The sequence below is a fragment of the Phaethon aethereus genome (assembly GCF_964289735.1).
Source record: "Phaethon aethereus genome assembly, chromosome: 34".
NCBI classification, from domain to species: Eukaryota; Metazoa; Chordata; class Aves; order Phaethontiformes; family Phaethontidae; genus Phaethon; species Phaethon aethereus.
The window spans coordinates 282,595-396,629 of NC_138610.1; the positions used below are offsets into that span (position 1 = coordinate 282,595).

A 114,035-nucleotide genomic window follows, 5' to 3' on the forward strand; every position below is an offset into this window, starting at 1 on the left:
GCGGTCGGTGCCCGGTGCCCGGTGCCCGTCGGTGCCGGGTGCCGAGCGGGTCGGCGCTGCCCGCAGGGCACCTACGCCACGGTGTACAAGGGGCGCAGCAAACTGACGGAGAAGCTGGTGGCCCTGAAGGAAATCCGGCTGGAGCACGAGGAGGGCGCGCCCTGCACCGCCATCCGCGAGGGTGCGCGGGGCGCGGGGGGCTGGGGGCGCTGGGGGGTGGCACGGGTGCAGGGCCGGCGGGGACGGGCAGGGACGGGCAGGCACGGGCAGGGGCGGGCCGGGACGGGCAGGGACGGGCAGGGGCGGGCCGGGCAGGGCCGGGCAGGCACGGGCAGGGACGGGCAGGGCCGGGCAGGGGCGGGACGGGCAGGGCCGGGCAGGCACGGGCAGGGACGGGCAGGGCCGGGCAGGGGCGGGACGGGCAGGGCCGGGCAGGGGCGGGCGGGGCCGGGACGGGCAGGGACGGGCAGGGACAGGCAGGGACAGGCAGGGACAGGCGAGGCCGAGCAGGCACGAGCAGGGGCGGGCAGGGCCGGGCCGGGCAGGGACAGGCGGGACCGGGCAGGCACGGGCAGGGATGGGCAGGGACGGGACGGGCAGGGCCGGGCAGGGGCAGGGTCGGGCAGGCACGGGCAGGGCCAGGCAGGGATGGGCAGGGGCGGGCAGGGCCGGGCAGGGGCGGGACGGGCAGGGACGGGCAGGGGCGGGACGGGCAGGGACGGGCAGGGACGGGCAGGGGCGGGCAGGGACGGGCAGGGGCGGGCGGGGCTGAGGGCGCTGCCCCCCCAGTGTCTCTGCTGCGGGACCTGAAACACGCCAACGTGGTGACGCTGCACGACATCGTCCACACGCCGCAGTGCCTCACCCTCGTCTTCGAGTACCTGGTCAGCCCCCCACCCTGCCCCCCACCCCCCCAAAACCTCCCCCTGCCCCCCAAATCCTGCCCTGCCCCCCAGATCCTGCCCTGCCCCCTGACACCTGCCCCCTGCCCCCCAACACCTCCCCCTGCACCCCAAAATCCACCCAGGGACCCCCCCAACCCCCCTTGAACACCCAAACCCACCCCTGCGCCCAAGCCCCCACCTGCACCCCCAAATCCCATCTCGGAACCTCCGACCCCCACTGTACCCCAACCCCCCACCACAAACCCCCCCCCCCCGACCCCCATTGCCCACCCCCCGATTCCCCCCAGGGCCCCCCATTGTCCCAGGGACCCCCCAATTTCCCCAGGGCCCCCCCAAATACCTCCCTCGTCCTCCCAGCCCCACCTATCGCCCCCCAAGTCCCCCCACATCCCCCGTAGCCCCCCCACATCCCCCATAGCCCCTCCAAATCCCCCCAGCCCCCCTCAAATTCCCCCCTAGCCCCCCTCAACCCCCCCTGACTCCCCCAAATCCCCCCAGGTCCCCCCTAAATTCCCCCCCACCCCCCCCCCCGATTTCCCCAGGGTCCCCCCCAAATCCCTCCCCCCCCCGGCCCCCCCCCCCACCGACCCCCTTTCGGGGTCCCCCCGTTTCAGGACCGGGACCTCAAGCAGTACCTGGACGACTGCGGCAGCGTCATCAGCATGCACAACGTCACGGTGCGCGGCGGGCGCGCGAGGGGCGTGCGAGGGGCGTGCGAGGGGTCGGTGTGTGCGAGGGGCGTGCGAGGGGTCGGGGCGTGCGAGGGATCGGGGCGCGCGAGGCGCGTGCGAGGGTTCAGGGTGTGCGAGGGGCGCGCGAGGGGCGTGCAAGGGTTCAGGGTGTGTGAGGGGCGTGCGAGGGATCGGTGTGCAAGGGGTCGGTGCGTGCGAGGGGGCAGCGCGTGCGAGGGGCGTGCGAGGGGCGTGCGAGGGATCAGGGTGTGCGAGGGGCGTGCGAGGGGGCAGCGCGTGCGAGGGGTGTGCGAGGGGCGTGCGAGGGGCGTGCGAGGGGCGTGCGAAGGGCGTGCGAGGGGGCGGCGCGTGCGAGGGGCGTGCGAGGGATCAGGGTGTGCGAGGGGGCGGCACGTGCGAGGGGCGTGCGAAGGGCGTGCGAGGGGACGGCGCGTGCGAGGGGCGTGCGAGGGGCGTGCGAGGGGCGTGCGAGGGATCAGGGTGTGCGAGGGGGCGGCGCGTGCGAGGGGCGTGCGAAGGGCGTGCGAGGGGGCGGCGCGTGCGAGGGGCGTGCGAGGGGCGTGCGAGGGGCGTGCGAGGGATCAGGGTGTGCGAGGGGGCGGCGCGTGCGAGGGGCGTGCGAAGGGCGTGCGAGGGGGCGGCGCGTGCGAGGGGCGTGCGAGGGGCGTGCGAGGGGCGTGCGAGGGATCAGGGTGTGCGAGGGGGCGGCGCGTGCGAGGGGCGTGCGAAGGGCGTGCGAGGGGGCGGCGCGTGCGAGGGGCGTGCGAGGGGCGTGCGAGGGGCGTGCGAGGGGGCGGCGCGTGCGAGGGGCGTGCGAGGGGCGTGCGAGGGATCAGGGTGTGCGAGGGGGCGGCGCGTGCGAGGGGCGTGCGAGGGGCGTGCGAGGCGCGTGCGAGGGGCGTGCGGGGCGCGTGCGAGGGCCGGGGGGGGGCAGCTGTTCCTCTTCCAGCTGCTGCGCGGCCTCGCGTTCTGCCACCGGCACAAGGTGCTGCACCGCGACCTCAAGCCCCAGAACCTGCTGCTCAGCCGCCGCGGGGACCTCAAACTCGCCGACTTCGGTCAGGGGGACCCCCCCGGACCCCCCCCCCCCCGCCGGGACCCCGGTTATTCCCCCCAGGACCCCAAATTTCCCCCCCAAGGACCTCAGTTCCCCCCCTGGGTCCCCCATTGCTCCCCAGGGACCCCAATTGCACCCCCAGGACCCCAAATTTCCTCCCCCAGGACCCCAGTTCCCCTCCAGGGACCTCAGTTGTACCCCCAAGACCCCAAATTTCTCCCCCAGGGACCCCAATTCCCCCCCAGGGACCCCAATTGCACCCCCAAGACCCCAAATTTCTCCCCCAGGACCCCAGTTCCCCTCCAGGGACCTCAGTTGTACCCCCAAGACCCCAAATTTCTCCCCCAGGACCCCAATTCCCCCCAGGGACCCCAATTGCACCCCCAAGACCCCAAATTTCTCCCCCAGGGACCCCAATTCCCCTTCAGGGACCCCAGTTGCACCCCCAAGACCCCAAATTTCTCCCCCAGGACCCCAATTCCCCTTCAGGGACCCCAGTTGCACCCCCAAGACCCCAAATTTCTCCCCCAGGGACCCCAATTGCACCTGGGACCCCAAATTTTCCCCCGAGGAACCCCAGTTCCCCCCCAGGGACCCCAATTCCCCCCCAGGGACCCCAATTGCACCCCCAGGACCCCAAATTTCCCCTCTAGTGCCCCCCCGGAACCCCCATTGCCCCCCGGGGCCCCCCATAACCCCCCTTCCCGCCCCCCCCAGGCCTGGCCCGGGCTAAATCCATCCCGACGAAGACGTACTCGAACGAGGTGGTGACGCTCTGGTACCGGCCCCCCGACATCCTGCTGGGCTCCACCGAGTACTCCACCCAGATCGACATGTGGTGGGCGCGGGGGGGCTTGCGCCGGGGTGGGGAGGGGGCCCGGGGGTCTCGCACGGGGACTGCGGGCCCATGGGGGGCTCCAGAGGGGGCATGAAGGGGGTCTCTCGCACGAGGGGCTCGCACGGGGGCTGGGGGGGCTTCGCACGGGGGCTGGGGGCTCGCACGGGGGCGGGGAGGGGGCGCGGGGGTCTCGCACGGGGACTGCGGGCCCATGGGGGGCTCCAGAGGGGGCGTGAAGGGGGTCTCTCGCACGAGGGGCTCGCACGAGGGGCTCGCACGGGGGCTGGGGGGGGCTTCGCACGGGGGCTGGGGGCTCGCACGGGGGCGGGGAGGGGGCGCGGGGGTCTCGCACGGGGACTGCGGGCCCATGGGGGGCTCCAGAGGGGGCGTGAAGGGGGTCTCTCGCACGAGGGGCTCGCACGAGGGGCTCGCACGGGCGCCGCAGGGGCGTGGGCTGCATCTTCTCGGAGATGGTGACGGGGCGGCCGCTGTTCCCCGGCTCCACCGTGGAGGAGCAGCTGCACTTCATCTTCCGCCTCCTCGGTACGGGGCGATTCGGGGCGGATTTGGGGGCTTGGGGGGAAATTGGGGGGAAATTCGGGGGGTTTGGGGGAAATTCGGGGGGTTTGAGGGAAATTTGGGAGAAATTGAAGGGATTTGGGGCAAATTGTGGGGGGAATTTGGGGAGTTGGGAGGAATGCTGGGGGGTTGGGAAAAATTTGGGGGAAATATGGGGGAAATTTGGGGAGGGTTGGGGGAAATTCCGGGGATTTGGGGGAAATTTGGGGGAAATTGAAGGGATTTGGGGCAAATTGGGGGGGGAATTTGGGGAGTTGGGAGGAATGTTGGGGGTTTGGGGAAAATTTGGGGTCTTTGAGGGAAATTCTTGGGATTTTTGGGAAGTTTAGGGGATTTGGGGCAGATTTGGGGGGGAATTTGGTGGGTTGGGAGAAATTCTGGGGGTTCGGGGCAAATTTGGGAGAAATTTGATGGGTTTGGGAGAAATTTGAGGGGTTTGGGGGAAATTCCATGGGTTTGGGGCAAATTTGGGGGGATTTGGGCGGAAATTTAGGGGGTTTTGGGGAAATTTAGGGGAATTTTGGACAAATCTGGTGGGAATTTGGGGGGTTGGAGGAAATGCTGGGGGTTTGGGGCAAATTTGGGGAAAACTTGAGGGGTTTGGGGGAAATTCTGGGGGATTTGGGGCAAATTCGGGGGAAATTTGGGGGGCTTGGGGGGATTTGGGGGAAATGCAGGGGATTTTGGGTAAATGTGGGGGGAATTTGGGGGGTTGGGGGAAATTCGGGGGGTTTGGGGCAAATCCGTGGCAAATTTGGGGTGTTTGGGGGAAATGCTGAGGGGGTTGGGCAAATTTGGGGGGTTCGGAGGAATAAAAGGGATTTGGGGTGAATTAAAGTTTTTTTGGGGAAAATTAAGGGGATCTGGGGCAAATTAAGAGGTTTTGGGGTCATGAGGGGGGGTCCAGAGGTGGGGGGGGCTGGGGGCACTTGGGGTTAGCGGGAACTTGGGGGGCGGGAGCGCTTGGGGGGCAGCGGTGGGACTTGGGGGTCCCGGGGGGCGTTTCGGGGCCCTCCCGTGACCCCCTGCCCCCAGGGACCCCGACGGAGGAGACGTGGCCGGGGATCGGGGCCAACGCCGAATTCCGGGCCCACAAGTACCCCCCGTACCCCCCCGAGGGGCTGCTGCACCACGCCCCACGGTCTGCCCCACAGATGGGGGGCACTGCCCCATAGCGTGGCGGGGGGGGCCATAGCGCGCGGGGCGGGGGGGCAGCCCCGGGAGGGGGCTGTTTCCCCATAGGGGTGGGGGATTTGCCCCACAGCAGGTGGCTGTGCCCCATGGGGGGCGGTTGGGGGGCAGGTCTGTGCCCCATAAGGGGGTTGGGGGGCAGGTCTGTACCCATAGGGGGGGCTGTGCCCCATAAGGGGGTTGGGGGGCAGGTCTGTACCCATAGGGGGGGCTGTGCCCCATAAGGGGGTTGGGGGGCAGGTCTGTACCCATGGGGGGACTGTGCCCCATAGGGGGGGCTGTGCCCCATAAGGGGGTTGGGGGGCAGGTCTGTACCCATAGGGGGGGCTTTTCCCCATAGGGGGGTTGGGGGGCAGGGCTGTGCCCCATAGGGGGGGCTGTGCCCCATAAGGGGGTTGGGGGGCAGGTCTGTGCCCCATAGGGGGGGCTGTGCCCCATGGGGGGCTGGGGGGCAGGGCTGTGCCCCATGGCGGGGCTCTGCCCCATGGGGGGCTGGGGGGCACCTGACCCTCGCCCCCCCCAGGCTGGACCAGGACGGCGCTGACCTGCTGGGGCAGCTGCTGCAGGTGAGGGGGGCGTGGCCTGGAGCTAGCCCCGCCCCTGCCGCGTACGCCCCGCCCCCTCCCCATCCCACCCCCAAGCCCCACCCCGCTCACTCAGCCCCACCCAGCCCACCCCGGGGCAGGTCTGTGTGCGGCCACGCCCCCTTTTCCCGAGCGGGCGTGACTTCCCCAGCCCCTCCCACCTGGGGGCGGAGCCTCCCTGCCTGCCCGGGGAGGGGCGGGGATGTGTGGGGCGGGGATTGGGCGGGGGCCACGCCCACGAGGGCGTTCCTGGCGGGCGTGGCCTGACGGGGCGGGGCAGTTCGAGGGGCGGCGGCGGCTGCCGGCGGGGGAGGCCATGGCCCACCCCTTCTTCGCCTGCCTGGGGCCCCGCGTCAGCAGCCTGCCCGACAGTGAGTGGGCGGGGCCGGGGCGGGGCCGCGGCCGGTGGGCGGGGCGCGGGGGGGCGGGGCTCGCGGCGGGGTTTTCCGGGGTTTGGTTTGGAGGGGGCTTTTAGGCGGCGGCTCCCGGTGGGTGGAGCTTCGAGGGGGTGTGGTGGGGGCGTGGCATCGTTTTACGTGGGCGGGGCTGGAAGCGGGTGGGGCTTTGGAGCAGGAGTACTGGGGCGGTGGGCGGAGCTAAGCAGGGGCGTGGCTGCGGGGGCGTGGTTATACTTGGGTTGGGTCTGAGGGAGAGGCTTCACATGGGTGGGGCGCGAAGGCGCGGCTGAAAGTGGGCGGGGCTTTGGAGGTTGTGGGTGGAGCTAGGAGGGGGGTGGCTTGTGGGAGGGGCATGGTCATACTCCTCCCCGAAGGCGGGGCCTAAAGTGGGCGAGGCTTAAGGCTGGGGTTTCCTCGGGGTTGTGGGGGCGGGGCTTCGAGTGGGCGGGGCCGAAACCTGTGCTGTGGAGTGGGCGGGGCTACAGTGGTGGGCGTGGTTTGTGGGGCGGGACTTTTCCAGGGGTGTATAAGTGCACGTGGAGGGAGGGGCAGGAGGGGCGGGGTTACTCCTGTCCCTTCAGGTGTGGCCACGCCCCCGTGACGCGAGGCCACGCCCCCCCGCAGCCACCTCCATCTTTGCGCTGAAGGAGATCCGGCTGCAGCAGGAGCCGGGGCAGCGCCCCGCCCCCCCGCCCCCCCCCGGTCAGCACCCCCCCCCCGAAGTCTGTGGGGACCCCTTGGGGCCCCACCCCCATTTTTTGGGGTCCCCCCCTGACCCCCCCTCCCCCACCATTTTCTCCCCAGGTTCCTCCGCTTTTCGGGTGCTCGACACCGAATTCTGACGCCGGGCAGGTAGGGGCCCACCCCCCCAAAAATCGGGGTTACCCCCTGACCCCCCAAAAGGGCGGACCCCCCCCAATATGGGGAACACCCCAAAAAATGACGGGGACCCCCCATGAAAACGGGGGACCCTCAAAATTTGGGCCCCCCCCCCGGGAAATGGATCCCCCCCCCATGGGTGGGGTTGCTTTAAAATGGGGGGGCTCACCCCCTTAAATAAGGGGCACCCCTATAATGGGGGCTGCCCCCCAAATGGGGGACCCCCCCTTAAATAGGGTGCCCCCCGAAATGGCGGACCTCTGGAAAATGGGGGGAACCCCCAGAATGGGACCCACAAAAAAAGGGGGGGGCAAGTTGGGGGGGGGGGGGCATCCATTTTGGGGGGGGGGGGCTCCTCCGTTTTGGGGTCCCCCCTTACGCCTTTCCTCTCCCCCCCAGCCAACGGACGTGCTGCTGCGCCCCCCCCGCCCCCCCGAAATGGGGAGGGGCTGCGTGCCCCCAAACCGGGGGAACCTCGAAAACTGGGGGGAGCCCCCCGAAACGGGAGGGAGGGGGCACCCTAGAGCTGGGGGGGGGGGCCACCCCCAAACTAATGACGGGCCCCCCCTCCCCCCAAAGAGCCGCTGCTGGATTGGGGGTGTCACGTGGGACCCCCCTGTTTTTTGGGGGGAGTTCCCTCGGTTTTGGGGTCCCCCCCCAAGTTACTTTGAGCTTTATTTTTTCAAGGCAATATTATAAATAAGAGTCTATATCGGCCCCTCCCCCCCCCGCGGGGGCGGGGCTGAGCGGGGGGGCGGGTGGGGGGAGTGGCGGTGCCCTTCTGAGCTTACTCCGAGGTTACTCACATGTTACTCCGGGGTTACTCCGGGGTTATTCGGGCTTTACGGGGGCCGCCTTCACCTCCTGGGGGGTCCCCAGGGTTGGGGGGAGCTTACTCCGAGGTTACACCCATTTTACTCCAGGGTTACTCAGGCCCAACTCCCACTTCACTCCGAGGCAGCTGAGGCCCAGCTCTGCGGCTGCTCCTGCCCTACTCCAGCCTTACTTCACAGCTACTCAGCCCCTACTTGCTCAGTACTTTGGCGTTACTCAGCTCCTTCTCCTTGGTTACTCACACACTACTCACCTGGAGGCTGCACCTCCCCCCCGGGTTACTCATGGGGGTCCTTACTCTGAGCTTACTCAGCCCTTACATTGGTGTTTTTCAGTACTTTGCTCCTACTCAGAACTTACTCCAGGGTCATCCTTAGTTTGGGCTTCCTCAGCTCTTACTTTGGGGTTGTTTGGTACTTTGTTGCTACTCACATCTTACTCCAGGGATACTCCATGGGGTTCCTTCTCCACCCCTTTCCTTTGCCTTGCCCCCACTCTTTACGGCAGCTCTACTCAGCCCTTCCCTGGAAGTTATGCGCTTGTTCCTCCGTCGCTGCCTTTGGGCAGCAATGACTTGGCCCTTACTCAGAGGTTACTCAGCCCTTACTCGCCACCTTCCGCTACTCAGCTCTCCCTGTTTAATCACTTTAATCCCAGGTTCTCCCTTCCTCAAAGCTCTACTTCAGCGTGACACGAATCTTGGTCTGCCCCATCTTACTCAGAGGTTACTCAGCCCTTACTAACAGGTTACTCGCATCTGAATGCTGACTTGCTCCACACTTGTCACGGGGCTTGTGTGGTTGGGACTCGGAAGGGACTTAGGCCTTACTCAACAGTTACTCAGAGGTTACTCAGGCCTTAGTGGGCTGGCCCTGTTCAACCCCCATGTGGTGGCTTTCGGCTTTGAGTGGGGGTTACACAGCACCGCTGCCTTTGCTACTCAGCCTTTACTCAGATGATGCACGGCCCCTCTCCTGCATACTCAGACCCACGATCCTCCTCGGCCCCCTTCCTCCTCCCCCTCACACTCCTTACTCAGTTGACCTGTGCAGCGTCTTTACTCAGAGGTTACTCAGCCTCAGGTCCGGTGTTTCCTGCTCTTCCCCTCTTCCTCCGAGGATACTCATGGGATACACCCCCATGGCATTACTTACCCTTTACTATGAGGTTACTTCATTCCCAGGGCTTGCTCAACCCATCTTCTGGGGTTCGCAGCTGTTACTCCAAGATTACTCAGTCCTTGCTGTAGTCCGACAACTTGAAGTTACTTGAGGTTTGTTACGTGGAAGTTACTCAGCCGCTACTATGGGTCACACGGAGGTTGCTCAGTTCCTCTGCAGGAGTTACCCGCTTGGGGGGGTAGAGTAGCCCTTCCTCCAGAGTTGCTCAGCCCTTGCTCCGGGGTTACTACTTACCCCCCGGGCTCACGTTCAGTACTCTGAAGTCAACACCAGGGTTACCGATAGTTTAGCCTGAGGCTGCACGCTACTCTGAGCTTACAAACACTTTACACCGAGGTCACGCTTCGCTCCGGGGTTACTGCCACGTCACTCTGGGTTTACGCACACTTTACTCTGGGTTTGCTCACACTTTGCTCTGGGGCCACGGACTTCTCTGGGCTTCCAGACACTTTACGCCGAGGTCACGCTTTGTTCCGGGATTACTCATACGTTACGGCGGGGTTACTCGTGCTTTACACCCAGGTGACGCTTTACTCCGGGGTTACTCGTGCCTCACCCCGAGGTCCCTCCCTCTACTCTGGGCTTCCAGGCACTTCCCACCGAGGTCACGCGTCACACTGGGGCTACGTGCGTGTTACTCCGGGGTTACTCACACTTTACTCCGAGGTTACTCACACCTCGCTCCGCCCACCCCCACCCTCCCGGCGTGTCCAGCATCGCTCAGGATCGGCCCCCTTCGCCCCCTCCCCCCCCGCGGGTCCCTATACGTACCATGCGTGTATATATGTATATAAGGGCGCAGATCTTTTTTTATATGCAGCATGAGATGCTCGTGGGCTCGGCCCCGCCCCCTATGGCCCCTATAGCGCCCGTGGGGGGGATGGGGTGTAGAGCCTCTATAGTGCCTGGGGGGCGGGGGGAGGGCTGAGCCGCTATAGGCCCCCGTGAGGGGCCGTATGGACTGTATAGGGGGAGACCCTCAGGAGGAGGGGCATCCGGGGCAGGGCGGGGGGAACGTATAGTCCCTATGCTGTCCGGAGGGGTTCTCCTCTGCCGGGGGGGTCGAAGGGGTGTCAGCGCTATAATGCCCCCCTCGGGCTCCTCCTATAGCGCGTATGATGGCCTCGGTCGGGGTTCCTATGGCCTCTGGGAGGGCCGGGTGGGGGATCTATAGGGTCTCTATAGGGTGAAGGGAGCCCTATAGCCCCTACAGGGGCCGGGGGGGTGGAGCGGGGAGGGGAGGGGGGGGCGGAGGCTCCATGCAGGAGCCTGTATGGCCCCTATAGTGCCCGGGGCGGGGATGCGCGCGCGTGTGCGCGGTCATATGGATCCTATATGTCCTCCCCCCGCCCCGGGAGACACGTCAGCGGGGGCGGGGCGGGGGGCGTGGCCGCGGCGTTTCGGCTGTACGGGACCGACCATTAAAGGCTGCGGGTGACCCCCGGGTGACCCCGCCCCCCCTCCCACAATGCTCTCTCCCGCGCGCGGGGGGGGGGGGGAGGGGGCGGGTCCCGGCGGCGGGCCAATGGCGCGGCGGGGCCGGGGTGACGCGGCGCGGGCGGGGGCGTGGCCGGTAGATAAGGCGGGGCGGGGCCGCGCGCGGCCGCAGTCTCGCCCGATCGGCGCCGCGCGGGTGAGTCGCCGCCGCGGTCGCGGCTCATCACCCCCCCCCCCTCCCCCCCGCCCCCCGCTCCGGGCCCGTCCCCGACCCCCTGTCGCGATAGTCGCGGGTCCGGCCGCAGCGCGCATGCGCCAACCCCGGGAGCTCGTCTCTCCCCCTCCCCACCCGGGCGCGGCGGCTCCGCGGGGGGCGGCGCCTGCGCGTGGGCGGGAGCGGGCGGGGGCGGCGCCGGGCGCGCGCGGGGGGCGCGTGCGCAGAGCGCCCGGAAGGGGGAGGGGGCGCTTCCGGGTGCCGCACGTGGCCGGGGAAACGCACGTGGAGCGGGGGGGGGGGGGGCTGACGTCGTGGGGGAGGCGGAGGAGGGGCCTGTGACGCCTCTGGGGGGCGACGGCACGTGGTGACCCCACCGTGGTGGTGACGTTGGGGGTCGCCACGTGGAGGCTCCCTGCCGGGGCAGTGACGTCACGGGGAACCCTCGTAGTTGGGCGTTCGCCGCGCGGATATGATGTCACTGGGCGGACGCGGCACATGGGGAGAGGGAGTGCTATCGCGGGTGTGACGTCGGGGGACCCACGTGGGGTGGGGGATCCCCACGGGGGTGCTGACGTCACGGGTTTCCCTTTCAGAGGGGGTTGTCTGTGCAGTTATGACATCGCTGGGGGAGGCACGTGGGACGGGGTGCTCCCCAGCTCAGTTGTGACGTCATGGGGCACCCCAGTGGAGTGGAGAGTCCCCAGCAGGGCAGTGATGTCACAGGACACCTCCTAGGGTGGGGCTTCCGTGGGCAGTTGTGATGTCACTGGGGGGACGTGCCATGCTAGTGGCACCGTAGGGAGTTGTCCAGGGCAGAGGTGTTTCACTGTGAGATTGTGATGTCACTGGGGGGCGGGTCCCCGCCAGGGCAGTGACATCAAAAAGAATTCCCCAAGGCAGGTGTTTCCTGTGGGGCTGTGACATCACTGAGGACTCACAGGGGGTGGGAGGAGTCCCCACCAGGGCAATGACATCACACAACACCCCCGCAGAGTGGTGTGAGCCGTACTGCGTTGTGATGTCATCACGGAGCCCCGTGGGGTGGGGTTTTCCATGAGAGCTATGACATGGTGGAGGACCGCGCGGCGTGGTCTGCCAGGCTTGTGACATCATAGAGGGCTCTTGGGGCCGCCCACCAGCGTTGTGATGTCATAGCGGACCCACGAGGCGTAGAGGCGGGGGTATGACATCACAGGGGAGCCCTCGGGGAGGAGGAGTTGCCAGAGCCGCGACGGGGGATTCCCCGGCCTCCGGGTTAGGATGTCACCGGGTGGGGGGCGGGGCCCGCGCCGTGACGTCACCGCCGGCCCCGCCCCCAGGCATGGCGGCGGAGGAGGGGAAGCTCTTCGTGGGGGGGCTCAACTTCGACACGGACGAGCAGGGGCTGGAGCAGCACTTCAGCTCCTTCGGGCCCATCGCCGAGGGTGAGGCCCCCCCGGGACCCCCCCGGGACCCCTCGACACCCGCGGGACCCCCCCCAAACTCCCTGGGGCCCTCCCACCCACCTGGTGACCCCCCCCAAAACCCCTGGGACCCTTCCGCCCACCCGGGACCCCCCCCAAACTCCCTGGGGCCCCTAAGCCAGTGGGGGACCCCCTGAAAACGCTGGGACCACCCCCAAACCCCTTGGGACCCCCCCACCCCACCGGGACACCCCCAAACTCCCTGGGACCCCCAAGCCAGTGGGGGGACCCCCTGAAAACCCTGGGACCCCCCCCAAACTCCCTGGCACCCCCCAAACCAGTGGGGGACCTTCAAAACCCCTGGGACCCCCGATTTCACTAGGACACCCCCTCCGCCCCCTGGGACCCCCAAATTGCCCTGGCACACCCCCCCAAACCCCCTGGGACCCCCAAATTCCCCCTGGGACCCCCCCCAAACCCGATATTGGGACCCCCCACGGGGCTGCTGGCGGCGACGGCGACATCGGGGGGGGGGACGACGCACCTTGGCTTTGGGGGCGCACCCATGGGTGGGGGTCCCCGTGTCCCTCGCCCACCCCGTTTGGAGGGGCACACCTGCGGGTCGGGGGGTCCCCGTCTCAGCGCCCCGTTATGGGGGGGGGTAGCGCCTTGGGAGGTGGGGTCCCCATCTCCCCCTGGCATCCCCCGCTTTTAAGGGGGGGTGCCACCCATGGGTGGGGGGTCCCGGCCCCACCCTGACCCCCCGCCCCCCCCCCCCAGTGGTGGTGGTGAAGGACCGGGAGACCCAGCGCTCGCGCGGCTTCGGCTTCGTCACCTTCGCCAACCCCGAACACGCCAGCGACGCCATGAGGGCGATGAACGGCGAGGTGGGGGCGCGGGGGGGGGGCGCGGGGGGTCAGGGGGCTCGGGGGGGGGCGGGCGGCGGCGTTTCGGGGTCCTTTCCGGGGATCCGGAGGCTTTCGGTAGGAAACCGGGGGGGCGTTTGGGGGGGGATCCCCTAAAGGGGGGGGTGTGTCTCCTAATGGAATTTTGGGGGGGGGGTCTGGAAAACATTTGGGGGGTGTCCGGGGGGGGGTGGGGTGGGGGGTGTCTGTAAGAGCATCTTGGGGGGTTCCTTAAGGGGGTCTGGGGGGCGTTCAGGGGTCGTGGGGGATTTTAAGGGGGCTGGAGGGACCCTTGAGGGGGGCTGGGGGGGTCTCAGAGATGCCTGTGAGGGGGTCTGGGAGACATTTTGGGGGGGGGCAAAGCGGGTCTGGGGGATCTCTAGGGGCTTCTGGGGGGGGCGAAGGGGGTCTGGAAGTTATTTGGGGGTCTCTAAGGGGGTCTGGGGGGTCTCCAGGAGAGTCTGGGGGACACTTGGGGGTCTCTAAGGGGATTTGGGGGGCCCTGAGGGGGTCGGGGGGGGCACTTGGGGGTCCCCAGGAGGGCAAGTGGAACTTGGGGGGGTCCCTAAGCGGGATCTGGGCTGCTCGGGGGGGGGCGGAACTCTGAACCTGGATTTTGGCGGGGGGGGGGGGGGTCGCAAGAGGGGCCGAGGTTTTGGGGTGACCCCAACGTTGCGCGTCCCCCCCCCCCAGTCCCTGGACGGGCGGCAGATCCGGGTGGATCACGCCGGGAAATCCCCCCGTGGCGCCCGGGGGGGCTACGGGGGGGGCCGGGCCCGGGGCCGGGGCTACGCTCGAGGTATTTGGGGGGGGGGGGGGGGGGGGGCCGAGGTGGGGGGCGTATGGGGGAGCCCGGAGGAGATTTGGGAGGGGGGGAGACTTGGGGGAGTCTGGAGAGGGGTTATTGGGGGGTTGGGGGGTTGGAGGGGCTTTTGAGGGGTCCTGGGGGATCTGGGGGGGTAACGGGGTGCTTGGGGGGGGCTTTTGGGGGGGCACTCAGGGGGTTGGGGGGGCCTTTGGGGGCACTTGGGGGGTGTAGGGGGCAGCTGGGGGGGGTTTGGGGGGCTGAGGGGGTGTAGGGGGGTGCTTGAGGGGGAACTTAGGGGGCTTGCAGGGCTTTTGGGGGGGCCTGGGGAGTATGGGGGGGTCTGTGGGGTGTCAATGGGGGTCCTGGGGGCTTGGGGGGGCACCTTGGAGCGGGGTCAGAGCAGATTTGGGGGGCACTGGGGTCCCAGATGGATCCGGGGGGGGCTTGGGGAGGACCCTCTGGATTTGGGGAGGGGGTCTGGGGTGTCTTGGGGGGGGTCCCCCTTTTCCCCTCCCCTTAAATTTCCGTCCCCCCCAGGAGGAGGCGACCGGGGCTACGGCGGCCGCTACGAGGGGCGCAGCGGGGGGGGCTACGGGGGCTCCCGTGACTACGGCGGCCGGTGAGGGGGCACCCATGGGTGCTGGGGTGGCTGGGTGCTGGGGGGGGGGGGGAGGTGTGCCTTGGGGGTGGGGCCGTGGGTGCTGGGGGAGGGAAACCCACGATTTTGGCGGGGGGGGATCAATGGCTTTTGGGGGGTTCTGAGGAACTTGGGGGGCCCTGTGGGTATGGGGGGGGGGGGGCACCCATGGGTGCTGACGCCCCCCCGTGCCCCCCCCAGGAGCCAGGGGGGCTACGGCGAGCGCTTCCCCTCCGCCTCCTACCGGGACAACTACGACAACTGAGGTAGGGGCACGGCGGGGGGGGCGGGACCCCCCAAAAATGGGGGGGACACGACGACGACACCCCCCTCCCGCCCCCCCCTCCCCCGCCAGCCTCCCAACCCCCAAAACCCCCCATGCCCAAAGGTGGGGGGGGGGGCGGCCCCTCCAAACACCCTTTTGGGGGGGCTACAGGGTCCCGTGACACCCCACCGCCCCCCCCCCCATTATTTGGGGGGGGGTCACTGAGCTGCTCTGAGCTCCTGTTTTGGAAGGGCTGCGGGGGGTCATTGCTCCCCCCTAAATTATTTTGGGGTTCCCCCACTACGTTTCCCATTTTGGGGGGGGGGTGTCAGGATATCTCAGCCCCCCCCACCCCAACGCCCCATTTGGGGTCCCTGACTCCCACCCAGATGATTTTGGGGTTGGTTTTGGGGTACTGCCCCCAAGGTCTGGATTTTGGGGGGGGTGAGAGGTGCTGAGCCCCCCCAAACCCCCATTTTGGGGGGGCTACAGTTTTTTCTCCCCCCTAATTGCTTCGGGGGGACCCTGAACCCCCAAACCCCCTTTTTTGGGGGACTGTGGTGTCCCCTGAGCCCTCGCAAATATATGGGGGGTAGTTTTGGGTGTCCCCCATTTTGGAGGAAGTGGGGTTCTGTGAGCCCCCCCAAAATACCTTTTTGGGGGGTTTTGGGGGGCTCACCGCTTCCCAGTTATTTTGGGGTTCCCCCCTCATGTCCCCCATTTTGGGGGGGGGTCCGTGAGTGCCCCCCTCCCCCCCCCGCTGATCTCCTTCTCGTCCCCAGCTTGGACCCTCGGTGCTGGATTTCGGGGGGGCCCCCGGACCCCCCCGGGGTGGGGGGGACACACTGTCCCCTCCCCCCCCGGGCCATGGATGGACGCCGAGGGGGGAGGGGGACCTGGGGGGCGGGAGGGGGGGGGACACCCCCGCTTTGTACCTCCCCCTCCCCCAATTAAAGTTCGGACCCCCAGGTCGTGTCTCCGCCGGCTCGTCTCGGGGGGCGGCTGCTCCGTGGGGCAGCGGTCCCGTGGGGCGCTGCTGCCCCCCGGTGCCCCATGGCTGACGGCTCCCTGTGGGGCGCTCCTGCCCCCGGGGCCCCATGGCTGGGCTGCAGTCCCCATGGGGTGCTGCTGCCCCCCAGTGCCCCCACGGCCGGTCACTCTCCGTGGGGTGCTCCTGCCCCCCGGTGCCCCATGGCTGACGGCTCCCCGTGGGGTGCTCCTGCCCCCCGGTGCCCCATGGCTGACGGCTCCCCGTGGGGTGCTGCTGCCCCCCGGCACCCCACGGCCGGCGGCTCCCCGTGGGGTGCTCCTGCCCCCCGGTGCCCCATGGCTGACGGCTCCCCGTGGGGTGCTGCTGCCCCCCGGCACCCCACGGCCAGCGGCTCTCCGTGGGGTGCTGCTGCCCCCCGGCACCCCACGGCCAGCGGCTCTCCGTGGGGTGCTGCTGCCCCCCGGCGCCCCCCGCCGGTTGCCTGAGGGCCAGTTGCCATGGGTCCGCCCGGGGTTGCCGCTGCCCCGAGGGGACCCCCGCGCCCCGGGGGGGGCCGAAACCGCGGCTCCCGAATCCCCTCGTCCCGACTCTGCGCCGCCGAGCCCCGGGTGATGCCGCCCCGCGGCCGCCGCTTCGGCGGGGTCCCCCGCGGGTGCCCGGCTCCCTCCCGACCCCCCCCCGCGGCGCCGCGGGCGCGTAGCGGCTGAGGTCACGGAACCGCCGGGCTTGGAAAAGCCCTTCGAGCCCATCGCGTCCAACCGACGCCGTCGCGCCCCTCCCCAAACCGCGCCGCGGCCGCGCGCGTTTCGGCCGCCTCCAGCGAGTTGGGTGGGTTCGGCGTTGGGCCCCTCGGTGCAAGGAGGACTTTGAGGTGCTGGAGCGTGTCCAGAGAAGGACGACGGAGCTGGGGAGGGGTCTGGAGCACAAGTCTGATGGGGAGCGGCTGAGGGAACTGGGGGTGTTCAGGCTGGAGAAGAGGAGGCTGAGGGGAGCCCTCATCACTCTCTGCAACTGCCTGAAAGGGGGTTGTGGTGAGGTGGGGGTTGGTCTCTTCTCCCAAGTAACCAGCGATAGGACGAGAGGAAACGGCCTCAAGTTGTGCCAGGGGAGGTTTAGACTCGATATTAAGAACAATTTCTTTAAGGAGAGAGTGGTCAAGCATTGGCACAGGCTGCCCAAGGAGGTGGTGGAGTCACCATCACTGGAAGTGTTCAAAAAACGTGGAGACGTGGCACTTGGGACATGGTTTAGTGGGCATGGGGGTGTTGGGTTGATGGTTGGACTTGATGATCTCGAAGGTCTTTTCCGACCTTAATGGTTCTGTGGCTCTGTGAAACTCAAAGGAGTAATGTGAGAAGACCCAGCAGGTCACGCCGCGCAGAGAGGGGTGTTCCTTCTGCCGGAGATGCCGAAGGCAGGACGCATTGGACTGTGCCTCGGGATACCAAATTCATCCGTGAGCTGAGGCGAACGCTCCGAACGGAGACAAAGGACAGCGAGGAAGGACATGAAGAAGGTTGTAGATCTCCAGTGTAGGAACCGTCTTCCTCGTGCCATGGCCGGTGGAGTAAAAGCCACAGTTTAACGCATCGAAGGTCCGCGGGCGCGTTGCCGACGGACTTTGTGGGACCTGTGCAAGCGAGAACTTCACCTGATGCATCTTGGTAGGGATAGACCCTTCTGGGAAATGGGCAGAAGCTCCCTCTTGCAAAGCCAACGTAGGTGCCGCGGTGGAAACCTTCTGTTCCCCAGCGTTACGTTCTTGATGGCGGCTGCTCCACCCCACAGTCTGATCTCGGCGCGGCCTCCGCGGCGGTAATTCCGCGTGAGCGCCGCAAAGCCTGAAGGGAGAAGGTCCCGCATTGTCCCAGGTCCCACTGTCCCAGGTCCCACTGTCCCAGGTCCCACTGTCCCAGGTCCCACTGGACCTCGCGATTTTGGAGACGCGCTGGTCGCCACCAAAGCGCTCTTCGCCGCAGACGCTGGATCGAGCGGAGGGAAAGGCGGGATGAGGGGAGATGTCGGGAGCGGTGGTGACCATGAGGTCACTTCCACTGTGGCAGCCGGATCGGCCCTCGGCACACAACGTCGTCTGCCGCGTCCCAGAGCCCAGCCACCAGGAATTGCATCCCTGGCAACGTGACGGGATGAGGCGGGTGGAAGAGGCCCGCCCGTGCCGCGGTCCCGGGGGCACCTCTCTTACAGCGAGCCGACCAGCCGGGCTTGTGGCCACCTGGCTCAGGACCGGCCCCGGGACGGGGGAGAAACCCTTCCCTCACCTCCCGGTCGCGCCTCCCCCGTTTCATTCAACGCCCGTCTCTGGCCTCCCGACCGCGCGCCGTGGTGGAGAGCCTAGCTCTTATGACGTCATCCTATGACCTCTCCGCGGGCGCCGACGCGTTGCGGCGCGGTCCCCTCCTCGGCCTCCCCTTACCCGCCCCGTACCAACCCGACTCCCTCATCCTGCTGGCGCCGGCAACGCGTTGCGGCCCCAGCCTCGCAGCCGGCCTCGTTCCCGCGTTGGGGGTCCGAAACGCGAACGCGGTGGCCTGCGTGTGGTGGTTTCGGTCGCTCCGGTCGCTCCCCCCCAGCCCGGTGGAATGAGGGCGAGAATCGGGAAAAGGAGAAGCCATCACAGAGTCCCTGGGGTTGGAAAGGACCTTCAAGACCACCAAGTCCAACCGTTAACCCAACACCACCGTGCCCCCTAAACCACATCCCCAAGCGCCGCATCCAGATGTTTTTTGAATATTTCCGGTGATGGTGACGCCACCACCTCCCCAGGCAGCCTGTGCCAACGCTTGACCACCCTCTCGGGGAAGAAATTTTTCTTAATATCGAGTCTAAACCTCCCCTGGCGCAACTTGAGGCCATTTCCTTTCATCCTGTCGCTGGTTACTTGGGAGAAGAGACCAACACCCACCTCACCACAACCCCCTTTCAGGTGGTTGTAGAGAGCGATGAGGGCTCCCCTCAGCCTCCTCTTCTCCAGACTGAACACCCCCAGTTCCCTCAGCCGCTCCTCATCAGACTCGAGCTCCAGCCCCCTCCCCAGCTCCGTCGCCCGTCTCTGGACACGCTCTTCGTGGGTTGAGATAAAAGAATAAAAGAATATACAAAGCCAGTGATACAGGATGCCCAACCACTTCTCGAGCGGTGACCCTCCCCGGCCGGCTACCCTGGTTTATATACTCGGCGTGACGTCATATCTGCCTTTTGGGCAGTTCGGGCCGGCTGTCCGGGCTGTGTCCCCTCCCTGCTTCGCCGCACACCCCTTCTCCCTGGCGGGCCAGCGGGAGAAGCTGAACCGTCCTTGACTACGTAGCAACAACTGAAAATATCCGTTATCGACGTGATTTTCACCCCCAACCCAACGCCCGGCGCTAGACCCGATACCAGGAGGAAAATTCACTCCATCCCAGCCGAAACGAGAGACGTGAATAAATAGAGCTGTAGCGTTCCCAGAAACTGCTCCGCCTGTATTGACACACTCCGTGTTTCTTCTCCTGCCTCTCCGTCCTTCCTTCGTTCCCTTCCGTCTCGTTGACTTGTTGAGTAACTTCAGGGTGTCCGGGCCGTCTGGGCGTCACCGAGGCCAACCGCTTCTCCATGGAGGTTCTCAGGGGCTCCCTCCCCACCTGGCGTCGTCCAGAAACAAGCCCGGTGTTTGCTCTGTCTCCTTGTTCAGTCCGTCGGGAAAGATATCAGACGGCGTTGCCCTAAGTTGGGGTCACCGATGGAGGCCACCGGTGGCTGCCGGCACGGCGGCTGCATGGTCCAGTCAAGTTCCCACCTACCTGCGATCCTTCTACCCGCTCCAGGTGTCACTGGTTTGGCTCTGTGGAGACTGGGGGGACTGTGTGAAAGGCGGTGGTAAAGTGAGGGCCCACAAATGCCCTTTCTGCACGCAACTCTTCCTCTTCCCGTAGAATGCCACCACGCGCTGGTCAAGCGTGATTTTTATTTACCTTGGGTGTCTCTTCCCAGTCTTGTCCGTCACGGCATTGGAACTAGCTTCCGGGAGGATTCACTCGGTCACGTCCCCAAGGGATGAGGTGAGGCTGACTTGGCCGCGCTTCGCCAACGCCTCCTTCTCGCCCTTCTTGAGGCTGGGTGCAATGTCTGCCTCTCTGCAGTCGTCAACAACGTTCCTGGATGGCCCTGAAATTTCCGAGAGGGCAAAGCACAGTCCTGTCAGCACACTGTCCAGCCTCCCCAGCACCCTTGAGCGTACCCTATCTTTCCCCTGGACTTTGTGTGTGATCAGTTTGGGGCGAGGGAGAACGGGGATGGGGTTTTACTGGAAAAAGGTGAGGTGAAGCAATCTTGAACTCCACAGACTTGTCCACGTCGTTCTCGCTACACGTTCTGCTCCACTGGGCCCCCACATTTTCCTCAACCATCTGCTTGTGCCACTGTTGGGCTTACAACAGCGCTTGTTGTTGCCCTTCTTATCCCTCGCTAGGTCCAGCTCCCGCTGAGGCTGGATTTTCTGGCTCCATCTTTGCACACCCAAGTCATGTGTCTATCGACCTCAGTGCCAGTCGGCTTCCCGTTCTACCTTCTCTGTACTGCTCTTCGACCTCTTAAGGCAGATAGTTCCTGTTCGTCTTCATAGAGGTCTCCATGGCTCTTGGGTCCTCCAGGATCCTGCCAAGAAGACCTTGAACAAGCTGAAGTCTGCCTTCGTTCAGTCCGAGGCTGATGTTCTGCTCTTCGCCTGTCTTCCCTCGCTTGATCGGTGCAGCAATGCCTGCCCTCAGCACTGACATCCTCCTCCAGGTCGGCCTCGTCAGTCACCAGCTGTCCAAAAACGGGAGTGGTTGAGGCAAGGGAACGGGACACGTCTCGGCGCTGACGGTGAGGGCACCTCTATTGCTGCCACTTTCCAGGCGTGGCCGGCCGGAGGGCGGGCAAGGCTCTGGCATGCCTTGACCACCACTAGCCCCTCCGAAGCAGACCTGAGACCGAGCAGCCGGTGGCTCCCTGCCCAGGGGAGCAGGGAGCTCAACTCAACTCAACTCCTTTGAGTCCCAGGTGCCGCGCTTGTCGCCTGGAGCCACCACGGGGATCATCTGTGGGCATGCTTCGGCGGTGAAGAATCCGTGTGACACGGGAACGCACCAGGAAGAGAAACTCCTTGCCGTCCATGAACACACAAGGACTGTGTTGAATGGTCACAGGTGGGATTAAATGCCCCTGGTGCCCCAAACCTATGCGTGAGACCTTCAGAGTCCAGACCGTCGGCCTTGAGGTTATGAAAGCATGACGCAATTAATGTCAAAAGGAGGAATGTTACGCTGGTTAACTCACTTTTTGTGTTGAAGCCGTGGAAACTGAGGCGGAAAGCTCGTGCTAAGCCTAGAGGATAGAATTTAAACTGTGTTGTATAGTTGCTTGGTTGTTTGGTTTCCTGATTTATAATATCGATTGGTCAATGTTGGATAAACACCAAGTGAAAGCTTTGTCTTTACCTCACCTTGCCTAATTTTAGTACTAAGATTTAACGCCTACTTTTGCGTAACGGCTGGGGTAATGTAACGGAGCCTCGGTGTAACGAGTGAAGGAACAGATGGAGCATGCGTAAAACAACCTTTGTTACGGATTTTTTCATAGCCTATGATGATTTGTGTGTGTGTGTGTGTGTTTCCTTTTAACGGAATCGTAGAAAACCTCAGCTTGCCTCCCCCGAGGGTGTGCTGGCCTCTTCGGATGCCTGGCACCCTTTTCTACGCAGAATGGAAAGAAAGACAAATATCTCGACTCTGCCTGTCGATTGGTAAAATGACTCTGACTTGAGGGACAACACAATGAGCTTGGGGTGTAATGTAGACAGGTCTGAGGCCATGACTCCAAGGCCAAGCGGAGGAGGTGTTCGCCTGACTTGTTTTAGATGGTCACATAAGACAGACGAGGATCCGAGCCCCATAAACCTATGGTCTCCCATCTTCTCTCTCGTCAACCGATCAAATGGGACCGGAGATCATAGGATATGACAATTTTGGCAGAGTAGACCCTGAGAAGCCTGTAGGCCAACCTCCTGTTCAAAGCAGGGTCGTGTGTACCTCCAGACCTGGTTCTTCAGAGGCTCATCCAGTCGGTGTTGAGAACCTGCGAGGACGGTGGACTGTACATCCTCCCAAGGTGACCAGTGCTTGTTCCAGTGCGTGGCTGGCCTTACGGTGAGAAAGCCGAGGCCTCCCTTGGTGCGAGATGGCCCTCAGCCATCCCTTCTCCAGGCTGCACAAGCCCAGCTTCATCAGTCTTTACGCACAGGGAAAAATGATCTATCCCCGGAGCATCTTCCATGCCCCCCAAGACCTTCCTCACAGAGCTGCTCGCCCGCCAGCCCGGCAGCCCCCAGCCGGTGCCGTCGCAGGGTTTCGCTCCTTCTGCGGGGGCAGAAACTTGCCTATGTCCTTGTGGTACGTGCTGAGGTTGCCGACCACGCGCGCTCGCCTCCTCGCGCCCTTTCACCGAGCGGGGGTCCGGAAGACCCTTTTCATAAAGACTAAAGCAAAGACATCGCCGACTCCCTCAGCCTCGCCTGTATCTCCGGTTACGAAAACCCTCTCCAAATTCAGCAGGTGAGGTTTGGCTTTCCGAAACACAGAACCGAACGCTCAGGTCGCGTCTCTAAATGTCTCCTTCACGGTCTGCCTTTGCTTCCACCCTCTGATCGTTGTCTTGTAGCTCCCATCTGCGAGCCACGCCTGCGCCACCCCCTTCCTTCGGTAGCCCCGCGGTACCCAGCACTAGCCAAGCCTCATCCATGTCTCACGCAAGGGTTCACGGACGTCCCTGCTCTTGCGTCCGCCAAGGTCTGGCAAGACGAGAGGCTGGGGCAGGGCTGGCTCTTCCACCTGGAAATACCCGATGGCAGAGCCTGGGGGTTGAGGGACACCCCGAGACACCTGCTCGGACCCTCAACGCCAGCGGGCACCTCCCCTCCCACGCATTTGCACGTCTCAGCTCCCTCACAGGAGACCGGACTCTGCCCAACACAACCGCTGGAATCACAGAATCACTAAGGTTGGAAAGGACCTTCAAGATCATCAAGTCCAACCATTAATCCAGCGCCACCATGTTCCCTAAACCATGTCTTGAAGTGCCACATCCACACGTTTTTTGAAATGGCGACTCCGCCACCTCCCTGGGCAGCCTGTGCCAATGCCTGACCACCCTCTTGGTGAAGAAATTTTTCCTAATATCCAATCTAAACCTCCCCTGGCGCAACCTGCACGGTCAAGCATCGCAGCCAACGTTGGCGTCATGCTCTCCCAGACACGATCTAACCCAGCCGCGTCCCGGCTCTTCGCACCTCCCCTGCCTGCCCTGGCCGCAGAGCAGCCCGTTCGGGGCTGATCCCATGGCGGCGGCTGGTGCAGGACGCTGCGGACTTCCCGGTACCCAACCCACAGCCCCAGGCTCTCCAAAGAGCACCCCAAGCGCTGGTGGCAGGGAGCGGTGTCCGCCTCGCTGTCAGCCCCGGGGACGGGGCTACACCGTGGCGTGAGGAGATCGGTGGCATTGAAACTGCGTTGTCCCTGCTCCCAGGTCCAGGAGATGCCCACCACAAACTGACTGTGCCTCCTCAGCGCCAGCCCCCCTCCCCTGGCCCTGATGGGACCCCCGCAGCAAGAGGGTCCCGGTGTCATCGGTACTTCCCTGCAGGCTCCGTCGTTCTTCTCCAGGATCACCCCGGCTCCCGCGAGAGCCTTGGCCCGGCCGAGCATGTCTGCGCTGACCCGGCCGTTCTTGGCTCCCCCGCCGGGCACCGGGCAGGGCCCGGAGCTGGCGGTGCTGCGCTGCGGAGCGAGGAACGACGGTGCCCTGGGGCCGCGGGGTGACCCTCCACTGGCCACGCCGCTGGGGGAGGGAACCAGAGCAGGCGAGATGGGGTTCACCGCTGCCGAGAACATTTCCATCTTCCCTTGGTGGCTCAAGAGCCAAGGATGGGGTTAGGCAGGACCGTGGGTTGTCTCCAATGGAAGAAAGGCGAGGGAAGGCTGCACTGGATCCGATGGGGTGTCCGGAACCACTCTCCAGCCTCGTGTCCCTTTGCCCCGTGGCTCCTCACAGCCCCTCCTGGCATTGCAGAGCCCTCGGTAGCCCACGGTGTCCTCAGGTTCACCTTCTCCTGCAGGAGACTCCACCTGGGACAATCACACTTTTTGTGAGGTGCCTTTCAGTGCCAAGTCAGACTGACACACTGTCCCTGAAGAGCCCCTGAGCTCTCCTGCAAGCTCCCGACGCCTCTCCAGGAGGTCATCTCCCATCAGCCTCCTTGCAAGTGGGACAGAAATCAAAGACCGGTTGCCCTCTTCTTAGACACATGCAACCAGGAAGGGAGCTCTTTGTCCCTAACGCATCACCCTGGGGCTCTGGGCTTGTCCCCCTGAACCCATCAAGAAACCCAGAAGAGCAAAAGTCCTTTTGAGGGAGCAGCTCCTTAGGTACGTTCCCCTGAGGAGGAACCTAAGGGTAAGAGCCTGAGGGTAACACAAGCGCAAGGCTACGGTGAGGCAACGTGCAAGCGAGGGAAGACCAGCGCTGGAAAGACGATGTCCCGTTGCTGCCCTTGGCCATGGCTCCAGGGAAGCGGCAGCCCCGACTCGCCGGCGGCAGAGAGGGAGTGCCCGCTGAGGCGGTGAGGGGCAGCCCCGAAGGAGACAAGGGCTGGTCCTCCGTGGGGCAGCTGGGCATCTGCCTCCTGAACCCCTCCTGCACGCTGGGGCCGCTCCCCCGGCTCCAGAGGAGATGCAAAGAGATGGGAGCTGAGAAAGATGATTTTCTGCTGGTTCCTTTATTGAGTTTTTCTAAAGAGGGACACCGGCTCCACATGTACATGAGGTCTTTGGGTCAAAAAAAAAAAAAAAAAAGTAGGAGGCCAAGAATAACAATATCACAGGTATAAAACAGAACCCAAAATACACAAAGGAAGAAAAGTTAGTCCTGGCTTTCCCTGAAGTGCAGCGGGAGTCCTGGTGGTGTAACGGGCACCTTATTAATAGGAAGTAGATCGTACAAATAGTTTCCCCAGGGAATCCTTGATTTCCTGGTCCCTCATGCTGTAGATGAGGGGGTTCACTTCTGGAGGCACCACCGACTACAGAACCGCCACTAAGAGCTGCAGGGGTGGCGAGGAAACGGAAGGGGCTTCATCAAGGCATGCCAGTGCTCAAAAACTGGGTGGCCACGGCCGGGCGAGGGAGGCACACGGAAAAGCCTTTGTGCGATCCCGTGCTCAGAGGGGAGCCCCAGAACGGCCCTGAAGATCTGCACGTAGGACACCACGATGAAAACAAAACGTCCAAAAGCAAAACACACCCTAACCACAACAAGCCCAGCTTCCCCGAGGTCGGCGTCTGAGCCGGAGAGCTTGAGGACCGGGGAGTCTCACAGAAAACTTGTTAAGGGCATAGTGGTACTGCAAGTGCACACCGAGAAACCCGCCGCCCCAGGGAGCTGCTGCCCAGGAGGGTCCCGTAGTGCAGGGGGTTGCAGATGGCAACGTGGCGGTCACCGAGGCGGCAGCCAGGAGATGGAAGCCCGCTGCCGTCAGGAGCACAAACGGCAAGACTTGTGCGGCACACGCCAAGCAGGGCACGTCCCTGCGTGCCGGGGGGAACGGACAGTGGACCGCGGAGAGCGGTTGAGATGGAGCCCCTGTTGAGGGAGGAGAGGTTGAAGAGGAAGACCTGCATGGAGGTGCGGAGGCAGTGGGCGCAGGCTACGGAGGTGGCGGCGTCCGGGAGGGAAGCCAGGTAGATGTCCAGGAAGAGCCAGAACTGGAAGAGCTGCCCCTCGTGTCTCCGCGAATGCCAGCAGGAGGAACTGTGTGATGGAGCTGCTCTTGGACATCTGCTGCCTCTGGGCATGGGGGCCTGTCCAAGGAGGAGAAGGAAGTGGAGGGTTAGGAATGAGTTCTCCGGCCAAAACTTACTCCATTTCGCACAGAACTACCAACCCCCCGGACTCGGTCCTTCCGGAGAGACCTTCATGCAGCTGGAGCTCTGGTCGTGCTGGCTGAGGGTGCAACGGGGAGCGAGGGCTTCCGCTGTGGCGGCTGGAGGACTCAGTCTCGCCGTGCCCCAACACGCAGGGAGGAACCAGGCGTGCTCCCTCTTTAAATCCCCTCATGAACTCGGGGAGGTTTCGGGGCAGAGCTGCGGGGTTTTGGTTTCCTCGCTTTGCTTTCGCTGCTGCGGCCCCGTCCCACCTGCGGAGGGCTTTCTGAAGGCCGGCGGCCTTGACGCTTTGCCACGCTGCCAGAGCTACGTTGAGAGCCCTGGGGCTGACCCCGGGCGCTTGCCAGAAGTGGCCCGCGGAGCACTCGCCTGCCCCGGCGCGGCTCCACGCCAGCGAGCCGGCCCCCTTACCCGTTGACGGTTTGAGACTGGGTTGGGGATCGTTTCGGCCCCCGGAGCTCTAATCGTTCGCTTTAGCCGGTAAAGCTGCCCGTTGCCCGTCGCCCCTGGCCGTCATGACGGGGCCATCACCGTGCGCGCCCGTCCGGAGCGTGTCAGCCCGTCTCCGGGCTGGGACTTTCCCGCGTGTCTTGCGGCACGTGCCCTCGCTGCTGTTAACGGACGAGTTGCCGCCCGAGCATCCGCGCACCGATGACGGAGCCGCACACACCCCGCCCGAGGTTTAGCCGCTCGGACCAGAGTCCCTTCGCAGCGGGCGGCTCCCGTGAGCCATCGGGTGCCCCGTTCGGCCCCTCGCGCACACACGCGCTCGCTCTCGGGTGCTTCCTCCTCCCTCACGCTCGACCCCAGGTTTCCCGAAGCAGAACCTGCGATATGATGTACGCCAGGCCAATTTGTTCAGTGATACAGCGGTATCCCGGCCGTCCACCAGCCTTTGCTGCCCCGGGGAAGGAAGGTGGGAGACTTCAGGACTCGGCGGCATCCCTGCCGGCTCCGTGACCGGGCGGGAGAGGGGAGTCCCGGCGGCGTGCAGTCTCTATAACCCCAGCTACCGAGTTGATACCCTGCTGCACCCGTGCCCCGGCTACCACCTTTCCTTCTCAGCCAGAGCTGTCTCTTTTTTTCTTTTTTTCACCTCCCTCACCTTTTGCGTTCAGTTGATTTTCAGCCCACAGCAGGGCTGGGCAGGTGCACAGCAGGGCGAGCGACTGACTGACCCGGCGGACTTCCCCGGCGGGCAGAGGCGCCTCTCTTGGAGCTTGCCGGGCGCAGGGATGTACGGTTCCATACCATACGGTTCCATAGGAGCAAACAGTGACTTATCTGGGCAGCAGCATCAGCGAGCCAGCGACTACAACTCCCGTGACCTTGGCCAGCCCAGTGGGGCGCTTGCTTGTTGGCTGCAGGACCCTGCTCCCACTGCTCACGCCCGGGTAGTGGAGGGTGTGCATGGCTGTTGGCTGTGGCAGGACTGTGGCTGTGAGGCCTCTGCTTGTTTCTCTCCTGTTTTTCCTTTCTGATTGATGAGGCATTTTGGGTTGTGTTGGAGAGGGCCCCTGGTGGGGTGGCTCAGCTCTGTGTGCTCCCCGTAACAGGGAGCCACAGCAGTGTCTGGTGTTCAGGCAGTGTGCTCTTCTTCCCAGTGTGCTTCCTGTGGCATGTGCGGAGTCCTCGTGCCCAGAGCAAAGAGGGCTGGGGCAATGGTGGTGGCAGTGGGGCGTGTGCCTTGCTGCATTGCCCTGTCCCTGCCCCAGTGTGGTCCATGATGCTGCTCCTGCGGGTTGGAGTGGTGAAAGAGCAAGGGTGGTCAGGGCTGGTGGGGTGCCCTGGTGGGCTGGGCATCTGCCTGTGAGCTGTGGGTGGCAGCTATGTGGTTGATCCTGCAAGTAGCCTATGCGTGCCTCTAAGCTTAAGCCATGTGTGCCTGAGTACACATGGGTGGCAACACAGTGAGACAGTGAATGGCTCATTAAATCAGTTCTGGTTCCTTTGGTGGCTCCTGTCTTGCTCCTTAGCTAACTGTGGTAATTCCAGAGCTAATACATGCTGATGAGTGCTGACCTGTGAGGATGCATTTATCTACCAGACCAAAACCAACCTGGGCTTGCCCGGCAGCTTTGGTGACTCTGGATAACCTAGAGCCGATTGCCTAGAGGTGATTGCACAACCCCATGGTGGCAACGACCCGTTTGAGCGTCTGTCGTATCAACTGTCAGTGCTACTGTCTGTGCCTATGATGGTGACCACGGGTGATGAGGAATTGGGGTTTGATTCCAGAGAAGGAACCTGAGAAATGGCTGCCACATCCCAGGTGTCCAAACCATCCACTCCTGACCTGGGGAGGTCATGATGAGAAACGAGACAGGACTTTTCCAAGGCCCTGTAGTTGGAATGAGTGCACATCAAATGCTTGAGCGAGGACCCACTGGAGGGCAAGCGCCAGCAGCCACGGGAATTCCAGCTCCAATAGCACATCTTAAAGTTGCTGCAGATAAAAAGCTTGTATTTGGACCTTGGGATTGAGTGAATGGTTGTGCAGGGGAAAGCTTGGCCACTGCAGGGGAAGCAGGGGAAGGCCTGGATGCCCTGCCCAGCTCTGGGGGCAGGTGCAGTTGCCCTGCACGGTTCTGGGGGAAGACTGTGTGTGTGTGCATGGGGTGGTGGGTGAGGGGTTTGTGCTGGGGACCTGTTTGGAGCTGTGCCTGCATGTGTGAGGCCCCTCCTGGAAAATGTGGCATCGGGGTGAAAGGACCATCCAGCTGATTGCTGATGGCCTGTGCTTTTCTATGCTGGTCCAGGCAGGGTGGCCAGGCCTACCCCAGCACTGGACAGGGTGGCCAGGCCTACGCTGAGAAGCGGGAAGGGCTGCCAGGTCTACACCAGCACTGAGCAAAACTGCCAGGCCTAACCCTGGAACAAGCCAGGGTGGACAGCCCTGCACCTGCACTGGACAGGGAGGCCAGGTCTACCCGAGGAGCCAAGCAGGGTGCCCAGGCCTAAGCCTGGGTGCGGGCAGGGGTGCCATGTCTATGCTGGGCACCCCTGGCACAGGGCAAGGCAGCAGGGTGCCTACCCCTGCACCAGCTCGGGGGGCTTGGCTAGCCCCACCTCTGCACTGGACAGTGAGCTTGGCCTACCCCACTCCCTAAACACCCCTCCCACACCCGTCTTTGCAGGGTGGCCAGGTCTACCAAGAGTCTGCTGCAATGGTGATGGCACTGCCTGTGGAAGGCTGGCGGAAGACAAAAGCTTCTGTTGAGGGCTTGTCTTCAAACTGTCTACGAATGATTCAGTGCCGGGTGCCCCATGGTCATGGGGTCTGTGATGGCAGAGATGGGGTGCGGCATGTGTCCACTCGTCAGGTGCAGACCATGAGTGGTGATCATGTTTGGCCCCTCAGCCAGTCCCTGCCTGGCCCCTCGGGGCAGACGCAGCTTGTTCCCAGGGCTGGATCCAGCTTGCCGGCAGTGATGCTGGTGCTGGGGCAGTGATGGTGATGTCAGTACTGGGACAGTGTCCTCCCGGTGATGGTGCTCATCAACGTGGTTTCTCGCATGGATGCTCGCCTCCCAGAGCGATGCCTATCTACTCATCCTCTCAAGGGGCCATCCCCAGCCCTGTTCAGCCACTGCTGGGGTGGGCAAGGGCTGCTTTAACCCCCCGCCACCCTGCCTCTGTGCAAATGAGCGCAGCAAAGAGAGAGGCGCTGCAAAGCCAACACCCAACTTGTGTAATGAATTAAGGAAGAAATGGGGTTCTGGGAGAGGGTGGGGGCTGGAGCACGTGGGTGCAGGTCTCTGCCTCCGGTTCTCTTCTGCCTGTGGGGGCTACGGGGAACCATGCTGGAGCGGTGGGTTAGGGGTAGCCGTACTCGTTGGCTGTCTCCATGTCAGCCTCCCTCTGCACAAAAAACTGCAGCTGGCCCAGTGGCATCTGCAGGGCCGCCCGCTCCCGCCCCTCCTGGGCCAGCCTGGTCATGCGCTCCCGCTCGGGCTGCTGCTCGGCTGTGATGGGCACCGAGTCCTCCTGCTCCTGCGGTGGGATGGGCGCAGTGGTGAGGCCCCGCCAGGGCCTGAGGGATAGCAGGGAGTCGGCGGGAGGCTGCGGCACGTGCGGCGGCATGTGCAGCTGCTCTGGCAGCCCCTGGCGTGGGGTTTGGCCCCCCGTGGGGGACAGGCGCAGCCAGCTGGGCTGCCTGGGTTTGGGACGTGCACCAGTGCGTGCCTTGCTGCTCAGTGCCACTGCCGGTGCCGACTCCTTCTTGCCATGAGTTGGGGTCTCGGGGCTGCTGGCAGGGGACCAGGGTCCCTGGGGTCACGCTGGGGCTGGCTTGGGGCTCTGGATTGGGCGGTTGGTGCACCGGCCCCACGACCTTCACTCCTCACCCCAGTGGGGGGACATCTCGATGACGTTGAGCAATGTGGCCTCTGGTCGGTGCGGGGCATCCTTGGCCCCAGGTTGAGGTGGCTCTTCCTGGGAACGCCGGTACCGCCTGGGGGTGGGGATGCTGGTGGTGGGGCTGTCAGCAGCGGGACGGGGTAGACATGGCGGCTCCAGGGGTGTTGGTACCAGGCCGCGGTGGGGGGGCGGGTTCCGGGGCGGTGGTTCCTCGCAGGAACCGCCAGGTGGCGCCGCGGCTGCAGCCTCTGCCGGGCAGGGGGCGCGGCCTCCTCTGCGGGGGCGGGGCCGGTGGGGGCGCGGGGTGATGGCGGAAGCGGCGCTGGGCGGGCCCGGGGCCGGCGCCCTCATGGCGGGCAGAAGGGGCTCCCCCCATCCCAGAGCGGTGCGTGCGCCTGCCCCGCCTTACGCCTGCCCGCACCGCTCCGCGTCCTCGTCCCGTCCCGGGGCCTCCCAGGGCTGCCCCGGGGCACTGCAGGGGCGTGCGGCCTGGTGCTGCCGGGAGCCGCGGGGCGCGGCGAGTCCCTGACGCCGGCAGCCGGCAGCGCGGTGTCGCCTGTTCCGGTGAACGTAGCGCAGCCCCTGGCAGTGGGGAGCCGTAGCTTAGAGTGCGGGGGTCTGGGGGGACCGGGGTGGGCGAGGGTCCCTGGGCCGGGCGTGGGGCCGCAGCCCCGGGCCAGCCGTTTAAGGCCTCCGTGCGGCAGGGCTTCAGTGGGCCGGCTGCATTAAACCTGTCCCCTCCCGCTGCGCAAAGGCCCTTTGCCCGCTGGCCTCCTGCCGGGTCCTCGGGCGCTTGGCTGGCACGTTGCTGCCCGTGGAAGCTCTCTGCTCGCTGCTTCCTGCCCGCTGCCACCTGCTGCCACGCCGTCCCCGTCCCGCTTCCCCTCCAGAGGGTTTTCGAGTGTTAGGCCACCTGGTGCACCACCATCTTCTTTTTCGTTGGGGGCATGCTGTCCTGCGGGGAGGTCTCTGGCATCGTGGAGGCACTGGCTGGCGCAGGGCGCTTGGCCTTCTTGCTGCGCTCTTCTCCCCGTCTGGGCACCACCCGGCAGGAGATGGTGCCTGGGGGCAGCAGCAAGGAGCTTGAACACACCCGGGGCTGCATCTGCAATGCCCCCTCTGCCAGTTGGCCCGTCTGGGGCGGATGATGCTGGGGGGCAGCCAGGAACCCTGCCAGGGCTCTGGGCAGTGGGATCTGCAGGGGGCTCAGCAGGGGACTCTCCGGAGGACCCTTCAGGGGATCCTTGTTGGGACTCTCCCCAGGCCTGTTCTCTGAAGTCTCCTCTGCGGTCTCTGGAGGACTCTGCGCAGAACTGCCTGCAGAGCTCTCCTCGGAAGTCTCCACGGGTCTCACTGGCTGCCCGGTGGGGAGGTCTTCTGCCACCTCACACTGCTTCCCCTTGGGGTCCTGCAAAGGGTAGGCTGCGACCCCCCAGGAGGGATTGGTGTCCCCCAGCGTTGCCGCCACCAGGTGGTCCTCAAGGTAGTTGCCCTCTGCCCTGTCCTCCAAGAAGCTGGGAACTTGGTTGAAGGCTGCGGTGCTGCAAAGGCTGTTGGGGAAATCAAGGACATCAGGGACAGTGTTCTAGCTGTCCCCCCACCCCACCATCACCAGTGGCTCCTGGGGCAGCCACCCTCTGCAACATACTCCAAGATGTCGGGGAGCTCACTGAGGAGGTCAGTCAAGTCGGGGACATGAGGGATGGTGTCCTTGCTGTACCCCAGCTCCGCCGCCGCCACTGGCTCCTTGGGGCAGCTGCCCTCTGCCCCGTACTCAAAGAGGTGGGGGAACTCATTGAAGAAGGTGGTCAAGTCGAGAACATCAGGGACTGTGTCCTCATTCTCCTGCAGCCCCGCCGCTGCCACTGGCTCCTTGGGGCAGTCGCCCGCTGCCCCGTCCTCCAAGAAGCTGGGGACTTGGTTGAAGGAGGCGGTGCTGCAAAGGCTGTTGGGGAAATCAAGTACATCAGGGACGGTGTCCTAGCTGTCCTCCCACTACCACTGACTCCTGGGGCAGCCACCCTCTGCCACGTACTCGAAGAGGTCGGGGAGCTCACTGAGGAGGTCAGTCAAGTCAGGGACATCCGGGAACACGTCGTCGCTGTTTCCCAGCCCTGCCGCTGCCGCTTGCTCCTTGGGGCAGCCGCCCTCTGCCACGTACTCAGAGAGGTCAGGGAGCTCAGAGAGGAAGGCGGTAAAGCTGGGGCTGTCGAGGCTGTTGGGGACGGTGTCGAGCCAGGTGAGCATCTGGTTGATGCTGGCTTCCTCTGCCTGCCCAGGAAAGGCCTCAGCGAATACGGCTGCCCCCTGAGCAAGCCGATGCGCGGGCATCCCTGGGGCCGCTGGGGTGGTTACCACTGCTGAAAAAGCCAAGCCAAACCCGGGGTGGTGCAAGCTTTCCTCCGCTTGGCCACCCACCTGCAGGCTCTGCCAGTCCCCAAAACTCACCTTTTGGCTTTGTCGTGGTTCTGCTGGTCAGCAGAGCCAGGGTGGTCTGGTGGGGGCTGGCGGCAGGGTCACTGTCCTCAGTGGCTGCCCCGTCTTTGCTGGAGGCCTCCGACAGCTGCTGGGCACTGCCGGGCAGGGTGTGGGGCACAGGGGGGCCCTGCCCGCAGTGCTGAGCTGTGGGGTGGTGGGGGTCTGGACAGGCAGGGATGTGCTGCGGGCAGGAGCCTGTGGGGTACAGGAGCTGCCCCTGGAGCACGGTGCCAGGCCCCAGCCCCACGGGCTGGTGGGGCACCAGCGCTCCCGTCCCCAGCTGCCGTCCCCAGCCGTAGGCAGGGAGACAGGCAGCAGGCATGGGGGGGAGCTGCACCCCGCAGGGAGGCTGCCCCATGGCGGGGAGCTGCACCGGGACCCCCAGGGGCCCTGGCACCCCCTGCCAGACGCCGGCCTGCACCAGCTGGGAGGTGACGTGGTGGAGCTGGGCAGGCTCAGAGGACACCAGCACAGAGGGTGACACGCCGGCAGTGACCGGTGGCGGCATGGCTGGAACGGCGAAGCTCGCGCTGGGCACTTGCGATGCCATCAGCAGCCGCAGAGGGAAGCTCTCTGCTGGGGGAAGCAAAAAGGGGTGGTGGGGTGAGGTATCGGCGGGCAGAGCCAGCGGGGGGTTACCTGGGGGGCAGGAGCACCGCGAGGAGCGGGAGCCGCTGCTGTACCTGCCGTGGCGGTTGGTCAGTGTGGGGTTTGTTGGGGGCAAAGAGCCTCCGTCCCCATGGCGAACATTCCGCCAGCACCTGCTTCAGCCAGCCTGGCGAGGGTTTGGTTTTCATAGCACAACACCTTCCCCTCTCAGTTATTTCCCATCTGGCTGATGATTTCCTGTCCTTAATGATGGTTTCCCATCCCCACCACCGTTTCCCATCCCAGCGATGATTTCTCAGCCCTGTGTTGGTTTCCTATCCCAATGGTTTCCCACCCCCACAGTTTCCGAACCCAACCATGCCTTTTGGGGCAGGTGAATTTCCTGTGCAAGGGGAAGGAATGGGGCCAGGACCCTGTGGCCACGATGGAGAGCTTTCACAAAAATTTGGCAACTGGCCCCTGCCCACTGAGGAGAGAGCCTGGGACGCCCAGTCTAGCGTTACGGGAGGAATTGCTGCATTCGTGCACGCGAGCTGTCCCGTTCAGACTGGGGCACCCCGAATGCGGTGTCACGCACGGTTCTTACACCTTTCACGTGTTCAACTCCAAACTGATTTGACCAATTGCTACTTAACACACACACACGCACCCCCCCGCCCACGCGGGCGGCTGTTTTGCAAAGCCAGGCTAAATCTGTGGTGTTGTCAACCTTCTGCTTCTTTCTTGATCCCGGCGTCCCTGGAGTCGGTCTGGCTGCAGTTCCTTATCCCGGTGCCAGAGGAGGGGAGGGTTTCACAGAGGTGTTGGCGGGGCTGGGACACTGGTATGATCTGGCTAGTGCAGAGCTATCCTTACTTCTCCAGGGTGGGGACTGTCCTTCTCCTCTTTGCAATGAGCTGGGGTTCTTTAGGCATGCTGAGTGACCCATGGCTGTGCAGCCGACAGTGTAAGCTAGAGGTACCTCTGTCTGTCTGTCTGTCTGTCTATCTCAAGGCACTTGATCCAATTTAATCTCGTCAAGAGGAAGTTGTGATGGTGCATTGTTCTGTCCATCAAAACTTGGTGCATGGCCACACCAGGTTATGTTTGTGCCAAAACCTCCTCGTGTGTATAGTGTTCAATCTCATCTAATGAAATCTTCGCTGGCTACAAAGGTTCACCTTACATACATTTCCCCCTAAATTACAATTGCAATGTCATATATTACTCCATTTACAGGCACAGAGGCAAGAGGTGACCACAGCACCACTCTTTGGGAAAGAGATGGACTGACTTTAGTCACGGGGGGGATTGTGGTGGTGCATCCCCTCGCCCCCCCAGCCGCGCCTTGTACACGGGCTGTTCTAAGTTGCCTGACCAGCCTCGGCCTCTGAACAAAGGGTTTGGCAGAGAGAGGCCCTCAGCTGTACCAGGCGCTCTTGTGTAGACGAGGAGGAGAATGGCACTGAGGGTATCAGGGACGCAATCACCTGAACAAGGTACAGGACAGGAACAGAACTAATCAATTATCTCCAGACAATCCTGGCAGCGGTAACGTCAAAACCTTGAGAAATCACCTGCCTGCATTGTGGAAACTCACTGATGCCTAAAGTCAGTCATCTCCCAGTCCTATAAAGAGTGGTCCCAAGTGAGACCCTTTGAGCTCTCCTGGACCGCAGCGGGCTGCAACTAGCACCTCCCTCTGAGTGGGACGCCTCTCAGAGCCCGTGAACCCTCAAGTTCACGATCAGCTCAGAGGCTCGACTGTGCAGCCATTGAGCGACACAAAGCATTCGATGTATTTGACTGAATTCCAGGGGGATATTGAATAGGTACCTTGGTACATCTCTATCTCTTTTCTCTAGATCTCTTTATGGGTCTCTGTCTCTACACCTATAGGTGTGCGTGTGATTAAGGACTTCTAAGTTTCAGTGGATTATGCTGCTAAGTTTTATATGATTTGATACTGTGACTTATCTCGGCATTGTTAGTGAATGTGATTGCTGCTATTTTGTATTGGATAAATTGCCATCTTTAAGTTACAGGAAGCACAAAATCATAGTCTGTATCACTACACCAGAATCCCCGATACCCTGTCCCTTTAGTCATAAACTGTTGACCAAATCTGGGAATAGGAGTGGATTCAGTCGCACCTAGACTCCTCTCTGAAAAGGACTTTAGAAAGCATGGGGGTCCTCTCTGAACCTCGTGACTCAATGGAAGGGTCTCTCCTACTTTCCCTCCTCAAATATACACATTAACTCGATTTGATAGACGAGTAAATCATTCCAGTTTAATTGTTCTATCTGCACAGCTTTTCCACCTTGAATAAGCAATAGAGTGGACCTTGCCATCGCCTTCTGTTAAGTCATCCTTTTTACAAATCTAGATTAAAATCATGCGCTTTCTGGTATCTTTGGTGGTGATTCTTCAAGCAGCCTAAATTATCCATTCGTGACAGCCCAGGAAGCAGGGAGGGATGGGGGGGATATGTTTTAAGATTTCGTCTTATTTCTCATTATCCTACTCTGATTTTGGTTGGCAAGAATTTAAAATAATTTTCCCAAGTTGAGGCTGTTTAGCCTGTGATTGTAATTGCTGAATGACCTCTCCCTGTCCTCTGCTCTGAGTTGGTTTCTTTTGGATGGTCTTTCTTTGCCTTTTCCTCCACGACTGGTCTAGTTTCTGGGTGATCTTCTGTCACTTTTGGATGAATTTTCTGTGGGGTACCAAGAGTCTTCTCATCCTTTTGAGAGGAAGATGTTTAAACATTGTCTGTCTTTGGCATGTCCTCCTTCACTTGTTTCACAGGAGGTTCCATTTGAGGAGATTTTTCACGCTCGCTGTCCACCTTCACTTGGGAAGCTTTAGCTGGTTTTCTTCTCTTGTCTTTCTGAGGAGGAACAGCCACTTCTACTTCCCGCTTTGTCTTGCCAGGTTTTGCTTTTCGCTCATCCTTCTCTTTCTTCTTTTTAGACCCTGGCTTGAAAGCCATAGAATCTGCTCCCAAATGCTCATCCCTCATCTCAGGGGTGGCATCATCTCTGCTTGGGAGCATGAACAATGAGTCCCTTTGAACGACTTCTCCTGTAACTGGCTCTCTTGGTTTTCTCGCACCTTCTAGCAACTCAGCATTGAGAAAGCCTTCATTCACATCCTCTTTCCTTCCCTCCTGGTGTTCTTTAGGTTTATTTCCTTTGTCATCTCCACGTGGATTTTGCATCTCCCTCTCTTTGTTGCCACGGCTCTCTCTTCCGGAAGGTTGTTCAGGGTAATTTCCAGCTCTATTACAGCTGCGCTGCCTCTGCCCCACAGGATAATCCTCCCTATGTCCCCAAGCATATGGCAAATACTCTCGTCTGGTCCCAGGTGGACCAAAGCAGTCTGGAGAAAAGTTCCCTCTCTTTACTGGAGGATGAAGTTGAGCACCAACACCATTGCCCTTGTAAAACTTTTCACACCACTCTCTGTAGTTCATTTCCCATTCTCCGTATCCTTGCTCTCCAAATGGATCTCCAAAGTCAATAGATCTGCCATCGGAAGCTTTCATATCATACGGTGGAACTTGTCTGTACCGGTTAAAATACTCCCTTCCTCCTTCCCCTTGAGATATAGTCCATTTCCTGGGAGATTGGCCTCGGACTACTGGAGACCTTGACCGTGAATGGCGTCTTCTGTGTGGGGGTGACTTTGACCTCGACCGATGATAACCATGTGGCCTTGACCAGGAATGATAGTTCTTGTGACTCTTCCCTTTGCCTCTTCTTGGATATGGTGGTGATCGTGAGTAGGAGCGAGAATGGGAACGACTAAATGATCGAGAGAACGAGCAAGAGTAGGAAGAACCTGTTCTTGACTTGGAGTAGGTATGCGAACTTGTAGAGGAAGATGAAGTACTACAGGGAGAGTTGGACCTTAAAAAAAACACAACACAAAAAAATTGATCAAGTTAATCCAAAACAGTTACTCTCCTCAGCTTTTTGGAGAGTTGGACCTTAAAAAAAACAGAACACAAAAAACCAGATGAATTTAATTCAAAACAGTTACTCTCCCCAGCTTTTTTCCTCCCAGATTTCCTTTGGCTATTGATTGATTTAAGGTGCTGTATACTGGCCTCTACTGGGACATGAACGTGCACATTTTTCACTCCTCAACCACTACACGCAGTGCAAATCCCTTTTGTTGCAGTCAGATGCAAAAAGAGCAAGTCTTCATGGCTACCGTGCAGTATCAAACATCGAGAGAGTACGATGTAGCATTAATACAGTAAAGATCAATGTTAAAATGCTGCTTGGACTATTTAACTTCACTACTTCTTTGCAATTTGTATGGGATGCAAAATTCTTACGTCCAGTTGTCTTTAATCAACACTTCTGGCCAGATGGGCTAGCAAAATCTTACACATACCTCTAGCTCTAACCAGGGATAGTGACTGCATTTCAAGAGAAATCATCTCGAAAAGCTTCTGAACTCAGCCTCGACTAGGATGACTCAATGCCATTACTCTAGGACAGATACTGGCAGCATGAGCAAGAGAGAGCTTTTCAGCACTCCTGCCCAAGTGACTTTTGGGGATAGAAAACATCAGCTACCCTGAGGTTTTTCTTCACAAGGAGTTCTTTTATTATTTTTTAAAGAACATTTTCACAACATTTCACAGACGTTCATGAGCATTTTCCCTCCTCCAAAAGTCCTTCACCAATTCAAGATTTCCTTTCAAACAAGTCTGATTCATGAGACAAATTTTACAAGCTCAAAACCATACTAGCATAAGCCACCAGTTTGCAGTCCAGCTTGAAATCTCTCTGTGTATCCACATGTGGTAAACAGAAGAGGAGATGAAGACAACGTCTCTCACAGATCTCCTCCAAAGTGCTTTGAGGAAATGGTTACAAGCAGAATAGGGAGATGCAGAAAATCCAGCAACTGCACCTCTTCAATTTCTGGCCTCCTCAAGGCTGTCAGGCGGTGAAGGATGCCATTACAGAGAAGCTTTACTAAAAGAGAAACCTGTTCCTTAACAACTGCTGCCAAATTATAACTGCCAGTCAACTGTAATCTCTGCCCTATTTAAGCTAGGAATGCACACATGAAACTCCTGTCGCTGCTAATCCCTGGGATCATCCCATCCGTCTAGCAACAGAGCGGTGGAGTGGAATGCCTCCTGATTCTTCCAGACAATCTGCTTCTCCATAATGGACATGTAAAGCACGTACCTGGAAATCGAACGCTCCTTTCGAACCTTGTTATATTCCATCACTTCCTTAGCAAACTCATCCTTTGTAAACTCATCAGGTTTGGACTTTTTCTTTTCCCTGTGAAAACAAGTTTGACCTTTACTACCATTGTAGTTTGAACTTCGTTACCAAAAGACATCAAGAAACACAACATGGCCACTAGGAGAAAATGCCTACTGCATGCAAATGCAAAAGGTGAACAGCTAACATCGAAGGAAGACCAGTTTAGAATACCTACAGCTTTTAGCCAATATTTTAGAACTACATTTGTCTTGTCTCAGTTTTGCATGTTTACCCTTTGCAAAGAAAAAGGACATGACATTATGACACCGTGACGATTCTTGCATTTTGTTGATGTCAGGTGCACTGTGGTGTAACTGCAGTCTGATATGCTATTGAAATACAACAATGAAAACCAAGGCAACTTCATTGAGCCAAATACTTACTCCTCTTGCAGTCTCTGCTGTTCTCGGTAAAACTCCTCCCTTGATAAAGGAGGTGCTTGTGTCATGAGGATGGTATTTGCATGAGCCCTTGGCACTGCTGTTGCTACCCAAGCTGATGACATGTTGGCAGGAGCTGGAGGATATCCTGAAGGAAGTGCATGGGGTGGTGGAGGGTATGAGGGAGCTGGAGGCACAGGCATGACAACGGATGTTGATGCTGCTTCTGTTGGGGCATGAGTCCTTTGGGAACGTCCACTGCGCAGGCGTCCTCGATTTGAACTTCTGAAGAAACCCAAAAACATGTGTCACTCTTTGTCACACTCTGCCCTGATTGTAAAGAGGAAAGCCAATGAAGCGGCAGCCTGGTGGCGAGCACTTCCTACCCTCAACTTCAGCATTTTTCTCCCTGCTTTCCCTTCACTTGAGACTACGCTCCCTTCTTGATCCTCATGCTTGCCTTCCAGACCCTCGCCCCCAACAGCTCCCGCAGTCTTCTCCCCTTATACTCCGCTTTGTGACCGTGGATGGAGGCTGCCTGTGCTTAAAAGACGCTCCCATCTCCCATGTGCCAAGCGCCCACCGCTCCTCTGCCACTCCTTGATGTACTTACTGCTTATACTTACTACTGAAGATCACACTTCTGATCCTCAAAGTACTGCACAAATATTAACTAATCTTCTCTCAAACTTCTTTTAGCTTCTTCCACAGGCATCTCCTGTGGTCTTGCCTCATGATGATGTCTTTGGCCTGTTCTTGTCCCTGAATTGTTATTTTCTTGCTTACTGAATTTGAGAGTTTTAGGAAATCTGTGGAATCGTCCTGGCTTTTGTTGTGCTTTATCTTTAAGACATCATACACACAATGCACGCTTACAACCGATCTCTAACAAAGGCGTACCAAAAGGAAGGACTAACTTGACACGGCAATAATAGATCAAACAAACGCCTCTCTCTCCCACTGAGAGAAAGCACCTTGGCTCGTTGAGATGAGAACATTGAAGAAATTCAAAATTGTCATCAAATAACAGCCTTGACTTTTCCAAGAATTTGCTCCACCAGTATCCGCTAAGTTGTGAAATAAAGAATGTTGGAGGCTGATTTGTATTGGGGAACCAATGTCTTCAGGTCTGTTCAGCCAGTAATCAAAAGGGTGGCTTTCCACCCAATCCTTTAGTTATATTTCATTTTTAGATGTACTGCTGGTTCCCTCAAAAACTGCTCCTTTTTCAGAGTCCTCTTTTCAATCACGTACTGGAGTTTTACTTTAAATACTCTACTGCAAGCACAGATCCCCTTTGTCAAAGCCAAATCAAATTAAGCCCTTTAAAAATTAATCACCGCTTCTATTCTCCACAACTATCTGGGCATACTTACTCCATTATAAATCAGCTGTTGTCTAAGTTAAGTGTTACGGCCTCGTTGAACAGGTTACGGGTCGTAATATACCGGATTTCTGTAGAATACTTACCGTTGCCAGCCTGGTCTGCCACCAGCTGAGCCAACTGTGCTGCCTGTGATTGCATGAGCTTTTGGCGTAGGGAGAGGAAAAAGAAAAAAATCCCATTTAGTTTATCTCAGGACAGCTTTTTAAAAGAAATTCTAAAGTTATAGTGACTTACCGGTTGAGGGTACTGATTGTCCTTGGGGGCCCAGAAGCCTTGGGATCGCTGGTTGCCTTAGTGCAGGAACATGATCGCCCTTGTCAATACATGCAAACAGTTAGAAATTAAGCTCCACTGAAAGGCAACAGTCACTGCATCATTTGAAAGAAAACTGACCTCCTCTTCCAACAAGCTGCTGGTTGACAGAGAGGGAAATTTCAGAAGTTCAGTAGCAGTCACCAGAGCAGCAGGAGGTAACACAGTATCAGCATCACTACAAAAAAAAAAAAAAAAGTTATTATTCAAACAGCGTTTTCAAGTGCTACTGGAAATAGCAAGTCCAAGGTGAGAAAAGGCTGACTACTGCAAACAGGAAAAAAAAATTTAAAAAATCTTCATCAGATTTACAGATGTGAAGTTGGCCCATTCTTACTGAAGACTGGAAAGAAGTCGATTTGGACTACTGGCATGCCAAGAGAAAGCTCACTGGAAAAATATCTTCTTAAGCTAGCTGCACGTGAAAGGGTTAGAGCACATACAAGTCACACACTGAATCTCAGTTTTGGAAGACGCGAGAACTGAAATTCTATGAGGAAATGTTTATGTGCGAGTGCAGAGGCTGCCTTAGAGGTTCTTCTGAATTGCGGTTCTTTGCATTCAACGCTACAGCTGAGCCTGACAGTCTTCTGGACAGAGAGGCTATTTGCAGCCCAGGCATAAAGCTGAAAGGCCACAAGCCCTAAACAATCGTACAGATCTTTCACGTCTTTTCATGTGACTTCACCGGGCTGCAAACTCAGACTTTCATGTTTGTAAATACTTCAAAGTTACGGCGTTTCAGTGTTTATTAGCCAGGTCAGCACGCGTCACCGACTGCCCTTTGTGTTACTGAGGATGACTCTGACTTATCGTAAGATTGATGGTAGAAATACCGTAGAAAAAAGTAATAGGAAAACACCTGCTCAGTTTTAGCTCTAATTGTGCTTTTACAGGTTTCATGAAACTGTTGCTTCCTCCGTACTAGAGAGAAATTAATGCACTCAAGAAGCTTTGACATAACTAGAGGGCTCCTTTAGGAGTTGCTAGCCACATAAAACCAAAGGGCCCCTGGGCAAAATGTGCCTCTTTCAGGGTAAAACTCATAGACAATGACTGATAAGGGAACTGAGCAAGAAATACTTCTGAGACAATCCTTGCATGAGACACACTTCCGAGTTATCAAAGTGTCCTCATTCAAAGTAAATACAAAACCCAGAACTTCCACTAGTATCGGGAACTGTCACTACCGATAGATAAATAGCTAGTGGAGAAGCTCAACAAGAAGAAGAATCTAACTTGAGCATTTTAGTGTCCTTTATATCCCTGTTGATCTACAGATTTACTTACCAAAGAGGTTCGTCCGGCTGTTCAGCACAGAGAGACAGGGACACTGCTGGAGGGAGACCAGAGGTGACGACAGAAGACGGATTTACTGGCAGCCCAACGGCCACAGAGGACTGACCAGAGGCCAACGATGACAAAGCAGCAGCAGAATGAGGAGCCAGGGATGCTAATGGAGTCATTAGTGGGTCCTGCTGTCTGGAAACTGCTGGCCGGAGCTGAGGCTGCATGTTGTGCGCTCTTGTTTGTCTCGTTAGTGGTGGTGGAGGTGGTGGAGGTGGCGGCTGCTGCTGACGTTGCTGCTGAATCTGCTCTCTGTAGCCAGTTCCATTATTGAAGTTGTTCACAGCCTAGAGGCAGAAAAACACGTACAGAAAGGCACTATGAAACTTCAGTAGATGTACGAACAAAAGCCTCCCCAGAGCAAAATTGCTTGTGTGTTCCTGTAAACATTATCAATCCTAAAATCAATCAACATACAGGTATAGGAAGACATCAGGTGAAACACTGACCCTAACGATGGGTAACGCAGAGTATCTCTATTTACAGTACCTCAGTGTTAACACCAAATTTGAAAGTGAGGCAATCACGTTAAGCAAAAGTGTGACCTGAATTTGCCAGATTCTCTCTAAAGAGTTGTAAGCTTCTCTAACACCAGATAACGTCTCTGAAAAGTAAATTTAGCCTTATTCCATTTAGCCTTGCTTAAGGAGATGTAAACGAGTATTTTCTTCCCTTTCAGCTTTTCGCAAATAGACCTGTCTAACAAACAGTTTACATAAATGTCAGCATGTCACCTGGCGTAACAACTTGTTGGCAGTCAAAGCATCGGGAGAAACGTCTGTTTGATGACACGTTGGGCATGTATGTTCCTCAGATTCCAGTAACGCTGTTCTAATACCTGTGAATAATGAGAACCGTCAGAAGAGTTTTCAGCAAAACTAAGGAAAATGTTGGGGTTCTAATCAATTATAAAAACACGTATATGATTAATGGGTGAATACAGTCTTGAACTGAGAGCCTGAAGCGGTAAATGTCCAATAGTGTAAAAAATGTCCAGCATGCAGCAAATAACTAAGCAGTGTTGATATTTCACTGTTGTTACTTGGAAGCTGTAGAGTAGGCTGTGTCTTGATGTTTGGACTGGTCTTTCCACTGTGCAGGACAGTGAGAAGTCACCAACCTCAAGGTTGATGAATAAAACACATCTCAAAAAACCGTTCATAGATTCAAGTTCTGAAGGATTTCACCAACTCTCCTGTGGAGAAGAATGTGGATTAAACGCCCAACTCTCCGTTTGTTGCAGACCACAATAAGTCACCAGAGCAGGCTATAGAATTTTGCATGAGAGAAAGGGCTGGGGACAAACTAAATGCATTCAGTATCTCATACTGTAATCACCTGCACGGTTACACATTCTTCTCAGAGTCATCCTTCCACATGTACAGAGGGTTTAACTAGACACGTAACCAGGGAAAAAAGCTTTCTGCCTTTTTTTTCTGCCCTTTGCATAAGAAGGGTCCTCTCCCGTTCTGGGTATACTCAGGTATCAAACAGAACGGGTAACCAAGTAATTTCGTTCTCTCCCAGTTCTGCCTTCGGAAGGTCAGATGCCATGTTTTCAGTTAACAACCGTGGGAGTAAGACTTACATTCGTCACAGTAACTGTTTCCACAGCAGGGAGTAACAGCTGCGTCACTCATGACCTCTTTGCAAATGAGACATAACAACTCCTCCGGAATAGGAGCATCTGAGGAGGAGGAGGAGGAGGACGGCTCCTCTGGTGAAAAGGGAGGCTTTTCCTTCTTTCCTCTAGCATACGCTTCCCTGGAGGCGGGGCGGGGAAGGAAAAACAACAAGTGAAAGATGGGCAAAGGAGAACTTTTCCAAGCTTTGGATTTCCTGCAAGGAAGGTAAAATAGAAGGCATTCTTCTCAGTCCACATTAGCCTTCTAAAGCGTAGGCATTTAGTTTCAACTACTTCTCTTTGGCCACCACACCAGAAGAGGGAGGGGGAACAATTTTCCTTCTGCAGAACTCTCCCATTCATGGGATCAACTAAGAGATTGGCTCAGACTAGAAAAATAATTTTTCAACATCCAGAAATCAGCTGAAATGAATCCCACCTCTCCTCTGCCAGAGGGTCAATGTAAATTGCAGGCTCAGGATCAAGTGAGTCTCCGATTAAATACACTTTATGAATAAAAGAAAACTATGTCTCAGCTTCTACACAAGGAGATCCATGACGGCCACAAACAGAAGTGCTACCAAGTGCATTTCTTCTCAGCCACTCTTGTCACCACACAGTAGGATTTTCTTAGGGTAAAGCAAAACAGGAAAACATCCGTCTGGTTCACACATGAGATTTGATCAAAGCCAGAGGGGGAGGAAATCTCAGTCACACAGCTATTTGCTAAATTGGGCAAGAAGCCTTTGAAACGTCAAAGAGAAGCAAAACGAGCTTTCGAGGAGAATGACTCCAACGGTAAGCACTAGTGAAATCTTCTGCAGACCTACAGATTCTAGGTGTACCACAAGTTGAACCAACTTCCAGGGGTGTGAACAGCAGGACCAGTCTATTTCCATATTAGAAAGTATCACAGATTTTAAGGCGACGATACAATGACGGTGCTTCCTCCTTCGTAATTACAGACGCTGGCCAACTTGCTTGCATTGCCACTCAGACACACACGCATGGTTTCTCTCGTTCCCTTTCTGCTCAGTCCCATTAATCCCATACTTACGCACTAATAATTGGTATGGCGTATTTCCCAGTGCTTGTCAGCATAGCGCCCTTTATACTGGGATCTTTCACCTCCATCAGGAAACTCCTCGGAATTCCTGTGCTCCTTTTAATTCTGGGAACAGACTCAAAAATTCTGTCCTGTTAAGAAAAGAAGTGCAGATATCTCTCATCTTAAGACCCACCCTTAAAAGGACATTTCAATGTTGATTTTCAGCAGCAAAAGCCTTTAATCCTCTGCTTTTACCCAGTGTAAGGCTTGCTCGACTAAAATACCTTTCTTCCAAAAGGAATATAGCCAGGGTGTCCCAAAGGCTTGAGCAGTGTTTTGAACTCGGTCAACATCCTTTGGCTTAACGTCAGGTTCCTTAAGGGTGAAATATCCCTTGGCTCACCATCCACTCGGAGAAGAGACACAACCCCGCTCCTCCTTCAAAGCGCAGTTCAGAGTGAGAGCTTAACTTGGTGCTCTGAATCCGACACTGAGAAACTGAGATTCACCTTCTCTAGTGAAGGTTGAATTCATATCTCACGCATATACATTCAGCAACTGATGTCAAATGGCATGGCTACTCAGCCAGGTGCTTGTGTAACTAGAACATGCAAACATTGAACGGATGTCGATAGAAACATCTTGGGTTTTTACAAACTATTGAAAACTGTGAACTGTCATTAAAAAGCATTGAAACCAGAAAAATTTCCAATAAAATTGAAATGTATAAAATATGCCTGACAGTGTGTGGAGAAAGATCTATGGACATATGTAATGTCCATGGCCTAGAAGGAAGAAAATGTTACATTTATAACTCCAGGTTTCCCGTGAATTGTAAAGGGCTTTGCAACATTGCCACATGACCTCTGCGTTTCACCCCAAAAGAAACAATTCTTAACATGAGTATTCATGTATTTGTTACAGAACTGCCAAGGGAAAACAATTTAAAAGTAAGTCACACCAGAAGTCCCCCACAATCTTACCCCCTTTGTTGGGCAGTTCTTTACACAGTGGCCAGGTTTTCCACAACCAAAGCAAGTATATGATGTCAGAGGTGGACCCAAGGCTTTCTTCGTGTAACTAAAGGTGTTTTGGGGAAAAAAAAGAAAAAGGATGCATGTGTTAAATCCATGTTTCTTAAAACCAACAAGTTTACAGTTTTTCCATCGTCGCCAAAGATCGGATTTGACATTATCCACACTTACTTGGCTGGATCATATTCACGGCAAGACTGGATCATCATGGCTTTTATTTTATCTTCTTCGGCAGCATTGGCTTCAGCCAGATTGGCAGTCTGTTGTTTAACAAGTAATCGTTTGAGAGGCACATTAGAAACACATTGAAGCGCACACAGCCAAAGACAACACCACTCACCCAAGCCTGTACAGAGCAGCACAACACTAGCTGAGGTTGCCTGAAAACAGCTGCTTATATAAAAAATAGTTGTGCTGAAAGTGTTCTGGGGAGTCCTTACACCATGAAATGATGCTTATGTGCCTGTTAACCTACTTGAAAAGAGCATTCTTGGGCACTCAAAACCTTAGGCTCAGGTTGGACCTTATAAAGACTTGTGCACCTACTCCAGTTTTCTTCCAAGTGGACTGAAGCTATGCACAGAAAAAGTTAGACCTGCCGCTATTATTAAAGGGATCTTTAAGCTCCAGTCTATTTGAAGGAGAAGACAGCCACTGTACATTGAATTGAGAAAGATGAAGGCAAGTACCATTGTTTACATTTGCAGCATCAGAAGGATACACAACTTAAAGGTCAGGGAAGTTGGTTTTGCTTGCTGAAATTCAGCTTCAGACACAGAAGCATTACAGAGATTCAAGCTTTTTAGAGCCCCTCAGCAAGACAAAAGACTCTTTTCAGTAGAAATTGGACCACTCATGTGCTGTAGGCAGTCCAAACTGCACGTTCCCCCCTGCTAAATTCTTCATATTAACTGATGTAACTAGGAACATTTTCACAATCTACACTGTGTCCCAACAAATTAGACCGTGTTGTCCACTCTAGATATACTGCAATTTATGAAATTGTGCAGCATTCCAAGAACGGATCTATAACTATAATGACTAGAAATTCAAAAATAGCCATGCCATTGCCCATGCGACAGAAACGCTTCTACTTTGGCTGTTGCAACCCCCCCCAAGATGTCCATAACCAACAGCCAATTCAGTTCTTCTGTGAACATTGTGTTCATTTCCAGTGTAAACCTAACGAAATGTCTGAACAAGTCAACAGCTTCTGCAAGGCTGCTGCTTTGTGTCTTGAAGCTGAGTCATACTGCAACACTATGTGGAGGCTGATAAGGTGCTCCCCTTCAATCTTCCCAAAGTGGGAACTGCTCTTCACAGGATACTATCAACAGCTACACAGGCTTTAAAGTTAAAATAAATAAATTATTAAAAACTACATTAAAGTTTTCTTCCCATTACAACAGTTATCCTGCTATAGATCACAGTGTACAATTTAAAAATTTGAAGCAAACACTTTTTTTTTTTAATGTATTTGACAGGAAAAAAAAATATATATACCTTAATCAGCTGGGCCAGAGAAAGAGGTGCAGAAGAGTCATCACTCTGTTCACAAAAAATTAAAAACATCTTTAAGTTTTACAATCAAAACCTAGCAATAGTTAACCTCGACGGTAGTCGGAAATTCTGCACTATATCCTCTGAGCATCACTGAAAGAGGCATTTCCAACCTAGTGTCATTTGCCTGTGTTCAAAACAAAGTCCAAACCCACGACAGCTTAGGAGTGCCTATGTGGTTAAGGAGAAGAAACTAAAACAACCAAAGCCGCTTGAGATTACGTATTGCTCCAGAATGTCTCAGCCTTGTCAAATGCTCACAACTGCTTAAAAGTCCAAGGGGTAAGGAAGCTGTCAACTGTCCGCTAAAAGGGATTCTAAAACAATATTTATGTTTCTTGGAGAAGGAAGCATCACTACAGGAAACTTATTTTCAGTGCAGTTTGTAAATCAATCAGCGTCTCATCATTTATAAATGCACACGGCTATGCCTTTATGAACACAGCCTAGTTGCCTGTCAAAATCAAGCATGGGCACATCAGCCCTGAAACAGGAACTCTGCCTCTCCTCTCCATAAGTTTAAAAATGCCAGGCTCACCACACCCCACAAAACCCAAATGCAAACACCACTCCAAAGCATCCGCCATAAAAGTAAACCACCACTTTATCAAGAAAAAAAATAAGCTGCTCAAATTATTGAAATTAAGGTGTCTGCCATGACAGAGTAGCCTATAAAAACTGAGAAAATGGATTTCTTGTCGTGTATTAGACCGCAGGCCACACTACGCAAATTAGATTGGGAAGTGTGAGAATTTAATATTATTCTCCTTGCCAGCAGACCAAAACCAAGTCTTAATGATGATGAAAACATGGATTCAGAGCACAATCCTGGGATTCTTTTTTTTCTCCTTTGCAACCACACTCCTCCCTCCCAGCTACCTCCTGCAACAGCTTGCAGGAATGAAGTCCTCAGGCCACCAGTCAGCAACGGACTGCGGCATTTACTGGGAACTAAGATGACATGCGGTTTTTCCACAAGTCAAAAGGGTAGCTCTCATCTGGTTCCTTTTCCAGGATATTGAATTCTATGATGCCACAAGCAGCAGTTAAGCTGACACTAGTAAAACATCATCAGAAAGACATCCGAATCACTGCTTAGTTTTTTAGAAACGTAGAATAAAATTTCTATGATGCTGAATCAAATACATTGTACATACAGCATCTATGTTTTAGTGGAAAATATATTAGGTTAATGTTGAGGAAATTAACACAAGGCTACATTGATCGGAATTAAGTGCAGTGTGTAGAAAAAAGTGTGAGATGGTGTTTTACATACGCCTCTTGATATTCCACTCACTGGCTCAGTTTGACATCTGGAAGAAGAAATAAAAGTGATCAGAACTTAAAAGAAAGCCCTTGTGCCCAACACACAGCAGTGACGACAGATTACAGAACTTGAACATCAAAACGTGATGTGCTGATAGTCTAGTGCATGTGGAAACGTATTCATATACATAAACGGCTCTCTCTTGGTACCTTCAGTGCAACTAAAAAAACCCCAGAAGCCCATTTCTACTTTGTCAGAAAATTACTCTAAGACTTACAGAAATAGAACACCAAAGTGCCTCAGATATTTTGTCTCTGCTACGTAAGTATCAAAAATATGAAGTCTGTACTACAGTTTTGTGTCTTAAACATGGTGACTAAAAATAGTAGTAGAAATGTCACCTGAAGGCAGTGCCTAGGATTTTCTGCGATTTAGGAGTCCTGTAGGGAAATAAAAAAAAAAAAAAAGGACTTAATTGCCAGAATTTGCTTTAAGATAACCTTGAAAATGCTACAGTATTTGGGGAAATATTTATTACATCTGGGAACTCGCTGAGATTCCACATACTCATTGATCTGTATCTGCATGTAGATCATCATGAATGAGACATGCAGCCATCGATGTAGTGAACAAATAATTCCTGCATCATCCCAAGTGTCCCATCAGCAGAGCTGGCAACCCTTGGTCTTTCCCCTCTAGCTAGTATGCAAAAACACCAGATTTGGGGCATAAGGATACCTGCCATATGCCACCCCCCCTGCCCCAAATGCAAAGAATAGACGGATTCGCAGAAACACTGAGAATCAGACTCTTCTGAGATGGGAACAAATTCTAAGTTTACACTCCAGTGCGTACCTGTCTTCACTCTAAAAGCAAGACAAGCAAACACGTGTAACAAGGAATCTCTCCACGTAGAGGGAAACAGCATCGAAAACTTGGCGCTCAGAAAAAACAACCCCAAGATCAAACCAAATAGAATCATTCTTAACAGTTACCGTTGTTGGAGTTTGAACCCCATGTCCCAGCAGGCCGAAAAGCATAAGTTTACTTTGGGACAGGAACAATAAAATCTACCCCATTACAACAAAAAGTAACAGCAGCTTTAACCAGAAAGATACAATCTGAGTGCCTCTGGAAATGAACATCAATTAGAAAAGGTAACACACCCAAACCACTAGCACAGAACACAGTGCTTTATGGATACCTACAGAACGTATGTTTTGCGGGTAGCTTTAACTGCTCCGACAGGGATTCTTCTCACAATTACTGATGAGTTCTTAGGAATCAGGGCATTAGCCTCTGTGTATTCTGAAAACAACATAAATGCAGAAAAAAACATTAGTCAATTCATAAGAATGTATATGAATATGTAATTACACAGCGCGGCAGAGAGGGAAGCCCTTTGCAGATAGAAAAGCCAGATTTCAGATGTAACGGTGCATTTTTATCGTCTCAGCACACTAGTAGTACATTCCAAGAAATCTTCAGGTTTGAGAACCAAACGCAAGCAGCACAATCTTTTCCATTTTTTTTTGAGAGAGCGTGAATGCCAACAGCAAAATGCTCCCAAAGGTCACTAAAGGAGAGTCTGCTAGCGCATGAGGTTCTGTCCTGATCTAGCTTAAGTGGCTTTTGCTTCTGTTAGGCTACAAAACCAAGGGATCTTTGGAGAAAAACAAAGCACAGCCAAGTCTCACCTGTGTAAAGCAGATCTGAAGTCAGACAAGCTTGCCCTGCAACAAAACAGGCCCTTAGCTAAAGCATGAAATCTCTGCGCCGTTGCTTTCATAGCTGTTCACTAAAAGCGATTCGGCCACGCTGCTGGTGCTCAAGGCCGACAGAACACAGAAGACAGCCGGCCACCTCTGCGTATGGCTTGCAGCTTAAGACTGCAGACTTAAGACTTAAGGGATGTGGTACCAGTTGGCTTTAATACATTTCTATTTCCTTCGCCTCGATTAATTGAATTCATTTTGGTTGATGGCACCTTAATAAAGGTGAAGTCAAACAACGCAGACTAAAAAGTTAACTTTCTTTTTCTTCTTTTAATAGGAAAGGATTAAAGCTGGAGCACTATTCCTGAAGTGCCTGGAAATTTTTGTTTGCTTGATTTGAATTTAACAGATGCCAGCTTAGTCTAGCAGCTCTCGGACAAAACTGGCATCTCCCAGCAGGAACCTTTTCCTCCTGGGCAGCAATATCCCCGAGCAGAGACTTGGCAACAAATCTTTCTCTTTCTGAAAAGTCACACCCCAAGGCCTGTAATCACATTCAAACTTGTCAAGACAGCAGCTTACCAAACTGAAATATCATACTAAGTACCACGAAACCATTATCATCTCTGAGAATCAAGCACCACTTTTTAGGTTTAAAAGAATTTATGACTTCTCTAAGAATGTTTCTTACGTATAGTCACCATAAATGTTCTGCCGGAAAACTTCAGTAGTGCCCTGATACGGTTCACACGTAGTACCAGGGAAAAAAAATGCTTAGAGACATATGGTGAAATGATGCTCGATAGCACCTGAACGACAATGTCTTTGGTGTAGAAAAGAAGCGATATTAACAAGAAATTCCAAGGTGTCATTTAGATACGGAGAACATCCATGGCAGAGGGGCCATTAGAGGGTCTGCACAGATGGTAACTCACAGCTACACTCTTGATCCAAAGTGTTGCTAGCGAGCAGTTGCTGCAACAGCCACCAAGCCAGTTTTCCAGTGCAGTGGAGTAAAGCAAGGTGATCACAAAACGAAGTCACCAAAGACAATTTATTTCTTCAAAGTAGCCACCTGTTCTCTTCCCATCCCTTTCAGCTTTCTCCACCTGATTTCCAAGACATCTGGAGAGGTTATTAATATAAGATATCCTCCCATATTTCCTTATCATTTTACCTAGCAGAATTCCAGGAAAGCAAAAATTTCTAAGCCCTGTACATCACACATCAACCACACATTCTTCTATGCCTGCTCCGCACCCAAAGCACAGATCTGAAGGTAGTTGTCAGAACAGCAACTACAAAAGAACAGCCCTGAGCCCCAACACAAGCCACAGCTACCGAGCGTGGCCGAATCACATTATCGCTTCCCACCCCGTGTAAGCCCCCGCGCCGCTTGCCCTCCCAGTCCCCCCGCAGGCCGGCAAGATGGGCCTCAGGCTGACTCAGGCTACGTGGGGACGAGCCACAAAGAGCAGAGCGTGGCTCCCACAGGCCATGGCCATCACAGGGTGGTCTGTGACACTGCCAGCCGGGCAGTCCCCGAGCCCCCACGCCCGCCGCCCCCACGCACCTTCTTTGGTCTGGGCGTTGGTGATCTGCAGGTCACAGGTGGCCGCCTTCAGCTTCTCCCGGCCCATGATCTGGCGCTTGAGGTCGCACAGGGAGATGTGGAGGCCGGTGAAGGTGACCGTGTCATAGCTCAGCTTGGAGGAGAACTTGTAGTGGACGCACGACATGGTCGGGGCCTGCTCCACAACGGCGTCTACTACAGCGGACCGAGGGGGCTGAGCTCACCCCCGCAACAAGTCCGGCCTGCGGCCCTCAGCGACGGGCGGGCGGGCGGATGACGGGGAGAGGCCCCCGCGGCCCCGGCTCGGCCTCTGCTCCCTCTCTCACGCAGCGCTCCCAGGCCCAACCACTCGCTGTGGGCACTCGGGCACCTCTGCCTCAGCGTTCCGTTGGCGGTTTAACGGACGCCAGCCGCAGGGGCTGCCCTGATCGCATCACTGCGCGTGCCCAACGGAACACTGCACCCCCCCGCGCCTCACCTGGCCTGTGGTGTCCCTCCTGTCACCCCCCTGGGCCTGCCACTGCCTGGTGTCCTGTCACCCCCCAGGCCTGTGGTGTCCCTCCTGTCACCGCCCTGGGCCTGCCACTGCCTGGTGTCCTGTCACACCCCAGGCCTGTGGTGGCCCTCCTGTCACCCCGAAGGCCTGTCACCACCTGCTGTCCCTCCTGTCACCCCCAGGCTGTCACCACCCGCTGTCCCCTCCTGGCAGCAGCCGGCCAGGACAAGACAGCCTGGGGAAGATGCAGTGGGCTTTGCCGTGCGGCACTTGGCTGCCCGTGCCCAGGCCCAGCGAAGGGAGGGGACATCTCAGGGTGTCCGAGTGTCTCTTCTTGCATTTACGGGAAGTTCGGTCAAAGAGCCAATGGCCATTGATGGTTATTGCCATAAACCCATCTGCTTGTACTGGTACCGCTTCCACAAAAAGAAGACAACAGGTCATTGTCAGAGGAGACTCCCTTCTGAAGGGCACAGAAGGCCCCATATGCAGACCGGACCCACTTCTTAGGGAAGTCTGCTGCCTCCCTGGGGCCCCAGTTAAAGCTGTGAAGAATAAGCTTCCTACCCTGGTACGGCCTCAGATTATTCTCCATTATTGATTTTTCATGTAGGTAGTGACAAAGTTGCAGCAAGAAGTCCAAGGGCAATCAAGAGAGACTTCGGGGCCTTGGCACGACTGGCTAAGGGATCAGGAGCACAAGTAGGTTCTCCTCGGTCCTTCCAGTTGCAGGAATGCTGACGGAAGGAACAGGAAGAGCCAGCAGCTTGAGCCCGGTGACACCGGCAGAATTGGGAGGTTTTTGATCATGAGCTGGTCCACACGACACCAGGCCTGCTGGTGACAGGTGGGGTACACGTGTCTCAAAGGGGGAAAAGGGTCTTTGCACAGGACTTAGCAGGGCTCCATGAAAGAGCCTTAAACTAGATTCGAAGGGGGAAGGGGATAAAACCCGGCTCGCTAGAGATGAGCCTGGGGGCGGCACGCCGATGTTTGAGGGATGGTGCTAGCGAGGTGCTGCAGTCTGCCAGCTCAGTGGAGGTAGGGAGCATGGAGAGCTGTGTGACAGCAAAGACGCAAGGGTTATTGATGTGTTAGAAACCACAGCAGAACTGCCCCTTTGGACTTCCGGAGGGCATACTGGAGTCACTGTGTTCAGCCAGCTGGGCAGAGGATAGGGAATCCCCCATATGATGCGTCCCGTCTGCCTGGTGGGCCTGTCCCAGGGAAGGCAGGGTGCAGTTCTAAGAGTCTCTCGCTTGCTCACTCTCCCTGATAGCCTCAACCTAGTCACCTCCTCCCGCAGCTCGGTCACTACGTGGAAGAGTTCCTCTCCCTGGGCGCACCTCCCACAGCTGTGCTCACTGCTGCCGTCCATCAGCATTGCATCCGTCCGTTGCCTCAGCCGAGGACACTGGGACGGACAGAGCGAGCGAGAGTAGGTCAGTTGAGGTATGAATGACAGTGGCAACACAAAGACTGGAACTAAACAAGAAGCCAAAGCCAAACAAGCCAATGGCCTAATCCAAGAACAACCCAAGCATCCTGCCTTCCTACTGCCAAAACAGGACGGTGGTTCATACCTTAAAGGCTACTTAGCCCTTTGCAGGACCGGGCCTAGACATGAAGACTACAGCGCTAAGCTGTTTTACAGGGGGGTTTTTTCCTTTTTTTTTTTTTTTTAAACACTGGGTGGCTGTTGCTTCACTTGCTCTTTTGACTGTCACAATTTCAAAGTGAGTGTACAGCTTATTCACAGGGTGAGAAGGAAGGGGACCTTCCAACTGAATTTGCTTTCCCTTGGAAATGGCTGAGGCAGGCAAGCATTTGTGGTCGTTACCTCTCTGTCTTAAGCCCTGTTTCGTCTTCAAAATAAATTCAGGAGCCAGAAGGCAGGAAGAAGAGAAACGGTCATATTTTACTCCTTGAGGGGCTGGGTTGTTCTCCCTCCTACCACCATGACTGTGACCATTGGCTTCTTTATCCATCCACCTGTCCCACAGCACAAGCGTTGAGGTTCTATAGAGTTTTATTCTCAGTCCTGCTCTGAGCTGGCATGGGAGAAAGCCGGTTTGAAGCACTAGTGGCTGCTGCCGTTCTTATTCGCTTCCTTTGCTTCCGTGATCAGCGGCGTCAGGCTGGAGAGAGGCTTGGCTAATTTTAGGAATGGATGCTGTGCAAAGGAAAAAAAGAAATGAACCATTACTTTCCAAACTCAGGTACTCACAGCCTCAAGCAGCATTTCTCTGGTTATGGGGAATACGCTGAAACAGGACTGAGGGGACCATCTGCACCTGCGTCTTCATGTCCAGTACCTTGCTATCACAGGCAAACAGGGCCCAAAATCCCATTAATCCCTTTATCAAGTTGTCTTCAGCGTGCTGGCATTTCTGCCCTGCCAGCACTCTGGGAATGCTGTTTGCTCTCCCAGGGCCTTGTTCCTTTCAGGAAACGCAAGTTACTTACTTAGGTTCCTGTTTTTTAAAGACATGGGCTATCTGAGTTGTCAGAAAAGAGCAGAGGCATAAACCGTTCCTTAGGGAACTCCAATAGCTCTAGGAAATGTTTATGCCAGGAGTATTTAGGCCCATGTGTTCTTCTGAAGGCCACGGAGGTACAGGTTTTCAGCACCAAGACAAGAGCAGGGACACCAGTGACAGAGCGCTGACGGACTCAGCTCTGGCTTGCAGCGAGAGCAGTGGCTACCATCCCATTTGCCACTATGTAGAGCTGAATATGCTACCAAAATTCAACACAGGGCCGCAAAAATGATCAGAGGGACAGAATACCTCTCCTAGGAGGACAGGCTGAGAGAGTTGGGGTTGTTCAGCCTGGAGAAGAGGAGGCTCCGGAGAGACCTTTTTGCAGCCTTCCAGTACTTAAAGGGGGCTTCTAAAGAAAGATGGGGACAGGTTTTTTAGCAGGGTCTCTTGCAACAGGACAAGGGGTCATGGTTTTAAACGACAAGAGGGTAGATTCAGGCCGGATCTAAGGAAGAATTTTTTTGCAATGAGGTGGTGAAACACTGGTACAGGTTGCCCGGAGAGGTGGTAGATGCCCCATCCCTGGGAACATTCCAGGCCAGGTTGGACGGGGCTCTGAGCAACCTGCTCTAGTCGAAGATGTCCCTGATCACTGTACGGGGGTTGGACTAGAGGACCTTTAAAGATCCCTTCCAACCCAAACCGTTCTATGATTCCACTTCTTTTCCTTTTGAAAAGCACCAAGACTGGAGACTAATATGAGGGGGTTCCGTCTCATGCCTTTGAGTTTAGCTGGTGAGAAAACCATTCCATAGAACAGCTGTTCCGCTTGCAGCCGTGTCCCCTTTTACCTGCAGAAGTTCCTTGGCAGACCCTCGCCTGTCCACATCCACCTCCAGGCAGCAGCTCAGAAAGTCGCGAAACACCGCGGACAATCGCTCAGGGTTCTGCAGCTCTGGTGTCCCGTTCGTAGCGATCAGATGCAGCGCCTAGAGAAAAAGGGAACATGAGACTCCACCTGTTTCCTTCATATCCATAACTGCCCAGATAGACCCCATTTTTTAAGGTTCAGTCTCCAGTGGCAGTTTCTTCCCTGGCAGGGGGTCAGACAGGATTTTTCTATAGCTACATAAAAAACCTTGAGGCAGCCACAGCTCTTCCAATAACAAAATGATCTTGCCTTGACAGCTGATTTCACGGACTGACCTGGTTAGTATGAACTACATCGGCAAAAGCACATTTTGCTTCTCCAAGTAGTGACAGGCTTGTGACAGTGACAGTTTACAGCCTCTTTTAAAGAGTGAATTTGGCTTAACGCTATTATTTCAGAGGATTACTACAGAAAATGCATCTCGGCGGGGCTCACTGTTCCCTAAAGTACAGCTTCCATAAAGCAAAGGTAGCCAAGTTTTTTGCTCTGCTCTTGATAAAAATGGTAACCAGATGGGAAAAAAGGAAATCCATCAGCTTAGTCCTTGGATAAAGAAACAGAAACATTGGGAACCTTTTTTTCAACACAGGCACATAAGTTGCATGCACAAATATCTTATGAAGAAAATGCATCTTTGGGCAGATGGGAGCCAAGCTGCAACAACGTCTTTCAGCAGTCTCCAAATTCCAGATCAGCGTCACTTATGTGTTAAGAAGAAAACGTTTAATGCTTGCTATCAGAAAAACGAGTAATTCCATCGCTATGGTAACATTCCGCTACCTCAGAATTGGGAGTATTCACCTGTGTTAAGGGTTGAGTCCTCTGTGGATTCCCCTCCATGTTGTGCATAAATGTCCAGCTGCTCATCTGAATGCACAGTCATTCTGTGCACACAAGCCTAGCCAAACACTTGAAAATTCCAGCCTTTCTCCTCTTCAACAGCATCCAGCCAAAGCTAAGCTCAAGTTTCCTAAGCAAAGCCAAGGATGTTCACTGTCAAGTAGCTGACGGAGTTCATGCAGCTGAGCAAGTCTTCCTGATATTCCTCAGGCCAAGGGAGTACAACGTCATTTTGCAAAACACAGGGTGAGCAGTATCCAGTGTGGTTCGCTTGTAACCAAGGTCTAACATGCTGAGAAGCCAGCGAGATGAGTTCATTGCGCTTTTGCAAGATGTTATGTAGAAACGGAAGACAAACCTTTTGAACTATTCAGACATAAACTTCCAGAATACGTCTAAACTACACAGCAATAATGATAGAAATAGGCCATGGGGTCTTCCATTAAAACGTCTGCCATTACAACAGCTCTGTTCTACTGGCACTTAACTAGACCGGGACCACATTGACTTTGCTATTGTCCTCTTAAATACAGAGGACAATTTCCAAGCCTAAAAAGGCAAAGAAACGATCCTAGAGTAAAAACAATAAAAGGAAGCTTCTTTCCTTTTCCCACAACATAAATGTCACAAAATCAGTCTGATCCTGTCCCTCTGCAGCTGACCTCAGCCACCGGACACAGTGGTGAGCTGGAGTGCCTGTCCTCACTACGCTTCAATTGCGCTACCCGAGGGATGATACTTCTCCTGCGGGAAAGGACTACAGCACCAACGGCAGCTTTGGGGATTTTACTGCAGCCACATTCACCTGAGTGTGAAACAGGAGTGCCAGGACAAATGGAGCTCTTTTAGTTACTTGTTTCTTCTCAGAACATGAATCCCAAAGAAGAGTCATCTTCAGCTCAGTACGTCCCCTTTTCAGTATTTCCACCAGAACAGGGAAAGGTCTACGGGAAGCTGAAGTACCTTCTTATCACATATCTTTTGGTCTCCTATAATATGCAGCTGGCAAAGAAAAGCAAGTACGGTACAAAGGAAAGGAGCGTTCGCAGTAGCTGCAAAGGGGCAAGAAGCTCATTAATTTGTTTCACATGCCAAGAAACAAGAAAGGCTTCAGCAGACCATTACAGCTGCAGTCTGTGAAAGCAAGATCCTAAAGGTATCCAGGCCACCCAGATACGTGACAGAACAACATACAGGTGATTAAGAAGCCTGAAACTGTAGAAGATGTGCAGCATTTGAAAAAAATGCTACAGTTTTGAGACAAATTGATGCGCTGTGGTTAAGAAATGAAAAAGAAATGCTTAAGGCTTTGTTTTGTTTCTGTGGTTTTCTGTTTGGTTTTTTTTTTAATTGAAATCAGGAGGAGGTCCAACCTGAATTTCAAAGGGTTTTTATCACACCAGTGTTTGTCCCCCAGGACCTCGGCATGCGCCGGATGGAAGGAAATCACAGTGAGAGGAAACAAATACCATCACAGACACATCCAAGACACACATGGCTCGAAAATTGTTCACTCCTGTGAGTTCTGCATCAGCTGGAAAGAACGTGAGCAGCATGGGATGCGCCTGCCCTACACGTGGAAAACAACACTGCATCTACATGAAGACTGCTGCTAACTCTAGGACTAATGAGCCTTTCATGCCCTTACAATTTATTTAGGTGTTTAAGTAACGGAAGCTCCTGTGTGCCTTCCATTATTAAAACAATCCTTCATAAAAAACAAATCAACCCTGTTGGGGTTGATTGACCTTAATAAAACTAGCTGATAACTGGGGAACTTCAGGCAGTCCATCACAGGCTGTTCACTGTTCCTAGCTCAGGGGCAACAACCGCTGAAAAAGAGCCCAGGAAGCCAATGCAGATGGAAGCAACTTCAGGTGCCTGATTTTCGTCTACCACAGTTTTACTAAGACACCTGAAGATGCCTTGAAGCTCTAAGTGTCCAAGCTGATCGTATCTCCAGCAGGAGATGAGGCATATATGGAGAAAAAGAGAATCTCAAAGAATCTGGGTGAGGGCAGGAAGAGCTGAGTTTGGTCAGAGAGAAGAAATCCAGTGATCTTTCTAACAAACAGTTGACCTGAGGCTTCTCGAGGAGCCCTAATCAGCATTTGAGGTTAAGGAGGCAGGGAACCTTCAGCATCCCGACCAGTCACGCTAATGCTCTTCACGGGTTTTTGCTGCCTTATGCAAATGCATTTTTTGCAAGGGTCTCCCAGGGAAGCAGGTGGAGTGTGGGCTCCTCTCTTTGCTTGGCCGGGGGTATTTCCTGACCATTCTCTTGTTTCTTCTTTCAGTCTGCAGTACGCAGTCGGGGTGCCACAGACCAGAGAGAGCACAGCCTTACTGCTATGAGAGAAGCTAAAGGTCAGGCTCTATTTTAATTCTAGCCTTAATAAGAATTGCGTATGTATACGCATAGAGCAAACTTAATTTCCTCCTGAATTCCTGCATCCTGTCAGGAATTAACTGTGCAGCATTGAGCTCTGTTTCAGCTCTCAGTCATGAGGTGTTATCTTGGCAGACATTCCTCCACTATGACACGCTCCTTTGGTATAAGAACTGGTCATTTCATTTTAAGGAATTAGGACAAAACTGGAAACTTCAAAACATCAAAATACACTAGTGTACTACAAGTACCTGTGCCAAAACAGACTTGTAGAAAAGCATTTGCTAAGAAGTGATTATGGCATTACTAGAACCAGTGACACTTCCTGAAAGGCGCAGGTGAGCAATCGGCACTGATCTGAGTTTGGAAAGACTTCTCCTGCACGTACAGTTGAAATATTTGTCATAAAAATTCCCCAACTGGCGGATCTTGCTGCTGAAAAATTCTTGTCATTCAGAGATACAGCTCAAAGAGAGTTCTAAAAGCACATGAGAAATCTCAAGCATTGTTGAGGGCAAAAATGACACATTTCTGAACAGTCTACATGTCACTTCTCTTTTAAGGTCCCCCTATTGACATAACGACAGCTACAATATATGCCGATATGCTCCAGCGACATATTTAGAAGCAGCCCTTGGTGGAACTAGTTCAAGCTGGTGTAACTGGGATTTTGTCTCATGGGAGACAAAACATGGGGCAGGTTAGAAAGACGGTGGTCTCTGGTTTTATTCGCACCTTACCCTGAGAGGATGAGCGTTAACGTAAGGAGGTTCTCCTTGCGCCATTTCAATTGCCGTGATCCCAAGCGACCAGATGTCCACTTTGGGCCCGTATGCGTTTCCCGACACCACTTCTGGTGCCATCCAGTAAGGAGACCCGACCATCGTGCTCCGTTGACTCTGCTCAGGGGTGATCTGAGCACACAAGCCAAAATCAGCTGAGGAGAAAAACAAGTACTGTTAAAGGCAGCTTGATTTATGAAACCAAGCAAAAGAAATCCCTTCCAGATGCCTCAGAAGGCGTTGTTGAATCTATCTGGTAAAGCGGCCATGCTCTGTTTACTCAGTGCTCGAGCCAAGGAAATACTGAAGTGGCCACTTAAGAACCCCTCAAGTTTCATGCAGTGGCTTTTATTCACTTGAAGCTTTAGATTATTCTTTATTACTATCCCTTCTGGAAGGGACCTACACAAACCGAAACCACTCTTTACACCTTTTTCCTTTCTGTACCTCTCTGGACGTTGGCACTGTGCTCTTAGCTCGCAGCAGTGGTCTGCCAGTGCACTACCACAGGCATCGCTTTTGGGTAACGGGCAGTCAGTCAAAAGCAGCCCCACACCACATCCTGGGAATGCTGCACCTGACCAAGGATACCTACTCAGTTTGACAGATCCATCCATTCCGAGGAGGATATTGTCGCTTTTGATGTCTCTGTGGATCACTTGGTTGGAATGAAGGCAATCCAGAGCTTGTAGGCACTCATAGATCAAAAAGAAACATGAGGGTAAAACTTACTTAGTGACCAGATTTCATCACACAAGAAAAGAAATGGCTCTAAAGGATTTAATTTCTAGTTGAATTGAGAGTAATGGCAGAGTATTGTGCTCTCAAGAGGAAGAGCTTGCTGCTTCAACACAGAGTACTAACTTCCTAAACAAAGGCGTAGTAGCTTTTGAAACAGAAATGTCAATTCTTGGCACAGACTGTCCCCTGAAAGCACACACGGAATGACTGCTGCTGCAGGGAATGTGCTATCTCCACCCAGGTGACAAACTATGGTTTGCCAAAAACCAAAAAGTCCCTTCCTTCGGTATAAGATGGATCACTTTTGAGTCGGAGGTCGCATGAGAAAGATTTTATTGTTAGGCTTGACGGCAGATCTGGAAATAGCGTGTTAGGCATTTTTCAGGAGCAACCACCGTTTTGGGTGGAGTGCTATTCTTTTAAGCCGAGGACTGGGATGAAGGAGCCCCTATTTTTCTTTGCTGGTATTTTAAAATTCTGCCACCACCATATTTGCTTGTACACGAAAGGAATGCAGTACAGGCATGCTCCAGGCAAAGGTTTAGAGAGGCAAAGTTGAGAAGAGTAAAACTAAAAACAACAAAAAAAGAAATAGTACAATAAAATTCTATGAGTAAAACAACAGAGTGTAATAAGTGCAGCGATACTGGCAGGCAGTTCACTTAAGATGCTCTTTCTTCTCCGTATCATAAAAGCAACACAGAAACAAAGCTCTGAACATGAAACCTCTCATCTTCTTACCACCTGCTTAGAAGTACCATCCTGTCCCAGTAATGGGAAGCACAGGCGGGATCCCTTACCTCCCTACAGACAGCTGCTATCTGTCCTTCATCCATACATGTCTCCTCAAGAACATCATTTAAAGAGCCTCCAGCTAGGTATTCCATAACCACCCACAGTGTGTCACCGACGAGGTAGCTGAAAGAAGAAAACAATGGCACTGAGATGAGTGTGCACGGCTAAATTACCTCTGGAAAAAGGCTACAGCTGATTTTGTTTCCAAGTCATTCTTACATGAGGACAGGACAACATGAATAGACATTCCCTCTAGGCTATACAGGACTTAGAACCTGTGCGGTCTAAATGAGGAAGGCCCATAAGCGAACAATTAGACGTCCGAGCTGGCAAGCAAGTGAAAAATTGAAGTTCAGTAATGGCAAAGATAAATCTTGGACCAGGAGGATGTGTACCAGTGAGGACAGGAATTGGTCAACAGTTTGGAAAACCTACCAGAAAATACATCCAGGAACAGGAAAAACAATTTAAAAAGTGGCAAATTACGTGTTTCTGCAAACAAGAACTTCACCTTCCTGATATCCACAGCAATGGAAAAGAGCAGGAACAGCCCAAAGGAAGTAATTTCGAGGAGGATTTACCAGCACTTATGATAAGACACAGAAAAGATGATCAACTTAACCACAAAACCAATCAAGCCAACAACAAAAAAACATGGAGGTAGGCTGAGATGGCTGTGCCAGGTCCTTGAAAACAGTCTTAAGCAATATATGCCAGAAAAGATTAATGCAGACAAAATGCAGTCTCCTCCCATACACTGGCTATGAGTAGATAAACAATAGAGGTCAATTTTCTGCCAGTGACCAAAGGGGTTTTTAAAAAGGTTTGGCTTGCAGCATGTACATGAACATTCACGTGATCATACCAGAACTACTCACCTGTCTAAATAGTTCACAATATTGGAGCTCTTGTTTTCTCTCATGATGAGGATTTCGTTAACTATTAGTTCCTTTTTGGGCTGTTGTTGGAGATTAATTTGCTTTATGGCCACCTAAAACGACAGGGAAAGCCATTAACTTGAGTAGCCTGTTGCACAAGGTCCCAATGAACATGGAGCGCGTGTTTTTGGAATGACATAACAGAGCTGTGCCAAACTGTCTTGGTATCAGACCAAAGAGCTCAGTAACTTATATTACAACACCCAATTTCTCTGCTAGCCTGGGTGCTAGTTACAGGACACACGGCCATATACATTTTGTCTTGTGAAATCTGTACAAATGCTCTTTAAACTATCAAGCACGCATCTCTAACAACACTCTCTGGACCGACATTCACAGAATCACAGAATCACAGAATCACTAGGTTGGAAAGGACCTTTAAGATCATCAAGTCCAACCATTAATCCAGAACCACCATGTCCCCTAAACCATGTCCTGAAGCGCCACATCCACACGTTTTTTGAACACTTCCAGGGATGGCGACTCCACCACCTCCCTGGGCAGCCTGTTCCAATGCCTGACCACCCTCTCAGTGAAGAAATTTTTCCTAATATCCAATCTAAACCTCCCCTGGCGCAACTTGAGGCCATTTCCTCTTGTCCTATCACTAGTTACTTGGGAGAAGAGACCAACACCCTCATCGCCACAACCCCCTTTCAGGTAGTTCATTCTTCTCAGATGGTCTTAGTTTACCACCACTATTATTGTTGATGCACAGTTTGCAAGCAGGAAGTGATTTTGTTACTGCCAAGATACACAAAAACTGCTGGTAATGCTTTAGTAATTGTACGATTTGTCATCATTATTTCAGCAACTGCTGTTACTCTTGACTTGACGGCATAACAGAGAGAAAACACAGACGTACATTACATTTCAAAAGCCATACTAAAACAATCATTAAGGTTACACACACAAAAAATACAGTCCTGGCTGTTGCCTTCGCAGGCGTGGCGACCTGGTTCAGGAACGGCACGGTGACCAACCCCAGGCCGCTCGGGCCATCAGCTCGCTGACACCAATGTGGTAGATGGCAAATGGCGTTTATTAGTGTGTAACACGGCGTTATATAGCTTAGGTTTATAACCTCACTTCCGTCTGCTTGCATCATAAATTAAACGCTATTGGCTTTCAGGAGAGGGGCCCTAACTTTCCGTACAGCACGATATCTTCCGGCCGCCAGACCCTAGCTATCTACACCTGGCACTTCCTAGCTTCTTGAATCTTGATTTTGCAACTCGAAATACACATTCCTTAACACAGTTCAGATTGGCAATTACTTTGAGGGTTTCAAAAAAATAATCCATTCTATGTCATTTGATGGATACACCCCGGGTCCTAAGCAGGGCTAGACCTCTACCTAAGAGCAGTTATAAAGCGCCTCTATCTAGTCCTGCTCTCAACATGGCACGAAAGAGACCACCCCTCCGCTCCCATTCCTGGGTTTCTAGCCACATTTTCAGGCAGGGTTTGTATAGATTCAAGACCGCTTGCCTTGGAAAAGGAAAGGAATGTGAAGAGGCCACTTTAAACTGGTCACTACAGGGGCTGTCAAAGCTAACGCCGCTTTCCTTCAAGATTCGTTTCTCACCCTCCTGGCCCCCACTTCCCTGCGAGCACTTCACGGGCTGTAATGGGCTGTCACCGACACCAGACTTAAACACGACTGTTTGGTTTGGGAGAGATCTTTGCTCTTGATATACTTCTTCTACACTGACAGACAAGAGAATTATTTCTAAACCAACACATTGATGCTGGCAATAAAAATGATACTGTTTTTATCAGTCCCAAAAGCTTGCTGGGATTTCTGAAGGCTGAAGACAGCAGATGATGCATTTTGCCAGCTGACACTAGCCTGTGCTTCAGAGGAACCGCCTTGGCAGTAAAGATCTACTGGCCACCCAAAAGCCCCATCCACCCTTCGCACCAGAGGGGAGAGCACTAAAGACCTGCAAAATCGGCTGGGACTGTGGACACTTACCTCTTGTCCTGTGGTGATGTCCATCGCCATGTAAACAGTTCCTGACGCCCTAGAAGCAAAACAGCAGCAAAGAAAGGAGCACTTTAGTCCCTAGGAGTGAAAGCAAGCCCAGACAGGAGATCGCTGCTGCCTGTAGGGTTTAAAAACCACCTTTGTTCACCCACTCCTTCAGGCAGCAGCGCACAGCGCAGCAGCCCACCAGCCCTCTGCCACGCAGGGTATCCAAGAGAAAACTTATGCCCAACGTGAAGAACAAGGGATGTCCAACATGAGGAAAGGATCCACACACAGCTTTCCCCAGCATAGCAAAGCAAGGAAACTATTCTCCAGCCATCCTACAAGGTCACAGCTAGAGCAGGTTAAGGCATGTTGTGCTCCAAACAGGGGATCCTTAGACAGCTTCTTTAGGTGTCAAGAGCCCTCAGCAGCTGCTTCTGTTAGGTGCACCGGACACGTGAAGGACTCTTCATGGTATCTGTATTTTCCTCCTGTGGCAGACACGGGTTGTGTTGTAGAGCCACCAGAAAGAAATGGTGCTCTCATCTGCGGACTAGGCAGTGTGGCGTTTTGTTTGCCATCTGCCTCTTGTTAAAAGAGGTTCTTCCCCTGTAATGATGTGAAGGGCCTGAAAGGCCACGGTCAGAGGAAACCCCTTTGGGTTTAAAGTAACTGCAGGCTTGTAAACCCCATTAGTGTTCCTTCTGAGCTAAGCACAGGTTTACACTGCCATCATGTCAAAGCTGACGTCTGCACGGACAGTGAGGCAACGGAGAGCCAGCGAGGGAATTCTGAGAAGTGGGAACACCCATCCGGCAAGTGTCCCACTGACTGACAATGCCAAAATCAGTTTGCTCCTTTTCACCTGATCCCCTGGCTTGTTTGTGTACCTGCAGGCTGAAATATGTCTGAAGCACTGCTATCCAACAGGCACCAGGGACGATTTTTTTCTGGAGGATTTTTCCCCATCACTACAAATTGACCTGCAGCATGACAGTCACGAGCTGGTGACGGCAGCACGCTCACTGCTCTGTAAGAAGGGCGTGCCATCTTCAGGCTGCACTAAAAGCTGGAGGAAATCAGTTCAGAGACCCTTTCAGGCCAGATATTAGCCACTTCTCTTCCCACCAGCTGCTGAGGCACCTTTGTACAAGCTCACTCCTAGGATGGGCAAAACAAAAGACGGTGAGGGCGATGGTCATACTGTCACGGTCACACGTGCGTCACACGCATGTTTCTTCTGGCTCTCACTTCTTCAGTCGACACATATCTTTTGAGAGCCTGGCACAGCTCTAAGTGTCCACTGACATTTTACAAATGACAATGAGAACCAAACCTTCGGGTACAACGCAAGCGGCAATCCCAGAAAGGGTTTTTATACAACGAATGGAGCAGAAACACCTTCCCACAAGTGCCCCACCAAACAAGAAGTGTCTACGATAAAGCCTGCCAGAGAAAGAGCGTGAGTGCGTCTGGCTTTCTGCAGCATCTATCAGTTCTAGGTCAGCAACGTGCTACCCTGACTCCAAACCTCACAAGCAGTCACGGTTTCTTTACAAACACTAAGGTCACCTGCCTTAACAGGCAGGAAAACATCTCCCGATGTCAGTGAACAGCTTCTGTCAGACACTGACAGCAGCGTGATCCTGGTGCTACACAATGGCGCTGGCCCTCCCGGAACTACGACACAGCCACGGAAACTTTGACCGAGCAGGGAGTCTGTCTGTATTTAAAACGCAAGTCAGATACCTAATTTTGATGCCATTTCTTCTTGCCTCCTCACATCAGAACCATTTCAAATCAATCCTAGTTACAGTAAGCATGGTTGGGCTTCAAAGGGAAATAGCCTGATGGTTTTTTTTCTGTAAACTCCTAAAACCTGCAGGATCCACAAGTGGTCTGCCATCAGGCAGATGATGCATGTTCTCATCAAGTACTTTGTGTTTCAACTCTCTGTTTATTACTGAATTTTTGTTCTTTTCTGCCTCTGCTAGAAAAGAGAGCTTATTATTTATCTCTGCGTTCTGTTGCTAAACTATGTGGTTATAATCCAGATCACTGAATATCTTTTTAGAGCAAAATATTCAAAAGAAATGGTATTGAGAACTGGTATCTATCTCACAACTAGCAGGTGCTAAGTGGCTCTTTTAGGCAACAAAGTTTTTTCGCCATTCTTTAGCGTGGCCAGATTATTTTGCGACATACAAAAAACTATTCCCCCTTCTCCCCCTAAGAACATAAGCAAATAGGGGCCACACACTTGAGGGACAGTAGACCTTCCCGGTCCTGCTCCTTGCTGCAGACAAGACATTGGCTCCATCAGGTTGTCTTTGGCCGTGCCTTCCGACCGCACTTATAAATTTGATCGGTACTGAGAGACAGGAGAATCTAAATCCAGGGTTGTCTGAACATGTCTGGAGCTTGCCCGACTTCACGCTTGATATTACACCAGCAAAATACCTGGCCCATTTTTCGTGTCAGTAACTGTGGTTGGACTTACCCTTGGCCAATTTGCTCCAATTCAGTATATTTCTTCTTAGGATCTCCCATGCTCACAACGCTCCCTGAAAGAAACAAAATTGAAGATGCTCACTGCAAACTGGAGATACCAACTTCCAGCAGGTCAGAAATGCAGCTCCACTGTCTGGGCTTCTGAGTCGTTTGTAGCCACTTGGGCAACAACAACAACAACAACTTCGTCATACAGGCAGCTCCACAGCACAGACAGCCTCCACAAAGATGGATTTTCTACAGTCCTTTGGAGAGTTACCTTGACAGCAAACTAAGAGCATGGAGAAACATTCACAGCAGACAGGTATCAGAAAAGAACAAGCACCAATGCAAGTGTTTGTTGTCGAGAAACACTAACGAGCGCTGGAACAACAGAGCCTTTATTTCCTTAGGAATAAATACTCTGTGTGATTCAACAGAAGGTTTAATACTACCAAAGATTACATGCACCTTGGGTTCTGGAATCAATTTTGATGAACAGGTGCCATTTTCAGAACAGGAAAAATACTGCAGAGTGTTTCCAGGAGGGGATCTTCTCAACCTTTCAGCAGTTTGCCGGAAGAATGCCTTTATGTTTTTAAAGAACAGCTTCTCACGTTCATTCACCAGGAATGATGGGGTTTTAAGAACTATCACCATCATCCACTCATTACCAGGCTAAGTTCTGAAGACCTTGCTTATGCCACTCTAAGAACCACACTGCTTGTCTGCAACCTGACTGGGATTGACACGCACTTGTCCTGCACTCTCAACACTGCACGCATGTTGACCTCCACAGAATCACAGAATGATAGGGGTTGGAAGGGATCTCTGAAGATCATCTGGTCCAACCCCCCTGCCAAGGCAGGATCACCGAGGGCAGCTTGCACAGGAACGCGTCCAGTCGGGTTTGGAAGGTCTCCAGAGAAGGAGCCTCCAACAACCTCTCTGGGCAGCCTGTTCCAGTGCTCCATCACCCTCACAGTAAAGAAGTTTTTCCTCATGCTGAGGTGGGACTCCTGTGCTGCAGTTTATGCCCATTGCCCCTCGTCCTGTCACTGGGCACTACTGAAAAGACACTGGCTCCATCCTCCTGACAGCCACCCTGCAGATATTGATAGACATTGAAAAGGTCCCCTCTCAGTCTTCTCTTCTCCAGACTAAACAGCCCCAGGTCTCTCAGCCTTTCCTCATACAAGAGATGTTCCAGTCCCTTAATCATCCTCGTAGCCCTCCGTTGGACTCGCTCCAGGAGTTCCCTGTCTCTCTTGAACTGGGGAGCCCACAACCGGACGCAATAGTCCAGATGAGGCCTCACCAGCGCAGAGTAGACGGGGAGGATAACCTCTCTCGACCTGCTGGCCACACTCTTCTTAATGCACCCCAGGATACCGTTGGCCCTCTTGGCCACCAGGGCACAGTGCTGTCCCATGGATAACTTACTGTCTGCCAATATTATGCTTATTCACAAATAAGCACAGCCGTGGTGGACAGCACGAACAGCATTATTCCTCAGGCTGCCGCGTTACACAGGCAGCTGCACAAACGAGATGCTGATCATTCCAGCAGTAAGGCTCAGAAGCCAGGCCAGATGGGGTGCTGCCGCCTCCCGGCAGCTCTGCGCTGCAGCAGCGGGAAGGCAGGGCCGGCACATCTGGCACAGGGCATGGGACAGAAAGAAATACCGAATACGTACTCAGTTTCTCTAGGATGTCCTCATCTGTCAGCCCAGATTTTGTCTCCTGCCCGTCTGTGTTTCTGGACAAAGCGTTTGATTGTCCACATTGCAGAGTGGTGGCCACTTTAGCTGGTGCCAGCGCAGCGGCAGGTTCAGTTACAGAGCATGAGTAGATCTGTGACAAGAAAAGGCGTTGTATCAGAAAGCTGGCTTGCAGAGATGCCCCTAAGATTATATTGCAAATGCAAATGCTTACGAAGATGCCTCTTCTCTGCTACTAAGATAAATTCACGGACCCTATCAGAATCACAGGAAACTCATGACTAAATGGGAAAGTTCAAACCCGATTGTCGGGGTGTCAGTGGCCTGGGTGAAGCACTGTCATGGTAGGACTGCGGCCCGCAGAGTCTTCACCCGCAAGTGCTGTCTGACCAGAAACATGCAGCTCTGAATTACCCCAAATACAGTGCTATCCAACGCTGGGACTTACTGGTTTTGTATGTTCAGGCCAGGGTGCGGGAACAGGGGGAGGTTCAATGCCTTCTTCCTCCTCCTCATCACCTTCATCCGCTTCTTCAGAAACAGGCAGAGCTGGTGGGGGTTCACATGCTGGTTTTGTGCCCTGTGGACAGACGGGAGCATAAGCGACAGTCACCACTTTGGCACTTGGGAGCTTTGACAATTACACACCACTTGGGTCTGCTCAGACAGCTTCAGGAACCAATCTGGACATGCCTGTAGTCCTACAGGCCCCGGTGCTAAGTTACACGTGGCACAGCACAATTTAAAGGTTACAAATGACCCTGCTGTTTTGTTAAGTTGTCTTGGCGTTTTTCATTCTTGCTGAAAACAACTTATCCATGCCCGTGCTTAGTCAAAAAATGTCATGCCTGGATATATCGCTAGAGGTCACATCTAGTTGCTGGTTCATTGCTTTGGCATTGTATCTACAGACATGGTAACAGGTAATTAAGCTAACAGGTGCCTACTGGCTACGTTAATTAACGCACATCAAAGGGCAAAGCCCGCTGCCTAGTCTTGTTGGGAATTTGCCTTTGGAGAGATGGCTATTTGTTTCTTTACTGTTTTAGCCATGGGCTAATCATATTGCCTGTTTCCACGGTGCTCAACTTCCCTGTCTAAAAGCTCCTTTTTCAGCACCAACCTCCTCTTCACCTGCTCCTAAGTTCACACAGCGATCTTTCTCCTGTTTGCCTGTGTCTCACCGCAGCAGGAGCCCAGAGGGAATGCAGCCCTCTCGGCAGCAAGGCGCGTCCTGCCGACCTGCCCGGGGCCGCCAGGCAGGCATCCCGACTGCTCACCCGGGCTCCCGTTACAGGCAGCGGAGAATAAAAGCCACCGCCGGGGTGTTGGCAACCGTCCGGCAGACTCCAGATGTGGGGCAGGCAAGGGAAGTCTGGCTGATCCGTTGGCTATGTGTAAACTGAAGCCTACAGTGCAGATCCTTGAAGTGCGGTGAGCTGAACCCCCCACCAGTCCCAGCTGCGACGCAGACGCAGGGGGTTCTATCACCTTCTCACAAATTTATGTGCCTTAAGTCACCTGTACTTGGACACACTGTCACAGAGAGACACACGCACACAGACAGCGTCCTGTATTTTCTGAGAGACTCAGCGCCGTTGCCCAACGCGTAAAGAGAAACAGTGCAACAGGTACTGAACTGGCCAAAGGAGGGAGCGAGACGTCAGACATCCTGAACGTCAGATTAAGGGCCAACTCTCTCAAGCCACGGGTGCCCTAATGGGAAGGGGAAAGTTCCTTTGCCATGCGTTAGATCAGTGCATGGCTTTCCATGCATCGCTAGCACTTTGCTTACCTGGGGATAGAAGGTGATTAAGGGAAAAATAAAGCAGGGAATAATTGCCCTCCTGTCATGTCAAACGCCTAGAACTATGTTTCCCACTGGGCCCTACGCTTGGTCTGACAGTGCTAAATTGTGCAGCTAAAACATAAGCAATGTCATCTTATTTCAGGCCAGCCTCCCGTTGAGGAGTCATCTTAACTTATAGACAGGCAAGCTTCTCTCTGCAAAAGCAGATTTTCATCTGTTTAAAAGTGCTGAACTAGTAAGGTAGAATGCAGCCTGTTGCAAAGACACTACGGTTGATTTTCCTTCAGCCTACAAGGGTGGCACTCTGTCACACTGGCACACTGTGTTCCTCACTGAGTATGGTCTAGAGCTGCTCGCTTTTCTACATGTACAAGCTGTGCAGAGGGACAGGGACCTCCAGGGGACAGTTTCTCCTGCAAGTAGCCTGCAAGGGTGTGAACTGTGCCTGACGACCGCTCTCTCCACTGATGACAGAGAGCCTACACACTTTGGGCAAAGCTGCTCACTGTTACAGCAGTAGCGGTAAAAGACACAACGCTATCTCTTCTCTGCTACTAAGATAAATTCACGGACCCTATTAGAATCACAGGAAACTCATGACTAAATGGGAAAGTTCAAACCCGATTGTTGGGGTGTCAGTGGCCTGGGTGAAGCACTGTCATGGTAGGACTGCGGCCCGCAGAGTCTTCACCCGCAAGTGCTGTCTGACCAGAAACATGCAGCTCTGAATTACCCCAAATACAGTGCTATCCAACGCTGGGACTTACTGGTTTTGTATGTTCAGGCCAGGGTGCGGGAACAGGGGGAGGTTCAATGCCTTCTTCCTCCTCCTCATCACCTTCATCCGCTTCTTCAGAAACAGGCAGAGCTGGTGGGGGTTCACATGCTGGTTTTGTGCCCTGTGGACAGACGGGAGCATGAGCGACAGTCACCACTTTGGCACTTGGGAGCTTTGACAATTACACACCACTTGGGTCTGCTCAGACAGCTTCAGGAACCAATCTGGACATGCCTGTAGTCCTACAGGCCCCGGTGCTAAGTTACACGTGGCACAGCACAATTTAAAGGTTACAAATGACCCTGCTGTTTTGTTAAGTTGTCTTGGCGTTTTTCATTCTTGCTGAAAACAACTTATCCATGCCCGTGCTTAGTCAAAGTCCAATTTTACAAAATGTCATGCTTGGATATATCGCTAGAAGTCACATCTAGTTGCTGGTTCATTGCTTTGGCATTGTATCTACAGTCATGGTAACGGTTAATTAACCTAACAGGTATCTACTTATTTGAATGTGGTTAAATACAAGGGTTTAAGAACCCTCCTATTTAACCCCAACCTTTGCTGCTGCTGCAAAGACGCTACGGTTGACTTTCCTTCAGCCTGCAAGGCTGGCACTCTGTCACAAAAGGCAAATCTCACAGCTTGCTCCACCATTCTTAAATGCTAGGAAAGCTAAAGGTTACTTTCACACTCACCGAAGGATGGGTTTCTCGGTATCCACGGGCGATTTTACCTGCAATGCGCAAAGGAAAATTAACCAGATGCTGTTATAAAAATGCCTTTTGTGGGGAAACCCACAGAACAAGGAAATCCAAAGAGACGACATGTTTCTTTCACAACATCCCTCCAGGAGCAACAGCTATTTTACATAGAGAGGAGGGTAACAGGACAATAGACAATTCTACACTTTCTTGTGTCTCTTTTTTGCCCTGTTTTGCCAGTAACTAAAAGAATTGGAAACTTATTCAAGAAAATGCAGATTGGTCTTTAACTGTCAATGCTTCTGTTCCCCCATTAAAGCTTGCCAAAATTCCACCTTAGCTGTGCCACTTCTATTCTGACAAACCACAGTCACAGCTCCTGAGTTCAGGAGCGTACACAAAGTGTTTTGAATTTTGCAGTTCACCACAAAACTAATTGCTTTTTTAGCAAACATTAAGTGTCAACTTAGACAGTCAAATCTCTTCATTATGCAAGTTAAAAAAAAAAAGATGCTTTCCCTCAAAAGAAGAGAAACGGTAATACATTCTGGAGATTAACCTCACAGTTTCTCTCTCACAGAAGCTCTCCCAGTCCGCATTTTAGCAGTTGCACTGGTTGAACCAGCAAACTGAGGAAATTGCAGACCCCACTGCCACACACTACCAGGCGTGGGGAACTGAACCAGTGCAGGTAAATCTGTCCAAAAGCTGTCCACACCCGGTGGGATAGAGACACCCCCTTATTAGCTGCAGCTCTTGACAGAAGCTTTACCAAAGTCATGGTATCTTACTGGCATTTTTGTTTAAAAATCAACTCCGTTATTAAGGAACAGCCAAAGAACACATCGATACAGAAGCCAGCTAGTACTAAAAACCTCCACTTACTTGCTACATGTGTGGCCAGCCAGGGTCTGTCTGGCAAATACAATACAGAAAAAGCCAAAGAAAAGAAAACGCGAACTGCAGCACAGACTTGCTCTCTCATTTTTGCAACGATACGTCACAATTTTGCAGACTCTAGGCAACCAGGAGGATAAAGGACATCCCCATCACATCTGCAGGCTCTTGGACGGGAATGCCCACACCACGAGGGTCTTCCTGGAGTGAGCCTGCTATGGAGATTGCTCGGGACGCTTATGCCTGCCTTCTCGCCCTCTGTGACACCGTTCCTGTTACATCACAATGGCAGCCGTTCTGGGTTGGTTTGCGAGTTTATGCACGGCAACCACGTCCTCTGCATGGGGTTTACGTGGCAAGGTTGTGGCAGCAGGGCTGCAGGGGTGGCTTCTGTGAGAAGCTGCTAGAAGCTGCCCCTGTGTCCCATAGAGCCCGTGCCCGGCGGGGCCAAGCCAGGCAGCGACGGGGGCAGCACCTCTGGGATAACATATTTCAGAAGGGGACAAAACCGGCACGTGGCATTTGCAGCCGGAGAGAGGAGTGAGAACATGTGAAAAGAGCCCTGCAGACACCAAGGTCCGTGCAGAAGGAGGGGCAGGAGGTGCTCCAGGCGCCGCAGGAGAGGTTCCGCTGCAGCCCCTGGTGAAGACCATGGTGAGGCAGGCTGTGCCCCTGCAGCCATGCAGCTCCACGCTGGAGCAGATCTCCACCTGCAGCCTGGGGAGGACCCCCCGCCGGGGCAGGGGGATGCCCGAAGGAGGCCGTGACCCCGTGGCAGGCCCGTGCTGGAGCAGCCTGTTTCTGGAGGATGGCACCCCGTGGCTGGGGCCCAGGCTGGACGATGCCGACACAGTCTCACGTAGCCTGACGTGATCCTGCCCTGCTGTGCCAGCCTGCAAGGGTTAGAGGAACTGGATTGTCCGGACTCCAAGCCAAGGGCCGTACGCTTTCAGGACCTGGTTAACGTTTTGTAGTTTCATCTCACTCGAACCTATAGCGTAAGATGAAGCTTTCCTTCTGTTTCTCTATGGTGGGTCTCCACTACAAAAGAACCCTTCAGTCCAGAAGAATATGCCCAGAGGACTCTGGGACTCCCTCGTAACTGACTGGAAGAAGGGATGTGAGATGAGAAAGCGTACCCTCCTGCTCACACTGCCGAGCTTAACCAGCCCCCAGAGAGGGATCCCCATGGGACCCTGCAGTACTAAACCAACCACTGCCGTAATCCTGGGCTGGGCTGGGCAGCAGGAAAAACACCGTGTTGTCGGTGTCTGGTAGGTGCTATTTTCAGCTTGTTAGTGGAACTGTGTACCTATCCAAACAGGTATCACAAGTTCATGGAAGCTCTTGTTAGAAAAGAATAAAGGAAAAGACTGCAGAACAAATATTTTGAAAAAGAATTCTCGTAGTAAGTTTCAGTGGATTATGCTGCTAAGTTTTATATGATTTGATACTGTGACTTATCTCGGCATTGTTAGTGAATGTGATTGCTGCTATTTTGTATTGGATAAATTGCCATCTTTAAGTGACAGGAAGCACAAAATCATGGACTATATCACTACACCAGAATCCCTGATACTCTATCCCTTTAGTCATGTAAACCGTTGACCAAGTCTGGGACTAGGAGTGGATTCAGCCGCACCTAGACTCCCCTCTGAAAAGGACTTTAGAAAGCATGGGGGTCCACCCTGAACCTCGTGACTCAACGGGAGGGCATTCCTTTACTTTCCTTACCTAACCTTAGTCATAAACCGTTGACCAAGTCCAGGACTAGGGGTGGATTTTGGTCCACTCTGAGCCTCGTGTCTCAAGAGGAGGGTGTCCCCTAGTTTCTCTCCTCAAGATACACATTAACTCGATCCGATAGACACGTAAATCATTCCAGTTTAATTGTAATCTGGCTTCTCTCTGCATAGCTTTTCCACGTTGAATATGGAATAGAGTGGACCTTGCCAGCAACTTCTGTTAATTCGCGCTTTTTACAAATCTAGATTAAAATCATTCGCTTTCTGATATCTTCGGCAGTGATTCTTTAAGCAGCCTAAATTATCCATCCGTGACAGCCCAGGACGAAGGGAGGGGTGCCAGGAAGGTGTTTTAAGATTTCATCATATTTCCCATTATCCTACTCTGATTTTGATTGGCAAGAACTTAAACAAATTTCCCCAAGTTGAGTCTGTTTTGCCCGTGATGGGAATTGCTGAATGATCTCTCCCTGTCCTTATCTCGAGCCACAGGCTTGTCCTTATATTTTCTCTCCCCTGTCCAGCTGAGGAGGGGTAGTGACAGAGCAGCTTTGGTGGGCACCTGGCGTCTAGCCAAGGTCAGCCCACCACATCTTCTCTACAGCTAATGCAAGAAATCCTTGAAAATTCCCCTCTATCACAAAACACCACAAAAAAATCCTCAGGGTCCATAACCTGTTGCTCAAAGGATCCAAGAATAACTCATAAAACGCACAAAACAAGTATACCCTGTACCCCAATCTGAACAGCGTGAAGGAGCAAGGATGCAAAGAAACAAAAGTAAACATGACCTTTGGCCACTAATGCTTCTCCGGAAAAATGGTCATGATTGCTCCATCTACTGTCTGCTTTAGTTGTAAAAACAAGCAAGAGAAGAAAAGTCACAGTTTCAATGCCATTTAGGGGACAAAAGCAGAAAGAGAATTCATTTCAGGAGTATTCCACAAGGTGGAAGTTTTTAAGGCTGCTGCTTGACCACCTCATTTTTGAACGTGGGTCTGACTCATTTTGGGGCCTGACACTGCCTCTTTTGCAGGGAGATGTCAACTTACCTCCCAACAGGGAGGCGATTCGAGACAGTCAGCACGGCTTCACCTAGGACAAGTCCTGCCTGACCAACCTAGTGGCCTTCTGTGATGCAGCGACCACATTAGTGGGCAAGGGAAGAGCAACCGACGTCGTCTATCCAGAGTTCTGTAAGGCCTTTGAGACAGTCCCCCACAACAGCCTTCTCTCTAAGTTGGAGAGAGAGAGATTTGATGGACTGTGGACTGTGCTGAGTGGTGCGGTTGACACGCCTGAGGGATGGGATGCCGTCCAGAGGGACCTGGATAAGCTCGAGGAATGGGCTCGTGTGAACCTCTAAGGTTCAGCATGGCCAAGTGCAGGGTCCTGACACAGTACTCCAGCTGGGGTCTTGCCACAGCGGAGTGGAGGGGCAGAGTTCATGTACTTCACGGCATCCTTCGAATTTATGAAGGACTATCAACAGAGATGGGGTTGTCCATGAGCATGAGAACCACATGAAGTCTAAAAGTCAGCAAAAGCACCTGCTCCAAAGCGTGGCAGCCTCCTGTCACACGGGAGGCAGCTCTACCTTCCACTGTCTCCAGATGTCAGGGCTCCGGTGGGTCACTCTTGGGGTAGCAGCAGGAACACTTTGGCACAGGTAAAAAGCGTTCCCAGAGCTTCCTGCAAGCATTTGCACAGCTCACAGCCCAGGACAGCCGTGCCTGTGACGGCCACACCGTTTTTACCCTGCCTCCCCCGACCAAGGTACGCTCTGATGCAAGAGCTTTGGTCCCCCCTGTCTCCCAAGGAAAACCAGAAAGTGTGTTACAACCACTGAGCTCCCGTGGGATATAAAGAAGCCTTGTCTGGCAGCAGTTGCTTCCTGCTGCGTAGGCTTTGAACTAGCCCTGGTGACAAAGCTGATCAGCCAATTGTGCTTCATAAGAAAAAGCTCCTGTGTAAAGCTAGCTTCAAAGACATGCACAAGAGAACTTGACTGACAGTGGCCTCACCTATACAAGTGGGCTTAGCATTAGAAAGAAACAGACAGAAACCAGCTGAATGCGGCAAAGGTGCAACGAGATAGTGCCAACTCAGCTAATAAATATGCATTAAGCATGCTTGCACAGGGCAGGTTGTGTGTACAAATACACAAAAGCAAACAGTAACATGTCGTGGCCAAAGCCAATGGGTTTTTCAGCCTGCAAAAATGAATATGTGAGTACCCTTAAAATTGCATATGAGGCATCGAGAATTGTAATGTGGGGTCCTTCTCAGGCTTACAGCCAAGAGGCACCTTTACAGCCGGCAATAAAAAGCGGTTTTAGCCAGTGTGTATGTCTGCTGCCTTCTTTCTTCTACCCACACATGAACTAGGAGAGAAGAAAAGTGCCAGCGAATCCATTTCAGTCAAAGTTCAGGTCGACATTTAAACAGCAAAACATCTCAATACTTATGCTGACCCTTACATAGTTATTTATTTCATCTTCCTTTGATATGTAACTAAGCACATCCTCTGCTACCCACAGGATTTCCTCCCAGCCTCCCAGCTCTCCTATGTAAGAAACACAAGCTATAAATCACAGAATCACAGAATCACAGAATCACTAGGTTGGAAAGGACCTTTAAGATCATCAAGTCCAACCATTAATCCAGAACCACCATGTCCCCTAAACCATGTCCTGAAGCGCCACATCCACACGTTTTTTGAACACTTCCAGGGATGGCGACTCCACCATCTCCCTGGGCAGCCTGTTCCAATGCCTGACCACAAAACAACAAAAAACCCAAACCCACCTGCTTTGGTGGACACCAAAACACCCATGACTTTCTCAAACTCTTCATTGCACCATCTGACGGGCAAGGGACAGGATCTCCTAAAGGCTCTTTTATGGGCACTGCCCTGAAACCCCCCCACTGCTTCTCTCCTAGAGCACAAAGAGATGAGGAAGAATTTCTTTTTTAAGTCTGTGGAGACAGTTTCTGAAAGTAGACCAGTAATTTTAAACGAGGATAAGCCCTTTGCCTTGCATCTGGCAACCAACAGGGATGTGGACCCAGCAGCACAGACCAGTGCCACGCAGAAACCACCACCCGACACACAGGGAAAGCACGACAAGTCAGATATGGTACCCAGTAACGACAACCAATGGCTCTTCACATTGGTTCTCTGTATGATCAGGTTAGTTCTTAGTCAGACACAGAAACGAGAAGCGATTTCTTCTTCTTTTGCTGAAGTAGACTTTTAAGGAGATATTGATAAAAAGTGCAAAAACAACCCAAAAAAGTCAAAGTAGGTACTTTCATCCTCACTAGATGCATATCTGTCCTGGTTTCAGGCAGGATAGAGCTGGTTTTCTTCACAGATGCTAGCGTGAGGCTATATTTTGGATTTGGGATGAGAAAATGTTGATAATGTGCTGATGTTTTGAGTTGTTGCTAAGTAGTCAAGGACAGTCCAGCTTCTCGTGCTGGCCCCAGCAAGAAGGCTGGGAGTGCACGGGAAGCTGCGAGGGGACACAGCACAGCTAACCCAGGCTGGCCAAAGAGATATTCCCTACCATACAACATCATGCCCAGTACACAAATTGGAGTTAGCCGGGGGGGCAGAAATCGCTGCTCGGGGATGGGTTATGGATTGCCGGCTGCTGAGTAATTGCTGCATTGGGCATCACTTGTTCTTCTATGTTCCTTTGTCGGTATTATTATGGTTGTTATCATTGTTGTTTCCTTCTCTCTTGCTGTCCTATTAAACTGTTTTTAACTCAACCCACGAGTTTTTTCCCAATGCTCTCCCCTGTCGCACTGGGGGAGAGGGGAGTGAGCGGGCAGCTGCATGGCACTTAGTTGCCGGCTGGGGCTAAACCACGACATGTTCAAACCGGTGTCTGAAAAGGAGAAGAAAGAGAAGGAGCCAAAGTCAAAAACTGGCAAGACAAAGCGGGAAGCAGAAGTGGCTGTTCCTCCTCAGAAAGACAATATAAGAAAACCAGCTAAAGCTTCCCAAGTGAAGGTGGACAGCGAGCGTGAAAAGCCTCCTCCAATGGAACCTCCTGTGAAACAAGTGAAGGAGGACGTGCCAAAGACAGACAATGTTTAAACATTTTCCTCTCAAAAGGATGAGAAGGCTCTTGGTACCCCACAGAAAATTCATCCAAAAGTGATAGAAGATCACCCAGAAACTAGACCAGCCGTGGAGGAAAAGGCAAAGAAAGACCATCCAAAAGAAATCAAGTCAGAGCAGCTCTCCAACAAAGAGGGGCAGCCAAAAAAACCTACTGAAAAAAGCAAAACTTCTGATGCGAAACCTGAAAAAAAAGAAATAAAAGGTGATGAAAAGGTTGACAAAGAACGTGAAGCCACTTCCATGAAGGCCTCTAAAGCAGAAAGTGCTGAATCAAACACATCATGGAAGGGGAAGACCAAGCCTGATGGTGAAAAAGGAGAATGAACTCCAGCAAAAGATAAATCTGCTTTTCTTAAAACCCTGAAGCCTTAACAATCTTCAGTAAGATTCAACTTAACTAAGAAACTGGCAAAAAGATGGTGAGTGGAGAAAATGTGCCACCCGCAAAAGAACCTCTTGAGAAACATGAGCCGAGCAGCAGCAACGTGAAACAAGAAAAAGCAAAGGGAAAAGTGAGAAGTAACAGGAGCTGATGGCTCTCATTCAAGTCTTGTAGATTACACCAGGTACCTCATCACTTCTTTTCCTATTCTCTCCTTCCTCCCCCCACCCCAAAAACTGCAGAATTCTTTATGGTGACTAATGGAAGGAACAGCTAAATCCCTGCTAAATGAGTGAATAATCTGTGATCTCTCCTGTTCAACTGTACTTGTGTCAGAACCAAATTTTGTTAAAGGAAACAAGCAGTCTGTACTGCGCAGAAAGCTAATAACATGTTTGACCCTTACTTCTGGGACTTCTTTTTCCCCTCTTCTTATTCATTACATGTTGACTCTTGGAGGAGGGCCCTCTCGGTCTTCCTTCAAATCCACGCTACTGCGAACGGCAAGGACAACAGACATGTCTATCTCATGCAATATTTTGCGTTTCAAAAATTGCAAGGCACTGTCATGTTCTACTTTTGTCAGTAGGACATGAAATTATACCTTGCAGAGAGAGCAGCTTGGCTGACAATAGGTTGTACTGATTTTGGCTTTGAGCACAGCGCCATATCGACACAGCTACACTGCTCCCAGCTCAGTGCCTCCGTGTTTGGCACTTCCCTTGGAGACCTCTCTTCTAGGTTCCATTGTATGACACGTGAAAAACAGAAAAGTGATCTAGTGTGGAACTGTTAGGATTTAGATTTCAGTGCCTAAAGAAGGAGGACAAAGCAAACTCAAAACATTTAAGACATGGCTGGAGACATAAGGTAGTGTCTTGGTGTTCTAAGAAGGTTCAAAACTGTACATTTTTCTAAGGAAGAACAGTGGGACATGAGGATAGAGCTTTGGTTGTGTATACCTCTCCATAATTGCTTGCTTACAAGAATGAAACAAGAGTGCATGTCTCATGTATCCACCATTGGTAGAAGTAGGACCTGAAGGTATTACCAGATCAGATGGGCCCCAATCTGATAATCTCGTGTCTTTGTTAATTACATGTAGAGTAGGAAGATACTAAATCCATTGGTTGCTCATAGTCACAGCTAGTGGGCTCATCCGTTCTCTTGCCTGTTCCCTTAATTGAACATCTTTTGAAAAACTCCTGAAGATTTAGAATTGAAACAAAAGCCATTTTAGAAAACGTTACAGAAAATGGCAGTGTGTGGATCTCACCCAGTACTAACATGCGCTTTTCTTCTCTGAGCATTAGTTCTACTGAGGGAAGCCCCATTAGAAAGACTGAAGAAAAGCCAGGCACTAAACTCCTTAAGACCAGAGAGGAGTCTAATAATGATATAACAGCCCCTGATAAAGATGTCAATATTATGATCCAGATCCCTCCGTCAAAGTGGGATAGAGTTGACTCTGAGTCTGAAGAGGAAGATGTTAAATCTAGCCAGTGCCCGCAAACGTAGGAAAACCTGCTAGTGCTATAAAAACATGAGTGCTAAGCCACCAAATCCTGTAAAACAGCATGAAAAAGAGGTGGAGCCTTCAGAGGAAACACTGCAGGAAAAAAATCCTAAAGAGCCAAAAGAAAAGGCTGTTGGTAAGGTGGAAGACGATACAGCAGCACCTGCTGCAGTTGACCACCCTGAAGCAAGCAGACGTGAAAGTCAAAGCAGTCCCAGTGTTAGCTGCAGCCATAGGCGAAGCCCTTCTGAGAGGCAGACTCAAAGCCACAGCAGCAGTGCCAGCTCAGGAGAGAGTCAAGAGAGCAAGAAAAAAAAGAACCAAGAGAAGAAGAAGCACAAGAAGCCAAAGAAACACATTGGAAACCAAACGGATTTGGAAAAGAGCCAAAAGCACGAACACAAGAAGAGGAAATTGAAGAAGAGCAAATATAAAGAGAAAAGTGATGCAAAAGTGACACCTGTCACTACACGGAATGACAGGTAATAAAAAAAGACTTAATTCATCCTAAGTCATCTTTGTTCAATTTTGTTACACTGCAAACAAATTCAGAGAGAATTCACAGAGTGACAGAGAGAGAGAAAAGGAACAGGGGGCAGGACAGCACTGGTGGAAAAAAGCAACTGTGATGGGCAGCAGGACAGAGACCTGGAGAAAGAAAACATAGAGCAAGAGAGAGGGAAAGAAGGGGCAGCCAGCTGGACAGGGGGATACAGTGAGAAAGGATGGGGCAGGGAACGGGACAGAAAGAGACAGAACAAAGAGAGGGGAAAGAAGGACAGCAAGAGGGAAAAAGGGACAGGGATCTGGGAAGAGAGGGAGAAAGCAGCAGCAGGGCAAGAGGAAGAGAGGCAGAAGGAGGGGGAGGGAGCAGGAGAGGGAAAGCAAAATAAGGGCTGGGGCCAGAACAGAGACTGCAAAACAAGCCTGGGGACGCAGCAAGATGGAGGGGGGCTGAAAAAGAACAGGGGCAGGGACAGAGGCAGGACAGAAGGACATAGTGAGAAAAGTTGGGGCAGGGAGGAGGACAGAGCGCCAGACGAGAGAGACAACAGAAAGAAAGAGAAAACCAGGGACAGTGAGCAGCACAGCGGAATGGAGAAAGAGAGAGAGGTATTGGGAACCTTGCCAAGAGATGGAGGAGGGCAGGTGGAAGGCTCAGGAAGCAGCAGAGAGGGACAGAGAGAGAAGAGATGAGCAGGAAGAAGGACAGGGACGGTGGGATAGAGAATGGAAAAACACAGTGACTGTGAACAGGACAGAGCGAGAAAGAGAGAGAACAAAAGAGAAGCAGCAGACCAACGGTATCCTGGGCTGCATCCAAAGCAGCGTGGCCAGCAGGTCGAGAGAGGGGATGCTGCCCCTCTACTACGCTCTGGTGAGACCCACCTGGAGCACTGTGTCCAGCTCTGGAGCCCTCCGCACAGGATAAGACATGGACCTGTTGGAGTGGTCAGGAGGAGGGCCACCAAAATGATCCGAGGGATGGAACACTTCTCCTATGAGGACAGGCTGAGAGAGTTGGGGTTGTTCAGCCTGGAGAAGAGGAGGCTCCGAGGAGACCTTTTTGCAGCCTTCCAGTAATTACAGGGGATCTATAAGAAAGATGGGGACAGGCTTTTTAGCTGGCCCTGCTGTGACAGAACAAGGGCTCATGGTTTTAAACTATAAGAGGGTAGGTAAAGGCTAGATCTAAGGAAGAAATTTTTCACAATGAGGGTGGTGAAAGACAGGCACAGGTTGCCCAGAGAGGTGGTAGATGCCCCATCCCTGGGAACATTCCAGGCCAGGATGGACAGGCCTCTGAGCAACCTGCTCTAGTTGAGGATGTCCTTGCTCAGTGCAGGGGGGTTGGACTGGACGACCTTTAAAGATCCCTTCCAACCCAAACTAGTCTATGATTCAAAGAGATGGAGAAGGAAAAACCTGCACTGGCCTGCAGACAGAGAGAGACAGAAAAAAAGAAGCACAGGGAGCAGGAAAGAGGGGCAAGAGGGAAAGTAAAGGGAGAGGGAGATGAGAGAGAAAGAGAAAGACTTGGAGAAAAGAGAAAGGGGAGGTAGGGAGCAGAGCACGGTAATAAAGGAGGGAAACAGAACCAAAAAAAAAAAAAATTACACAGAGGGAAAGGGGAGCGGGCAGGGAGGGACTGGGACACAGAAGAGGGGTGACATGACCCCATGGACCCAGCACTCACCGGAGTTCCTGCCCTCTGCACTGCCAGACCAGTTAGAGAATTCAGGCACTTCTGTCTCTGTCTGCCCTTTCCTCCCTTCCTCTGCTGTAGCTCCACTCACTTGAATGTCCACCTAAGAGAACACATTGGTGCCTTACAGCTCCGACAACATGAGGCTGCCTAGATGCACAGCCACGCACCCACACGCACGCACCCACACCAACCCCCCCCCCCCCCCCCCGCCAACACACACTACGTGGCCGTACTGCACTTTTCCTTATTTATACAGACCCCGCGGTGCACATTGGAGATCTGGTCTGCTGAGAACTACTGAGAGGGACCCTTCCTCACCTGGAGAGGCCGGCTGTCTCTTGTCTGCAGCTGGAGGCAGCAGCTGCTGGGATCCTCTTCATCTCATTCTCCAGCTGCTTCACCTTCTGCTGAGCTCTTCAGCTTCAGCTTCAGCCACGGCAGCTCCTCTCCAGAGGCACTAAGTGTCCATCTGCCCCTCTGCATCCACGTCACCAGGAGAGCAAGGCCAGAGACAGCCCACGCAAACCCGAGCCAGATGCAGGCTGAGAGGCCCCGGCCCTCAGGGCAGCCTCGCTGCAGCTGGAGCAGGGAGACTGGGCCTCCAAGACCAAGATGGCCGCCTGGCAGCCCCGAGCCCAGGACTACAGCTCCCGGCATGCCCTGGGGCACGCCCTCCTGCTGCCTGAGCCTGCATCCCGCCCCCCAGCCAGGCCCCGCCCGCCCACAGCCTCATGGCCGTCTGCATGGGGTTGCCCAGGCCCGGGCCCGGGCCAAGGCGGAGCAGGGAAGAGGAGGAGAGGGGCACAGAGGGGCAGAGAGGGGTGACAGAGGGATGTAGATGAGGACAGGGGGATGGAGAAGGACAGAACAGCGATGGCCTCCAGGCTTTGTCCTCATTTTAGGCCCGCTGGTTAAAGACTCACCCATGGAGCGATGTCTCAGGACCACTTCATGGCCAGTGGCGCTGCTTTCTGGATCCCCTGGTGGCGATGGGCAGAGGGCCAGGTTGTCAAGTCCCAAGGCCAGGTGCATATGTGGGATGTCAGGGTCACCCCTGCCTGGTTTTTCCCGGCGAAGCCCCAGCTGGTGCCGTCCCCGTGCTGCAGCCCCAGGGCTAAGGCTCCAGGAGCCGGGCATTTCTGCGGGCACTGCATCCTGCCGGGCCCTGCTGCCGGCTGCCCTGGGCTTCGCCCCGTTGCCTCCAGCTCTGCTTTCAGCCAGCACCGAGGGCACCGCAGATTGGCTTGCCCGCTCCCCACAGCCGTCCTGACCCACGTCTGCAGCTCGTATGTGGTGTCCACGTCACACGGCTGATTTGGGGGTGGCAGGTCTCTCTTGTGGCACCCTGGGAATGAGGGCAAAGCAAACCCATCCCTCCCTTTCGATCTTTGCCCACAGACTGAGCAAGTGGAGATGTACCCTGTGCTGGAGAGTGCCCTGCAGGGAGGAGACAGCTGCTTGCAGAGCAGTGCTGAGACCTGCCTGACAGCAAAGGTGGCCACAGAGCGGCCCAGGTGAGCTGGTTGTCTTGGAGGCTATGAAAGCAGCCTTCCTCCACCGCTGGTTTTGGTGAGATACGGAGCAGCACAGAGATGTTTCTCTGGGATCCAGGAGGGCTTCCCAGTGCCCCTGTGAGGGATCCTGCTCCCAGAAGGCGCCTCCCCATAGAGCAAAGGCCATATCCAGCCACCTGGCACTGGGTACGTCTGCCCTGAGGAGTGTCTCCAGGAGGACAGGGTCATCTGCCTGGTGGCTCTGACACAGCAAAGATGAGCTGAAGCCCCGTGGCTGTGGCTGTCTGGTTCAATGTCTCTGAGTGCCTCAGCCTTTCTCCCTGGGAGTGTTTAACCTGGGCCCGTTATCAGGGTGTGACGGATGATGTAAAGATGGATGCTGGTGACATCCCTGTGGCTCTAGTCCTGCTCCCACTTCCAAGTTGTGATGTCTGAAATCCGGGGCCACCTGAAGGTCCCGGCAGAGATTTCCAGAGAGTTTGTGTTCATTTTGTTGACATCCTAGAGCTACAATGGGCGAGGGTTATGGGAAGCTAGGGCTACAGTTTGCTAGGTTGATGGGGTGGCAGGGTTATGGCATGCCAGAGTTTCAGCGAGGTAGGATTAAAGCGTGTTCTTGCTATGGACAGAATCTGGGTTTGTTGCCCTGGGTTCCTGGGGTTAGGTTATTTCTGCCTTGCGTTGTGTTCTGTGTAGCCTTTTTTTGTGGAGAGTCCTTTTTCAGCTTGTCTTTTTAGTGGTTGGACAGGCACCTTTGGTTTGTGTACGATGTTTCTTCTGGTTGACTTTTTTGCTGCTCTGGTGGATTGTACTGTGTTTTGTGTCTTGTAAGCCACTTTTCTGGTCCAATATGTCTACAGCAGGTTGGGCAGTTTCTTGTACTAGAGTTACCAGGGTTCTCTTCCATCTGCAGTTTCTTTGAAGGCATCTCTTTAAGCCACTTGTCTGTTTTGTGAGGGGCAGTGGACTTAACGGGAGAGCTTTTCTTCCTCAGGAGTGCCTCAGAGGATTACCCATCATTTTTGGTGGGTTTGTCTGCTTTTTATTGGCTGTACTTGATTTAAAAAGCTTATTGTAGCTCTTTGGATTTCTGTCATTAAAGGAAGTCTCTGGGCTTTCTGCCCAGGAGTGAGATGTCCAGAATGTTGTCCTTGTTCTGGGGAGGCAGGGTAAAAACGGTGTGGCCGTCACAGGCACAGCTGTCCTGGGCTGTGAGCTGTGCAAATGCTTGCAGGAAGCTCTGGGAACGCTTTTTACCTGTGCCAAAGTGTTCCTGCTGCTACCCCAAGAGTGACCCACCGGAGCCCTGACATCTGGAGACAGTGGAAGGTAGAGCTGCCTCCGGTGTGACAGGAGGCTGCCACGCTTTGGAGCAGACATGCTCTGGTGGGCTCAGAGCAGGTGCCTTTGCTGACTTTTAGACTTCATGTGGTTCTCATGCTCATGGACAACCCCATCTCTGTTGATAGTCCTTCATAAATTCGAAGGATGCCGTGAAGTACATGAACTCTGCCCCTCCACTCCGCTGTGGCAAGACCCCAGCTGGAGTACTGTGTCAGGACCCTGCACTTGGCCATGCTGAACCTTAGAGGTTCACACGAGCCCATTCCTCGAGCTTATCCAGGTCCCTCTGGACGGCATCCCATCCCTCAGGCGTGTCAACTCAGCACAGTCCACAGTCCATCAAATCTCTCTCTCTCCAACTTAGAGAGAAGGCTGTTGTGGGGGACTGTCTCAAAGGCCTTACAGAACTCTGGATAGACGACGTCGGTTGCTCTTCCCTTGCCCACTAATGTGGTCGCTGCATCACAGAAGGCCACTAGGTTGGTCAGGCAGGACTTGTCCTAGGTGAAGCCGTGCTGACTGTCTTGAATCGCCTCCCTGTCGGGAGGTAAGTTGACATCTCACTGCGAAAGAGGCAGTGTCAGGCCCCAAAATGAGTCAGACCCACGTTCAAAAATGAGGTGGTCAAGCAGCAGCCTTAAAAACTTCCACCTTGTGGAATACTCCTGAAATGAATTCTCTTTCTGCTTTTGTCCCCTAAATGGCATTGAAACTGTGACTTTTCTTCTCTTGCTTGTTTTTACAACTAAAGCAGACAGTAGATGGAGCAATCATGACCATTTTTCCGGAGAAGCATTAGTGGCCAAAGGTCATGTTTACTTTTGTTTCTTTGCATCCTTGCTCCTTCACGCTGTTCAGATTGGGGTACAGGGTATACTTGTTTTGTGCGTTTTATGAGTTATTCTTGGATCCTTTGAGCAACAGGTTATGGACCCTGAGGATTTTTTTGTGGTGTTTTGTGATAGAGGGGAATTTTCAAGGATTTCTTGCATTAGCTGTAGAGAAGATGTGGTGGGCTGACCTTGGCTAGACGCCAGGTGCCCACCAAAGCTGCTCTGTCACTCCTCCTCCTCAGCTGGACAGGGGAGAGAAAATATAAGGACAAGCCTGTGGCTGGAGATAAGGACAGGGAGAGATCATTCAGCAATTCCCATCACGGGCAAAACAGACTCAACTTGGGGAAATTTGTTTAAGTTCTTGCCAATCAAAATCAGAGTAGGATAATGGGAAATATGGTGAAATCTTAAAACACCTTCCTGGCACCCCTCCCTTCGTCCTGGGCTGTCACGGATGGATAATTTAGGCTGCTTAAAGAATCACTGCCGAAGATATCAGAAAGCGAATGATTTTAATCTAGATTTGTAAAAAGCGCGAATTAACAGAAGTTGCTGGCAAGGTCCACTCTATTCCATATTCAACGTGGAAAAGCTATGCAGAGAGAAGCCAGATTACAATTAAACTGGAATGATTTACGTGTCTATCGGATCGAGTTAATGTGTATCTTGAGGAGAGAAACTAGGGGACACCCTCCTCTTGAGACACGAGGCTCAGAGTGGACCAAAATCCACCCCTAGTCCTGGACTTGGTCAACGGTTTATGACTAAGGTTAGGTAAGGAAAGTAAAGGAATGCCCTCCCGTTGAGTCAGGAGGTTCAGGTGGACCCCCATGCTTTCTAAAGTCCTTTTCAGAGGGGAGTCTAGGTGCGGCTGAATCCACTCCTAGTCCCAGACTTGGTCAACGGTTTACATGACTAAAGGGATAGAGTATCAGGGATACTGGTGTAGTGATATAGTCCATGATTTTGTGCTTCCTGTCACTTAAAGATGGCAATTTATCCAATACAAAATAGCAGCAATCACATTCACTAACAATGCCGAGATAAGTCACAGTATCAAATCATATAAAACTTAGCAGCATAATCCACTGAAACTTACTACGAGAATTCTTTTTCAAAATATTTGTTCTGCAGTCTTTTCCTTTATTCTTTTCTAACAAGAGCTTCCATGAACTTGTGATACCTGTTTGGATAGGTACACAGTTCCACTAACAAGCTGAAAATAGCACCTACCAGACACCGACAACACGGTGTTTTTCCTGCTGCCCAGCCCAGCCCAGGATTACGGCAGTGGTTGGTTTAGTACTGCAGGGTCCCATGGGGATCCCTGTCTGGGGGCTGGTTAAGCTCGGCAGTGTGAGCAGGAGGGTACGCTTTCTCATCTCACGTCCCTTCTTCCAGTCAGTTACGAGGGAGTCCCAGAGTCCTCTGGGCATATTCTTCTGGACTGAAGGGTTCTTTTGTAGTGGAGACCCACCATAGAGAAGCAGAAGGAAAGCTTCATCTTACGCTATAGGTTCGAGTGAGATGAAACTACAAAACGTTAACCAGGTCCTGAAAGAATACGGCCCTTGGCTTGGAGTCCGGACAATCCAGTTCCTCTAACTCTTGCAGGCTGGCACAGCAGGGCAGGATCACATCAGGCTACGTGAGACTGTGTCGGCATCCTCCAGCCTGGGCCCCAGCCACGGGGTGCCATCCTCCAGAAACAGGCTACTCCAGCACGGGCCTGCCACGAGGTCATGGCCTCCTTCGGGCATCCCCCTGCCCCGGCGGGGGGTCCTCCCCAGGCTGCAGGTGGAGATCTGCTCCAGCGTGGAGCTGCATGGCTGCAGGGGCACAGCCTGCCTCACCATGGTCTTCACCAGGGGCTGCAGCGGAACCTCTCCTGCGGCGCCGGGAGCACCTCCTGCCCCTCCTTCTGCACGGACCTTGGTGTCTGCAGAGCTCTTTTCACATGTTCTCACTCCTCTCTCCGGCTGCAAATGCCACGTGCCGGTTTTGTCCCCTTCTGAAATATGTTATCCCAGAGGTGCTGCCCCCGTCGCTGCCTGGCTTGGCCTTGGCCAGCGGCGGGTCCGTCTTGGAGCCGGCGGGCGCGGGCTCTATGGGACACAACGGAAGCTTCTAGCAGCTTCTCACAGAAGCCACCCCTGCAGCCCTGCTGCCACAACCTTGCCACGCAAACCCCATGCAGACGATGAGGTTGCTGTGCATAAACTCACAAACCAACCCAGAACGGCTGCCATTGTGATGTAACAGGAACGGTGTCACAGAGGGCGAGAAGGCAGGCATAAGTATCCCGAGCAATCTCCATAGCAGGCTCACTCCAGGAAGACCCTGGTGGTGTGGGCATTCCCGTCCAAGAGCCTGCAGATGTGATGGGGATGTCCTTTATCCTCCTGGATGCCCTGAGTCTGCAAAATTGTGACGTATCGTTGCAAAAATGAGAGAGCAAGTTTGTGCTGCAGTTCGCGTTTTCTTTTCTTTGGCTTTTTCTGTATTGTATTTGCCAGACAGACCCTGGCTGGCCACACATGTAGCAAGTAAGTGGAGGTTTTTACTACTAGTTGGCTTCTGTATCGATGTGTTCTTTGGCTGTTCCTTAATAACGGAGTTGATTTTTAAACGAAAATGCCAGTAAGATACCATGACTTTGGTAAAGCTTCTGTCAAGAGCTGCAGCTAATAAGGGGGTGTCTCTATCCCACTGGGTGTGGACAGCTTTTGGACAGATTTACCTGCAGTGGTTCAGTTCCCCACGCCTGGTAGTGTGTGGCAGTGGGGTCTGCAATTTCCTCAGTTTGCTGGTTCAACCAGTGCAACTGCTAAAATGCGGACTGGGAGAGCTTCTGTGAGAGAGAAACTGTGAGGTTAATCTCCAGAATGTATTACTGTTTCTCTTCTTTTGAGGGAAAGCATCTTTTTTTTTTTAACTTGCATAATGAAGAGGTTTGACTGTCTAAGTTGACACTTAATGTTTGCTAAAAAAGCAATTAGTTTTGTGGTGAAATGCAAAATTCAAAACACTTTTTGTACGCTCCTGAACTCAGGAGCTGTGACTGTGGTTTGTCAGAATAGAAGTGGCACAGCTAAGGTGGAATTTTGGCAAGCTTTAATGGGGGAACAGAAGCATGGACAGTTAAAGACCAATCTGCATTTTCTTGAATAAGTTTCCAATTCTTTTAGTTACTGGCAAAACAGGGCAAAAAATAGACACAAGAAAGTGTAGAATTTTCTATTGTCCTGTTACCCTCCTCTCTATGTAAAATAGCTGTTGCTCCTGGAGGGATGTTGTGACAGAAACATGTCGTCTCTTTGGATTTCCTTGTTCTGTGGGTTTCCCCACAAAAGGAATTTTTATAACAGCATCTGGTTAATTTTCCTTTGCGCATTGCAGGTAAAATCGCCTGTGCATACCGAGAAACCCATCCTTCGGTGAGTGTGAAAGTAACCTTTAGCTTTCCTAGCATTTAAGAATGGTGGAGCAAGCTGTGAGATTTGCCTTTTGTGACAGAGTGCCAGCCTTGCAGGCTGAAGGAAAGTCAACCGTAGCGTCTTTGCAGCAGCAGCAAAGGTTGGGGTTAAATAGGAGGGTTCTTAAACCCTTGTATTTAACCACATTCAAATAAGTAGATACCTGTTAGCTTAATTAACTGTTACCATGACTGTAGATACAATGCCAAAGCAATGAACCAGCAACTAGATGTGACTTCTAGCGATATATCCAAGCATGACATTTTGTAAAATTGGACTTTGACTAAGCATGGGCATGGATAAGTTGTTTTCAGCAAGAATGAAAAACGCCAAGACAACTTAACAAAACAGCAGGGTCATTTGTAACCTTTAAATTGTGCTGTGCCACGTGTAACTTAGCACCGGGGCCTGTAGGACTACAGGCATGTCCAGATTGGTTCCTGAAGCTGTCTGAGCAGACCCAAGTGGTGTGTAATTGTCAAAGCTCCCAAGTGCCAAAGTGGTGACTGTCGCTCATGCTCCCGTCTGTCCACAGGGCACAAAACCAGCATGTGAACCCCCACCAGCTCTGCCTGTTTCTGAAGAAGCGGATGAAGGTGATGAGGAGGAGGAAGAAGGCATTGAACCTCCCCCTGTTCCCGCACCCTGGCCTGAACATACAAAACCAGTAAGTCCCAGCGTTGGATAGCACTGTATTTGGGGTAATTCAGAGCTGCATGTTTCTGGTCAGACAGCACTTGCGGGTGAAGACTCTGCGGGCCGCAGTCCTACCATGACAGTGCTTCACCCAGGCCACTGATACCCCGACAATCGGGTTTGAACTTTCCCATTTAGTTATGAGTTTCCTGTGATTCTGATAGGGTCCGTGAATTTATCTTAGTAGCAGAGAAGAGGCATCTTCGTAAGCATTTGCATTTGCAATATGATCTTAGGGGCATCTCTGCAAGCCAGCTTTCTGATACAAAGCCTTTTCTTGTCACAGATCTACTCATGCTCTGTAACTGAACCTGCCGCTGCGCTGGCACCAGCTAAAGTGGCCACCACTCTGCAATGTGGACAATCAAACGCTTTGTCCAGAAACACAGACGGGCAGGAGACAAAATCTGGGCTGACAGATGAGGACATCCTAGAGAAACTGAGTACGTATTCGGTATTTCTTTCTGTCCCATGCCCTGTGCCAGATGTGCCGGCCCTGCCTTCCCGCTGCTGCAGCGCAGAGCTGCCGGGAGGCGGCAGCACCCCATCTGGCCTGGCTTCTGAGCCTTACTGCTGGAATGATCAGCATCTCGTTTGTGCAGCTGCCTGTGTAACGCGGCAGCCTGAGGAATAATGCTGTTCGTGCTGTCCACCATGGCTGTGCTTATTTGTGAATAAGCATAATATTGGTAGACAGTAAGTTATCCATGGGACAGTGTAGATAGCTAGGGTCTGGCGGCCGGAAGATATCGCGCTGTACGGAAAGTTAGGGCCCCTCTCCTAAAAGCCAATAGAGTTTAATTTATGATGCAAGCAGACGGAAGTGAGGTTATAAACCTAAGCTATATAACGCTGTGTCACAAACTAATAAACGCCATTTGCCGTCTACCACATTGGTGTCAGCGAGCTGATGGCCCGAGCGGCCTGGGGTTGGTCGCCGTGCCGTTCCTGAACCAGGTCGCCACGCCTGCGAAGGCAACAAGTGGTGCCGAAACCCGGGAATCGTCGCCTGGACGGGTGAACGGCGGCCGGAGCGGCAGGACCAGCCCGGCGGGGAGGACGCTCCCGGACCAACAAGGAGGATGGAAGCCCTTGTGAAGGTCGTATCACAATTACATAAGCAGTGGGGTATTGATTGTAAACCCAAAGATTTTACTCTCGCAGTTGCGAGACTTTTGCAAATTGGGGCCATTGCCCAGCCGGTGGATATTCTCCACCCTGAAGTGTGGGATAAATGCACTAAAGCGTTAGCCGAAGAGACGATGTCCTCGGGTCGTGGGAAAAACCTTAAGTCGTGGGGGAAAGTCGTACAAGCCCTGCAGAAGGCTATACAAGAACAGGACACCTGGAGGGCGGCAAAGAACTGTTTGTTGGTCACCCCGAAATTGGGAGTCGGGGCAGCCACGCAGACTTTGCACTCCCCAGACGATGACGATTCTAGTGAGCCTAAAGATCTGCAAAAGGGCGACACGTCCCCTCAATTCCCGAACCCCGATCCACTTACGGACGGACAGAAACGAGCTAAATTCTTCTGGGGTAAGCTAGCCGAGGAGGCCAGGGGCGCCGCGGAGAAATCAGAGTCTGAGGAAGTCTGGGCTACACCACCGCCCTATACGCCCCAAGATGGCGCCGAGCAAGAAGGCGAAGGGCGGGGCGAGGATGCCCTTAGTGGGAACAGGGAGGAAGCGTTAGCGTTAACAAGCGCACACAAACGTGAAGGGGACGAGAACGTGAAAAAGAAAGGTGATGAGAGTGACCGGGAAGGGGACGAGAACGAGAAAAAGAGAGGTGATGAGGGTGACCGGGAAGGCGAGGAGATCGCGAGCGAAGGGCGGAAAGCCAATCAGAGCGGCCATCCGAAAAAATGCGCTGATAAGACAAACACCCCGACGAGCCAGGAGGGCGAGAACGGCCCGCCCGCAAGGGAAGCGGGCGGGACGAGCCAGGAGGGCGAGAACGGACCGCCCGCAAGGGAAGCGGGCGGGACGAGCCAGGAGGGCGGGAACGGCCCGCCCGCAAGGGAAGCGGGCGGGGCCGGAGCCAAACAAAAAGGTACTGCAAACCGGAAGTAACCAGTCAGTCGAGTTCCGACTCTGGATCAGACACTAGCTGGGACGAGTGGCTCACAACCGATTCAAACTCAGAGAAGGAGGAAACAGAGATAAATAAAATCAAGAGCCAAAATATTCCCATCCAAATTAAAGCGGAACCGCGAAGGGGAGAAATCCCTCTCACGGACTGGAGAAAAATAAAAATTGCGTGTGCCGACTGGGCCCCATCGGCTGCGCTAGCGTTCCCGGTCCGGGTGACAGATGGGGGACAGAGGGTCCACTCACCAATAAACCCTAAAGATATACAAGCGATTGTTAAGGCAATTGCGGATAAAGGGCTTAATTCTGCCATGGTCTCTACCCTCATAGATGGTGTCTTTGGGGGAGACGATATGCTCCCGTTCGATATAAAACAGACTTGTAGAATGATCTTCGACGGGGCAGGGATGATTGTTTTTAAACAAGAATGGGAGGACAACTGTGCGAAACAACTAGCCCGAATAACCGGGGCGGATCACCCGCTACATGGCTCCAGCCTGCAGCGGCTGATGGGCACAGATCCAACAATGATTACCCCCCAGGCGCAGGCCCAGGGCCTGCGGGCTCATGAAGTAATGACAACTACTCGTGCAGCCAGAGAAGCTATTCGCACAGCCTCTAGAGTTATTGTCAAGCCATCGCCATGGTCCACAATAAAACAAAATGAAAATGAGAGCTTTACGCAATTCGTGGATCGCCTCCAGGCAGCGGTCGACTCCTCGACCCTGCCCGCGGATGCGAAGGGCCCGGTTGTTGCAGATTGCTTACGTCAGCAGTGCAATTCGACAACCAAGGAAATCCTACGGTCACTGCCAGTGGGGTCGAGCATTGCGGACATGATTAAGCATGTTACGAAGGAAGAGCATCTAGCCCCGATCCAGGTGGCTGTTCGTACCGCAATAGCTAATGTGATGACATGTTTTAAATGTGGCCAGGCGGGACACGTTGTAGCAAACTGCCCTCGGTCGGGGGTTGCACCAACAGCGCTTCCCCCATGCCAGAACCGACCCAGAGGACCGTGTTGGGCCTGCAGAAAGAAAGGACATTTTGCTAGAGAATGTAGATCTAAAACTCAGGGAAACGGGAAGGGGAGAGGACGCCTGGGCCGCGCACAACCCTCTCCCACTTGGGACACCAGGCGGCCCAACTACGCCAACCCCAGGTGGGGCGAAGCGCTCCCGAACCCGCTACCCCCTCGAGAAGCGACCAACTTTACGGTTCAACCGACGATTCAGTCAAACCTGTCCCTACCTCAGGGACAGCAAGGACCACCCTCTGGGGGCGAGACACCAGGGTGGCCCTGGCAGTAAAGTGCGATAACCCGCCAGTGGTGTGGGGGACCTGTTCCCTCTATAATACCTTAAATGACACCACCATTAGTGTCCCCTTTTTAATCGATACTGGAGCAGATGTTACAGTTATCCCTGAGACGAACTGGCCCCCACATTGGAAATTGGAAGACGCCCCCATGGTGGGCGGAGTCGGGGGATTAACCCGAGCTCGAAAGAGTGTTCAATTAGTAGCAATTATGCTTCACACTGAAAAAGGGCCGGAGAAAACCATTGCCCTCTTCCCATATGTCATGTCAGGAGTCCCACCCCTGTTGGGAAGGGACGCCCTAACCCTATTAAAAGCCAGGGTGACAAATTTACCGTAAGGGCCACTGCCGCATACCCACTCCCACCAATTAGACTGACGTGGAAATCGTCCGACCCAGTGTGGGTCGAGCAGTGGCCCCTGTCAAAGCCTCGAATGGACGCTCTTCTTGAGCTAGTTGACCGCGAACTACAACAAGGTCATATAGAGCCTTCCACTAGCCCATGGAACACCCCAGTTTTTGTAATACCCAAACGAACAGGCGAGGGGTTTCGCCTCCTCCATGACCTGCGTGAAGTAAATAAAAGAATCCAACCAATGGGCCCCGTCCAAACGCTGTTACCCATGAACTCTATGATACCGAAAGGACAACCTTGTGCCGTCCTTGATATTAAAGACTGTTTCTTTTCGATACCCCTACATGAAGAAGACAAAGAGCGGTTTGCTTTTTCTGTCGTGTTCCCAAACAGCCACCGCCCCAACCTACGCTTCCAGTGGAAAGTGCTGCCTCAGGGAATGATCAACTCGCCTACCATCTGCCAAATTACAGTGGATCGGGCGTTGACACCGATTCGGCGTAGTGACCCGACCGCGACTATCATCCAGTATATGGACGATATCTTGATCGCCGCACCGTCAGGAAGTCAGGTGGACCAACTAGTATCAACAGTTTCGGAAACCTTAAAAACAAATGGGTTCGAGATCGCGAGTGCGAAAGTTAAAAGAGGACCATGTGTGAGCTTTTTGGGAGTGGAGATCACAAGTTCCTACGTAACCCCACCCCAAATAAAGATCCGTCGAAACATCAAAACGCTCCATGATATGCAGCAGTTAGTGGGGTCCTTACAATGGCTCCGCAACATTGTCCTGATCCCTCCCGAGATCATGGCCCCCCTGTATGACCTTCTGAAGGGAAAGAACCCGTGGGAACAAAAAACTCTGACGATGGAAGCGATAGACTCTCTTGACTTTATCGAGCAACAGGTATCGTCAAGCGCGCTCACCAGGTGGGACCCAGATATACCACTCGATCTGTATGTACATTTCACGGAGGGAGGGGGAGTAGGGGCACTAGCCCAGGGACCTCCTGAAAAAGCTCAACCAATACAATGGATAGTCCTGGGAAAACCGTCACGTGCATTCTCTCCGGGAGTCGAGTGCCTCGGTAGCCTCATTATGAAAGGCAGAAAACTCGCCCTAAGACACCTAGGCATCGAACCCGCCAGGATATACCTACCCTTCCGCAAACAGCTCCCAACGCTATCTGTGGCAATGTCAGAGTATCTAGCTATAGCTCTCGTCGGATTTGGCGGAGAAGTCCGGTATGCTACAAAACCCCCCTGGGCTCAAATGCTGGCAATTGTCAACATCGACCTCCCAAGGAAGATCATGGATCGGCCCCAACAGGGACCAACGGTCTTCACAGACGCATCCTCAGCGACCTCAACCGCAGCAGCAGTATGGCAATCAGGAGGAGAATGGCACTGTATTAAAACGACCGATCGTGCGCTTTCAGTCCAGCAGCTAGAAGCGATGGCTGTAGTACTAGCGTGCGGACTGTTCCCAATGGAACACCTCAACATAGTGACCGATTCGATGTTTGTGGCTAAGCTTTGCCTAGCCATGTCAGGACCCGGCGTGTCAACATCCACAACAGCTATCATGCTGGAAGAAGCACTTTTTTCCAGAAAGGGCACCATATCAGTCATCCACATCAACAGCCATGACCCAATCAAAGGGTTTTTCCAAACCGGCAATGACAAAGCAGACGCTGCTGCAAAAGGGGTGTGGACGCTAAGAGATGCCCGCCAGCTACACGAGTCTCTCCACATCGGAGCTAAAGCGCTAGCAAAGAAATGCGGGATCTCAGTCACTGATGCGAAACACATAGTAGCCACGTGTCCCCATTGCCAGAAAGCACCACTGTGGTCCAGTGGAGTCAACCCCAGAGGCCTTAAGGCCTCCGAAGTGTGGCAGACGGATTTTACGCTCTGTCAGTTGCTGAAACCTCGAGCGTGGCTAGCAGTAACCGTAGATACATATAGTGGAATGATCGTAGCCACACAACACCTCAAAACCGACTCCAAAGCGACCATCCAACATTGGTTGACAGTCATGGCGTGGCTTGGCATCCCTAATCAGATCAAAACAGACAACGGCCCGAACTTCGCCTCCAAATCAGTCCAGACATTTGCTTTGAAATGGGGTATCACCTTAACACACGGTATTCCATATAACAGCACAGGTCAAGCTATAGTCGAACGAGCAAATCAAACTCTGAAATCTAAATTAGAGGTGTTAGCAAAAACAGAAGGTTTTGCCAACGCCATTCCCCCGGGAGACCAAGCACGCCTGCTAGCGACCGCTCTTTTAGCACTAAATCAATTTCCCAGGGGAGGAGAGGTGAATAGCCCCACCCAAAAACATTGGGCTGCTCAAGCGCTAGAAGAAGGCCCATTAGTTATAATCAAAAATGAGCTGGGAGAATGGGAACAAGGGTGGAGGCTAGTCCTTACAGGGCGAGGGTATGCTGCAGTTAAAAAAGATGGGAAAGTTAAGTGGTGTCCGCTTAAGTCTATTAAACCGGACCTTCAGAATAAAGCTAATGAAAACTGTGAGTTTTTGTCCACAGGATCGGATTATCGGACGTCCTTGTAACCCGTACACCCTGGTGGCGAGAGAGGACGACAAGCCGACAAGCATCCTGTCCGCACCTGGGAGCTCCACTCTGGTGGAATCCAGACAGCAGCGACCTAACCTCCAAAGGGGGAGGCTACGATGTCTTTGTGTGATCTTGATTTTAGGGCTCGTCACTATAGGGCAAGCAGTATCAGAACACCATCCCCATCGGCCATTTAAATGGTCCCTCCTTCGATTCGATGATCAACAAGTTATCGCAACCCAAATTACATCAGATGCGCCAAGTTTTAATGCCTCTCTGTGTCAGCTTGTCCCGAGAGACCGATGCTGGAGATACCTAGGATTTTATATGTGTCCCAGCTCGAACCCGGGGAAGAGTTATTGCAACTACCCTAACCAATATTACTGTAGCTACTGGGGATGTGAGACCATAGCCCCTGCTTGGATATCGGGTAGTGGTAGAGACAAATACCTAAAAGTCCAGTGGGGTCCATATAAGTGCATTCCACCACAAGCATGGCGAGGGCGTGGAAATTGTCAGTATCTCTTCTTAAATGTTACTGAGCCCCAAGAAGACAGTTGGTTACTTGGGAAAATGTGGGGGATAAGGTACACAGAACCAGGGACAGACAAAGGTGGTTTAATCCTCATAAAAAAGGAGATTATCCCGAATGATCCACTACCAGTAGGCCCCAACCGAGCAATCGGGCCTAACCCGGTTCTTATCCCGAAAATCACACCATCACCACATAATATTGTAGCTAGTACCAAAGTTACCGCACCCAGAGCAACACACACCACCGAAACTCCCAATCAAAATTCTCTCTGGAAAATGATGCAAGCTAGCTATCAACTACTGAACAAAACTAACCCAAATCTTACGGAGCATTGTTGGCTGTGCTACGGAATAAGACCACCCTTTTATGAGGCTGTAGGAGTAAGTGACATACCCAGACGAGTAAATGGCTCAAATCCAGCCCAGTGTATATGGGACACAGAAAAGCAAGGAATTACATTAGCGCGGGTGGTGGGAAGTGGCGTGTGCGTAGGTAAAGTCCCAAAGCACAAAAAACAACTATGTGCTAGCGAGACACAAGATAAAACCCCTGCAAAATGGTTAATACCGGCCAGCAATACCAAGTGGGTGTGTTCCACTATGGGAGTTACACCTTGTCTATCGTTGGAAAAATTTGATAAATCCTCAGAATATTGTGTCCAGGTAACTATAGTCCCCAAAATCTTTTACCATACTGAAGACTTTGTCTACGACTCACAGATTACCCCGGAACATCACCTGTCAAAACGAGAACCCCTTACAGCACTAACAATAACTACTTTAATGATTGTAGGAGGTGCGGGAATAGGTACAGGAGTAGCATCCTTGGTGCAACAGAACAAAGAACTTAGCGCCCTGAGAGTGGCAGTAGATGAGGACCTGGCTAGAATCGAACAATCAATAAGTGCATTAGAACAATCAATTAGATCACTATCTGAGGTAGTGTTGCAAAATCGAAGAGGGTTAGACTTGATGTTCTTGCAACAAGGGGGAGTGTGCGCTGCACTAAGGGAAGAATGTTGCGTATATGCGGACCACACCGGAATAGTGAGGGACACTATGACCAAATTACGAGAGGGATTAGAGAAACGAAAAAGGGAACGAGAGGCACAACAAGATTGGCTCACATCGTGGTTTAACCATTCACCATGGCTGACCACTCTGATATCTACCTTGACAGGGCCGATCGTAATTATCATGATAGCATTGATCTTTGGACCCTGTATATTGAACAGACTCGCATCGTTTGTTAAGAGCCGACTAGAGAAGGTCAACATCATGTTGATAGAACGCCAACAGCTGCTTTAAGAATGTTCTTGTTCAAAATTTCCTTTAACTATCCCCAGTTATACCCTGTTGCTCCCAGATGCCCCCCAGTCACATCTCGACGTGCCTTGTGTTTTCTATTCAAGTTCGTAATATATATATATTTTTTTTTAACATTATTATAACGCACTGACTAAGAGTAGGATGCATTTAGTACGTTTCCTATCCAAGGTTATGAGATATATATCCTTTAAGATTGCTATATTTTAACCAATTTAACTTATTAATTAAATAGTAATTTAATTACTGTTAATATTAATTAATATAATTAATAATTTATTTATTATTATAAATTAATAAATTAATTTAATTAATTTAATTACGCATAGGGAGGGGGGAAATGTAGATAGCTAGGGTCTGGCGGCCGGAAGATATCGCGCTGTACGGAAAGTTAGGGCCCCTCTCCTAAAAGCCAATAGAGTTTAATTTATGATGCAAGCAGACGGAAGTGAGGTTATAAACCTAAGCTATATAACGCTGTGTCACAAACTAATAAACGCCATTTGCCGTCTACCACATTGGTGTCAGCGAGCTGATGGCCCGAGCGGCCTGGGGTTGGTCGCCGTGCCGTTCCTGAACCAGGTCGCCACGCCTGCGAAGGCAACAGGACAGCACTGTGCCCTTGTGGCCAAGAGGGCCAATGGTATCCTGAGGTGCATTAAGAAGAGTGTGGCCAGCAGGTCGAGAGAGGTTATCCTCCCCGTCTACTCTGCGCTGGTGAGGCCTCATCTGGACTATTGCATCCGGTTGTGGGCTCCCCAGTTCAAGAGAGACAGGGAACTCCTGGAGCGAGTCCAACGGAGGGCTACGAGGATGATTAAGGGACTGGAACATCTCTTGTATGAGGAAAGGCTGAGAGACCTGGGGCTGTTTAGTCTGGAGAAGAGAAGACTGATATTCAATGTCTATCAATATCTGCAGGGTGGCTGTCAGGAGGATGGAGCCAGTCTCTTTTCAGTAGTGCCCAGTGACAGGACGAGGGGCAATGGGCATAAACTGCAGCACAGGAGTCCCACCTCAGCATGAGGAAAAACTTCTTTACTGTGAGGGTGATGGAGCACTGGAACAGGCTGCCCAGAGAGGTTGTTGGAGGCTCCTTCTCTGGAGACCTTCCAAACCCGACTGGACACGTTCCTGTGCAAGCTGCCCTCGGTGATCCTGCCTTGGCAGGGGGGTTGGACCAGATGATGTTCAGAGGTCCCTTCCAACCTCTACCATTCTGTGATTCTGTGGAGATCAACATGCGTGCAGTGTTGAGAGTGCAGGACAAGTGCGTGTCAATCCCAGTCAGGTTGCAGACAAGCAGTGTGGTTCTTAGAGTGGCATAAGCAAGGTCTTCAGAACTTAGCCTGGTAATGAGTGGATGATGGTGATAGTTCTTAAAACCCCATCATTCCTGGTGAATGAACATGAGAAGCTGTTCTTTAAAAACATAAAGGCATTCTTCCGGCAAACTGCTGAAAGGTTGAGAAGATCCCCTCCTGGAAACACTCTGCAGTATTTTTCCTGTTCTGAAAATGGCACCTGTTCATCAAAATTGATTCCAGAACCCAAGGTGCATGTAATCTTTGGTAGCATTATACCTTCCATTGAATCACAGAGTATTTATTCCTAAGGAAATAAAGGCTCTGTTGTTCCAGTGCTCGTTAGTGTTTCTCGACAACAAACACTTGCATTGGTGCTTGTTCTTTTCTGATACCTGTCTGCTGTGAATGTTTCTCCATGCTCTTAGTTTGCTGTCAAGGTAACTCTCCAAAGGACTGTAGAAAATCCGTCTTTGTGGAGGCTGTCTGTGCTGTGGAGCTGCCTGTATGACGAAGTTGTTGTTGTTGTTGTTGCCCAAGTGGCTACAAACGACTCACAAGCCCAGACAGTGGAGCTGCATTTCTGACCTGCTGGAAGTTGGTATCTCCAGTTTGCAGTGAGCATCTTTAATTTTGTTTCTTTCAGGGAGCGTTGTGAGCATGGGAGATCCTAAGAAGAAATATACTGAATTGGAGCAAATTGGCCAAGGGTAAGTCTGACCACAGTTACTGACACGAAAAATGGGCCAGGTATTTTGCTGGTGTAATATCAAGAGTGAAGTCGGGCAAGCTCCAGACATGTTCAGACAACCCTGGATTTAGATTCTCCTGTCTCTCAGTACCGATCAAATTTATAAGTGCAGTCGGAAGGCACGGCCAAAGACAACCTGATGGAGCCAATGTCTTGTCTGCAGCAAGGAGCAGGACCAGGAAGGTCTACTGTCCCTCAAGTGTGTGGCCCCTATTTGCTTATGTTCTTAGGGGGAGAAGGGGGAATAGTTTTTTGTATGTCGCAAAATAATCTGGCCACGCTAAAGAATGGCGAAAAAACTTTGTTGCCTAAAAGAGCCACTTAGCACCTGCTAGTTGTGAGATAGATACCAGTTCTCAATACCATTTCTTTCGAATATTTTGCTCTAAAAAGATATTCAGTGATCTGGATTATAACCACATAGTTTAGCAACAGAACGCAGAGATTAAATAATAAGCTCTCTTTTCTAGCAGAGGCAGAAAAGAACAAAAATTCAGTAATAAACAGAGAGTTGAAGCACAAAGTACTTGATGAGAACATGCATCATCTGCCTGATGGCAGACCACTTGTGGATCCTGCAGGTTTTAGGAGTTTACAGAAAAAAAAACATCAGGCTATTTCCCTTTGAAGCCCAACCATGCTTACTGTAACTAGGATTGATTTGAAATGGTTCTGATGTGAGGAGGCAAGAAGAAATGGCATCAAAACTAGGTACCTGACTTGCGTTTTAAATACAGACAGACTCCCTGCTCGGTCAAAGTTTCGGTGGCTGTGTCGTAGTTCCGGGAGGGCCAGCGCCATTGTGTAGCACCAGGATCATGCTGCTGTCAGTGTCTGACAGAAGCTGTTCACTGACATCGGGAGATGTTTTCCTGCCTGTTAAGGCAGGTGACCTTAGTGTTTGTAAAGAAACCGTGACTGCTTGTGAGGTTTGGAGTCAGGGTAGCACGTTGCTGACCTAGAACTGATAGATGCTGCAGAAAGCCAGACGCACTCACGCTCTTTCTCTGGCAGGCTTTATCGTAGACACTTCTTGTTTGGTGGGGCACTTGTGGGAAGGTGTTTCTGCTCCATTCGTTGTAGAAAAACCCTTTCTGGGATTGCCGCTTGCGTTGTACCCGAAGGTTTGGTTCTCATTGTCATTTGTAAAATGTCAGTGGACACTTAGAGCTGTGCCAGGCTCTCAAAAGATATGTGTCGACTGAAGAAGTGAGAGCCAGAAGAAACATGCGTGTGACGCACGTGTGACCGTGACAGTAGGACCATCGCCCTCACCGTCTTTTGTTTTGCCCATCCTAGGAGTGAGCTTGTACAAAGGTGCCTCAGCAGCTGGTGGGAAGAGAAGTGGCTAATATCTGGCCTGAAAGGGTCTCTGAACTGATTTCCTCCAGCTTTTAGTGCAGCCTGAAGATGGCACGCCCTTCTTACAGAGCAGTGAGCGTGCTGCCGTCACCAGCTCGTGACTGTCATGCTGCAGGTCAATTTGTAGTGATGGGGAAAAATCCTCCAGAAAAAAATCGTCCCTGGTGCCTGTTGGATAGCAGTGCTTCAGACATATTTCAGCCTGCAGGTACACAAACAAGCCAGGGAATCAGGTGAAAAGGAGCAAACTGATTTTGGCATTGTCAGTCAGTGGGCCGCTTGCCGGATGGGTGTTCCCACTTCTCAGAATTCCCTCGCTGGCTCTCCCTTGCCTCACTGCCCATGCAGACGTCAGCTTTGACATGATGGCAGTGTAAACCTGTGCTTAGCTCAGAAGGAACACTAATGGGGTTTACAAGCCTGCAGTTACTTTAAACCCAAAGGGGTTTCCTCTGACCGTGGCCTTTCAGGCCCTTCACATCATTACAGGGGAAGAACCTCTTTTAACAAGAGGCAGATGGCAAACAAAACGCCACACTGCCTAGTCCGCAGATGAGAGCACCATTTCTTTCTGGTGGCTCTACAACACAACCCGTGTCTGCCACAGGAGGAAAATACAGATACCATGAAGAGTCCTTCACGTGTCCGGTGCACCTAACAGAAGCAGCTGCTGATGGCTCTTGACACCTAAAGAAGCTGTTTAAGGATCCCCTGTTTGGAGCACAACATGCCTTAACCTGCTCTAGCTGTGACCTTGTAGGATGGCTGGAGAATAGTTTCCTTGCTTTGCTATGCTGGAGAAAGCTGTGTGTGGATCCTTTCCTCATGTTGGACATCCCTTGTTCTTCACGTTGGGCATAAGTTTTCTCTTGGATACCCTGCGTGGCAGAGGGCTGGTGGGCTGCTGCGCTGTGTGCTGCTGCCTGAAGGAGTGGGTGAACAAAGGTGTTTTTTAAACCCTACAGGCAGCAGAGATCTCCTGTCTGGGCTTGCTTTCACTCCTAGGGACTAAAGTGCTCCTTTCTTTGCTGCTGTTTTGTTTCTAGGGCGTCAGGAACTGTTTACATGGCGATGGACATCACCACAGGACAAGAGGTAAGTGTCCACAGTCCCAGCCGATTTTGCAGGTCTTTAGTGCTCTCCCCTCTGGTGCGAAGGGTGGATGGGGCTTTTGGGTGGCCAGTAGATCTTTACTGCCAAGGCGGTTCCTCTGAAGCACAGGCTAGTGTCAGCTGGCAAAATGCATCATCTGCTGTCTTCAGCCTTCAGAAATCCCAGCAAGCTTTTGGGACTGATAAAAACAGTATCATTTTTATTGCCAGCGTCAATGTGTTGGTTTAGAAATCATTCTCATGTCTGTCAGTGTAGAAGAAGTATATCAAGAGCAAAGATCTCTCCCAAACCAAACAGTCGTGTTTAAGTCTGGTGTCGGTGACAGCCCATTACAGCCCGTGAAGTGCTCGCAGGGAAGTGGGGTCCAGGAGGGTGAGAAACGAATCTTGAAGGAAAGCGGCGTTAGCTTTGACAGCCCCTGTAGTGACCAGTTTAAAGTGGCCTCTTCACATTCCTTTCCTTTTCCAAGGCAAGCGGTCTTGAATCTATACAAACCCTGCCTGAAAATGTGGCTAGAAACCCAGGAATGGGAGCGGAGGGGTGGTCTCTTTCGTGCCATGTTGAGAGCAGGACTAGACAGAGGCACTTTATAACTGCTCTTAGGTAGAGGTCTAGCCCTGCTTAGGACCCGGGGTGTATCCATCAAATGACATAGAATGGATTATTTTTTTGAAACCCTCAAAGTAATTGCCAATCTGAACTGTGTTAAGGAATGTGTATTTCGAGTTGCAAAATCAAGATTCAAGAAGCTAGGAAGTGCCAGGTGTAGATAGCTAGGGTCTGGCGGCCGGAAGATATCGCGCTGTACGGAAAGTTAGGGCCCCTCTCCTGAAAGCCAATAGCGTTTAATTTATGATGCAAGCAGACGGAAGTGAGGTTAGAAACCTAAGCTATATAACGCCATGTCACACACTAATAAACGCCATTTGCCGTCTACCACATTGGTGTCAGCGAGCTGATGGCCCGAGCGGCCTGGGGTTGGTCTCCGTGCCGTTCCTGAACCAGGTCGCCACGCCTGCGAAGGCAACAGCCAGGACTGTATTTTTTGTGTGTGTAACCTTAATGATTGTTTTAGTATGGCTTTTGAAATATAATGTACGTCTGCGTTTTCTCTCTGTTATGCCGTCAAGTCAAGAGTAACAGCAGTTGCTGAAATAATGATGACAAATCGTACAATTACTAAAGCATTACCAGCAGTTTTTGTGTATCTTGGCAGTAACAAAATCACATCCTGCTTGCAAACTGTGCATCAACAATAATAGTGGTGGTAAACTAAGACCATCTGAGAAGAATGTCGGTCCAGAGAGTGTTGTTAGAGATGCGTGCTTGATAGTTTAAAGAGCATTTGTACAGATTTTACAAGACAAAATGTATATGGCCCTGTGTCCTGTAACTAGCACCCAGGCTAGCAGAGAAATTGGGTGTTGTAATATAAGTTACTGAGCTCTTTGGTCTGATACCAAGACAGTTTGGCACAGCTCTGCTATGTCATTCCAAAAACACGCGCTCCATGTTCATTGGGACCTTGTGCAACAGGCTACTCAAGTTAATGGCTTTCCCTGTCGTTTTAGGTGGCCATAAAGCAAATTAATCTCCAACAACAGCCCAAAAAGGAACTAATAGTTAACGAAATCCTCATCATGAGAGAAAACAAGAGCTCCAATATTGTGAACTATTTAGACAGGTGAGTAGTTCTGGTATGATCACGTGAATGTTCATTTACATGCTGCAAGCCAAACCTTTTAAAAACCCCTTTGGTCACTGGCAGAAAATTGACCTCTATTGTTTATCTACTCATAGCCAGTGTATGGGAGGAGACTGCATTTTGTCTGCATTAATCTTTTCTGGCATATATTGCTTAAGACTGTTTTCAAGGACCTGGCACAGCCATCTCAGCCTACCTCCATGTTTTTTTGTTGTTGGCTTGATTGGTTTTGTGGTTGTTTAAGTTGATCATCTTTTCTGTGTCTTATCATAAGTGCTGGTAAATCCTCCTCGAAATTACTTCCTTTGGGCTGTTCCTGCTCTTTTCCATTGCTGTGGATATCAGGAAGGTGAAGTTCTTGTTTGCAGAAACACGTAATTTGCCATTTTTTAAATTGTTTCTCCTGTTCCTGGATGTATTTTCTGGTAGGTTTTCCAAACTGTTGACCAATTCCTGTCCTCACTGGTACACATCCTCCTGGTCCAAGATTTATCTTTGCCATTACTGAACTTCAATTTTTCACTTGCTTGCCAGCTCGGACGTCTAATTGTTCACTTATGGGCCTTCCTCATTTAGACCGCACAGGTTCTAAGTCCTGTATAGCCTAGAGGGAATGTCTATTCATGTTGTCCTGTCCTCATGTAAGAATGACTTGGAAACAAAATCAGCTGTAGCCTTTTTCCAGAGGTAATTTGGCCGTGCACACTCATCTCAGTGCCATTGTTTTCTTCTTTCAGCTACCTCGTCGGTGACACACTGTGGGTGGTTATGGAATACCTAGCTGGAGGCTCTTTAAATGATGTTCTTGAGGAGACATGTATGGATGAAGGACAGATAGCAGCTGTCTGTAGGGAGGTAAGGGATCCCGCCTGTGCTTCCCATTACTGGGACAGGATGGTACTTCTAAGCAGGTGGTAAGAAGATGAGAGGTTTCATGTTCAGAGTTTTGTTTCTGTGTTGCTTTTATGATACGGAGAAGAAAGAGCATCTTAAGTGAACTGCCTGCCAGTATCGCTGCACTTATTACACTCTGTTGTTTTACTCATAGAATTTTATTGTACTATTTCTTTTTTTGTTGTTTTTCGTTTTACTCTTCTCAACTTTGCCTCTCTAAACCTTTGCCTGGAGCATGCCTGTACTGCATTCCTTTCGTGTACAAGCAAATATGCTGGTGGCAGAATTTTAAAATACCAGCAAAGAAAAATAGGGGCTCCTTCATCCCAGTCCTCGGCTTAAAAGAATAGCACTCCACCCAAAACGGTGGTTGCTCCTGAAAAATGCCTAACACGCTATTTCCAGATCTGCCGTCAAGCCTAACAATAAAATCTTTCTCATGCGACCTCCGACTCAAAAGTGATCCATCTTATACCGAAGGAAGGGACTTTTTGGTTTTTGGCAAACCATAGTTTGTCACCTGGGTGGAGATAGCACATTCCCTGCAGCAGCAGTCATTCCGTGTGTGCTTTCAGGGGACAGTCTGTGGCAAGAATTGACATCTCTGTTTCAAAAGCTACTACGCCTTTGTTTAGGAAGTTATTACTCTGTGTTGAAGCAGCAAGCTCTTCCTCTTGAGAGCACAATACTCTGCCATTACTCTCAATTCAACTAGAAATTAAATCCTTTAGAGCCATTTCTTTTCTTGTGTGATGAAATCTGGTCACTAAGTAAGTTTTACCCTCATGTTTCTTTTTGATCTATGAGTGCCTGCAAGCTCTGGATTGCCTTCATTCCAACCAAGTGATCCACAGAGACATCAAAAGCGACAATATCCTCCTCGGAATGGATGGATCTGTCAAACTGAGTAGGTATCCTTGGTCAGGTGCAGCATTCCCAGGATGTGGTGTGGGGCTGCTTTTGACTGACTGCCTGTTACCCAAAAGCGATGCCTGTGGTAGTGCACTGGCAGACCACTGCTGCGAGCTAAGAGCACAGTGCCAACGTCCAGAGAGGTACAGAAAGGAAAAAGGTGTAAAGAGTGGTTTCGGTTTGTGTAGGTCCCTTCCAGAAGGGGCAGTAATAAAGAATAATCTAAAGCTTCAAGTGAATAAGAGCCACTGCATGAAACTTGAGGGGTTTTTCAGTGGCCACTTCAGTATTTCCTTGGCTCGAGCACTGAGTAAACAGAGCATGGCCGCTTTACCAGATAGATTCAACAACGCCTTCTGAGGCATCTGGAAGGGATTTCTTTTGCTTGGTTTCATAAATCAAGCTGCCTTTAAGAGTACTTGTTTTTCTCCTCAGCTGATTTTGGCTTGTGTGCTCAGATCACCCCTGAGCAGAGTCAACGGAGCACGATGGTCGGGTCTCCTTACTGGATGGCACCAGAAGTGGTGTCGGGAAACGCATACGGGCCCAAAGTGGACATCTGGTCGCTTGGGATCACGGCAATTGAAATGGCACAAGGAGAACCTCCTTACATTAATGCTCATCCTCTCAGGGTAAGGTGTGAATAAAACCAGAGACCACCGTCTTTCTAACCTGCCCCATGTTTTGTCTCCCATGAGACAAAATCCCAGTTACACCAACTTGAACTAGTTCCACCAAGGGCTGCTTCTAAATATGTCGCTGGAGCATATCGGCATATATTGTAGCTTTCCTTATGTCAATAGGGGGACCTTAAAAGAGAAGTGACATGTAGACTGTTCAGAAATGTGTCATTTTTGCCCTCAACCACGCTTGAGATTTCTCATGTGCTTTTAGAACTCTCTTTGAGCTGTATCTCTGAATGACAAGAATTTTTCAGCAGCAAGATCCGCCAGTTGGGGAATTTTTATGAAAAATATTTCAACTGTACGTGCAGGAGAAGTCTTTCCAAACTCAGATCAGTGCCGATTGCTCACCTGCGCCTTTCAGGAAGTGTCAGTGGTTCTAGTAATGCCATAATCACTTCTTAACAAATGCATTTCTACAAGTCTGTTTTGGCACAGGTACCTGTAGTACACTAGTGTATTTTGATGTTTTGAAGTTTCCAGTTTTGTCCTAATTCCTTAAAATGAAATGACCAGTTCTTATACCAAAGGAGCGTGTCATAGTGGAGGAATGTCTGCCAAGATAACACCTCATGACTGAGAGCTGAAACAGAGCTCAATGCTGCACAGTTAATTCCTGACAGGATGCAGGAATTCAGGAGGAAATTAAGTTTGCTCTATGCGTATACATACGCAATTCTTATTAAGGCTAGAATTAAAATAGAGCCTGACCTTTAGCTTCTCTCATAGCAGTAAGGCTGTGCTCTCTCTGGTCTGTGGCACCCCGACTGCGTACTGCAGACTGAAAGAAGAAACAAGAGAATGGTCAGGAAACACCCCCAGCCAAGCAAAGAGAGGAGCCCACACTCCACCTGCTTCCCTGGGAGACCCTTGCAAAAAATGCATTTGCATAAGGCAGCAAAAACCCGTGAAGAGCATTAGCGTGACTGGTCGGGATGCTGAAGGTTCCCTGCCTCCTTAACCTCAAATGCTGATTAGGGCTCCTCGAGAAGCCTCAGGTCAACTGTTTGTTAGAAAGATTTCTTCTCTCTGACCAAACTCAGCTCTTCCTGCCCTCACCCAGATTCTTTGAGATGCTCTTTTTCTCCATATATGCCTCATCTCCTGCTGGAGATACGATCAGCTTGGACACTTAGAGCTTCAAGGCATCTTCAGGTGTCTTAGTAAAACTGTGGTAGATGAAAATCAGGCACCTGAAGTTGCTTCCATCCGCATTGGCTTCCTGGGCTCTTTTTCAGCGGTTGTTGCCCCTGAGCTAGGAACAGTGAACAGCCTGTGATGGACTGCCTGAAGTTCCCCAGTTATCAGCTAGTTTTATTAAGGTCAATCAACCCCGACAGGATTGATTTGTTTTTTATGAAGGATTGTTTTAATAATGGAAGGCACACAGGAGCTTCCGTTACTTAAACACCTAAATAAATTGTAAGGGCATGAAAGGCTCATTAGTCCTAGAGTTAGCAGCAGTCTTCATGTAGATGCAGTGTTGTTTTCCACGTGTAGAGCACGCGCATCCCATGCTGCTCACGTTCTTTCCAGCTGATGCAGAACTCACAGGAATGAACAATTTTCGAGCCATGTGTGTCTTGGATGTGTCTGTGATGGTATTTGTTTCCTCTCACTGTGATTTCCTTCCATCCGGCACATGCCGAGGGCCTGGGGGACAAACACTGGTGTGATAAAAACCCTTGGAAATTCAGGTTGGACCTCCTCCTGATTTCAATTAAAAAAAAAAACAAACAGAAAACCACAGAAACAAAACAAAGCCTTAAGCATTTCTTTTTCATTTCTTAACCACAGCGCATCAATTTGTCTCAAAACTGTAGCATTTTTTTCAAATGCTGCACATCTTCTACAGTTTCAGGCTTCTTAATCACCTGTATGTTGTTCAGTCACGTATCTGGGTGGCCTGGATACCTTTAGGATCTTGCTTTCACAGACTGCAGCTGTAATGGTCTGCTGAAGCCTTTCTTGTTTCTTGGCATGTGAAACAAATTAATGAGCTTATTGCCCCTTTGCAGCTACTGCGAACGCTCCTTTCCTTTGTACCGTACTTGCTTTTCTTTGCCAGCTGCATATCATAGGAGACCAAAAGATATGTGATAAGAAGGTACTTCAGCTTCCCGTAGACCTTTCCCTGTTCTGGTGGAAATACTGAAAAGGGGACGTACCGAGCTGAAGATGACTCTTCTTTGGGATTCATGTTCTGAGAAGAAACAAGTAACTAAAAGAGCTCCATTTGTCCTGGCACTCCTGTTTCACACTCAGGTGAATGTGGCTGCAGTAAAATCCCCAAAGCTGCCGTTGGTGCTGTAGTCCTTTCCCGCAGGAGAAGTATCATCCCTCGGGTAGCGCAATTGAAGCGTAGTGAGGACAGGCACTCCAGCTCACCACTGTGTCCGGTGGCTGAGGTCAGCTGCAGATGGACAGGATCAGACTGATTTTGTGACATTTATGTTGTGGGAAAAGGAAAGAAGCTTCCTTTTATTGTTTTTACTCTAGGATCGTTTCTTTGCCTTTTTAGGCTTGGAAATTGTCCTCTGTATTTAAGAGGACAATAGCAAAGTCAATGTGGTCCCGGTCTAGTTAAGTGCCAGTAGAACAGAGCTGTTGTAATGGCAGACGTTTTAATGGAAGACCCCATGGCCTATTTCTATCATTATTGCTGTGTAGTTTAGACGTATTCTGGAAGTTTATGTCTGAATAGTTCAAAAGGTTTGTCTTCCGTTTCTACATAACATCTTGCAAAAGCGCAATGAACTCATCTCGCTGGCTTCTCAGCATGTTAGACCTTGGTTACAAGCGAACCACACTGGATACTGCTCACCCTGTGTTTTGCAAAATGACGTTGTACTCCCTTGGCCTGAGGAATATCAGGAAGACTTGCTCAGCTGCATGAACTCCGTCAGCTGCTTGACAGTGAACATCCTTGGCTTTGCTTAGGAAACTTGAGCTTAGCTTTGGCTGGATGCTGTTGAAGAGGAGAAAGGCTGGAATTTTCAAGTGTTTGGCTAGGCTTGTGTGCACAGAATGACTGTGCATTCAGATGAGCAGCTGGACATTTATGCACAACATGGAGGGGAATCCACAGAGGACTCAACCCTTAACAGAGGTGAATACTCCCAATTCTGAGGTAGCGGAGTGTTACCATAGCGATGGAATTACTCGTTTTTCTGATAGCAAGCATTAAACGTTTTCTTCTTAACACATAAGTGACGCTGATCTGGAATTTGGAGACTGCTGAAAGACGTTGTTGCAGCTTGGCTCCCATCTGCCCAAAGATGCATTTTCTTCATAAGATATTTGTGCATGCAACTTATGTGCCTGTGTTGAAAAAAAGGTTCCCAATGTTTCTGTTTCTTTATCCAAGGACTAAGCTGATGGATTTCCTTTTTTCCCATCTGGTTACCATTTTTATCAAGAGCAGAGCAAAAAACTTGGCTACCTTTGCTTTATGGAAGCTGTACTTTAGGGAACAGTGAGCCCCGCTGAGATGCATTTTCAGTAGTAATCCTCTGAAATAATAGCGTTAGGCCAAATTCACTCTTTAAAAGAGGCTGTAAACTGTCACTGTCACAAGCCTGTCACTACTTGGAGAAGCAAAATGTGCTTTTGCCGATGTAGTTCATACTAACCAGGTCAGTCCGTGAAATCAGCTGTCAAGGCAAGATCATTTTGATATTGGAAGAGCTGTGGCTGCCTCAAGGCTTTTTATGTAGCTATAGAAAAATCCTGTCTGACCCCCTGCCAGGGAAGAAACTGCCACTGGAGACTGAACCTTAAAAAATGGGGTCTATCTGGGCAGTTATGGATATGAAGGAAACAGGTGGAGTCTCATGTTCCCTTTTTCTCTAGGCGCTGCATCTGATCGCTACGAACGGGACACCAGAGCTGCAGAACCCTGAGCGATTGTCCGCGGTGTTTCGCGACTTTCTGAGCTGCTGCCTGGAGGTGGATGTGGACAGGCGAGGGTCTGCCAAGGAACTTCTGCAGGTAAAAGGGGACACGGCTGCAAGCGGAACAGCTGTTCTATGGAATGGTTTTCTCACCAGCTAAACTCAAAGGCATGAGACGGAACCCCCTCATATTAGTCTCCAGTCTTGGTGCTTTTCAAAAGGAAAAGAAGTGGAATCATAGAACGGTTTGGGTTGGAAGGGATCTTTAAAGGTCATCTAGTCCAACCCCCGTACACTGATCAGGGACATCTTCGACTAGAGCAGGTTGCTCAGAGCCCCGTCCAACCTGACCTGGAATGTTCCCAGGGATGGGGCATCTACCACCTCTCCGGGCAACCTGTGCCAGTGTTTCACCACCTCATTGCAAAAAAATTCTTCCTTAGATCCAGCCTGAATCTACCCTCTTGTCGTTTAAAACCATGACCCCTTGTCCTGTTGCAAGAGACCCTGCTAAAAAACCTGTCCCCATCTTTCTTTAGAAGCCCCCTTTAAGTACTGGAAGGCTGCAAAAAGGTCTCTCCGGAGCCTCCTCTTCTCCAGGCTGAACAACCCCAACTCTCTCAGCCTGTCCTCATAGGAGAGGTATTCTGTCCCTCTGATCATTTTTGCGGCCCTGTGTTGAATTTTGGTAGTATATTCAGCTCTCATAGTGGCAAATGGGATGGTAGCCACTGCTCTCGCTGCAAGCCAGAGCTGAGTCCGTCAGCGCTCTGTCTCTGGTGTCCCTGCTCTTGTCTTGGTGCTGAAAACCTGTACCTCCGTGGCCTTCAGAAGAACACATGGGCCTAAATACTCCTGGCATAAACATTTCCTAGAGCTATTGGAGTTCCCTAAGGAACGGTTTATGCCTCTGCTCTTTTCTGACAACTCAGCCCATGTCTTTAAAAAACAGGAACCTAAGTAAGTAACTTGCGTTTCCTGAAAGGAACAAGGCCCTGGGAGAGCAAACAGCATTCCCAGAGTGCTGGCAGGGCAGAAATGCCAGCACGCTGAAGACAACTTGATAAAGGGATTAATGGGATTTTGGGCCCTGTTTGCCTGTGATAGCAAGGTACTGGACATGAAGACGCAGGTGCAGATGGTCCCCTCAGTCCTGTTTCAGCGTATTCCCCATAACCAGAGAAATGCTGCTTGAGGCTGTGAGTACCTGAGTTTGGAAAGTAATGGTTCATTTCTTTTTTTCCTTTGCACAGCATCCATTCCTAAAATTAGCCAAGCCTCTCTCCAGCCTGACGCCGCTGATCACGGAAGCAAAGGAAGCGAATAAGAACGGCAGCAGCCACTAGTGCTTCAAGCCGGCTTTCTCCCATGCCAGCTCAGAGCAGGACTGAGAATAAAACTCTACAGAACCTCAACGCTTGTGCTGTGGGACAGGTGGATGGATAAAGAAGCCAATGGTCACAGTCATGGTGGTAGGAGGGAGAACAACCCAGCCCCTCAAGGAGTAAAATATGACCGTTTCTCTTCTTCCTGCCTTCTGGCTCCTGAATTTATTTTTAAGACAAAACAGGGCTTAAGACAGAGAGGTAACAACCACAAATGCTTGCCTGCCTCAGCCATTTCCAAGGGAAAGCAAATTCATTTGGAAGGTCCCCTTCCTTCTCACCCTGTGAATAAGCTGTACACTCACTTTGAAATTGTGACAGTCAAAACAGCAAGTGAAGCAACAGCCACCCAGTGTTTAAAAAAAAAAAAAAAAGGAAAAAACCCTGTAAAACAGCTTAGCGCTGTAGTCTTCATGTCTAGGCCTGGTCCTGCAAAGGGCTAAGTACCCTTTAAGGTATGAACCACCGTCCTGTTTTGGCAGTAGGAAGGCAGGATGCTTGGGTTGTTCTTGGATTAGGCCATTGGCTTGTTTGGCTTTGGCTTCTTGTTTAGTTCCAGTCTTTGTGTTGCCACTGTCATTCATACCTCAACTGACCTACTCTTGCTCGCTCTGTCCGTCCCAGTGTCCTCGGCTGAGGCAACGGACGGATGCAATGCTGATGGACGGCAGCAGTGAGCACAGCTGTGGGAGGTGCGCCCAGGGAGAGGAAATCTTCCACGTAGTGACCGAGCTGCGGGAGGAGGTGACTAGATTGAGGCTATCAGGGAGAGCGAGCAAGCGAGAGACTCTTAGAACTGCACCCTGCCTTCCCTGGGACAGGCCCACCAGGCAGACGGGACGCATCATATGGGGGATTCCCTATCCTCTGCCCAGCTGGCTGAACACAGTGACTCCAGTATGCCCTCCGGAAGTCCAAAGGGGCAGTTCTGCTGTGGTTTCTAACACATCAATAACCCTTGCGTCTTTGCTGTCACACAGCTCTCCATGCTCCCTACCTCCACTGAGCTGGCAGACTGCAGCACCTCGCTAGCACCATCCCTCAAACATCGGCGTGCCGCCCCCAGGCTCATCTAGAGCGAGCCGGGTTTTATCCCCTTCCCCCTTCGAATCTAGTTTAAGGCTCTTTCATGGAGCCCTGCTAAGTCCTGTGCAAAGACCCTTTTCCCCCTTTGAGACACGTGTACCCCACCTGTCACCAGCAGGCCTGGTGTCGTGTGGACCAGCTCATGATCAAAAACCTCCCAATTCTGCCGGTGTCACCGGGCTCAAGCTGCTGGCTCTTCCTGTTCCTTCCGTCAGCATTCCTGCAACTGGAAGGACCGAGGAGAACCTACTTGTGCTCCTGATCCCTTAGCCAGTCGTGCCAAGGCCCCGAAGTCTCTCTTGATTGCCCTTGGACTTCTTGCTGCAACTTTGTCACTACCTACATGAAAAATCAATAATGGAGAATAATCTGA

At 52.5% G+C, this 114,035-nt stretch overlaps 5 protein-coding genes across 5 annotated transcripts in view; 3 read left to right on the forward strand and 2 right to left on the reverse strand.

Annotated features, from left to right (window-relative positions):
• LOC309414916 (RNA-binding protein 10-like) overlaps positions 1–7,086 on the forward strand; it is a gene marked incomplete at both ends in the record, with an annotated part of 23,130 nt that extends 16,044 nt beyond the window's left edge. Inside the window, 11 exon segments of the mRNA XM_082012295.1 lie at positions 67–181; positions 790–884; positions 1,520–1,582; positions 2,532–2,655; positions 3,372–3,492; positions 3,938–4,035; positions 5,107–5,212; positions 5,786–5,828; positions 6,127–6,217; positions 6,869–6,946; positions 7,049–7,086. Of these exon segments, the coding sequence (XP_081868421.1) occupies positions 67–181; positions 790–884; positions 1,520–1,582; positions 2,532–2,655; positions 3,372–3,492; positions 3,938–4,035; positions 5,107–5,212; positions 5,786–5,828; positions 6,127–6,217; positions 6,869–6,946; positions 7,049–7,086 (972 nt within the window).
• A 5,027-nt stretch (positions 7,087–12,113) lies between these two features.
• On the forward strand, positions 12,114–14,810 carry RBM3 (RNA binding motif protein 3; the record flags this gene model as incomplete). Its single annotated transcript, XM_082012307.1, has 5 exons — positions 12,114–12,216; positions 12,976–13,082; positions 13,794–13,899; positions 14,446–14,527; positions 14,747–14,810. 5 exons carry the CDS (start codon positions 12,114–12,116, stop codon positions 14,808–14,810), a joined length of 462 nt encoding a protein of 153 aa, XP_081868433.1.
• A 21,151-nt stretch (positions 14,811–35,961) lies between these two features.
• Positions 35,962–52,245, reverse strand: LOC309414917 (E3 ubiquitin-protein ligase RBBP6-like; the record flags this gene model as incomplete). The annotated part of the gene is made up of 14 exons (XM_082012296.1): positions 51,745–52,245; positions 49,665–49,764; positions 48,487–48,502; positions 47,133–47,177; positions 45,801–45,889; positions 45,579–45,675; positions 44,605–44,744; positions 43,512–43,687; positions 42,658–42,761; positions 41,982–42,210; positions 40,499–40,577; positions 38,881–39,162; positions 38,414–38,512; positions 35,962–37,111 (listed from the first exon to the last, which is right to left on the reverse strand). Exons 1-14 carry the CDS (start codon positions 51,908–51,910, stop codon positions 35,962–35,964), a joined length of 2,772 nt encoding a protein of 923 aa, XP_081868422.1. The 5' UTR covers positions 51,911–52,245.
• Positions 52,246–54,320: 2,075 nt separating this feature from the next.
• LOC309414918 (serine/threonine-protein kinase PAK 3-like) lies at positions 54,321–83,532 on the reverse strand (the record flags this gene model as incomplete). Its single annotated transcript, XM_082012297.1, has 12 exons — positions 54,321–54,413; positions 55,575–55,712; positions 59,624–59,820; positions 60,261–60,360; positions 61,207–61,324; positions 62,080–62,192; positions 64,118–64,166; positions 66,615–66,678; positions 68,301–68,457; positions 68,773–68,904; positions 71,608–71,645; positions 83,424–83,532. 12 exons carry the CDS (start codon positions 83,530–83,532, stop codon positions 54,321–54,323), a joined length of 1,308 nt encoding a protein of 435 aa, XP_081868423.1.
• A 994-nt stretch (positions 83,533–84,526) lies between these two features.
• Positions 84,527–112,583, forward strand: LOC309414919 (serine/threonine-protein kinase PAK 3-like; the record flags this gene model as incomplete). Its single annotated transcript, XM_082012298.1, has 12 exons — positions 84,527–84,611; positions 89,594–89,631; positions 90,206–90,337; positions 90,653–90,809; positions 100,525–100,588; positions 103,038–103,086; positions 104,676–104,788; positions 105,547–105,664; positions 106,511–106,610; positions 107,051–107,247; positions 111,151–111,288; positions 112,445–112,583. The coding sequence occupies 12 exons, from the start codon at positions 84,527–84,529 to the stop codon at positions 112,535–112,537; spliced, it is 1,284 nt and encodes a 427-aa protein (XP_081868424.1). The 3' UTR covers positions 112,538–112,583.
• Between the last annotated feature and the right edge of the window lie 1,452 nt (positions 112,584–114,035).